Below are 144,179 nucleotides of genomic sequence, written 5' to 3'. Positions count from 1 at the left end.
GTGGGAGCAAATCAGGCTGAGAGAAGCTTGTTTTGTATGGTTTTGCAATATCATCATTCTGTAAAGTTACATATGTTCAACTGCATTACATATGCTTACAAATACAATTTTACAACATTTCATGTTGTTTCAGGTGAGAATGAACTTGGTTTTAAGATTTTAATGTATTGTAATGTTTTCTTGTAAATATACATGTAAACTGTTCACCTATGAAAGAGATTGCCCTTTAGTATAGTGTGGGAGCAAATCAGGCTGAGAGAAGCTTGTTTTGTATGGTTTTGCAATATCATCATTCTGTAAAGTTAGATATGCTCAATTGCATTGCATGTGCTTACAAATACAATTTCACAACATTTTTAGATGTTTCAGGTTAGATCTGACTTGTTTTGTATGGTTTTGCAATATCTTCATTCTGTAAAGTTAGATGAGCTCATTTGCATTGTATATGGTTACATATACAATTTTACTACATTTCATTTTGTTTTCAGGTTAGAATTAACTTGGTTTCAATACTTTAATTGTTATTTTTCTTGCAAATAGTAATATAAGGTCTTCACCTAAGAAAGAGAATGATCTTAAGTATAGTGAGGGAGCAAGTCAAGCTGAGAGAAGCTTGTTTTGTATGGTTTTGCAATATCTTCATTCTATAAAGTTAGATATTCTCCATTGCATTGCATATGCTTACAAATCCAATTTTTCAACATTTTATGTCGCTTCAGGTCAGAAATGACTTGATTTCAAGAATTTGATGAATTGTAATGTTGTTTTGCAAATATACATGTAAACTTCACCTATGACAGAGAATGCCCATAAGAATAGTGTGGGAGGATATCAGATTAAGAGAAGCTTGTTTTGGATGGTTTTGAAATATATATCTATTTTGTAAAGTTAGATGTGCTCACCTGCATTACATATGCTTTCAAATACAATTTTACAACATTTCATGTTGTTTCAGGTGAGAATGAACTTGGTTTTAAGATTTTAATGAATTGTAATGTTTTCTTTTAAATATACATGTAAACTCTTCACCTATGAAAGAGATTGCCCTTTAGTATAGTGTGGGAGCAAATCAGGCTGAGAGAAGCTTGTTTTGTATGGTTTTGCAATATCATCATTCTGTAAAGTTAGATATGCTCAATTGCATTGCATGTGCTTACAAATACAATTTCACAACATTTTTAGATGTTTCAGGTTAGATCTGACTTGTTTTGTATGGTTTTGCAATATCTTCATTCTGTAAAGTTAGATGAGCTCAATTGCATTGCATATGGTTACAAATACAATTTGACAACATTTCTTGCTGTATCAGGTCAGAACTGACTTGGTTTCAAGAGGTTGATGAATGGTGATGTTGTCTTGTAAATACACATGTAAGGTCTTCACCTATGAAAGAGAATGCCCTTAAGTATAGTGTGGGAGCAAATCAGGCTGAGAGAAGCTTGTTTTGTATGGTTTTGCAATATCTTCATTCTGTAAAGTTAGATGAGCTCAATTGCATTGCATATGGTTACAAATACAATTTGACAACATTTCTTGCTGTATCAGGTCAGAACTGACTTGGTTTCAAGAGGTTGATGAATGGTGATGTTGTCTTGTAAATACACATGTAAGGTCTTCACGTATGAAAGAGAATGCCCTTACGTATAGTGTGGGAGCAAATCAGGCTGAGAGAAGCTTGTTTTGTATTGTTTTGCAATATCTTTTTTCTGTAAAGTTACATATGCTCAACTGCATTGCATATGGTTACAAATACAATTTGACAACATTTCATGTTGTTTCAGGTGAGAATGAACTTGGTTTTAAGATTTTAATGAATTGTAATGTTTTCTTGTAAATATACATGTAAACTGTTCACCTATGAAAGAGATTGCCCTTTAGTATAGTGTGGGAGCAAATCAGGCTGAGAGAAGCTTGTTTTGTATGGTTTTGCAATATCATCATTCTGTAAAGTTAGATATGCTCAATTGCATTGCATGTGCTTACAAATACAATTTCACAACATTTTTAGATGTTTCAGGTTAGATCTGACTTGTTTTGTATGGTTTTGCAATATCTTCATTCTGTAAAGTTAGATGAGCTCATTTGCATTGCATATGGTTACATATACAATTTTACAACATTTTATGTCGCTTCAGGTCAGAAATGACTTGATTTCAAGAATTTGATGAATTGTAATGCTTTCTTGTAAATATACATGTAAACTCTTCACCTATGACAGAGAATGCCCTTAAGTATAGTGTGGGAGCAAATCAGGCTGAGAGAAGCTTGTTTTGTATGGTTTTGCAATATCATCATTCTGTAAAGTTACATATGTTCAACTGCATTACATATGCTTACAAATACAATTTTACAACATTTCATGTTGTTTCAGGTGAGAATGAACTTGGTTTTAAGATTTTAATGTATTGTAATGTTTTCTTGTAAATATACATGTAAACTGTTCACCTATGAAAGAGATTGCCCTTTAGTATAGTGTGGGAGCAAATCAGGCTGAGAGAAGCTTGTTTTGTATGGTTTTGCAATATCATCATTCTGTAAAGTTAGATATGCTCAATTGCATTGCATGTGCTTACAAATACAATTTCACAACATTTTTAGATGTTTCAGGTTAGATCTGACTTGTTTTGTATGGTTTTGCAATATCTTCATTCTGTAAAGTTAGATGAGCTCATTTGCATTGCATATGGTTACATATACAATTTTACTACATTTCATTTTGTTTTCAGGTTAGAATTAACTTGGTTTCAATACTTTAATTGTTATTTTTCTTGCAAATAGTAATATAAGGTCTTCACCTAAGAAAGAGAATGATCTTAAGTATAGTGAGGGAGCAAGTCAAGCTGAGAGAAGCTTGTTTTGTATGGTTTTGCAATATCTTCATTCTATAAAGTTAGATATTCTCCATTGCATTGCATATGCTTACAAATCCAATTTTTCAACATTTTATGTCGCTTCAGGTCAGAAATGACTTGATTTCAAGAATTTGATGAATTGTAATGTTGTTTTGCAAATATACATGTAAACTTCACCTATGACAGAGAATGCCCATAAGAATAGTGTGGGAGGATATCAGATTAAGAGAAGCTTGTTTTGGATGGTTTTGAAATATATATCTATTTTGTAAAGTTAGATGTGCTCACCTGCATTACATATGCTTTCAAATACAATTTTACAACATTTCATGTTGTTTCAGGTGAGAATGAACTTGGTTTTAAGATTTTAATGAATTGTAATGTTTTCTTTTAAATATACATGTAAACTGTTCACCTATGAAAGAGATTGCCCTTTAGTATAGTGTGGGAGCAAATCAGGCTGAGAGAAGCTTGTTTTGTATGGTTTTGCAATATCATCATTCTGTAAAGTTAGATATGCTCAATTGCATTGCATGTGCTTACAAATACAATTTCACAACATTTTTAGATGTTTCAGGTTAGATCTGACTTGTTTTGTATGGTTTTGCAATATCTTCATTCTGTAAAGTTAGATGAGCTCAATTGCATTGCATATGGTTACAAATAGAATTTGACAACATTTCTTGCTGTATCAGGTCAGAACTGACTTGGATTCAAGAGGTTGATGAATGGTGATGTTGTCTTGTAAATACACATGTAAGGTCTTCACCTATGAAAGAGAATGCCCTTAAGTATAGTGTGGGAGCAAATCAGGCTGAGAGAAGCTTGTTTTGTATTGTTTTGAAATATCTTTATTCTGTAAAGTTACATATGCTTAACTGCATTACATATGCCTACAAATACAATTTGACAACATTTCTTGCTGTATCAGGTCAGAACTGACTTGGTTTCAAGAGATTGATGAATGGTGATGTTTTCTTGTAAATATACATGTAAACTCTTCAGCTATGACAGAGAATGCCCTTAAGAATAGTGTGGGAGGATATCAGACTAAGAGAAGCTTGTTTTGGATGGTTTTGAAATATATATCTATTCTGTAAAGTTAGATGTGCTCAATTGCATTGCAAATGGTTACATATACAATTTTACTACATTTCATTTTGTTTTCAGGTTAGAATTAACTTGGTTTTAAGATTTTAATGAATTGTTATTTTTCTTGCAAATAGTAATGTAAGGTCTTCACCTAAGAAAGAGAATGATCTTAAGTATAGTGTGGGAGCAAGTCAAGCTGAGAGAAGCTTGTTTTGTATGGTTTTGCAATAACTTCATTCTATAAAGTTAGATATTCTCCATTGCATTGCATATGCTTACAAATACAATTTCACAACATTTTTAGATGTTTCAGGTTAGATCTGACTTGTTTTGTATGGTTTTGCAATATCTTCATTCTGTAAAGTTAGATGAGCTCAATTGCATTGCATATGGTTACAAATACAATTTGACAACATTTCTTGCTGTATCAGGTCAGAACTGACTTGGTTTCAAGAGGTTGATGAATGGTGATGTTGTCTTGTAAATACACATGTAAGGTCTTCACCTATGAAAGAGAATGCCCTTAAGTATAGTGTGGGAGCAAATCAGGCTGAGAGAAGCTTGTTTTGTATGGTTTTGCAATATCTTCATTCTGTAATGTTAGATGAGCTCAAGTGCATTGCATATGGTTACAAATACATATTGACAACATTTCTAGCTGTATCAGGTCAGAACTGACATGGTTTTAAGATTTTAATGAATTGTAATGTTTTCTTGTAAATATACATGTAAACTGTTCACCTATGAAAGAGATTGCCCTTTAGTATAGTGTGGGAGCAAATCAGGCTGAGAGAAGCTTGTTTTGTATGGTTTTGCAATATCATCATTCTGTAAAGTTAGATATGCTCAATTGCATTGCATGTGCTTACAAATACAATTTCACAACATTTTTAGATGTTTCAGGTTAGATCTGACTTGTTTTGTATGGTTTTGCAATATCTTCATTCTGTAAAGTTAGATGAGCTCAATTGCATTGCATATGGTTACATATACTATTTTACTACATTTCATTTTTGTTTTCAGGTTAGAATTAACTTGGTTTCAAGACAAAAGGTCTTCATTAATTGTCATTTTTCTTGCAAATAGTAATGTAAGGTCTTCACCTAAGAAAGAGAATGATCTTAAGTATAGTGAGGGAGCAAGTCAAGCTGAGAGAAGCTTGTTTTGTATGGTTTTGCAATATCTTCATTCTATAAAGTTAGATATTCTCCATTGCACTGCATATGCTTACAAATACAATTTTACAACATTTTATGTCGCTTCAGGTCAGAAATGACTTGATTTCAAGAATTTGATGAATTGTAATGTTGTTTTGTAAATATACATGTAAACTTCACCTATGACAGAGAATGCCCATAAGAATAGTGTGGGAGGATATCAGATTAAGAGAAGCTTGTTTTGGATGGTTTTGAAATATATATCTATTTTGTAAAGTTATATGTGCTCACCTGCATTACATATGCTTTCAAATACAATTTTACAACATTTCATGTTGTTTCAGGTGAGAATGAACTTGGTTTTAAGATTTTAATGAATTGTAATGTTTTCTTTTAAATATACATGTAAACTCTTCACCTATGAAAGAGATTGCCCTTTAGTATGGTGTGGGAGCAAATCAGGCTGAGAGAAGCTTGTTTTGTATGGTTTTGCAATATCTTCATTCTGTAAAGTTAGATATGCTCAATTGCATTGCATGTGCTTACAAATACAATTTCACAACATTTTTAGATGTTTCAGGTTAGATCTGACTTGTTTTGTATGGTTTTGCAATATCTTCATTCTGTAAAGTTAGATGAGCTCAATTGCATTGCATATGGTTACAAATACAATTTGACAACATTTCTTGCTGTATCAGGTCAGAACTGACTTGGTTTCAAGAGTTTGATGAATGGTGATGTTTTCTTGTAAATATACATGTAAACTGTTCACCTATGAAAGAGATTGCCCTTTAGTGTGGGAGCAAATCAGGCTGAGAGAAGCTTGTTTTGTATGGTTTTGCAATATCATCAATCTGTAAAGTTACATATGTTCAACTGCATTACATATGCTTACAAATACAATTTTACAACATTTCATGTTGTTTCAGGTGAGAATGAACTTGGTTTTAAGATTTTAATGAATTGTAATGTTTTCTTTTAAATATACATGTAAACTCTTCACCTATGAAAGAGATTGCCCTTTAGTATTGTGTGGGAGCAAATCAGGCTGAGAGAAGCTTGTTTTGTATGGTTTTGCAATATCATCTTTCTGTAAAGTTAGATATGCTCAATTGCATTGCATGTGCTTACAAATACAATTTCACAACATTTTTAGATGTTTCAGGTTAGATCTGACTTGTTTTGTATGGTTTTGCAATATCTTCATTCTGTAAAGTTAGATGAGCTCAATTGCATTGCATATGGTTACATATACTATTTTACTACATTTCATTTTTGTTTTCAGGTTAGAATTAACTTGGTTTCAAGACAAAAGGTCTTCATTAATTGTTATTTTTCTTGCAAATAGTAATGTAAGGTCTTCACCTAAGAAAGAGAATGATCTTAAGTATAGTGAGGGAGCAAGTCAAGCTGAGAGAAGCTTGTTTTGTATGGTTTTGCAATATCTTCATTCTATAAAGTTAGATATTCTCCATTGCACTGCATATGCTTACAAATACAATTTTACAACATTTTATGTCGCTTCAGGTCAGAAATGACTTGATTTCAAGAATTTGATGAATTGTAATGTTGTTTTGTAAATATACATGTAAACTTCACCTATGACAGAGAATGCCCATAAGAATAGTGTGGGAGGATATCAGATTAAGAGAAGCTTGTTTTGGATGGTTTTGAAATATATATCTATTTTGTAAAGTTATATGTGCTCACCTGCATTACATATGCTTTCAAATACAATTTTACAACATTTCATGATGTTTCAGGTGAGAATGAACTTGGTTTTAAGATTTTAATGAATTGTAATGTTTTCTTTTAAATATACATGTAAACTCTTCACCTATGAAAGAGATTGCCCTTTAGTATGGTGTGGGAGCAAATCAGGCTGAGAGAAGCTTGTTTTGTATGGTTTTGCAATATCTTCATTCTGTAAAGTTAGATATGCTCAATTGCATTGCATGTGCTTACAAATACAATTTCACAACATTTTTAGATGTTTCAGGTTAGATCTGACTTGTTTTGTATGGTTTTGCAATATCTTCATTCTGTAAAGTTAGATGAGCTCAATTGCATTGCATATGGTTACAAATACAATTTGACAACATTTCTTGCTGTATCAGGTCAGAACTGACTTGGTTTCAAGAGTTTGATGAATGGTGATGTTTTCTTGTAAATATACATGTAAACTGTTCACCTATGAAAGAGATTGCCCTTTAGTGTGGGAGCAAATCAGGCTGAGAGAAGCTTGTTTTGTATGGTTTTGCAATATCATCAATCTGTAAAGTTACATATGTTCAACTGCATTACATATGCTTACAAATACAATTTTACAACATTTCATGTTGTTTCAGGTGAGAATGAACTTGGTTTTAAGATTTTAATGAATTGTAATGTTTTCTTTTAAATATACATGTAAACTCTTCACCTATGAAAGAGATTGCCCTTTAGTATTGTGTGGGAGCAAATCAGGCTGAGAGAAGCTTGTTTTGTATGGTTTTGCAATATCATCTTTCTGTAAAGTTAGATATGCTCAATTGCATTGCATGTGCTTACAAATACAATTTCACAACATTTTTAGATGTTTCAGGTTAGATCTGACTTGTTTTGTATGGTTTTGCAATATCTTCATTCTGTAAAGTTAGATGAGCTCAATTGCATTGCATATGGTTACAAATACAATTTGACAACATTTCTTGCTGTATCAGGTCAGAACTGACTTGGTTTCAAGAGGTTGATGAATGGTGATGTTGTCTTGTAAATACACATGTAAGGTCTTCACCTATGAAAGAGAATGCCCTTAAGTATAGTGTGGGAGCAAATCAGGCTGAGAGAAGCTTGTTTTGTATGGTTTTGCAATATCTTCATTCTGTAATGTTAGATGAGCTCAATTGCATTGCATATGGTTACAAATACAATTTGACAACATTTCTTGCTGTATCAGGTCAGAACTGACTTGGTTTCAAGAGGTTGATGAATGGTGATGTTGTCTTGTAAATACACATGTAAGGTCTTCACGTATGAAAGAGAATGCCCTTACGTATAGTGTGGGAGCAAATCAATCAGGCTGAGAGAAGCTTGTTTTGTATTGTTTTGCAATATCTTTTTTCTGTAAAGTTACATATGCTCAACTGCATTGCATATGGTTACAAATACAATTTGACAACATTTCATGTTGTTTCAGGTGAGAATGAACTTGGTTTTAAGATTTTAATGAATTGTAATGTTTTCTTGTAAATATACATGTAAACTGTTCACCTATGAAAGAGAATGCCCTTAAGAATAGTGTGGGAGGATTTCAGACTAAGAGAAGCTTGTTTTGGATGGTTTTGAAATATATATCTATTCTGTAAAGTTAGATGTGCTCAATTGCATTGCAAATGGTTACATATACAATTTTACTACATTTCATTTTGTTTTCAGGTTAGAATTAACTTGGTTTTAAGATTTTAATGAATTGTTATTTTTCTTGCAAATAGTAATGTAAGGTCTTCACCTAAGAAAGAGAATGATCTTAAGTATAGTGTGGGAGCAAGTCAAGCTGAGAGAAGCTTGTTTTGTATGGTTTTGCAATATCTTCATTCTGTAAAGTTAGATGAGCTCAATTGCATTGCATATGGTTACATATACTATTTTACTACATTTCATTTTTGTTTTCAGGTTAGAATTAACTTGGTTTCAAGACAAAAGGTCTTCATTAATTGTTATTTTTCTTGCAAATAGTAATGTAAGGTCTTCACCTAAGAAAGAGAATGATCTTAAGTATAGTGAGGGAGCAAGTCAAGCTGAGAGAAGCTTGTTTTGTATGGTTTTGCAATATCTTCATTCTATAAAGTTAGATATTCTCCATTGCACTGCATATGCTTACAAATACAATTTTACAACATTTTATGTCGCTTCAGGTCAGAAATGACTTGATTTCAAGAATTTGATGAATTGTAATGTTGTTTTGTAAATATACATGTAAACTTCACCTATGACAGAGAATGCCCATAAGAATAGTGTGGGAGGATATCAGATTAAGAGAAGCTTGTTTTGGATGGTTTTGAAATATATATCTATTTTGTAAAGTTATATGTGCTCACCTGCATTACATATGCTTTCAAATACAATTTTACAACATTTCATGATGTTTCAGGTGAGAATGAACTTGGTTTTAAGATTTTAATGAATTGTAATGTTTTCTTTTAAATATACATGTAAACTCTTCACCTATGAAAGAGATTGCCCTTTAGTATGGTGTGGGAGCAAATCAGGCTGAGAAGCTTGTTTTGTATGGTTTTGCAATATCTTCATTCTGTAAAGTTAGATATGCTCAATTGCATTGCATGTGCTTACAAATACAATTTCACAACATTTTTAGATGTTTCAGGTTAGATCTGACTTGTTTTGTATGGTTTTGCAATATCTTCATTCTGTAAAGTTAGATGAGCTCAATTGCATTGCATATGGTTACAAATACAATTTGACAACATTTCTTGCTGTATCAGGTCAGAACTGACTTGGTTTCAAGAGTTTGATGAATGGTGATGTTTTCTTGTAAATATACATGTAAACTGTTCACCTATGAAAGAGATTGCCCTTTAGTGTGGGAGCAAATCAGGCTGAGAGAAGCTTGTTTTGTATGGTTTTGCAATAACTTCATTCTATAAAGTTAGATATTCTCCATTGCATTGCATATGCTTACAAATACAATTTCACAACATTTTTAGATGTTTCAGGTTAGATCTGACTTGTTTTGTATGGTTTTGCAATATCTTCATTCTGTAAAGTTAGATGAGCTCAATTGCATTGCATATGGTTACAAATACAATTTGACAACATTTCTTGCTGTATCAGGTCAGAACTGACTTGGTTTCAAGAGGTTGATGAATGGTGATGTTGTCTTGTAAATACACATGTAAGGTCTTCACCTATGAAAGAGAATGCCCTTAAGTATAGTGTGGGAGCAAATCAGGCTGAGAGAAGCTTGTTTTGTATGGTTTTGCAATATCTTCATTCTGTAATGTTAGATGAGCTCAAGTGCATTGCATATGGTTACAAATACATATTGACAACATTTCTAGCTTTATCAGGTCAGAACTGACATGGTTTTAAGATTTTAATGAATTGTAATGTTTTCTTGTAAATATACATGTAAACTGTTTACCTATGAAAGAGATTGCCCTTTAGTATAGTGTGGGAGCAAATCAGGCTGAGAGAAGCTTGTTTTGTATGGTTTTGCAATATCATCATTCTGTAAAGTTAGATATGCTCAATTGCATTGCATGTGCTTACAAATACAATTTCACAACATTTTTAGATGTTTCAGGTTAGATCTGACTTGTTTTGTATGGTTTTGCAATATCTTCATTCTGTAAAGTTAGATGAGCTCAATTGCATTGCATATGGTTACATATACTATTTTACTACATTTCATTTTTGTTTTCAGGTTAGAATTAACTTGGTTTCAAGACAAAAGGTCTTCATTAATTGTTATTTTTCTTGCAAATAGTAATGTAAGGTCTTCACCTAAGAAAGAGAATGATCTTAAGTATAGTGAGGGAGCAAGTCAAGCTGAGAGAAGCTTGTTTTGTATGGTTTTGCAATATCTTCATTCTATAAAGTTAGATATTCTCCATTGCACTGCATATGCTTACAAATACAATTTTACAACATTTTATGTCGCTTCAGGTCAGAAATGACTTGATTTCAAGAATTTGATGAATTGTAATGTTGTTTTGTAAATATACATGTAAACTTCACCTATGACAGAGAATGCCCATAAGAATAGTGTGGGAGGATATCAGATTAAGAGAAGCTTGTTTTGGATGGTTTTGAAATATATATCTATTTTGTAAAGTTATATGTGCTCACCTGCATTACATATGCTTTCAAATACAATTTTACAACATTTCATGTTGTTTCAGGTGAGAATGAACTTGGTTTTAAGATTTTAATGAATTGTAATGTTTTCTTTTAAATATACATGTAAACTCTTCACCTATGAAAGAGATTGCCCTTTAGTATGGTGTGGGAGCAAATCAGGCTGAGAGAAGCTTGTTTTGTATGGTTTTGCAATATCTTCATTCTGTAAAGTTAGATATGCTCAATTGCATTGCATGTGCTAACAAATACAATTTCACAACATTTTTAGATGTTTCAGGTTAGATCTGACTTGTTTTGTATGGTTTTGCAATATCTTCATTCTGTAAAGTTAGATGAGCTCAATTGCATTGCATATGGTTACAAATACAATTTGACAACATTTCTTGCTGTATCAGGTCAGAACTGACTTGGTTTCAAGAGTTTGATGAATGGTGATGTTTTCTTGTAAATATACATGTAAACTGTTCACCTATGAAAGAGATTGCCCTTTAGTGTGGGAGCAAATCAGGCTGAGAGAAGCTTGTTTTGTATGGTTTTGCAATATCATCAATCTGTAAAGTTACATATGTTCAACTGCATTACATATGCTTACAAATACAATTTTACAACATTTCATGTTGTTTCAGGTGAGAATGAACTTGGTTTTAAGATTTTAATGAATTGTAATGTTTTCTTTTAAATATACATGTAAACTCTTCACCTATGAAAGAGATTGCCCTTTAGTATTGTGTGGGAGCAAATCAGGCTGAGAGAAGCTTGTTTTGTATGGTTTTGCAATATCATCTTTCTGTAAAGTTAGATATGCTCAATTGCATTGCATGTGCTTACAAATACAATTTCACAACATTTTTAGATGTTTCAGGTTAGATCTGACTTGTTTTGTATGGTTTTGCAATATCTTCATTCTGTAAAGTTAGATGAGCTCAATTGCATTGCATATGGTTACATATACTATTTTACTACATTTCATTTTTGTTTTCAGGTTAGAATTAACTTGGTTTCAAGACAAAAGGTCTTCATTAATTGTTATTTTTCTTGCAAATAGTAATGTAAGGTCTTCACCTAAGAAAGAGAATGATCTTAAGTATAGTGAGGGAGCAAGTCAAGCTGAGAGAAGCTTGTTTTGTATGGTTTTGCAATATCTTCATTCTATAAAGTTAGATATTCTCCATTGCACTGCATATGCTTACAAATACAATTTTACAACATTTTATGTCGCTTCAGGTCAGAAATGACTTGATTTCAAGAATTTGATGAATTGTAATGTTGTTTTGTAAATATACATGTAAACTTCACCTATGACAGAGAATGCCCATAAGAATAGTGTGGGAGGATATCAGATTAAGAGAAGCTTGTTTTGGATGGTTTTGAAATATATATCTATTTTGTAAAGTTATATGTGCTCACCTGCATTACATATGCTTTCAAATACAATTTTACAACATTTCATGATGTTTCAGGTGAGAATGAACTTGGTTTTAAGATTTTAATGAATTGTAATGTTTTCTTTTAAATATACATGTAAACTCTTCACCTATGAAAGAGATTGCCCTTTAGTATGGTGTGGGAGCAAATCAGGCTGAGAGAAGCTTGTTTTGTATGGTTTTGCAATATCTTCATTCTGTAAAGTTAGATATGCTCAATTGCATTGCATGTGCTTACAAATACAATTTCACAACATTTTTAGATGTTTCAGGTTAGATCTGACTTGTTTTGTATGGTTTTGCAATATCTTCATTCTGTAAAGTTAGATGAGCTCAATTGCATTGCATATGGTTACAAATACAATTTGACAACATTTCTTGCTGTATCAGGTCAGAACTGACTTGGTTTCAAGAGTTTGATGAATGGTGATGTTTTCTTGTAAATATACATGTAAACTGTTCACCTATGAAAGAGATTGCCCTTTAGTGTGGGAGCAAATCAGGCTGAGAGAAGCTTGTTTTGTATGGTTTTGCAATATCATCAATCTGTAAAGTTACATATGTTCAACTGCATTACATATGCTTACAAATACAATTTTACAACATTTCATGTTGTTTCAGGTGAGAATGAACTTGGTTTTAAGATTTTAATGAATTGTAATGTTTTCTTTTAAATATACATGTAAACTCTTCACCTATGAAAGAGATTGCCCTTTAGTATTGTGTGGGAGCAAATCAGGCTGAGAGAAGCTTGTTTTGTATGGTTTTGCAATATCATCTTTCTGTAAAGTTAGATATGCTCAATTGCATTGCATGTGCTTACAAATACAATTTCACAACATTTTTAGATGTTTCAGGTTAGATCTGACTTGTTTTGTATGGTTTTGCAATATCTTCATTCTGTAAAGTTAGATGAGCTCAATTGCATTGCATATGGTTACAAATACAATTTGACAACATTTCTTGCTGTATCAGGTCAGAACTGACTTGGTTTCAAGAGGTTGATGAATGGTGATGTTGTCTTGTAAATACACATGTAAGGTCTTCACCTATGAAAGAGAATACCCTTAAGTATAGTGTGGGAGCAAATCAGGCTGAGAGAAGCTTGTTTTGTATGGTTTTGCAATATCTTCATTCTGTAATGTTAGATGAGCTCAATTGCATTGCATATGGTTACAAATACAATTTGACAACATTTCTTGCTGTATCAGGTCAGAACTGACTTGGTTTCAAGAGGTTGATGAATGGTGATGTTGTCTTGTAAATACACATGTAAGGTCTTCACGTATGAAAGAGAATGCCCTTACGTATAGTGTGGGAGCAAATCAGGCTGAGAGAAGCTTGTTTTGTATTGTTTTGCAATATCTTTTTTCTGTAAAGTTACATATGCTCAACTGCATTGCATATGGTTACAAATACAATTTGACAACATTTCATGTTGTTTCAGGTGAGAATGAACTTGGTTTTAAGATTTTAATGAATTGTAATGTTTTCTTGTAAATATACATGTAAACTGTTCACCTATGAAAGAGATTGCCCTTTAGTATAGTGTGGGAGCAAATCAGGCTGAGAGAAGCTTGTTTTGTATGGTTTTGCAATATCATCATTCTGTAAAGTTAGATATGCTCAATTGCATTGCATGTGCTTACAAATACAATTTCACAACATTTTTAGATGTTTCAGGTTAGATCTGACTTGTTTTGTATGGTTTTGCAATATCTTCATTCTGTAAAGTTAGATGAGCTCATTTGCATTGCATATGGTTACATATACAATTTTACAACATTTTATGTCGCTTCAGGTCAGAAATGACTTGATTTCAAGAATTTGATGAATTGTAATGTTTTCTTGTAAATATACATGTAAACTCTTCACCTATGACAGAGAATGCCCTTAAGAATAGTGTGGGAGCAAATCAGGCTGAGAGAAGCTTGTTTTGTATGGTTTTGCAATATCATCATTCTGTAAAGTTACATATGTTCAACTGCATTACATATGCTTACAAATACAATTTTACAACATTTCATGTTGTTTCAGGTGAGAATGAACTTGGTTTTAAGATTTTAATGTATTGTAATGTTTTCTTGTAAATATACATGTAAACTGTTCACCTATGAAAGAGATTGCCCTTTAGTATAGTGTGGGAGCAAATCAGGCTGAGAGAAGCTTGTTTTGTATGGTTTTGCAATATCATCATTCTGTAAAGTTAGATATGCTCAATTGCATTGCATGTGCTTACAAATACAATTTCACAACATTTTTAGATGTTTCAGGTTAGATCTGACTTGTTTTGTATGGTTTTGCAATATCTTCATTCTGTAAAGTTAGATGAGCTCAATTGCATTGCATATGGTTACAAATACAATTTGACAACATTTCTTGCTGTATCAGGTCAGAACTGACTTGGTTTCAAGAGTTTGATGAATGGTGATGTTTTCTTGTAAATATACATGTAAACTGTTCACCTATGAAAGAGATTGCCCTTTAGTATAGTGTGGGAGCAAATCAGGCTGAGAGAAGCTTGTTTTGTATGGTTTTGCAATATCATCAATCTGTAAAGTTACATATGTTCAACTGCATTACATATGCTTACAAATACAATTTTACAACATTTCATGTTGTTTCAGGTGAGAATGAACTTGGTTTTAAGATTTTAATGTATTGTAATGTTTTCTTGTAAATATACATGTAAACTGTTCACCTATGAAAGAGATTGCCCTTAAGTATAGTGTGGGAGCAAATCAGGCTGAGAGAAGCTTGTTTTGTATGGTTTTGCAATATCATCATTCTGTAAAGTTAGATATGCTCAATTGCATTGCATATGGTTACAAATACAATTTGACAACATTTCTTGCTGTATCAGGTCAGAACTGACTTGGTTTCAAGAGGTTGATGAATGGTGATGTTGTCTTGTAAATACACATGTAAGGTCTTCACCTATGAAAGAGAATGCCCTTACGTATAGTGTGGGAGCAAATCAGGCTGAGAGAAGCTTGTTTTGTATTGTTTTGCAATATCTTTATTCTGTAAAGTTACAAATGCTCAACTGCATTGCATATGGTTACAAATATAATTTGACAACATTTCTTGCTGTATCAGGTCAGAACTGACTTGGTTTCAAGAGTTTGATGAATGGTGATGTTTTCTTGTAAATATACATGTAAACTGTTCACCTATAAAAGAGATTGCCCTTTAGTATAGTGTGGGAGCAAATCAGGCTGAGAGAAGCTTGTTTTGTATGGTTTTGCAATATCATCATTCTGTAAAGTTAGATATGCTCAATGGCATTGCATGTGCTTACAAATACAATTTCACAACATTTTTAGATGTTTCAGGTTAGATCTGACTTGTTTTGTATGGTTTTGCAATATCTTCATTCTGTAAAGTTAGATGAGCTCAATTGCATTGCATATGGTTACAAATACAATTTGACAACATTTCTTGCTGTATCAGGTCAGAACTGACTTGGTTTCAAGAGTTTGATGAATGGTGATGTTTTCTTGTAAATATACATGTAAACTGTTCACCTATGAAAGAGATTGCCCTTTAGTATAGTGTGGGAGCAAATCAGGCTGAGAGAAGCTTGTTTTGTATGGTTTTGCAATATCATCAATCTGTAAAGTTACATATGTTCAACTGCATTACATATGCTTACAAATACAATTTTACAACATTTCATGTTGTTTCAGGTGAGAATGAACTTGGTTTTAAGATTTTAATGAATTGTAATGTTTTCTTTTAAATATACATGTAAACTCTTCACCTATGAAAGAGATTGCCCTTTAAGTATGGTGTGGGAGCAAATCAGGCTGAGAGAAGCTTGTTTTGTATGGTTTTGCAATATCATCTTTCTGTAAAGTTAGATATGCTCAATTGCATTGCATGTGCTTACAAATACAATTTCACAACATTTTTAGATGTTTCAGGTTAGATCTGACTTGTTTTGTATGGTTTTGCAATATCATCATTCTGTAAAGTTAGATGAGCTCAATTGCATTGCATATGGTTACAAATACAATTTGACAACATTTCTTGCTGTATCAGGTCAGAACTGACTTGGTTTCAAGAGGTTGATGAATGGTGATGTTGTCTTGTAAATACACATGTAAGGTCTTCACGTATGAAAGAGAATGCCCTTACGTATAGTGTGGGAGCAAATCAGGCTGAGAGAAGCTTGTTTTGTATTGTTTTGCAATATCTTTTTTCTGTAAAGTTACATATGCTCAACTGCATTGCATATGGTTACAAATACAATTTGACAACATTTCATGTTGTTTCAGGTGAGAATGAACTTGGTTTTAAGATTTTAATGAATTGTAATGTTTTCTTGTAAATATACATGTAAACTGTTCACCTATGAAAGAGATTGCCCTTTAGTATAGTGTGGGAGCAAATCAGGCTGAGAGAAGCTTGTTTTGTATGGTTTTGCAATATCATCATTCTGTAAAGTTAGATATGCTCAATTGCATTGCATGTGCTTACAAATACAATTTCACAACATTTTTAGATGTTTCAGGTTAGATCTGACTTGTTTTGTATGGTTTTGCAATATCTTCATTCTGTAAAGTTAGATGAGCTCATTTGCATTGCATATGGTTACATATACAATTTTACAACATTTTATGTCGCTTCAGGTCAGAAATGACTTGATTTCAAGAATTTGATGAATTGTAATGTTTTCTTGTAAATATACATGTAAACTCTTCACCTATGACAGAGAATGCCCTTAAGAATAGTGTGGGAGCAAATCAGGCTGAGAGAAGCTTGTTTTGTATGGTTTTGCAATATCATCATTCTGTAAAGTTACATATGTTCAACTGCATTACATATGCTTACAAATACAATTTTACAACATTTCATGTTGTTTCAGGTGAGAATGAACTTGTTTTTAAGATTTTAATGTATTGTAATGTTTTCTTGTAAATATACATGTAAACTGTTCACCTATGAAAGAGATTGCCCTTAAGTATAGTGTGGGAGCAAATCAGGCTGAGAGAAGCTTGTTTTGTATTGTTTTGCAATATCTTTATTCTGTAAAGTTACATATGCTCAACTGCATTACATATGCTTAGAAATACAATTTTACAACATTTCATGTTGTTTCAGGTGAGAATGAACTTGGTTTTAAGATTTTAATGAATTGTAATGTTTTCTTGTAAATATACATGTAAACTGTTCACCTATGAAAGAGATTGCTTTTTAGTATAGTGTGGGAGCAAATCAGGCTGAGAGAAGCTTGTTTTGTATGGTTTTGCAATATCATCATTCTGTAAAGTTAGATATGCTCAATTGCATTGCATATGGTTACAAATACAATTTGACAACATTTCTTGCTGTATCAGGTCAGAACTGACTTGGTTTCAAGAGGTTGATGAATGGTGATGTTGTCTTGTAAATACACATGTAAGGTCTTCACCTATGAAAGAGAATGCCCTTACGTATAGTGTGGGAGCAAATCAGGCTGAGAGAAGCTTGTTTTGTATTGTTTTGCAATATCTTTATTCTGTAAAGTTACAAATGCTCAACTGCATTGCATATGGTTACAAATATAATTTGACAACATTTCTTGCTGTATCAGGTCAGAACTGACTTGGTTTCAAGAGTTTGATGAATGGTGATGTTTTCTTGTAAATATACATGTAAACTGTTCACCTATAAAAGAGATTGCCCTTTAGTATAGTGTGGGAGCAAATCAGGCTGAGAGAAGCTTGTTTTGTATGGTTTTGCAATATCATCATTCTGTAAAGTTAGATATGCTCAATGGCATTGCATGTGCTTACAAATACAATTTCACAACATTTTTAGATGTTTCAGGTTAGATCTGACTTGTTTTGTATGGTTTTGCAATATCTTCATTCTGTAAAGTTAGATGAGCTCAATTGCATTGCATATGGTTACAAATACAATTTGACAACATTTCTTGCTGTATCAGGTCAGAACTGACTTGGTTTCAAGAGTTTGATGAATGGTGATGTTTTCTTGTAAATATACATGTAAACTGTTCACCTATGAAAGAGATTGCCCTTTAGTATAGTGTGGGAGCAAATCAGGCTGAGAGAAGCTTGTTTTGTATGGTTTTGCAATATCATCAATCTGTAAAGTTACATATGTTCAACTGCATTACATATGCTTACAAATACAATTTTACAACATTTCATGTTGTTTCAGGTGAGAATGAACTTGGTTTTAAGATTTTAATGAATTGTAATGTTTTCTTTTAAATATACATGTAAACTCTTCACCTATGAAAGAGATTGCCCTTTAGTATGGTGTGGGAGCAAATCAGGCTGAGAGAAGCTTGTTTTGTATGGTTTTGCAATATCATCTTTCTGTAAAGTTAGATATGCTCAATTGCATTGCATGTGCTTACAAATACAATTTCACAACATTTTTAGATGTTTCAGGTTAGATCTGACTTGTTTTGTATGGTTTTGCAATATCATCATTCTGTAAAGTTAGATGAGCTCAATTGCATTGCATATGGTTACAAATACAATTTGACAACATTTCTTGCTGTATCAGGTCAGAACTGACTTGGTTTCAAGAGGTTGATGAATGGTGATGTTGTCTTGTAAATACACATGTAAGGTCTTCACGTATGAAAGAGAATGCCCTTACGTATAGTGTGGGAGCAAATCAGGCTGAGAGAAGCTTGTTTTGTATTGTTTTGCAATATCTTTTTTCTGTAAAGTTACATATGCTCAACTGCATTGCATATGGTTACAAATACAATTTGACAACATTTCATGTTGTTTCAGGTGAGAATGAACTTGGTTTTAAGATTTTAATGAATTGTAATGTTTTCTTCTAAATATACATGTAAACTGTTCACCTATGAAAGAGATTGCCCTTTAGTATAGTGTGGGAGCAAATCAGGCTGAGAGAAGCTTGTTTTGTATGGTTTTGCAATATCATCATTCTGTAAAGTTAGATATGCTCAATTGCATTGCATGTGCTTACAAATACAATTTCACAACATTTTTAGATGTTTCAGGTTAGATCTGACTTGTTTTGTATGGTTTTGCAATATCTTCATTCTGTAAAGTTAGATGAGCTCATTTGCATTGCATATGGTTACATATACAATTTTACAACATTTTATGTCGCTTCAGGTCAGAAATGACTTGATTTCAAGAATTTGATGAATTGTAATGTTTTCTTGTAAATATACATGTAAACTGTTCACCTATGACAGAGAATGCCCTTAAGAATAGTGTGGGAGCAAATCAGGCTGAGAGAAGCTTGTTTTGTATGGTTTTGCAATATCATCATTCTGTAAAGTTACATATGTTCAACTGCATTACATATGCTTACAAATACAATTTTACAACATTTCATGTTGTTTCAGGTGAGAATGAACTTGGTTTTAAGATTTTAATGAATTGTAATGTTTTCTTGTAAATATACATGTAAACTGTTCACCTATGAAAGAGATTGCCCTTTAGTATAGTGTGGGAGCAAATCAGGCTGAGAGAAGCTTGTTTTGCATGGTTTTGCAATTTCATCATTCTGTAAAGTTAGATATGCTCAATTGCATTGCATATGGTTACAAATACAATTTGACAACATTTCTTGCTGTATCAGGTCAGAACTGACTTGGTTTCAAGAGGTTGATGAATGGTGATGTTGTCTTGTAAATACACATGTAAGGTCTTCACCTATGAAAGAGAATGCCCTTACGTATAGTGTGGGAGCAAATCAGGCTGAGAGAAGCTTGTTTTGTATTGTTTTGCAATATCTTTATTCTGTAAAGTTACAAATGCTCAACTGCATTGCATATGGTTACAAATATAATTTGACAACATTTCTTGCTGTATCAGGTCAGAACTGACTTGGTTTCAAGAGTTTGATGAATGGTGATGTTTTCTTGTAAATATACATGTAAACTGTTCACCTATGAAAGAGATTGCCCTTTAGTATAGTGTGGGAGCAAATCAGGCTGAGAGAAGCTTGTTTTGTATGGTTTTGCAATATCATCAATCTGTAAAGTTACATATGTTCAACTGCATTACATATGCTTACAAATACAATTTTACAACATTTCATGTTGTTTCAGGTGAGAATGAACTTGGTTTTAAGATTTTAATGAATTGTAATGTTTTCTTTTAAATATACATGTAAACTCTTCACCTATGAAAGAGATTGCCCTTTAGTATGGTGTGGGAGCAAATCAGGCTGAGAGAAGCTTGTTTTGTATGGTTTTGCAATATCATCTTTCTGTAAAGTTAGATATGCTCAATTGCATTGCATGTGCTTACAAATACAATTTCACAACATTTTTAGATGTTTCAGGTTAGATCTGACTTGTTTTGTATGGTTTTGCAATATCATCATTCTGTAAAGTTAGATGAGCTCAATTGCATTGCATATGGTTACAAATACAATTTGACAACATTTCTTGCTGTATCAGGTCAGAACTGACTTGGTTTCAAGAGGTTGATGAATGGTGATGTTGTCTTGTAAATACACATGTAAGGTCTTCACGTATGAAAGAGAATGCCCTTACGTATAGTGTGGGAGCAAATCAGGCTGAGAGAAGCTTGTTTTGTATTGTTTTGCAATATCTTTTTTCTGTAAAGTTACATATGCTCAACTGCATTGCATATGGTTACAAATACAATTTGACAACATTTCATGTTGTTTCAGGTGAGAATGAACTTGGTTTTAAGATTTTAATGAATTGTAATGTTTTCTTGTAAATATACATGTAAACTGTTCACCTATGAAAGAGATTGCCCTTTAGTATAGTGTGGGAGCAAATCAGGCTGAGAGAAGCTTGTTTTGTATGGTTTTGCAATATCATCATTCTGTAAAGTTAGATATGCTCAATTGCATTGCATGTGCTTACAAATACAATTTCACAACATTTTTAGATGTTTCAGGTTAGATCTGACTTGTTTTGTATGGTTTTGCAATATCTTCATTCTGTAAAGTTAGATGAGCTCATTTGCATTGCATATGGTTACATATACAATTTTACAACATTTTATGTCGCTTCAGGTCAGAAATGACTTGATTTCAAGAATTTGATGAATTGTAATGTTTTCTTGTAAATATACATGTAAACTGTTCACCTATGACAGAGAATGCCCTTAAGAATAGTGTGGGAGCAAATCAGGCTGAGAGAAGCTTGTTTTGTATGGTTTTGCAATATCATCATTCTGTAAAGTTACATATGTTCAACTGCATTACATATGCTTACAAATACAATTTTACAACATTTCATGTTGTTTCAGGTGAGAATGAACTTGGTTTTAAGATTTTAATGAATTGTAATGTTTTCTTGTAAATATACATGTAAACTGTTCACCTATGAAAGAGATTGCCCTTTAGTATAGTGTGGGAGCAAATCAGGCTGAGAGAAGCTTGTTTTGCATGGTTTTGCAATATCATCATTCTGTAAAGTTAGATATGCTCAATTGCATTGCATATGGTTACAAATACAATTTGACAACATTTCTTGCTGTATCAGGTCAGAACTGACTTGGTTTCAAGAGGTTGATGAATGGTGATGTTGTCTTGTAAATACACATGTAAGGTCTTCACCTATGAAAGAGAATGCCCTTACGTATAGTGTGGGAGCAAATCAGGCTGAGAGAAGCTTGTTTTGTATTGTTTTGCAATATCTTTATTCTGTAAAGTTACAAATGCTCAACTGCATTGCATATGGTTACAAATATAATTTGACAACATTTCTTGCTGTATCAGGTCAGAACTGACTTGGTTTCAAGAGTTTGATGAATGGTGATGTTTTCTTGTAAATATACATGTAAACTGTTCACCTATGAAAGAGATTGCCCTTTAGTATAGTGTGGGAGCAAATCAGGCTGAGAGAAGCTTGTTTTGTATGGTTTTGCAATATCATCATTCTGTAAAGTTAGATATGCTCAATTGCATTGCATGTGCTTACAAATACAATTTCACAACATTTTTAGATGTTTCAGGTTAGATCTGACTTGTTTTGTATGGCTTTGCAATTTCTTCATTCTGTAAAGTTAGATGAGCTCAATTGCATTACATATGGTTACAAATACTATTTGACAACATTTCTTGCTGTATCAGGTCAGAACTGACTTGGTTTCAAGAGGTTGATGAATGGTGATGTTTTCTTGTAAATATACATGTAAACTGTTCACCTATGAAAGAGATTGCCCTTTAGTATAGTGTGGGAGCAAATCAGGCTGAGAGAAGCTTGTTTTGTATGGTTTTGCAATATCATCAATCTGTAAAGTTACATATGTTCAACTGCATTACATATGCTTACAAATTCAATTTTACAACATTTCATGTTGTTTCAGGTGAGAATGAACTTGGTTTTAAGATTTTAATGAATTGTAATGTTTTCTTTTAAATATACATGTAAACTCTTCACCTATGAAAGAGATTGCCCTTTAGTATGGTGTGGGAGCAAATCAGGCTGAGAGAAGCTTGTTTTGTATGGTTTTGCAATATCATCTTTCTGTAAAGTTAGATATGCTCAATTGCATTGCATGTGCTTACAAATACAATTTCACAACATTTTTAGATGTTTCAGGTTAGATCTGACTTGTTTTGTATGGTTTTGCAATATCTTCATTCTGTAAAGTTAGATGAGCTCAATTGCATTGCATATGGTTACAAATACAATTTGACAACATTTCTTGCTGTATCAGGTCAGAACTGACTTGGTTTCAAGAGGTTGATGAATGGTGATGTTGTCTTGTAAATACACATGTAAGGTCTTCACCTATGAAAGAGAATGCCCTTAAGTATAGTGTGGGAGCAAATCAGGCTGAGAGAAGCTTGTTTTGTATGGTTTTGCAATATCTTCATCCTGTAATGTTAGATGAGCTCAATTGCATTGCATATGGTTACAAATACAATTTGACAACATTTTTAGATGTTTCAGGTTAGATCTGAATTGTTTTGTATGGTTTTGCAATATCTTCATTCTGTAAAGTTAGATGAGCTCAATTGCATTGCATATGGTTACAAATACAATTTGACAACATTTCTTGCTGTATCAGGTCAGAACTGACTTGGTTTCAAGAGGTTGATGAATGGTGATGTTGTCTTGTAAATACACATGTAAGGTCTTCACGTATGAAAGAGAATGCCCTTACGTATAGTGTGGGAGCAAATCAGGCTGAGAGAAGCTTGTTTTGTATTGTTTTGCAATATCTTTTTTCTGTAAAGTTACATATGCTCAACTGCATTGCATATGGTTACAAATACAATTTGACAACATTTCATGTTGTTTCAGGTGAGAATGAACTTGGTTTTAAGATTTTAATGAATTGTAATGTTTTCTTGTAAATATACATGTAAACTGTTCACCTATGAAAGAGATTGCCCTTTAGTATAGTGTGGGAGCAAATCAGGCTGAGAGAAGCTTGTTTTGTATGGTTTTGCAATATCATCATTCTGTAAAGTTAGATATGCTCAATTGCATTGCATGTGCTTACAAATACAATTTCACAACATTTTTAGATGTTTCAGGTTAGATCTGACTTGTTTTGTATGGTTTTGCAATATCTTCATTCTGTAAAGTTAGATAAGCTCATTTGCATTGCATATGGTTACATATACAATTTTACAACATTTTATGTCGCTTCAGGTCAGAAATGACTTGATTTCAAGAATTTGATGAATTGTAATGTTTTCTTGTAAATATACATGTAAACTCTTCACCTATGACAGAGATTGCCCTTTAGTATAGTGTGGGAGCAAATCAGGCTGAGAGAAGCTTGTTTTGTATGGTTTTGCAATATCATCATTCTGTAAAGTTAGATATGCTCAATTGCATTGCATGTGCTTACAAATACAATTTCACAACATTTTTAGATGTTTCAGGTTAGATCTGACTTGTTTTGTATGGCTTTGCAATATCTTCATTCTGTAAAGTTAGATGAGCTCAATTGCATTGCATATGGTTACAAATACAATTTGACAACATTTCTTGCTGTATCAGGTCAGAACTGACTTGGTTTCAAGAGTTTGATGAATGGTGATGTTTTCTTGTAAATATACATGTAAACTGTTCACCTATGAAAGAGATTGCCCTTTAGTATAGTGTGGGAGCAAATCAGGCTGAGAGAAGCTTGTTTTGTATGGTTTTGCAATATCATCAATCTGTAAAGTTACATATGTTCAACTGCATTACATATGCTTACAAATACAATTTTACAACATTTCATGTTGTTTCAGGTGAGAATGAACTTGGTTTTAAGATTTTAATGAATTGTAATGTTTTCTTTTAAATATACATGTAAACTCTTCACCTATGAAAGAGATTGCCCTTTAGTATGGTGTGGGAGCAAATCAGGCTGAGAGAAGCTTGTTTTGTATGGTTTTGCAATATCATCTTTCTGTAAAGTTAGATATGCTCAATTGCATTGCATGTGCTTACAAATACAATTTCACAACATTTTTAGATGTTTCAGGTTAGATCTGACTTGTTTTGTATGGTTTTGCAATATCTTCATTCTGTAAAGTTAGATGAGCTCAATTGCATTGCATATGGTTACAAATACAATTTGACAACATTTCTTGCTGTATCAGGTCAGAACTGACTTGGTTTCAAGAGGTTGATGAATGGTGATGTTGTCTTGTAAATACACATGTAAGGTCTTCACCTATGAAAGAGAATGCCCTTAAGTATAGTGTGGGAGCAAATCAGGCTGAGAGAAGCTTGTTTTGTATGGTTTTGCAATATCTTCATTCTGTAATGTTAGATGAGCTCAATTGCATTGCATATGGTTACAAATACAATTTGACAACATTTCTTGCTGTATCAGGTCAGAACTGACTTGGTTTCAAGAGGTTGATGAATGGTGATGCTGTCTTGTAAATACACATGTAAGGTCTTCACGTATGAAAGAGAATGCCCTTACGTATAGTGTGGGAGCAAATCAGGCTGAGAGAAGCTTGTTTTGTATTGTTTTGCAATATCTTTTTTCTGTAAAGTTACATATGCTCAACTGCATTGCATATGGTTACAAATACAATTTGACAACATTTCATGTTGTTTCAGGTGAGAATGAACTTGGTTTTAAGATTTTAATGAATTGTAATGTTTTCTTGTAAATATACATGTAAACTGTTCACCTATGAAAGAGATTGCCCTTTAGTATAGTGTGGGAGCAAATCAGGCTGAGAGAAGCTTGTTTTGTATGGTTTTGCAATATCATCATTCTGTAAAGTTAGATATGCTCAATTGCATTGCATGTGCTTACAAATACAATTTCACAACATTTCATGTTGTTTCAGGTGAGAAATGACTTGATTTCAAGAATTTGATGAATTGTAATGTTGTTTTGCAAATATACATGTAAACTCTTCACCTATGACAGAGAATGCCCTTAAGAATAGTGTGGGAGGATATCAGACTAAGAGAAGCTTGTTTTGGATGGTTTTGAAATATATATCTATTCTGTAAAGTTAGATGTGCTCACCTGCATTACATATGCTTTCAAATACAATTTTACAACATTTCAGGTGAGAATGAACTTGGTTTTAAGATTTTAATGAATTGTAATGTTTTCTTCTAAATATACATGTAAACTCTTCACCTATGAAAGAGATTGCCCTTTAGTATAGTGTGGGAGCAAATCAGGCTGAGAGAAGCTTGTTTTGTATGGTTTTGCAATATCATCATTCTGTAAAGTTAGATATGCTCAATTGCATTGCATGTGCTTACAAATACAATTTCACAACATTTTTAGATGTTTCAGGTTAGATCTGACTTGTTTTGTATGGTTTTGCAATATCTTCATTCTGTAAAGTTAGATGAGCTCAATTGCATTGCATATGGTTACAAATACAATTTCACAACATTTTTAGATGTTTCAGGTTAGATCTGACTTGTTTTGTATGGTTTTGCAATATCTTCATTCTGTAAAGTTAGATGAGCTCAATTGCATTGCATATGGTTACATATACAATTTTACTACATTTCATTTTGTTTTCAGGTTAGAATTAACTTGGTTTCAAGACTTTGATTAATTGTTATTTTTCTTGCAAATAGTAATGTAAGGTCTTCACCTAAGAAAGAGAATGATCTTAAGTATAGTGTGGGAGCTAATCAGGCTGAGAGAAGCTTGTTTTGTATGGTTTTGCAATATCATCATTCTGTAAAGTTAGATATGCTCAATTGCATTGCATGTGCTTACAAATACAATTTCACAACATTTTTAGATGTTTCAGGTTAGATCTAACTTGTTTTGTATGGTTTTGCAATATCTTCATTCTGTAAAGTTAGATGAGCTCAATTGCATTGCATATGGATACAAATACAATTTGACAACATTTCTTGCTGTATCAGGTCAGAACTTACTTGGTTTCAAGAGGTTGATGAATGGTGATGTTGTCTCGTAAATACACATGTAAGGTCTTCACCAATGAAAGAGAATGCCCTTAAGTATAGTGTGGGAGCAAATCAGGCTGAGAGAAGCTTGTTTTGTATGGTTTTGCAATATCATCATTCTGTAACGTTACATATGCTCAACTGCATTACATATGCGTACAAATACAATTTTACAACATTTCATGTTGTTTCAGGTGAGAATGAACTTGGTTTTAAGATTTTAATGAATTGTAATGTTTTCTTGTAAATATACATGTAAACTCTTCACCTATGAAAGAGATTGCCCTTTAGTATAGTGTGGGAGCAAATCATGCAGAGAGGAGCTTGTTTTGTATGGTTTTGCAATATCATCATTCTGTAAAGTTAGATATGCTCACTTGCATTGCATGTGCTTACAAATACAATTTCACAACATTTTTAGATGTTTCAGTTAGATCTGACTTGTTTTGTATGGTTTTGCAATATCTTCATTCTGTAAAGTTAGATGAGCTCAATTGCATTGCATATGGTTACAAATACAATTTCACAACATTTTTAGATGTTTCAGGTTAGATCTGACTTGTTTTGTATGGTTTTGCAATATCTTCATTCTGTAAAGTTAGATGAGCTCAATTGCATTGCATATGGTTACATATACAATTTTACTACATTTCATTTTGTTTTCAGGTTAGAATTAACTTGGTTTCAAGACTTTGATTAATTGTTATTTTTCTTGCAAATAGTAATGTAAGGTCTTCACCTAAGAAAGAGAATGATCTTATGTATAGTGTGGGAGCAAGTCAAGCTGAGAGAAGCTTGTTTTGTATGGTTTTGCAATATCATCATTCTGTAAAGTTAGATATGCTCAATTGTATTGCATGTGCTTACAAATACAATTTCACAACATTTTTAGATGTTTCAGGTTAGATCTGACTTGTTTTGTATGGTTTTGCAATATCTTCATTCTGTAAAGTTAGATGAGCTCAATTGCATTGCATATGGTTACAAATACAATTTGACAACATTTCTTGCTGTATCAGGTCAGAACTGACTTGGTTTCAAGAGGTTGATGAATGGTGATGTTGTCTTGTAAATACACATGTAAGGTCTTCACCTATGAAAGAGAATGCCCTTAAGTATAGTGTGGGAGCAAATCAGGCTGAGAGAAGCTTGTTTTGTATGGTTTTGCAATATCATCATTCTGTAAAGTTACATATGCTCAACTGCATTGCATGTGCTTACAAATACAATTTCACAACATTTTTAGATGTTTCAGGTTAGATCTGACTTGTTTTGTATGGTTCTGCAATATCTTCATTCTGTAAAGTTAGATGAGCTCAATTGCATTGCATATGGTTACAAATACATTTCACAACATTTTTAGATGTTTTAGGTTAGATCTGACTTGTTTTGTATGGTTTTGCAATATCTTCATTCTGTAAAGTTAGATGAGCTCAATTGCATTGCATATGGTTACATATACAATTTTACTACATTTCATTTTGTTTTCAGGTTAGAATTAACTTGGTTTCAAGACTTTGATTAATTGTTATTTTTCTTGCAAATAGTAATGTAAGGTCTTCACCTAAGAAAGAGAATGATCTTAAGTATAGTGTGGGAGCAAATCAAGCTGAGAGAAGCTTGTTTTGTATGGTTTTGCAATATCTTCATTCTATAATGTTAGATATTCTCCATTGCATTGCATATGCTTACAAATACAATTTTACAACATTTTATGTCGCTTCAGGTCAGAAATGACTTGATTTCAAGAATTTGATGAATTGTAATGTTGTTTTGCAAATATACATGTAAACTCTTCACCTATGACAGAGAATGCCCTTAAGAATAGTGTGGGAGGATATCAGACTAAGAGAAGCTTGTTTTGGATGGTTTTGAAATATATATCTATTCTGTAAAGTTAGATGTGCTCACCTGCATTACATATGCTTTCAAATACAATTTTACAACATTTCATGTTGTTTCAGGTGAGAATTAACTTGGTTTTAAGATTTTAATGAATTGTAATGTTTTCTTTTAAATATACATGTAAACTCTTCACCTATGAAAGAGATTGCCCTTTAGTATAGTGTGGGAGCAAATCAGGCTGAGAGAAGCTTGTTTTGTATGGTTTTGCAATATCATCATTCTGTAAAGTTAGATATGCTCAATTGCATTGCATGTGCTTACAAATACAATTTCACAACATTTTTAGATGTTTCAGGTTAGATCTGACTTGTTTTGTATGGTTTTGCAATATCTTCATTCTGTAAAGTTAGATGAGCTCAATTGCATTGCATATGGTTACAAATACAATTTGACAACATTTCTTGCTGTATCAGGTCAGAACTGACTTGGTTTCAAGAGGTTGATGAATGGTGATGTTGTCTTGAAAATACACATGTAAGGTCTTCACCTATGAAAGAGAATGCCCTTAAGTATAGTGTGGGAGCAAATCAGGCTGAGAGAAGCTTGTTTTGTATTGTTTTGCAATATCTTTTTTCTGTAAAGTTAGATGAGCTCAATTGCATTGCATATGGTTACAAATACATTTCACAACATTTTTAGATGTTTTAGGTTAGATCTGACTTGTTTTGTATGGTTTTGCAATATCTTCATTCTGTAAAGTTAGATGAGCTCAATTGCATTGCATATGGTTACATATACAATTTTACTACATTTCATTTTGTTTTCAGGTTAGAATTAACTTGGTTTCAAGACTTTGATTAATTGTTATTTTTCTTGCAAATAGTAATGTAAGGTCTTCACCTAAGAAAGAGAATGATCTTAAGTATAGTGTGGGAGCAAATCAAGCTGAGAGAAGCTTGTTTTGTATGGTTTTGCAATATCTTCATTCTATAATGTTAGATATTCTCCATTGCATTGCATATGCTTACAAATACAATTTTACAACATTTTATGTCGCTTCAGGTCAGAAATGACTTGATTTCAAGAATTTGATGAATTGTAATGTTGTTTTGCAAATATACATGTAAACTCTTCACCTATGACAGAGAATGCCCTTAAGAATAGTGTGGGAGGATATCAGACTAAGAGAAGCTTGTTTTGGATGGTTTTGAAATATATATCTATTCTGTAAAGTTAGATGTGCTCACCTGCATTACATATGCTTTCAAATACAATTTTACAACATTTCATGTTGTTTCAGGTGAGAATTAACTTGGTTTTAAGATTTTAATGAATTGTAATGTTTTCTTTTAAATATACATGTAAACTCTTCACCTATGAAAGAGATTGCCCTTTAGTATAGTGTGGGAGCAAATCAGGCTGAGAGAAGCTTGTTTTGTATGGTTTTGCAATATCATCATTCTGTAAAGTTAGATATGCTCAATTGCATTGCATGTGCTTACAAATACAATTTCACAACATTTTTAGATGTTTCAGGTTAGATCTGACTTGTTTTGTATGGTTTTGCAATATCTTCATTCTGTAAAGTTAGATGAGCTCAATTGCATTGCATATGGTTACAAATTCAATTTGACAACATTTCTTGCTGTATCAGGTCAGAACTGACTTGGTTTCAAGAGGTTGATGAATGGTGATGTTGTCTTGAAAATACACATGTAAGGTCTTCACCTATGAAAGAGAATGCCCTTAAGTATAGTGTGGGAGCAAATCAGGCTGAGAGAAGCTTGTTTTGTATTGTTTTGCAATATCTTTATTCTGTAAAGTTACATATGCTCAACTGCATTGCATATGGTTACAAATACAATTTTACAACATTTCATGTTGTTTCAGGTGAGAATGAACTTGGTTTTAAGATTTTAATGAATTGTAATGTTTTCTTGTAAATATACATGTAAACTGTTCACCTATGAAAGAGATTGCCCTTTAGTAATGTGTGGGAGCAAATCAGGCTGAGAGAAGCTTGTTTTGTATGGTTTTGCAATATCATCATTCTGTAAAGTTAGATATGCTCAATTGCATTGCATGTGCTTACAAATACAATTTCACAACATTTTTAGATGTTTCAGGTTTGATCTGACTTGTTTTGTATGGTTTTGCAATATCTTCATTCTGTAAAGTTAGATGAGCTCAATTGCATTGCATATGGTTACAAATACAATTTGACAACATTTCTTGCTGTATCAGGTCAGAACTGACTTGGTTTCAAGAGGTTGATGAATGGTGATGTTGTCTTGTAAATACACATGTAAGGTCTTCACCTATGAAAGAGAATGCCCTTAAGTATAGTGTGGGAGCAAATCAGGCTGAGAGAAGCTTGTTTTGTATGGTTTTGCAATATCATCATTCTGTAAAGTTAGATATGCTCAATTGCATTGCATGTGCTTACAAATACAATTTCACAACATTTTTAGATGTTTCAGGTTAGATCTGACTTGTTTTGTATGGTTTTGCAATATCTTCATTCTGTAAAGTTAGATGAGCTCAATTGCATTGCATATGGTTACAAATACAATTTCACAACATTTTTAGATGTTTCAGGTTAGATCTGACTTGTTTTGTATGGTTTTGCAATATCTTCATTCTGTAAAGTTAGATGAGCTCAATTGCATTGCATATGGTTACATATACAATTTTACTACATTTCATTTTGTTTTCAGGTTAGAATTAACTTGGTTTCAAGACTTTGATTAATTGTTATTTTTCTTGCAAATAGTAATGTAAGGTCTTCACCTAAGAAAGAGAATGATCTTAAGTATAGTGTGGGAGCAAATCAAGCTGAGAGAAGCTTGTTTTGTATGGTTTTGCAATATCTTCATTCTATAATGTTAGATATTCTCCATTGCATTGCATATGCTTACAAATACAATTTTACAACATTTTATGTCGCTTCAGGTCAGAAATGACTTGATTTCAAGAATTTGATGAATTGTAATGTTGTTTTGCAAATATACATGTAAACTCTTCACCTATGACAGAGAATGCCCTTAAGAATAGTGTGGGAGGATATCAGACTAAGAGAAGCTTGTTTTGGATGGTTTTGAAATATATATCTATTCTGTAAAGTTAGATGTGCTCACCTGCATTACATATGCTTTCAAATACAATTTTACAACATTTCATGTTGTTTCAGGTGAGAATTAACTTGGTTTTAAGATTTTAATGAATTGTAATGTTTTCTTTTAAATATACATGTAAACTCTTCACCTATGAAAGAGATTGCCCTTTAGTATAGTGTGGGAGCAAATCAGGCTGAGAGAAGCTTGTTTTGTATGGTTTTGCAATATCATCATTCTGTAAAGTTAGATATGCTCAATTGCATTGCATGTGCTTACAAATACAATTTCACAACATTTTTAGATGTTTCAGGTTAGATCTGACTTGTTTTGTATGGTTTTGCAATATCTTCATTCTGTAAAGTTAGATGAGCTCAATTGCATTGCATATGGTTACAAATACAATTTGACAACATTTCTTGCTGTATCAGGTCAGAACTGACTTGGTTTCAAGAGGTTGATGAATGGTGATGTTGTCTTGAAAATACACATGTAAGGTCTTCACCTATGAAAGAGAATGCCCTTAAGTATAGTGTGGGAGCAAATCAGGCTGAGAGAAGCTTGTTTTGTATTGTTTTGCAATATCTTTTTTCTGTAAAGTTAGATGAGCTCAATTGCATTGCATATGGTTACAAATACATTTCACAACATTTTTAGATGTTTTAGGTTAGATCTGACTTGTTTTGTATGGTTTTGCAATATCTTCATTCTGTAAAGTTAGATGAGCTCAATTGCATTGCATATGGTTACATATACAATTTTACTACATTTCATTTTGTTTTCAGGTTAGAATTAACTTGGTTTCAAGACTTTGATTAATTGTTATTTTTCTTGCAAATAGTAATGTAAGGTCTTCACCTAAGAAAGAGAATGATCTTAAGTATAGTGTGGGAGCAAATCAAGCTGAGAGAAGCTTGTTTTGTATGGTTTTGCAATATCTTCATTCTATAATGTTAGATATTCTCCATTGCATTGCATATGCTTACAAATACAATTTTACAACATTTTATGTCGCTTCAGGTCAGAAATGACTTGATTTCAAGAATTTGATGAATTGTAATGTTGTTTTGCAAATATACATGTAAACTCTTCACCTATGACAGAGAATGCCCTTAAGAATAGTGTGGGAGGATATCAGACTAAGAGAAGCTTGTTTTGGATGGTTTTGAAATATATATCTATTCTGTAAAGTTAGATGTGCTCACCTGCATTACATATGCTTTCAAATACAATTTTACAACATTTCATGTTGTTTCAGGTGAGAATTAACTTGGTTTTAAGATTTTAATGAATTGTAATGTTTTCTTTTAAATATACATGTAAACTCTTCACCTATGAAAGAGATTGCCCTTTAGTATAGTGTGGGAGCAAATCAGGCTGAGAGAAGCTTGTTTTGTATGGTTTTGCAATATCATCATTCTGTAAAGTTAGATATGCTCAATTGCATTGCATGTGCTTACAAATACAATTTCACAACATTTTTAGATGTTTCAGGTTAGATCTGACTTGTTTTGTATGGTTTTGCAATATCTTCATTCTGTAAAGTTAGATGAGCTCAATTGCATTGCATATGGTTACAAATTCAATTTGACAACATTTCTTGCTGTATCAGGTCAGAACTGACTTGGTTTCAAGAGGTTGATGAATGGTGATGTTGTCTTGAAAATACACATGTAAGGTCTTCACCTATGAAAGAGAATGCCCTTAAGTATAGTGTGGGAGCAAATCAGGCTGAGAGAAGCTTGTTTTGTATTGTTTTGCAATATCTTTATTCTGTAAAGTTACATATGCTCAACTGCATTGCATATGGTTACAAATACAATTTTACAACATTTCATGTTGTTTCAGGTGAGAATGAACTTGGTTTTAAGATTTTAATGAATTGTAATGTTTTCTTGTAAATATACATGTAAACTGTTCACCTATGAAAGAGATTGCCCTTTAGTAATGTGTGGGAGCAAATCAGGCTGAGAGAAGCTTGTTTTGTATGGTTTTGCAATATCATCATTCTGTAAAGTTAGATATGCTCAATTGCATTGCATGTGCTTACAAATACAATTTCACAACATTTTTAGATGTTTCAGGTTTGATCTGACTTGTTTTGTATGGTTTTGCAATATCTTCATTCTGTAAAGTTAGATGAGCTCAATTGCATTGCATATGGTTACAAATACAATTTGACAACATTTCTTGCTGTATCAGGTCAGAACTGACTTGGTTTCAAGAGGTTGATGAATGGTGATGTTGTCTTGTAAATACACATGTAAGGTCTTCACCTATGAAAGAGAATGCCCTTAAGTATAGTGTGGGAGCAAATCAGGCTGAGAGAAGCTTGTTTTGTATGGTTTTGCAATATCATCATTCTGTAAAGTTAGATATGCTCAATTGCATTGCATGTGCTTACAAATACAATTTCACAACATTTTTAGATGTTTCAGGTTAGATCTGACTTGTTTTGTATGGTTTTGCAATATCTTCATTCTGTAAAGTTAGATGAGCTCAATTGCATTGCATATGGTTACAAATACAATTTCACAACATTTTTAGATGTTTCAGGTTAGATCTGACTTGTTTTGTATGGTTTTGCAATATCTTCATTCTGTAAAGTTAGATGAGCTCAATTGCATTGCATATGGTTACATATACAATTTTACTACATTTCATTTTGTTTTCAGGTTAGAATTAACTTGGTTTCAAGACTTTGATTAATTGTTATTTTTCTTGCAAATAGTAATGTAAGGTCTTCACCTAAGAAAGAGAATGATCTTATGTATAGTGTGGGAGCAAGTCAAGCTGAGAGAAGCTTGTTTTGTATGGTTTTGCAATATCATCATTCTGTAAAGTTAGATATGCTCAATTGCATTGCATGTGCTTACAAATACAATTTCACAACATTTTTAGATGTTTCAGGTTTGATCTGACTTGTTTTGTATGGTTTTGCAATATCTTCATTCTGTAAAGTTAGATGAGCTCAATTGCATTGCATATGGTTACAAATACAATTTGACAACATTTCTTGCTGTATCAGGTCAGAACTGACTTGGTTTCAAGAGGTTGATGAATGGTGATGTTGTCTTGTAAATACACATGTAAGGTCTTCACCTATGAAAGAGAATGCCCTTAAGTATAGTGTGGGAGCAAATCAGGCTGAGAGAAGCTTGTTTTGTATGGTTTTGCAATATCATCATTCTGTAAAGTTACATATGCTCAACTGCATTGCATGTGCTTACAAATACAATTTCACAACATTTTTAGATGTTTCAGGTTAGATCTGACTTGTTTTGTATGGTTTTGCAATATCTTCATTCTGTAAAGTTAGATGAGCTCAATTGCATTGCATATGGTTACATATACAATTTTACTACATTTCATTTTGTTTTCAGGTTAGAATTAACTTGGTTTCAAGACTTTGATTAATTGTTATTTTTCTTGCAAATAGTAATGTAAGGTCTTCACCTAAGAAAGAGAATGATCTTATGTATAGTGTGGGAGCAAGTCAAGCTGAGAGAAGCTTGTTTTGTATGGTTTTGCAATATCATCATTCTGTAAAGTTAGATATGCTCAATTGCATTGCATGTGCTTACAAATACAATTTCACAACATTTTTAGATGTTTCAGGTTAGATCTGACTTGTTTTGTATGGTTTTGCAATATCTTCATTCTGTAAAGTTAGATGAGCTCAATTGCATTGCATATGGTTACAAATACAATTTGACAACATTTCTTGCTGTATCAGGTCAGAACTGACTTGGTTTCAAGAGGTTGATGAATGGTGATGTTGTCTTGTAAATACACATGTAAGGTCTTCACCTATGAAAGAGAATGCCCTTAAGTATAGTGTGGGAGCAAATCAGGCTGAGAGAAGCTTGTTTTGTATGGTTTTGCAATATCATCATTCTGTAAAGTTACATATGCTCAACTGCATTGCATGTGCTTACAAATACAATTTCACAACATTTTTAGATGTTTCAGGTTAGATCTGACTTGTTTTGTATGGTTCTGCAATATCTTCATTCTGTAAAGTTAGATGAGCTCAATTGCATTGCATATGGTTACAAATACATTTCACAACATTTTTAGATGTTTTAGGTTAGATCTGACTTGTTTTGTATGGTTTTGCAATATCTTCATTCTGTAAAGTTAGATGAGCTCAATTGCATTGCATATGGTTACATATACAATTTTACTACATTTCATTTTGTTTTCAGGTTAGAATTAACTTGGTTTCAAGACTTTGATTAATTGTTATTTTTCTTGCAAGTAGTAATGTAAGGTCTTCACCTAAGAAAGAGAATGATCTTAAGTATAGTGTGGGAGCAAATCAAGCTGAGAGAAGCTTGTTTTGTATGGTTTTGCAATATCTTCATTCTATAATGTTAGATATTCTCCATTGCATTGCATATGCTTACAAATACAATTTTACAACATTTTATGTCGCTTCAGGTCAGAAATGACTTGATTTCAAGAATTTGATGAATTGTAATGTTGTTTTGCAAATATACATGTAAACTCTTCACCTATGACAGAGAATGCCCTTAAGAATAGTGTGGGAGGATATCAGACTAAGAGAAGCTTGTTTTGGATGGTTTTGAAATATATATCTATTCTGTAAAGTTAGATGTGCTCACCTGCATTACATATGCTTTCAAATACAATTTTACAACATTTCATGTTGTTTCAGGTGAGAATTAACTTGGTTTTAAGATTTTAATGAATTGTAATGTTTTCTTTTAAATATACATGTAAACTCTTCACCTATGAAAGAGATTGCCCTTTAGTATAGTGTGGGAGCAAATCAGGCTGAGAGAAGCTTGTTTTGTATGGTTTTGCAATATCATCATTCTGTAAAGTTAGATATGCTCAATTGCATTGCATGTGCTTACAAATACAATTTCACAACATTTTTAGATGTTTCAGGTTAGATCTGACTTGTTTTGTATGGTTTTGCAATATCTTCATTCTGTAAAGTTAGATGAGCTCAATTGCATTGCATATGGTTACAAATACAATTTGACAACATTTCTTGCTGTATCAGGTCAGAACTGACTTGGTTTCAAGAGGTTGATGAATGGTGATGTTGTCTTGAAAATACACATGTAAGGTCTTCACCTATGAAAGAGAATGCCCTTAAGTATAGTGTGGGAGCAAATCAGGCTGAGAGAAGCTTGTTTTGTATTGTTTTGCAATATCTTTTTTCTGTAAAGTTAGATGAGCTCAATTGCATTGCATATGGTTACAAATACATTTCACAACATTTTTAGATGTTTTAGGTTAGATCTGACTTGTTTTGTATGGTTTTGCAATATCTTCATTCTGTAAAGTTAGATGAGCTCAATTGCATTGCATATGGTTACATATACAATTTTACTACATTTCATTTTGTTTTCAGGTTAGAATTAACTTGGTTTCAAGACTTTGATTAATTGTTATTTTTCTTGCAAATAGTAATGTAAGGTCTTCACCTAAGAAAGAGAATGATCTTAAGTATAGTGTGGGAGCAAATCAAGCTGAGAGAAGCTTGTTTTGTATGGTTTTGCAATATCTTCATTCTATAATGTTAGATATTCTCCATTGCATTGCATATGCTTACAAATACAATTTTACAACATTTTATGTCGCTTCAGGTCAGAAATGACTTGATTTCAAGAATTTGATGAATTGTAATGTTGTTTTGCAAATATACATGTAAACTCTTCACCTATGACAGAGAATGCCCTTAAGAATAGTGTGGGAGGATATCAGACTAAGAGAAGCTTGTTTTGGATGGTTTTGAAATATATATCTATTCTGTAAAGTTAGATGTGCTCACCTGCATTACATATGCTTTCAAATACAATTTTACAACATTTCATGTTGTTTCAGGTGAGAATTAACTTGGTTTTAAGATTTTAATGAATTGTAATGTTTTCTTTTAAATATACATGTAAACTCTTCACCTATGAAAGAGATTGCCCTTTAGTATAGTGTGGGAGCAAATCAGGCTGAGAGAAGCTTGTTTTGTATGGTTTTGCAATATCATCATTCTGTAAAGTTAGATATGCTCAATTGCATTGCATGTGCTTACAAATACAATTTCACAACATTTTTAGATGTTTCAGGTTAGATCTGACTTGTTTTGTATGGTTTTGCAATATCTTCATTCTGTAAAGTTAGATGAGCTCAATTGCATTGCATATGGTTACAAATACAATTTGACAACATTTCTTGCTGTATCAGGTCAGAACTGACTTGGTTTCAAGAGGTTGATGAATGGTGATGTTGTCTTGAAAATACACATGTAAGGTCTTCACCTATGAAAGAGAATGCCCTTAAGTATAGTGTGGGAGCAAATCAGGCTGAGAGAAGCTTGTTTTGTATTGTTTTGCAATATCTTTATTCTGTAAAGTTACATATGCTCAACTGCATTGCATATGGTTACAAATACAATTTTACAACATTTCATGTTGTTTCAGGTGAGAATGAACTTGGTTTTAAGATTTTAATGAATTGTAATGTTTTCTTGTAAATATACATGTAAACTGTTCACCTATGAAAGAGATTGCCCTTTAGTAATGTGTGGGAGCAAATCAGGCTGAGAGAAGCTTGTTTTGTATGGTTTTGCAATATCATCATTCTGTAAAGTTAGATATGCTCAATTGCATTGCATGTGCTTACAAATACAATTTCACAACATTTTTAGATGTTTCAGGTTTGATCTGACTTGTTTTGTATGGTTTTGCAATATCTTCATTCTGTAAAGTTAGATGAGCTCAATTGCATTGCATATGGTTACAAATACAATTTGACAACATTTCTTGCTGTATCAGGTCAGAACTGACTTGGTTTCAAGAGGTTGATGAATGGTGATGTTGTCTTGTAAATACACATGTAAGGTCTTCACCTATGAAAGAGAATGCCCTTAAGTATAGTGTGGGAGCAAATCAGGCTGAGAGAAGCTTGTTTTGTATGGTTTTGCAATATCATCATTCTGTAAAGTTAGATATGCTCAATTGCATTGCATGTGCTTACAAATACAATTTCACAACATTTTTAGATGTTTCAGGTTAGATCTGACTTGTTTTGTATGGTTTTGCAATATCTTCATTCTGTAAAGTTAGATGAGCTCAATTGCATTGCATATGGTTACAAATACAATTTCACAACATTTTTAGATGTTTCAGGTTAGATCTGACTTGTTTTGTATGGTTTTGCAATATCTTCATTCTGTAAAGTTAGATGAGCTCAATTGCATTGCATATGGTTACATATACAATTTTACTACATTTCATTTTGTTTTCAGGTTAGAATTAACTTGGTTTCAAGACTTTGATTAATTGTTATTTTTCTTGCAAATAGTAATGTAAGGTCTTCACCTAAGAAAGAGAATGATCTTATGTATAGTGTGGGAGCAAGTCAAGCTGAGAGAAGCTTGTTTTGTATGGTTTTGCAATATCATCATTCTGTAAAGTTAGATATGCTCAATTGCATTGCATGTGCTTACAAATACAATTTCACAACATTTTTAGATGTTTCAGGTTTGATCTGACTTGTTTTGTATGGTTTTGCAATATCTTCATTCTGTAAAGTTAGATGAGCTCAATTGCATTGCATATGGTTACAAATACAATTTGACAACATTTCTTGCTGTATCAGGTCAGAACTGACTTGGTTTCAAGAGGTTGATGAATGGTGATGTTGTCTTGTAAATACACATGTAAGGTCTTCACCTATGAAAGAGAATGCCCTTAAGTATAGTGTGGGAGCAAATCAGGCTGAGAGAAGCTTGTTTTGTATGGTTTTGCAATATCATCATTCTGTAAAGTTACATATGCTCAACTGCATTGCATGTGCTTACAAATACAATTTCACAACATTTTTAGATGTTTCAGGTTAGATCTGACTTGTTTTGTATGGTTTGCAATATCTTCATTCTGTAAAGTTAGATGAGCTCAATTGCATTGCATATGGTTACAAATACATTTCACAAAATTTTTAGATGTTTTAGGTTAGATCTGACTTGTTTTGTATGGTTTTGCAATATCTTCATTCTGTAAAGTTAGATGAGCTCAATTGCATTGCATATGGTTACATATACAATTTTACTACATTTCATTTTGTTTTCAGGTTAGAATTAACTTGGTTTCAAGACTTTGATTAATTGTTATTTTTCTTGCAAATAGTAATGTAAGGTCTTCACCTAAGAAAGAGAATGATCTTAAGTATAGTGTGGGAGCAAGTCAAGCTGAGAGAAGCTTGTTTTGTATGGTTTTGCAATATCTTCATTCTATAATGTTAGATATTCTCCATTGCATTGCATATGCTTACAAATACAATTTTACAACATTTTATGTCGCTTCAGGTCAGAAATGACTTGATTTCAAGAATTTGATGAATTGTAATGTTGTTTTGCAAATATACATGTAAACTCTTCACCTATGACAGAGAATGCCCATAAGAATAGTGTGGGAGGATATCAGACTAAGAGAAGCTTGTTTTGGATGGTTTTGAAATATATATCTATTCTGTAAAGTTAGATGTGCTCACCTGCATTACATATGCTTTCAAATACAATTTTACAACATTTCATGTTGTTTCAGGTGAGAATTAACTTGGTTTTAAGATTTTAATGAATTGTAATGTTTTCTTTTAAATATACATGTAAACTCTTCACCTATGAAAGAGATTGCCCTTTAGTATAGTGTGGGAGCAAATCAGGCTGAGAGAAACTTGTTTTGTATGGTTTTGCAATATCATCATTCTGTAAAGTTAGATATGCTCAATTGCATTGCATGTGCTTACAAATACAATTTCACAACATTTTTAGATGTTTCAGGTTAGATCTGACTTGTTTTGTATGGTTTTGCAATATCTTCATTCTGTAAAGTTAGATGAGCTCAATTGCATTGCATATGGTTACAAATACAATTTAACAACATTTCTTGCTGTATCAGGTCAGAACTGACTTGGTTTCAAGAGGTTGATGAATGGTGATGTTGTCTTGAAAATACACATGTAAGGTCTTCACCTATGAAAGAGAATGCCCTTAAGTATAGTGTGGGAGCAAATCAGGCTGAGAGAAGCTTGTTTTGTATTGTTTTGCAATATCTTTATTCTGTAAAGTTACATATGCTCAACTGCATTGCATATGGTTACAAATACAATTTGACAACATTTCTTGCTGTATCAGGTCAGAACTGACTTGGTTTCAAGAGATTGATGAATGGTGATGTTTTCTTGAAAATATACATGTAAACTGTTCACCTATGAAAGAGATTGCCCTTTAGTATAGTGTGGGAGCAAATCAGGCTGAGAGAAGCTTGTTTTGTATGGTTTTGCAATATCATCATTCTGTAAAGTTAGATATGCTCAATTGCATTGCATGTGCTTACAAATACAATTTCACAACATTTTTAGATGTTTCAGGTTTGATCTGACTTGTTTTGTATGGTTTTGCAATATCTTCATTCTGTAAAGTTAGATGAGCTCAATTGCATTGCATATGGTTACAAATACAATTTGACAACATTTCTTGCTGTATCAGGTCAGAACTGACTTGGTTTCAAGAGGTTGATGAATGGTGATGTTGTCTTGTAAATACACATGTAAGGTCTTCACCTATGAAAGAGAATGCCCTTAAGTATAGTGTGGGAGCAAATCAGGCTGAGAGAAGCTTGTTTTGTATGGTTTTGCAATATCATCATTCTGTAAAGTTACATATGCTCAACTGCATTGCATGTGCTTACAAATACAATTTCACAACATTTTTAGATGTTTCAGGTTAGATCTGACTTGTTTTGTATGGTTCTGCAATATCTTCATTCTGTAAAGTTAGATGAGCTCAATTGCATTGCATGTGCTTACAAATACAATTTCACAACATTTTTAGATGTTTCAGGTTAGATCTGACTTGTTTTGTATGGTTTTGCAATATCTTCATTCTGTAAAGTTAGATGAGCTCATTTGCATTGCATATGGTTACAAATACAATTTTACTACATTTCATTTTGTTTTCAGGTTAGAATTAACTTGGTTTCAAGACTTTGATTAATTGTTATTTTTCTTGCAAATAGTAATATAAGGTCTTCACCTAAGAAAGAGAATGATCTTAAGTATAGTGAGGGAGCAAGTCAAGCTGAGAGAAGCTTGTTTTGTATGGTTTTGCAATATCTTCATTCTATAAAGTTAGATATTCTCCATTGCATTGCATATGCTTACAAATCCAATTTTTCAACATTTTATGTCGCTTCAGGTCAGAAATGACTTGATTTCAAGAATTTGATGAATTGTAATGTTGTTTTGCAAATATACATGTAAACTTCACCTATGACAGAGAATGCCCATAAGAATAGTGTGGGAGGATATCAGATTAAGAGAAGCTTGTTTTGGATGGTTTTGAAATATATATCTATTTTGTAAAGTTAGATGTGCTCACCTGCATTACATATGCTTTCAAATACAATTTTACAACATTTCATGTTGTTTCAGGTGAGAATGAACTTGGTTTTAAGATTTTAATGAATTGTAATGTTTTCTTTTAAATATACATGTAAACTCTTCACCTATGAAAGAGATTGCCCTTTAGTATAGTGTGGGAGCAAATCAGGCTGAGAGAAGCTTGTTTTGTATGGTTTTGCAATATCATCATTCTGTAAAGTTAGATATGCTCAATTGCATTGCATGTGCTTACAAATACAATTTCACAACATTTTTAGATGTTTCAGGTTAGATCTGACTTGTTTTGTATGGTTTTGCAATATCTTCATTCTGAAAAAGTTAGATGAGCTCAATTGCATTGATATGGTTACAAATACAATTTGACAACATTTCTTGCTGTATCAGGTCAGAACTGACTTGGTTTCAAGAGGTTGATGAATGGTGATGTTGTCTTGTAAATACACATGTAAGGTCTTCACCTATGAAAGAGAATGCCCTTAAGTATAGTGTGGGAGCAAATCAGGCTGAGAGAAGCTTGTTTTGTATGGTTTTGCAATATCTTCATTCTGTAAAGTTAGATGAGCTCAATTGCATTGCATATGGATACAAATACAATTTGACAACATTTCTTGCTGTATCAGGTCAGAACTGACTTGGTTTCAAGAGGTTGATGAATGGTGATGTTGTCTCGTAAATACACATGTAAGGTCTTCACCTATGAAAGAGAATGCCCTTAAGTATAGTGTGGGAGCAAATCAGGCTGAGAGAAGCTTGTTTTGTATGGTTTTGCAATATCATCATTCTGTAAAGTTACATATGCTCAACTGCATTACATATGCGTACAAATACAATTTTACAACATTTCATGTTGTTTCAGGTCAGATCTGACTTGGTTTCAAGAGGTTGATGAATGGTGATGTTGTCTTGTAAATACACATGTAAACTCTTCACCTATGACAGAGAATGATCTTAAGTATAGTGTGGGAGCAAATCAGGCTGAGAGAAGCTTGTTTTGTATGGTTTTGCAATATCATCATTCTATAAAGTTACATATGCTCAACTGCATTACATATGCTTACAAATACAATTTTACAACATTTCATGTTGTTTCAGGTGAGAATGAACTTGGTTTTAAGATTTTAATGAATTGTAATGTTTTCTTTTAAATATACATGTAAACTCTTCACCTATGAAAGAGATTGCCCTTTAGTATAGTGTGGGAGCAAATCAGGCTGAGAGAAGCTTGTTTTGTATGGTTTTGCAATATCATCATTCTGTAAAGTTAGATATGCTCAATTGCATTGCATGTGCTTACAAATACAATTTCACAACATTTTTAGATGTTTCAGGTTAGATCTGACTTGTTTTGTATGGTTTTGCAATATCTTCATTCTGTAAAGTTAGATGAGCTCATTTGCATTGCATATGGTTACATATACAATTTTACTACATTTCATTTTGTATTCAGGTTAGAATTAACTTGGTTTCAAGACTTTGATTAATTGTTATTTTTCTTGCAAATAGTAATGTAAGGTCTTCACCTAAGAAAGAGAATGATCTTAAGTATAGTGTGGGAGCAAGTCAAGCTGAGAGAAGCTTGTTTTGTATGGTTTTGCAATATCTTCATTCTATAAAGTTAGATATTCTCCATTGCATTGCATATGCTTACAAATCCAATTTTTCAACATTTTATGTCGCTTCAGGTCAGAAATGACTTGATTTCAAGAATTTGATGAATTGTAATGTTGTTTTGCAAATATACATGTAAACTTCACCTATGACAGAGAATGCCCATAAGAATAGTGTGGGAGGATATCAGATTAAGAGAAGCTTGTTTTGGATGGTTTTGAAATATATATCTATTTTGTAAAGTTAGATTTGCTCACCTGCATTACATATGCTTTCAAATACAATTTTACAACATTTCATGTTGTTTCAGGTGAGAATGAACTTGGTTTTAAGATTTTAATGAATTGTAATGTTTTCTTTTAAATATACATGTAAACTCTTCACCTATGAAAGAGATTGCCCTTTAGTATAGTGTGGGAGCAAATCAGGCTGAGAGAAGCTTGTTTTGTATGGTTTTGCAATATCATCATTCTGTAAAGTTAGATATGCTCAATTGCATTGCATGTGCTTACAAATACAATTTCACAACATTTTTAGATGTTTCAGGTTAGATCTGACTTGTTTTGTATGGTTTTGCAATATCTTCATTCTGTAAAGTTAGATGAGCTCAATTGCATTGCATATGGTTACAAATAGAATTTGACAACATTTCTTGCTGTATCAGGTCAGAACTGACTTGGTTTCAAGAGGTTGATGAATGGTGATGTTGTCTTGTAAATACACATGTAAGGTCTTCACCTATGAAAGAGAATGCCCTTAAGTATAGTGTGGGAGCAAATCAGGCTGAGAGAAGCTTGTTTTGTATTGTTTTGCAATATCTTTATTCTGTAAAGTTACATATGCTCAACTGCATTACATATGCCTACAAATACAATTTGACAACATTTCTTGCTGTATCAGGTCAGAACTGACTTGGTTTCAAGAGTTTGATGAATGGTGATGTTTTCTTGTAAATATACATGTAAACTGTTCACCTATGAAAGAGATTGCCCTTTAGTATAGTGTGGGAGCAAATCAGGCTGAGAGAAGCTTGTTTTGTATGGTTTTGCAATATCATCATTCTGTAAAGTTAGATATGCTCAATTGCATTGCATGTGCTTACAAATACAATTTCACAACATTTTTAGATGTTTCAGGTTAGATCTGACTTGTTTTGTATGGTTTTGCAATATCTTCATTCTGTAAAGTTAGATGAGCTCAATTGCATTGCATATGGTTACAAATACAATTTGACAACATTTCTTGCTGTATCAGGTCAGAACTGACTTGGTTTCAAGAGTTTGATGAATGGTGATGTTTTCTTGTAAATATACATGTAACTGTTCACCTATGAAAGAGATTGCCCTTTAGTATGGTGTGGGAGCAAATCAGGCTGAGAGAAGCTTGTTTTGTATGGTTTTGCAATATCATCAATCTGTAAAGTTACATATGTTCAACTGCATTACATATGCTTACAAATACAATTTTACAACATTTCATGTTGTTTCAGGTGAGAATGAACTTGGTTTTAAGATTTTAATGTATTGTAATGTTTTCTTGTAAATATACATGTAAACTGTTCACCTATGAAAGAGATTGCCCTTAAGTATAGTGTGGGAGCAAATCAGGCTGAGAGAAGCTTGTTTTGTATGGTTTTGCAATATCTTCATTCTGTAAAGTTAGATGAGCTCAATTGCATTGCATATGGTTACAAATACAATTTGACAACATTTCTTGCTGTATCAGGTCAGAACTGACTTGGTTTCAAGAGGTTGATGAATGGTGATGTCTTGTAAATACACATGTAAGGTCTTCACCTATGAAAGAGAATGCCCTTACGTATAGTGTGGGAGCAAATCAGGCTGAGAGAAGCTTGTTTTGTATTGTTTTGCAATATCTTTATTCTGTAAAGTTACAAATGCTCAACTGCATTGCATATGGTTACAAATATAATTTGACAACATTTCTTGCTGTATCAGGTCAGAACTGACTTGGTTTCAAGAGTTTGATGAATGGTGATGTTTTCTTGTAAATATACATGTAAACTGTTCACCTATGAAAGAGATTGCCCTTTAGTATTGTGTGGGAGCAAATCAGGCTGAGAGAAGCTTGTTTTGTATGGTTTTGCAATATCATCATTCTGTAAAGTTAGATATGCTCAATTGCATTGCATGTGCTTACAAATACAATTTCACAACATTTTTAGATGTTTCAGGTTAGATCTGACTTGTTTTGTATGGTTTTGCAATATCTTCATTCTGTAAAGTTAGATGAGCTCAATTGCATTGCATATGGTTACAAATACAATTTGACAACATTTCTTGCTGTATCAGGTCAGAACTGACTTGGTTTCAAGAGTCTGATGAATGGTGATGTTTTCTTGTAAATATACATGTAAACTGTTCACCTATGAAAGAGATTGCCCTTTAGTATAGTGTGGGAGCAAATCAGGCTGAGAGAAGCTTGTTTTGTATGGTTTTGCAATATCATCAATCTGTAAAGTTACAAATGTTCAACTGCATTACATATGCTTACAAATACAATTTTACAACATTTCATGTTGTTTCAGGTGAGAATGAACTTGGTTTTAAGATTTTAATGAATTGTAATGTTTTCTTTTAAATATACATGTAAACTCTTCACCTATGAAAGAGATTGCCCTTTAGTATGGTGTGGGAGCAAATCAGGCTGAGAGAAGCTTGTTTTGTATGGTTTTGCAATATCATCTTTCTGTAAAGTTAGATATGCTCAATTGCATTGCATGTGCTTACAAATACAATTTCACAACATTTTTAGATGTTTCAGGTTAGATCTGACTTGTTTTGTATGGTTTTGCAATATCTTCATTCTGTAAAGTTAGATGAGCTCAATTGCATTGCATATGGTTACAAATACAATTTGACAACATTTCTTGCTGTATCAGGTCAGAACTGACTTGGTTTCAAGAGGTTGATGAATGGTGATGTTGTCTTGTAAATACACATGTAAGGTCTTCACCTATGAAAGAGAATGCCCTTAAGTATAGTGTGGGAGCAAATCAGGCTGAGAGAAGCTTGTTTTGTATGGTTTTGCAATATCTTCATTCTGTAATGTTAGATGAGCTCAATTGCATTGCATATGGTTACAAATACAATTTGACAACATTTCTTGCTGTATCAGGTCAGAACTGACTTGGTTTCAAGAGGTTGATGAATGGTGATGTTGTCTTGTAAATACACATGTAAGGTCTTCACGTATGAAAGAGAATGCCCTTACGTATAGTGTGGGAGCAAATCAGGCTGAGAGAAGCTTGTTTTGTATTGTTTTGCAATATCTTTTTTCTGTAAAGTTACATATGCTCAACTGCATTGCATATGGTTACAAATACAATTTGACAACATTTCATGTTGTTTCAGGTGAGAATGAACTTGGTTTTAAGATTTTAATGAATTGTAATGTTTTCTTGTAAATATACATGTAAACTGTTCACCTATGAAAGAGATTGCCCTTTAGTATAGTGTGGGAGCAAATCAGGCTGAGAGAAGCTTGTTTTGTATGGTTTTGCAATATCATCATTCTGTAAAGTTAGATATGCTCAATTGCATTGCATGTGCTTACAAATACAATTTCACAACATTTTTAGATGTTTCAGGTTAGATCTGACTTGTTTTGTATGGTTTTGTAATATCTTCATTCTGTAAAGCTAGATGAGCTCATTTGCATTGCATATGGTTACATATACAATTTTACAACATTTTATGTCGCTTCAGGTCAGAAATGACTTGATTTCAAGAATTTGATGAATTGTAATGTTTTCTTGTAAATATACATGTAAACTCTTCACCTATGACAGAGAATGCCCTTAAGAATAGTGTGGGAGCAAATCAGGCTGAGAGAAGCTTGTTTTGTATGGTTTTGCAATATCATCATTCTGTAAAGTTACATATGTTCAACTGCATTACATATGCTTACAAATACAATTTTACAACATTTCATGTTGTTTCAGGTGAGAATGAACTTGGTTTTAAGATTTTAATGAATTGTAATGTTTTCTTGTAAATATACATGTAAACTGTTCACCTATGAAAGAGATTGCCCTTTAGTATAGTGTGGGAGCAAATCAGGCTGAGAGAAGCTTGTTTTGTATGGTTTTGCAATATCATCATTCTGTAAAGTTAGATATGCTCAATTGCATTGCATATGGTTACAAATACAATTTGACAACATTTCTTGCTGTATCAGGTCAGAACTGACTTGGTTTCAAGAGGTTGATGAATGGTGATGTTGTCTTGTAAATACACATGTAAGGTCTTCACCTATGAAAGAGAATGCCCTTAAGTATAGTGTGGGAGCAAATCAGGCTGAGAGAAGCTTGTTTTGTATGGTTTTGCAATATCTTCATTCTGTAATGTTAGATGAGCTCAATTGCATTGCATATGGTTACAAATACAATTTGACAACATTTCTTGCTGTATCAGGTCAGATCTGACTTGGTTTCAAGAGGTTGATGAATGGTGATGTTGTCTTGTAAATACACATGTAAGGTCTTCACCTATGAAAGAGAATGCCCTTAAGTATAGTGTGGGAGCAAATCAGGCTGAGAGAAGCTTGTTTTGTATGGTTTTGCAATATCATCATTCTGTAAAGTTAGATATGCTCAATTGCATTGCATGTGCTTACAAATACAATTTCACAACATTTTTAGATGTTTCAGGTTAGATCTGACTTGTTTTGTATGGTTTTGCAATATCTTCATTCTGTAAAGTTAGATGAGCTCAATTGCATTGCATATGGTTACAAATACAATTTGACAACATTTCTTGCTGTATCAGGTCAGAACTGACTTGGTTTCAAGAGTTTGATGAATGGTGATGTTTTCTTGTAAATATACATGTAAACTGTTCACCTATGAAAGAGATTGCCCTTTAGTATAGTGTGGGAGCAAATCAGGCTGAGAGAAGCTTGTTTTGTATGGTTTTGCAATATCATCAATCTGTAAAGTTACATATGTTCAACTGCATTACATATGCTTACAAATACAATTTTACAACATTTCATGTTGTTTCAGGTGAGAATGAACTTGGTTTTAAGATTTTAATGAATTGTAATGTATTCTTTTAAATATACATGTAAACTCTTCACCTATGAAAGAGATTGCCCTTTAGTATGGTGTGGGAGCAAATCAGGCTGAGAGAAGCTTGTTTTGTATGGTTTTGCAATATCATCTTTCTGTAAAGTTAGATATGCTCAATTGCATTGCATGTGCTTACAAATACAATTTCACAACATTTTTAGATGTTTCAGGTTAGATCTGACTTGTTTTGTATGGTTTTGCAATATCTTCATTCTGTAAAGTTAGATGAGCTCAATTGCATTGCATATGGTTACAAATACAATTTGACAACATTTCTTGCTGTATCAGGTCAGAACTGACTTGGTTTCAAGAGGTTGATGAATGGTGATGTTGTCTTGTAAATACACATGTAAGGTCTTCACCTATGAAAGAGAATGCCCTTAAGTATAGTGTGGGAGCAAATCAGGCTGAGAGAAGCTTGTTTTGTATGGTTTTGCAATATCTTCATTCTGTAAAGTTAGATGAGCTCAATTGCATTGCATATGGATACAAATACAATTTGACAACATTTCTTGCTGTATCAGGTCAGAACTGACTTGGTTTCAAGAGGTTGATGAATGGTGATGTTGTCTCGTAAATACACATGTAAGGTCTTCACCTATGAAAGAGAATGCCCTTAAGTATAGTGTGGGAGCAAATCAGGCTGAGAGAAGCTTGTTTTGTATGGTTTTGCAATATCATCATTCTGTAAAGTTACATATGCTCAACTGCATTACATATGCGTACAAATACAATTTTACAACATTTCATGTTGTTTCAGGTCAGATCTGACTTGGTTTCAAGAGGTTGATGAATGGTGATGTTGTCTTGTTAATACACATGTAAACTCTTCACCTATGACAGAGAATGATCTTAAGTATAGTGTGGGAGCAAATCAAGCTGAGAGAAGCTTGTTTTGTATGGTTTTGCAATATCTTCATTCTATAATGTTAGATATTCTCCATTGCATTGCATATGCTTACAAATACAATTTTACAACATTTTATGTCGCTTCAGGTCAGAAATGACTTGATTTCAAGAATTTGATGAATTGTAATGTTGTTTTGCAAATATACATGTAAACTCTTCACCTATGACAGAGAATGCCCTTAAGAATAGTGTGGGAGGATATCAGACTAAGAGAAGCTTGTTTTGGATGGTTTTGAAATATATATCTATTCTGTAAAGTTAGATGTGCTCACCTGCATTACATATGCTTTCAAATACAATTTTACAACATTTCATGTTGTTTCAGGTGAGAATTAACTTGGTTTTAAGATTTTAATGAATTGTAATGTTTTCTTTTAAATATACATGTAAACTCTTCACCTATGAAAGAGATTGCCCTTTAGTATAGTGTGGGAGCAAATCAGGCTGAGAGAAGCTTGTTTTGTATGGTTTTGCAATATCATCATTCTGTAAAGTTAGATATGCTCAATTGCATTGCATGTGCTTACAAATACAATTTCACAACATTTTTAGATGTTTCAGGTTAGATCTGACTTGTTTTGTATGGTTTTGCAATATCTTCATTCTGTAAAGTTAGATGAGCTCAATTGCATTGCATATGGTTACAAATACAATTTGACAACATTTCTTGCTGTATCAGGTCAGAACTGACTTGGTTTCAAGAGGTTGATGAATGGTGATGTTGTCTTGAAAATACACATGTAAGGTCTTCACCTATGAAAGAGAATGCCCTTAAGTATAGTGTGGGAGCAAATCAGGCTGAGAGAAGCTTGTTTTGTGTTGTTTTGCAATATCTTTATTCTGTAAAGTTACATATGCTCAACTGCATTGCATATGGTTACAAATACAATTTGACAACATTTCTTGCTGTATCAGGTCAGAACTGACTTGGTTTCAAGAGGTTGATGAATGGTGATGTTGTCTCGTAAATACACATGTAAGGTCTTCACCTATGAAAGAGAATGCCCTTAAGTATAGTGTGGGAGCAAATCAGGCTGAGAGAAGCTTGTTTTGTATGGTTTTGCAATATCATCATTCTGTAAAGTTACATATGCTCAACTGCATTACATATGCGTACAAATACAATTTGACAACATTTCTTGCTGTATCAGGTCAGAACTGACTTGGTTTCAAGAGGTTGATGAATGGTGATGTTGTCTTGAAAATACACATGTAAGGTCTTCACCTATGAAAGAGAATGCCCTTAAGTATAGTGTGGGAGCAAATCAGGCTGAGAGAAGCTTGTTTTGTGTTGTTTTGCAATATCTTTATTCTGTAAAGTTACATATGCTCAACTGCATTGCATATGGTTACAAATACAATTTGACAACATTTCTTGCTGTATCAGGTCAGAACTGACTTGGTTTCAAGAGGTTGATGAATGGTGATGTTGTCTCGTAAATACACATGTAAGGTCTTCACCTATGAAAGAGAATGCCCTTAAGTATAGTGTGGGAGCAAATCAGGCTGAGAGAAGCTTGTTTTGTATGGTTTTGCAATATCATCATTCTGTAAAGTTACATATGCTCAACTGCATTACATATGCGTACAAATACAATTTTACAACATTTCATGTTGTTTCAGGTCAGATCTGACTTGGTTTCAAGAGGTTGATGAATGGTGATGTTGTCTTGTAAATACACATGTAAACTCTTCACCTATGAAAGAGAATGCCCTTAAGTATAGTGTGGGAGCAAATCAGGCTGAGAGAAGCTTGTTTTGTATGGTTTTGCAATATCATCATTCTGTAAAGTTACATATGCTCAACTGCATTACATATGCGTACAAATACAATTTTACAACATTTCATGTTGTTTCAGGTCAGATCTGACTTGGTTTCAAGAGGTTGATGAATGGTGATGTTGTCTTGTAAATACACATGTAAACTCTTCACCTATGACAGAGAATGATCTTAAGTATAGTGTGGGAGCAAATCAAGCTGAGAGAAGCTTGTTTTGTATGGTTTTGCAATATCTTCATTCTATAATGTTAGATATTCTCCATTGCATTGCATATGCTTACAAATACAATTTTACAACATTTTATGTCGCTTCAGGTCAGAAATGACTTGATTTCAAGAATTTGATGAATTGTAATGTTGTTTTGCAAATATACATGTAAACTCTTCACCTATGACAGAGAATGCCCTTAAGAATAGTGTGGGAGGATATCAGACTAAGAGAAGCTTGTTTTGGATGGTTTTGAAATATATATCTATTCTGTAAAGTTAGATGTGCTCACCTGCATTACATATGCTTTCAAATACAATTTTACAACATTTCATGTTGTTTCAGGTGAGAATTAACTTGGTTTTAAGATTTTAATGAATTGTAATGTTTTCTTTTAAATATACATGTAAACTCTTCACCTATGAAAGAGATTGCCCTTTAGTATAGTGTGGGAGCAAATCAGGCTGAGAGAAGCTTGTTTTGTATGGTTTTGCAATATCATCATTCTGTAAAGTTAGATATGCTCAATTGCATTGCATGTGCTTACAAATACAATTTCACAACATTTTTAGATGTTTCAGGTTAGATCTGACTTGTTTTGTATGGTTTTGCAATATCTTCATTCTGTAAAGTTAGATGAGCTCAATTGCATTGCATATGGTTACAAATACAATTTGACAACATTTCTTGCTGTATCAGGTCAGAACTGACTTGGTTTCAAGAGGTTGATGAATGGTGATGTTGTCTTGAAAATACACATGTAAGGTCTTCACCTATGAAAGAGAATGCCCTTAAGTATAGTGTGGGAGCAAATCAGGCTGAGAGAAGCTTGTTTTGTATGGTTTTGCAATATCATCATTCTGTAAAGTTACATATGCTCAACTGCATTGCATGTGCTTACAAATACAATTTCACAACATTTTTAGATGTTTCAGGTTAGATCTGACTTGTTTTGTATGGTTCTGCAATATCTTCATTCTGTAAAGTTAGATGAGCTCAATTGCATTGCATATGGTTACAAATACATTTCACAACATTTTTAGATGTTTTAGGTTAGATCTGACTTGTTTTGTATGGTTTTGCAATATCTTCATTCTGTAAAGTTAGATGAGCTCAATTGCATTGCATATGGTTACATATACAATTTTACTACATTTCATTTTGTTTTCAGGTTAGAATTAACTTGGTTTCAAGACTTTGATTAATTGTTATTTTTCTTGCAAATAGTAATGTAAGGTCTTCACCTAAGAAAGAGAATGATCTTAAGTATAGTGTGGGAGCAAGTCAAGCTGAGAGAAGCTTGTATTGTATGGTTTTGCAATATCTTCATTCTATAATGTTAGATATTCTCCATTGCATTGCATATGCTTACAAATACAATTTTACAACATTTTATGTCGCTTCAGGTCAGAAATGACTTGATTTCAAGAATTTGATGAATTGTAATGTTGTTTTGCAAATATACATGTAAACTCTTCACCTATGACAGAGAATGCCCTTAAGAATAGTGTGGGAGGATATCAGACTAAGAGAAGCTTGTTTTGGATGGTTTTGAAATATATATCTATTCTGTAAAGTTAGATGTGCTCACCTGCATTACATATGCTTTCAAATTCAATTTTACAACATTTCATGTTGTTTCAGGTGAGAATTAACTTGGTTTTAAGATTTTAATGAATTGTAATGTTTTCTTTTAAATATACATGTAAACTGTTCACCTATGAAAGAGATTGCCCTTTAGTATAGTGTGGGAGCAAATCAGGCTGAGAGAAGCTTGTTTTGTATGGTTTTGCAATATCATCATTCTGTAAAGTTAGATATGCTCAATTGCATTGCATGTGCTTACAAATACAATTTCACAACATTTTTAGATGTTTCAGGTTAGATCTGACTTGTTTTGTATGGTTTTGCAATATCTTCATTCTGTAAAGTTAGATGAGCTCAATTGCATTGCATATGGTTACATATACAATTTTACTACATTTCATTTTGTTTTCAGGTTAGAATTAACTTGGTTTCAAGACTTTGATTAATTGTTATTTTTCTTGCAAATAGTAATGTAAGGTCTTCACCTAAGAAAGAGAATGATCTTAAGTATAGTGTGGGAGCAAGTCAAGCTGAGAGAAGCTTGTTTTGTATGGTTTTGCAATATCTTCATTCTATAAAGTTAGATATTCTCCATTGCATTGCATATGCTTACAAATACAATTTTACAACATTTTATGTCGCTTCAGGTCAGAAATGACTTGATTTCAAGAATTTGATGAATTGTAATGTTGTTTTGCAAATATACATGTAAACTCTTCACCTATGAAAGAGATTGCCCTTTAGTATAGTGTGGGAGCTAATCAGGCTGAGAGAAGCTTGTTTTGTATGGTTTTGCAATATCATCATTCTGTAAAGTTAGATATGCTCAATTGCATTGCATGTGCTTACAAATACAATTTCACAACATTTTTAGATGTTTCAGGTTAGATCTAACTTGTTTTGTATGGTTTTGCAATATCCTCATTCTGTAAAGTTAGATGAGCTCAATTGCATTGCATATGGATACAAATACAATTTGACAACATTTCTTGCTGTATCAGGTCAGAACTGACTTGGTTTCAAGAGGTTGATGAATGGTGATGTTGTCTTGAAAATACACATGTAAGGTCTTCACCTATGAAAGAGAATGCCCTTAAGTATAGTGTGGGAGCAAATCAGGCTGAGAGAAGCTTGTTTTGTATTGTTTTGCAATATCTTTATTCTGTAAAGTTACATATGCTCAACTGCATTGCATATGGTTACAAATACAATTTGACAACATTTCTTGCTGTATCAGGTCAGAACTGACTTGGTTTCAAGAGATTGATGAATGGTGATGTTTTCTTGAAAATATACATGTAAACTGTTCACCTATGAAAGAGATTGCCCTTTAGTATAGTGTGGGAGCAAATCAGGCTGAGAGAAGCTTGTTTTGTATGGTTTTGCAATATCATCATTCTGTAAAGTTACATATGCTCATCTGCATTACATATGCGTACAAATACAATTTTACAACATTTCATGTTGTTTCAGGTGAGAATGAACTTGGTTTTAAGATTTTAATGAATTGTAATGTTTTCTTGTAAATATACATGTAAACTGTTCACCTATGAAAGAGATTGCCCTTTAGTATAGTGTGGGAGCAAATCAGGCTGAGAGAAGCTTGTTTTGTATGGTTTTGCAATATCATCATTCTGTAAAGTTAGATATGCTCAATTGCATTGCATGTGCTTACAAATACAATTTCACAACATTTTTAGATGTTTCAGGTTTGATCTGACTTGTTTTGTATGGTTTTGCAATATCTTCATTCTGTAAAGTTAGATGAGCTCAATTGCATTGCATATGGTTACAAATACAATTTGACAACATTTCTTGCTGTATCAGGTCAGAACTGACTTGGTTTCAAGAGGTTGATGAATGGTGATGTTGTCTTGTAAATACACATGTAAGGTCTTCACCTATGAAAGAGAATGCCCTTAAGTATAGTGTGGGAGCAAATCAGGCTGAGAGAAGCTTGTTTTGTATGGTTTTGCAATATCATCATTCTGTAAAGTTAGATATGCTCAATTGCATTGCATGTGCTTACAAATACAATTTCACAACATTTTTAGATGTTTCAGGTTAGATCTGACTTGTTTTGTATGGTTTTGCAATATCTTCATTCTGTAAAGTTAGATGAGCTCAATTGCATTGCATATGGTTACAAATACAATTTCACAACATTTTTAGATGTTTCAGGTTAGATCTGACTTGTTTTGTATGGTTTTGCAATATCTTCATTCTGTAAAGTTAGATGAGCTCAATTGCATTGCATATGGTTACATATACAATTTTACTACATTTCATTTTGTTTTCAGGTTAGAATTAACTTGGTTTCAAGACTTTGATTAATTGTTATTTTTCTTGCAAATAGTAATGTAAGGTCTTCACCTAAGAAAGAGAATGATCTTATGTATAGTGTGGGAGCAAGTCAAGCTGAGAGAAGCTTGTTTTGTATGGTTTTGCAATATCATCATTCTGTAAAGTTAGATATGCTCAATTGCATTGCATGTGCTTACAAATACAATTTCACAACATTTTTAGATGTTTCAGGTTTGATCTGACTTGTTTTGTATGGTTTTGCAATATCTTCATTCTGTAAAGTTAGATGAGCTCAATTGCATTGCATATGGTTACAAATACAATTTGACAACATTTCTTGCTGTATCAGGTCAGAACTGACTTGGTTTCAAGAGGTTGATGAATGGTGATGTTGTCTTGTAAATACACATGTAAGGTCTTCACCTATGAAAGAGAATGCCCTTAAGTATAGTGTGGGAGCAAATCAGGCTGAGAGAAGCTTGTTTTGTATGGTTTTGCAATATCATCATTCTGTAAAGTTACATATGCTCAACTGCATTGCATGTGCTTACAAATACAATTTCACAACATTTTTAGATGTTTCAGGTTAGATCTGACTTGTTTTGTATGGTTCTGCAATATCTTCATTCTGTAAAGTTAGATGAGCTCAATTGCATTGCATATGGTTACAAATACATTTCACAACATTTTTAGATGTTTTAGGTTAGATCTGACTTGTTTTGTATGGTTTTGCAATATCTTCATTCTGTAAAGTTAGATGAGCTCAATTGCATTGCATATGGTTACATATACAATTTTACTACATTTCATTTTGTTTTCAGGTTAGAATTAACTTGGTTTCAAGACTTTGATTAATTGTTATTTTTCTTGCAAATAGTAATGTAAGGTCTTCACCTAAGAAAGAGAATGATCTTAAGTATAGTGTGGGAGCAAGTCAAGCTGAGAGAAGCTTGTTTTGTATGGTTTTGCAATATCTTCATTCTATAATGTTAGATATTCTCCATTGCATTGCATATGCTTACAAATACAATTTTACAACATTTTATGTCGCTTCAGGTCAGAAATGACTTGATTTCAAGAATTTGATGAATTGTAATGTTGTTTTGCAAATATACATGTAAACTCTTCACCTATGACAGAGAATGCCCTTAAGAATAGTGTGGGAGGATATCAGACTAAGAGAAGCTTGTTTTGGATGGTTTTGAAATATATATCTATTCTGTAAAGTTAGATGTGCTCACCTGCATTACATATGCTTTCAAATACAATTTTACAACATTTCATGTTGTTTCAGGTGAGAATTAACTTGGTTTTAAGATTTTAATGAATTGTAATGTTTTCTTTTAAATATACATGTAAACTGTTCACCTATGAAAGAGATTGCCCTTTAGTATAGTGTGGGAGCAAATCAGGCTGAGAGAAGCTTGTTTTGTATGGTTTTGCAATATCATCATTCTGTAAAGTTAGATATGTTCAATTGCATTGCATGTGCTTACAAATACAATTTCACAACATTTTTAGATGTTTCAGGTTAGATCTGACTTGTTTTGTATGGTTTTGCAATATCTTCATTCTGTAAAGTTAGATGAGCTCAATTGCATTGCATATGGTTACATATACAATTTTACTACATTTCATTTTGTTTTCAGGTTAGAATTAACTTGGTTTCAAGACTTTGATTAATTGTTATTTTTCTTGCAAATAGTAATGTAAGGTCTTCACCTAAGAAAGAGAATGATCTTAAGTATAGTGTGGGAGCAAGTCAAGCTGAGAGAAGCTTGTTTTGTATGGTTTTGCAATATCTTCATTCTATAAAGTTAGATATTCTCCATTGCATTGCATATGCTTACAAATACAATTTTACAACATTTTATGTTGCTTCAGGTCAGAAATGACTTGATTTCATGAATTTGATGAATTGTAATGTTGTTTTGCAAATATACATGTAAACTCTTCACCTATGAAAGAGATTGCCCTTTAGTATAGTGTGGGAGCTAATCAGGCTGAGAGAAGCTTGTTTTGTATGGTTTTGCAATATCATCATTCTGTAAAGTTAGATATGCTCAATTGCATTGCATGTGCTTACAAATACAATTTCACAACATTTTTAGATGTTTCAGGTTAGATCTAACTTGTTTTGTATGGTTTTGCAATATCCTCATTCTGTAAAGTTAGATGAGCTCAATTGCATTGCATATGGATACAAATACAATTTGACAACATTTCTTGCTGTATCAGGTCAGAACTGACTTGGTTTCAAGAGGTTGATGAATGGTGATGTTGTCTCGTAAATACACATGTAAGGTCTTCACCTATGAAAGAGAATGCCCTTAAGTATAGTGTGGGAGCAAATCAGGCTGAGAGAAGCTTGTTTTGTATGGTTTTGCAATATCATCATTCTGTAAAGTTACATATGCTCAACTGCATTACATATGCGTACAAATACAATTTTACAACATTTCATGTTGTTTCAGGTCAGATCTGACTTGGTTTCAAGAGGTTGATGAATGGTGATGTTGTCTTGTAAATACACATGTAAGGTCTTCACCTATGAAAGAGAATGCCCTTAAGTATAGTGTGGGAGCAAATCAGGCTGAGAGAAGCTTGTTTTGTATGGTTTTGCAATATCATCATTCTGTAAAGTTAGATGAGCTCAATTGCATTGCATATGGATACATATACAATTTGACAACATTTCTTGCTGTATCAGGTCAGAACTGACTTGGTTTCAAGAGGTTGATGAATGGTGATGTTGTCTCGTAAATACACATGTAAGGTCTTCACCTATGAAAGAGAATGCCCTTAAGTATAGTGTGGGAGCAAATCAGGCTGAGAGAAGCTTGTTTTGTATGGTTTTGCAATATCATCATTCTGTAAAGTTAGATATGCTCAATTGCATTGCATGTGCTTACAAATACAATTTCACAACATTTTTAGATGTTTCAGGTTAGATCTAACTTGTTTTGTGTGGTTTTGCAATATCTTCATTCTGTAAAGTTAGATGAGCTCAATTGCATTGCATATGGATACATATACAATTTGACAACATTTCTTGCTGTATCAGGTCAGAACTGACTTGGTTTCAAGAGGTTGATGAATGGTGATGTTGTCTCGTAAATACACATGTAAGGTCTTCACCTATGAAAGAGAATGCCCTTAAGTATAGTGTGGGAGCAAATCAGGCTGAGAGAAGCTTGTTTTGTATGGTTTTGCAATATCATCATTCTGTAAAGTTACATATGCTCAACTGCATTACATATGCGTACAAATACAATTTTACAACATTTCATGTTGTTTCAGGTGAGAATGAACTTGGTTTTAAGATTTTAATGAATTGTAATGTTTTCTTGTAAATATACATGTAAACTCTTCACCTATGAAAGAGAATGCCCTTTAGTATAGTGTGGGAGCAAATCATGCAGAGAGGAGCTTGTTTTGTATGGTTTTGCAATATCATCATTCTGTAAAGTTAGATATGCTCAATTGCATTGCATGTGCTTACAAATACAATTTCACAACATTTTTAGATGTTTCAGGTTAGATCTGACTTGTTTTGTATGGTTTTGCAATATCTTCATTCTGTAAAGTTAGATGAGCTCAATTGCATTGCATATGGTTACATATACAATTTTACTACATTTCATTTTGTTTTCAGGTTAGAATTAACTTGGTTTCAAGACTTTGATTAATTGTTATTTTTCTTGCAAATAGTAATGTAAGGTCTTCACCTAAGAAAGAGAATGATCTTAAGTATAGTGTGGGAGCAAGTCAAGCTGAGAGAAGCTTGTTTTGTATGGTTTTGCAATATCTTCATTCTATAAAGTTAGATATTCTCCATTGCATTGCATATGCTTACAAATACAATTTTACAACATTTTATGTCGCTTCAGGTCAGAAATGACTTGATTTCAAGAATTTGATGAATTGTAATGTTGTTTTGCAAATATACATGTAAACTCTTCACCTATGAAAGAGATTGCCCTTTAGTATAGTGTGGGAGCTAATCAGGCTGAGAGAAGCTTGTTTTGTATGGTTTTGCAATATCATCATTCTGTAAAGTTAGATATGCTCAATTGCATTGCATGTGCTTACAAATACAATTTCACAACATTTTTAGATGTTTCAGGTTAGATCTAACTTGTTTTGTATGGTTTTGCAATATCCTCATTCTGTAAAGTTAGATGAGCTCAATTGCATTGCATATGGATACAAATACAATTTGACAACATTTCTTGCTGTATCAGGTCAGAACTGACTTGGTTTCAAGAGGTTGATGAATGGTGATGTTGTCTCGTAAATACACATGTAAGGTCTTCACCTATGAAAGAGAATGCCCTTAAGTATAGTGTGGGAGCAAATCAGGCTGAGAGAAGCTTGTTTTGTATGGTTTTGCAATATCATCATTCTGTAAAGTTACATATGCTCAACTGCATTACATATGCGTACAAATACAATTTTACAACATTTCATGTTGTTTCAGGTGAGAATGAACTTGGTTTTAAGATTTTAATGAATTGTAATGTTTTCTTGTAATTATACATGTAAACTCTTCACCTATGAAAGAGATTGCCCTTTAGTATAGTGTGGGAGCAAATCATGCAGAGAGGAGCTTGTTTTGTATGGTTTTGCAATATCATCATTCTGTAAAGTTAGATATGCTCAATTGCATTGCATGTGCTTACAAATACAATTTCACAACATTTTTAGATGTTTCAGGTTAGATCTAACTTGTTTTGTATGGTTTTGCAATATCTTCATTCTGTAAAGTTAGATGAGCTCAATTGCATTGCATATGGTTACAAATACAATTTCACAACATTTTTAGATGTTTCAGGTTAGATCTGACTTGTTTTGTATGGTTTTGCAATATCTTCATTCTGTAAAGTTAGATGAGCTCAATTGCATTGCATATGGTTACATATACAATTTTACTACATTTCATTTTGTTTTCAGGTTAGAATTAACTTGGTTTCAAGACTTTGATTAATTGTTATTTTTCTTGCAAATAGTAATGTAAGGTCTTCACCTAAGAAAGAGAATGATCTTATGTATAGTGTGGGAGCAAATCAGGCTGAGAGAAGCTTGTTTTGTATGGTTTTGCAATATCATCATTCTGTAAAGTTAGATATGCTCAATTGCATTGCATGTGCTTACAAATACAATTTCACAACATTTTTAGATGTTTCAGGTTTGATCTGACTTGTTTTGTATGGTTTTGCAATATCTTCATTCTGTAAAGTTAGATGAGCTCAATTGCATTGCATATGGTTACAAATACAATTTGACAACATTTCTTGCTGTACCAGGTCAGAACTGACTTGGTTTCAAGAGGTTGATGAATGGTGATGTTGTCTTGTAAATACACATGTAAGGTCTTCACCTATGAAAGAGAATGCCCTTAAGTATAGTGTGGGAGCAAATCAGGCTGAGAGAAGCTTGTTTTGTATGGTTTTGCAATATCATCATTCTGTAAAGTTAGATATGCTCAATTGCATTGCATGTGCTTACACATACAATTTCACAACATTTTTAGATGTTTCAGGTTAGATCTGACTTGTTTTGTATGGTTTTGCAATATCTTCATTCTGTAAAGTTAGATGAGCTCAATTGCATTGCATATGGTTACAAATACAATTTCACAACATTTTTAGATGTTTCAGGTTAGATCTGACTTGTTTTGTATGGTTTTGCAATATCTTCATTCTGTAAAGTTAGATGAGCTCAATTGCATTGCATATGGTTACATATACAATTTTACTACATTTCATTTTGTTTTCAGGTTAGAATGAACTTGGTTTCAAGACTTTGATTAATTGTTATTTTTCTTGCAAATAGTAATGTAAGGTCTTCACCTAAGAAAGAGAATGATCTTATGTATAGTGTGGGAGCAAGTCAAGCTGAGAGAAGCTTGTTTTGTATGGTTTTGCAATATCATCATTCTGTAAAGTTAGATATGCTCAATTGCATTGCATATGTGCTTACAAATACAATTTCACAACATTTTTAGATGTTTCAGGTTTGATCTGACTTGTTTTGTATGGTTTTGCAATATCTTCATTCTGTAAAGTTAGATGAGCTCAATTGCATTGCATATGGTTACAAATACAATTTGACAACATTTCTTGCTGTATCAGGTCAGAACTGACTTGGTTTCAAGAGGTTGATGAATGGTGATGTTGTCTTGTAAATACACATGTAAGGTCTTCACCTATGAAAGAGAATGCCCTTAAGTATAGTGTGGGAGCAAATCAGGCTGAGAGAAGCTTGTTTTGTATGGTTTTGCAATATCATCATTCTGTAAAGTTACATATGCTCAACTGCATTGCATGTGCTTACAAATACAATTTCACAACATTTTTAGATGTTTCAGGTTAGATCTGACTTGTTTTGTATGGTTCTGCAATATCTTCATTCTGTAAAGTTAGATGAGCTCAATTGCATTGCATATGGTTACAAATACATTTCACAACATTTTTAGATGTTTTAGGTTAGATCTGACTTGTTTTGTATGGTTTTGCAATATCTTCATTCTGTAAAGTTAGATGAGCTCAATTGCATTGCATATGGTTACATATACAATTTTACTACATTTCATTTTGTTTTCAGGTTAGAATTAACTTGGTTTCAAGACTTTGATTAATTGTTATTTTTCTTGCAAATAGTAATGTAAGGTCTTCACCTAAGAAAGAGAATGATCTTAAGTATAGTGTGGGAGCAAGTCAAGCTGAGAGAAGCTTGTTTTGTATGGTTTTTCAATATCTTCATTCTATAATGTTAGATATTCTCCATTGCATTGCATATGCTTACAAATACAATTTTACAACATTTTATGTCGCTTCAGGTCAGAAATGACTTGATTTCAAGAATTTGATGAATTGTAATGTTGTTTTGCAAATATACATGTAAACTCTTCACCTATGACAGAGAATGCCCTTAAGAATAGTGTGGGAGGTTTCAGACTAAGAGAAGCTTGTTTTGGATGGTTTTGAAATATATATCTATTCTGTAAAGTTAGATGTGCTCACCTGCATTACATATGCTTTCAAATACAATTTTACAACATTTCATGTTGTTTCAGGTGAGAATTAACTTGGTTTTAAGATTTTAATGAATTGTAATGTTGTTTTGCAAATATACATGTAAACTCTTCACCTATGAAAGAGATTGCCCTTTAGTATAGTGTGGGAGCTAATCAGGCTGAGAGAAGCTTGTTTTGTATGGTTTTGCAATATCATCATTCTGTAAAGTTAGATATGCTCAATTGCATTGCATGTGCTTACAAATACAATTTCACAACATTTTTAGATGTTTCAGGTTAGATCTAACTTGTTTTGTATGGTTTTGCAATATCTTCATTCTGTAAAGTTAGATGAGCTCAATTGCATTGCATATGGATACAAATACAATTTGACAACATTTCTTGCTGTATCAGGTCAGAACTGACTTGGTTTCAAGAGGTTGATGAATGGTGATGTTGTCTCGTAAATACACATGTAAGGTCTTCACCTATGAAAGAGAATGCCCTTAAGTATAGTGTGGGAGCAAATCAGGCTGAGAGAAGCTTGTTTTGTATGGTTTTGCAATATCATCATTCTGTAAAGTTACATATGCTCAACTGCATTACATATGCGTACAAATACAATTTTACAACATTTCATGTTGTTTCAGGTCAGATCTGACTTGTTTTCAAGAGGTTGATGAATGGTGATGTTGTCTTGTAAATACACATGTAAGGTCTTCACCTATGAAAGAGAATGCCCTTAAGTATAGTGTGGGAGCAAATCAGGCTGAGAGAAGCTTGTTTTGTATGGTTTTGCAATATCATCATTCTGTAAAGTTAGATATGCTCAATTGCATTGCATGTGCTTACAAATACAATTTCACAACATTTTTAGATGTTTCAGGTTAGATCTGACTTGTTTTGTATGGTTTTGCAATATCTTCATTCTGTAAAGTTAGATGAGCTCAATTGCATTGCATATGGTTACAAATACAATTTCACAACATTTTTAGATGTTTCAGGTTAGATCTGACTTGTTTTGTATGGTTTTGCAATATCTTCATTCTGTAAAGTTAGATGAGCTCAATTGCATTGCATATGGTTACATATACAATTTTACTACATTTCATTTTGTTTTCAGGTTAGAATTAACTTGGTTTCAAGACTTTGATTAATTGTTATTTTTCTTGCAAATAGTAATGTAAGGTCTTCACCTAAGAAAGAGAATGATCTTAAGTATAGTGTGGGAGCAAGTCAAGCTGAGAGAAGCTTGTTTTGTATGGTTTTGCAATATCTTCATTCTATAAAGTTAGATATTCTCCATTGCATTGCATATGCTTACAAATACAATTTTACAACATTTTATGTCGCTTCAGGTCAGAAATGACTTGATTTCAAGAATTTGATGAATTGTAATGTTGTTTTGCAAATATACATGTAAACTCTTCACCTATGAAAGAGATTGCCCTTTAGTATAGTGTGGGAGCTAATCAGGCTGAGAGAAGCTTGTTTTGTATGGTTTTGCAATATCATCATTCTGTAAAGTTAGATATGCTCAATTGCATTGCATGTGCTTACAAATACAATTTCACAACATTTTTAGATGTTTCAGGTTAGATCTAACTTGTTTTGTATGGTTTTGCAATATCTTCATTCTGTAAAGTTAGATGAGCTCAATTGCATTGCATATGGATACAAATACAATTTGACAACATTTCTTGCTGTATCAGGTCAGAACTGACTTGGTTTCAAGAGGTTGATGAATGGTGATGTTGTCTCGTAAATACACATGTAAGGTCTTCATCTATGAAAGAGAATGCCCTTAAGTATAGTGTGGGAGCAAATCAGGCTGAGAGAAGCTTGTTTTGTATGGTTTTGCAATATCATCATTCTGTAAAGTTACATATGCTCAACTGCATTACATATGCGTACAAATACAATTTTACAACATTTCATGTTGTTTCAGGTCAGATCTGACTTGGTTTCAAGAGGTTGATGAATGGTGATGTTGTCTTGTAAATACACATGTAAGGTCTTCACCTATGAAAGAGAATGCCCTTAAGTATAGTGTGGGAGCAAATCAGGCTGAGAGAAGCTTGTTTTGTATGGTTTTGCAATATCATCATTCTGTAAAGTTAGATATGCTCAATTGCATTGCATGTGCTTACAAATACAATTTCACAACATTTTTAGATGTTTCAGGTTAGATCTAACTTGTTTTGTATGGTTTTGCAATATCTTCATTCTGTAAAGTTAGATGAGCTCAATTGCATTGCATATGGATACAAATACAATTTGACAACATTTCTTGCTGTATCAGGTCAGAACTGACTTGGTTTCAAGAGGTTGATGAATGGTGATGTTGTCTCGTAAATACACATGTAAGGTCTTCACCTATGAAAGAGAATGCCCTTAAGTATAGTGTGGGAGCAAATCAGGCTGAGAGAAGCTTGTTTTGTATGGTTTTGCAATATCATCATTCTGTAAAGTTACATATGCTCAACTGCATTACATATGCGTACAAATACAATTTTACAACATTTCATGTTGTTTCAGGTGAGAATGAACTTGGTTTTAAGATTTTAATGAATTGTAATGTTTTCTTGTAAATATACATGTAAACTCTTCACCTATGAAAGAGATTGCCCTTTAGTATAGTGTGGGAGCAAATCAGGCAGAGAGGAGCTTGTTTTGTATGGTTTTGCAATATCATCATTCTGTAAAGTTAGATATGCTCAATTGCATTGCATGTGCTTACAAATACAATTTCACAACATTTTTAGATGTTTCAGGTTAGATCTGACTTGTTTTGTATGGTTTTGCAATATCTTCATTCTGTAAAGTTAGATGAGCTCAATTGCATTGCATATTGTTACATATACACTTTTACTACATTTCATTTTGTTTTCAGGTTAGAATTAACTTGGTTTCAAGACTTTGATTAATTGTTATTTTTCTTGCAAATAGTAATATAAGGTCTTCACCTAAGAAAGAGAATGATCTTATGTATAGTGTGGGAGCAAGTCAAGCTGAGAGAAGCTTGTTTTGTATGGTTTTGCAATATCATCATTCTGTAAAGTTAGATATGCTCAATTGCATTGCATGTGCTTACAAATACAATTTCACAACATTTTTAGATGTTTCAGGTTTGATCTGACTTGTTTTGTATGGTTTTGCAATATCTTCATTCTGTAAAGTTAGATGAGCTCAATTGCATTGCATATGGTTACAAATACAATTTGACAACATTTCTTGCTGTATCAGGTCAGAACTGACTTGGTTTCAAGAGGTTGATGAATGGTGATGTTGTCTTGTAAATACACATGTAAGGTCTTCACCTATGAAAGAGAATGCCCTTAAGTATAGTGTGGGAGCAAATCAGGCTGAGAGAAGCTTGTTTTGTATGGTTTTGCAATATCATCATTCTGTAAAGTTACATATGCTCAACTGCATTGCATGTGCTTACAAATACAATTTCACAACATTTTTAGATGTTTCAGGTTAGATCTGACTTGTTTTGTATGGTTCTGCAATATCTTCATTCTGTAAAGTTAGATGAGCTCAATTGCATTGCATATGGTTACAAATACATTTCACAACATTTTTAGATGTTTTAGGTTAGATCTGACTTGTTTTGTATGGTTTTGCAATATCTTCATTCTGTAAAGTTAGATGAGCTCAATTGCATTGCATATGGTTACATATACAATTTTACTACATTTCATTTTGTTTTCAGGTTAGAATTAACTTGGTTTCAAGACTTTGATTAATTGTTATTTTTCTTGCAAATAGTAATGTAAGGTCTTCACCTAAGATAGAGAATGATCTTAAGTATAGTGTGGGAGCAAGTCAAGCTGAGAGAAGCTTGTTTTGTATGGTTTTGCAATATCTTCATTCTATAATGTTAGATATTCTCCATTGCATTGCATATGCTTACAAATACAATTTTACAACATTTTATGTCGCTTCAGGTCAGAAATGACTTGATTTCAAGAATTTGATGAATTGTAATGTTGTTTTGCAAATATACATGTAAACTCTTCACCTATGACAGAGAATGCCCTTAAGAATAGTGTGGGAGGATATCAGACTAAGAGAAGCTTGTTTTGGATGGTTTTGAAATATATATCTATTCTGTAAAGTTAGATGTGCTCACCTGCATTACATATGCGTACAAATACAATTTTACAACATTTCATGTTGTTTCAGGTGAGAATGAACTTGGTTTTAAGATTTTAATGAATTGTAATGTTTTCTTGTAAATATACATGTAAACTCTTCACCTATGAAAGAGATTGCCCTTTAGTATAGTGTGGGAGCAAATCAGGCAGAGAGGAGCTTGTTTTGTATGGTTTTGCAATATCATCATTCTGTAAAGTTAGATATGCTCAATTGCATTGCATGTGCTTACAAATACAATTTCACAACATTTTTAGATGTTTCAGGTTAGATCTGACTTGTTTTGTATGGTTTTGCAATATCTTCATTCTGTAAAGTTAGATGAGCTCAATTGCATTGCATATTGTTACATATACACTTTTACTACATTTCATTTTGTTTTCAGGTTAGAATTAACTTGGTTTCAAGACTTTGATTAATTGTTATTTTTCTTGCAAATAGTAATATAAGGTCTTCACCTAAGAAAGAGAATGATCTTATGTATAGTGTGGGAGCAAGTCAAGCTGAGAGAAGCTTGTTTTGTATGGTTTTGCAATATCATCATTCTGTAAAGTTAGATATGCTCAATTGCATTGCATGTGCTTACAAATACAATTTCACAACATTTTTAGATGTTTCAGGTTTGATCTGACTTGTTTTGTATGGTTTTGCAATATCTTCATTCTGTAAAGTTAGATGAGCTCAATTGCATTGCATATGGATACAAATACAATTTGACAACATTTCTTGCTGTATCAGGTCAGAACTGACTTGGTTTCAAGAGGTTGATGAATGGTGATGTTGTCTCGTAAATACACATGTAAGGTCTTCACCTATGAAAGAGAATGCCCTTAAGTATAGTGTGGGAGCAAATCAGGCTGAGAGAAGCTTGTTTTGTATGGTTTTGCAATATCATCATTCTGTAAAGTTACATATGCTCAACTGCATTGCATGTGCTTACAAATACAATTTCACAACATTTTTAGATGTTTCAGGTTAGATCTGACTTGTTTTGTATGGTTCTGCAATATCTTCATTCTGTAAAGTTAGATGAGCTCAATTGCATTGCATATGGTTACATATACAATTTTACTACATTTCATTTTGTTTTCAGGTTAGAATTAACTTGGTTTCAAGACTTTGATTAATTGTTATTTTTCTTGCAAATAGTAATGTAAGGTCTTCACCTAAGAAAGAGAATGATCTTAAGTATAGTGTGGGAGCAAGTCAAGCTGAGAGAAGCTTGTTTTGTATGGTTTTGCAATATCTTCATTCTATAATGTTAGATATTCTCCATTGCATTGCATATGCTTACAAATACAATTTTACAACATTTTATGTCGCTTCAGGTCAGAAATGACTTGATTTCAAGAATTTGATGAATTGTAATGTTGTTTTGCAAATATACATGTAAACTCTTCACCTATGACAGAGAATCCCTTAAGAATAGTGTGGGAGGATATCAGACTAAGAGAAGCTTGTTTTGGATGGTTTTGAAATATATATCTATTCTGTAAAGTTAGATGTGCTCACCTGCATTACATATGCGTACAAATACAATTTTACAACATTTCATGTTGTTTCAGGTGAGAATGAACTTGGTTTTAAGATTTTAATGAATTGTAATGTTTTCTTGTAAATATACATGTAAACTCTTCACCTATGAAAGAGATTGCCCTTTAGTATAGTGTGGGAGCAAATCAGGCAGAGAGGAGCTTGTTTTGTATGGTTTTGCAATATCATCATTCTGTAAAGTTAGATATGCTCAATTGCATTGCATGTGCTTACAAATACAATTTCACAACATTTTTAGATGTTTCAGGTTAGATCTGACTTGTTTTGTATGGTTTTGCAATATCTTCATTCTGTAAAGTTAGATGAGCTCAATTGCATTGCATATGGTTACAAATACAATTTGACAACATTTCTTGCTGTATCAGGTCAGAACTGACTTGGTTTCAAGAGGTTGATGAATGGTGATGTTGTCTTGAAAATACACATGTAAGGTCTTCACCTATGAAAGAGAATGCCCTTAAGTATAGTGTGGGAGCAAATCAGGCTGAGAGAAGCTTGTTTTGTATTGTTTTGCAATATCTTTATTCTGTAAAGTTACATATGCTCAACTGCATTGCATATGGTTACAAATACAATTTGACAACATTTCTTGCTGTATCAGGTCAGAACTGACTTGGTTTCAAGAGATTGATGAATGGTGATGTTTTCTTGAAAATATACATGTAAACTGTTCACCTATGAAAGAGATTGCCCTTTAGTATAGTGTGGGAGCAAATCAGGCTGAGAGAAGCTTGTTTTGTATGGTTTTGCAATATCATCATTCTGTAAAGTTACATATGCTCATCTGCATTACATATGCGTACAAATACAATTTTACAACATTTCATGTTGTTTCAGGTGAGAATGAACTTGGTTTTAAGATTTTAATGAATTTTAATGTTTTCCTGTAAATATACATGTAAACTGTTCACCTAAGAAAGAGATTGCCCTTTAGTATAGTGTGGGAGCAAATCAGGCTGAGAGAAGCTTGTTTTGTATAGTTTTGCAATATCATCATTCTGGAAAGTTAGATATGCTCAATTGCATTGCATGTGCTTACAAATACAATTTCACAACATTTTTAGATGTTTCAGGTTAGATCTGACTTGTTTTGTATGGTTCTGCAATATCTTCATTCTGTAAAGTTAGATGAGCTCAATTGCATTGCATATGGTTACAAATACAATTTGACAACATTTCTTGCTGTATCAGGTCAGAACTGACTTGGTTTCAAGAGGTTGATGAATGGTGATGTTGTCTTGTAAATACACATGTAAGGTCTTCACCTATGAAAGAGAATGCCCTTAAGTATAGTGTGGGAGCAAATCAGGCTGAGAGAAGCTTGTTTTGTATGGTTTTGCAATATCATCATTCTGTAAAGTTACATATGCTCAACTGCATTGCATGTGCTTACAAATACAATTTCACAACATTTTTAGATGTTTCAGGTTAGATCTGACTTGTTTTGTATGGTTCTGCAATATCTTCATTCTGTAAAGTTAGATGAGCTCAATTGCATTGCATATGGTTACAAATACATTTCACAACATTTTTAGATGTTTTAGGTTAGATCTGACTTGTTTTGTATGGTTTTGCAATATCTTCATTCTGTAAAGTTAGATGAGCTCAATTGCATTGCATATGGTTACATATACAATTTTACTACATTTCATTTTGTTTTCAGGTTAGAATTAACTTGGTTTCAAGACTTTGATTAATTGTTATTTTTCTTGCAAATAGTAATGTAAGGTCTTCACCTAAGAAAGAGAATGATCTTAAGTATAGTGTGGGAGCAAGTCAAGCTGAGAGAAGCTTGTTTTGTATGGTTTTGCAATATCTTTATTCTATAATGTTAGATATTCTCCATTGCATTGCATATGCTTACAAATACAATTTTACAACATTTTATGTCGCTTCAGGTCAGAAATGACTTGATTTCAAGAATTTGATGAATTGTAATGTTGTTTTGCAAATATACATGTAAACTCTTCACCTATGACAGAGAATGCCCTTAAGAATAGTGTGGGAGGATATCAGACTAAGAGAAGCTTGTTTTGGATGGTTTTGAAATATATATCTATTCTGTAAAGTTAGATGTGCTCACCTGCATTACATATGCTTTCAAATACAATTTTACAACATTTCATGTTGTTTCAGGTGAGAATTAACTTGGTTTTAAGATTTTAATGAATTGTAATGTTTTCTTTTAAATATACATGTAAACTCTTCACCTATGAAAGAGATTGCCCTTTAGTATAGTGTGGGAGCAAATCAGGCTGAGAGAAGCTTGTTTTGTATGGTTTTGCAATATCATCATTCTGTAAAGTTAGATATGCTCAATTGCATTGCATGTGCTTACAAATACAATTTCACAACATTTTTAGATGTTTCAGGTTAGATCTGACTTGTTTTGTATGGTTTTGCAATATCTTCATTCTGTAAAGTTAGATGAGCTCAATTGCATTGCATATGGTTACAAATACAATTTGACAACATTTCTTGCTGTATCAGGTCAGAACTGACTTGGTTTCAAGAGGTTGATGAATGGTGATGTTGTCTTGAAAATACACATGTAAGGTCTTCACCTATGAAAGAGAATGCCCTTAAGTATAGTGTGGGAGCAAATCAGGCTGAGAGAAGCTTGTTTTGTATTGTTTTGCAATATCTTTATTCTGTAAAGTTACATATGCTCAACTGCATTGCATATGGTTACAAATACAATTTGACAACATTTCTTGCTGTATCAGGTCAGAACTGACTTGGTTTCAAGAGATTGATGAATGGTGATGTTTTCTTGAAAATATACATGTAAACTGTTCACCTATGAAAGAGATTGCCCTTTAGTATAGTGTGGGAGCAAATCAGGCTGAGAGAAGCTTGTTTTGTATGGTTTTGCAATATCATCATTCTGTAAAGTTACATATGCTCATCTGCATTACATATGCGTACAAATACAATTTTACAACATTTCATGTTGTTTCAGGTGAGAATGAACTTGGTTTTAAGATTTTAATGAATTTTAATGTTTTCCTGTAAATATACATGTAAACTGTTCACCTAAGAAAGAGATTGCCCTTTAGTATAGTGTGGGAGCAAATCAGGCTGAGAGAAGCTTGTTTTGTATAGTTTTGCAATATCATCATTCTGGAAAGTTAGATATGCTCAATTGCATTGCATGTGCTTACAAATACAATTTCACAACATTTTTAGATGTTTCAGGTTAGATCTGACTTGTTTTGTATGGTTCTGCAATATCTTCATTCTGTAAAGTTAGATGAGCTCAATTGCATTGCATATGGTTACAAATACAATTTGACAACATTTCTTGCTGTATCAGGTCAGAACTGACTTGGTTTCAAGAGGTTGATGAATGGTGATGTTGTCTTGTAAATACACATGTAAGGTCTTCACCTATGAAAGAGAATGCCCTTAAGTATAGTGTGGGAGCAAATCAGGCTGAGAGAAGCTTGTTTTGTATGGTTTTGCAATATCATCATTCTGTAAAGTTACATATGCTCAACTGCATTGCATGTGCTTACAAATACAATTTCACAACATTTTTAGATGTTTCAGGTTAGATCTGACTTGTTTTGTATGGTTCTGCAATATCTTCATTCTGTAAAGTTAGATGAGCTCAATTGCATTGCATATGGTTACAAATACATTTCACAACATTTTTAGATGTTTTAGGTTAGATCTGACTTGTTTTGTATGGTTTTGCAATATCTTCATTCTGTAAAGTTAGATGAGCTCAATTGCATTGCATATGGTTACATATACAATTTTACTACATTTCATTTTGTTTTCAGGTTAGAATTAACTTGGTTTCAAGACTTTGATTAATTGTTATTTTTCTTGCAAATAGTAATGTAAGGTCTTCACCTAAGAAAGAGAATGATCTTAAGTATAGTGTGGGAGCAAGTCAAGCTGAGAGAAGCTTGTTTTGTATGGTTTTGCAATATCTTCATTCTATAATGTTAGATATTCTCCATTGCATTGCATATGCTTACAAATACAATTTTACAACATTTTATGTCGCTTCAGGTCAGAAATGACTTGATTTCAAGAATTTGATGAATTGTAATGTTGTTTTGCAAATATACATGTAAACTCTTCACCTATGACAGAGAATGCCCTTAAGAATAGTGTGGGAGGATATCAGACTAAGAGAAGCTTGTTTTGGATGGTTTTGAAATATATATCTATTCTGTAAAGTTAGATGTGCTCACCTGCATTACATATGCTTTCAAATACAATTTTACAACATTTCATGTTGTTTCAGGTGAGAATTAACTTGGTTTTAAGATTTTAATGAATTGTAATGTTTTCTTTTAAATATACATGTAAACTCTTCACCTATGAAAGAGATTGCCCTTTAGTATAGTGTGGGAGCAAATCAGGCTGAGAGAAGCTTGTTTTGTATGGTTTTGCAATATCATCATTCTGTAAAGTTAGATATGCTCAATTGCATTGCATGTGCTTACAAATACAATTTCACAACATTTTTAGATGTTTCAGGTTAGATCTGACTTGTTTTGTATGGTTTTGCAATATCTTCATTCTGTAAAGTTAGATGAGCTCAATTGCATTGCATATGGTTACAAATACAATTTGACAACATTTCTTGCTGTATCAGGTCAGAACTGACTTGGTTTCAAGAGGTTGATGAATGGTGATGTTGTCTTGAAAATACACATGTAAGGTCTTCACCTATGAAAGAGAATGCCCTTAAGTATAGTGTGGGAGCAAATCAGGCTGAGAGAAGCTTGTTTTGTATTGTTTTGCAATATCTTTATTCTGTAAAGTTACATATGCTCAACTGCATTGCATATGGTTACAAATACAATTTGACAACATTTCTTGCTGTATCAGGTCAGAACTGACTTGGTTTCAAGAGATTGATGAATGGTGATGTTTTCTTGAAAATATACATGTAAACTGTTCACCTATGAAAGAGATTGCCCTTTAGTATAGTGTGGGAGCAAATCAGGCTGAGAGAAGCTTGTTTTGTATGGTTTTGCAATATCATCATTCTGTAAAGTTACATATGCTCATCTGCATTACATATGCGTACAAATACAATTTTACAACATTTCATGTTGTTTCAGGTGAGAATGAACTTGGTTTTAAGATTTTAATGAATTGTAATGTTTTCCTGTAAATATACATGTAAACTGTTCACCTAAGAAAGAGATTGCCCTTTAGTATAGTGTGGGAGCAAATCAGGCTGAGAGAAGCTTGTTTTGTATAGTTTTGCAATATCATCATTCTGTAAAGTTAGATATGCTCAATTGCATTGCATGTGCTTACAAATACAATTTCACAACATTTTTAGATGTTTCAGGTTAGATCTGACTTGTTTTGTATGGTTTTGCAATATCTTCATTCTGTAAAGTTAGATGAGCTCAATTGCATTGCATATGGTTACAAATACAATTTGACAACATTTCTTGCTGTATCAGGTCAGAACTGACTTGGTTTCAAGAGGTTGATGAATGGTGATGTTGTCTTGAAAATACACATGTAAGGTCTTCACCTATGAAAGAGAATGCCCTTAAGTATAGTGTGGGAGCAAATCAGGCTGAGAGAAGCTTGTTTTGTATTGTTTTGCAATATCTTTATTCTGTAAAGTTACATATGCTCAACTGCATTGCATATGGTTACAAATACAATTTGACAACATTTCTTGCTGTATCAGGTCAGAACTGACTTGGTTTCAAGAGATTGATGAATGGTGATGTTTTCTTGAAAATATACATGTAAACTGTTCACCTATGAAAGAGATTGCCCTTTAGTATAGTGTGGGAGCAAATCAGGCTGAGAGAAGCTTGTTTTGTATGGTTTTGCAATATCATCATTCTGTAAAGTTACATATGCTCATCTGCATTACATATGCGTACAAATACAATTTTACAACATTTCATGTTGTTTCAGGTGAGAATGAACTTGGTTTTAAGATTTTAATGAATTTTAATGTTTTCCTGTAAATATACATGTAAACTGTTCACCTAAGAAAGAGATTGCCCTTTAGTATAGTGTGGGAGCAAATCAGGCTGAGAGAAGCTTGTTTTGTATAGTTTTGCAATATCATCATTCTGGAAAGTTAGATATGCTCAATTGCATTGCATGTGCTTACAAATACAATTTCACAACATTTTTAGATGTTTCAGGTTAGATCTGACTTGTTTTGTATGGTTCTGCAATATCTTCATTCTGTAAAGTTAGATGAGCTCAATTGCATTGCATATGGTTACAAATACAATTTGACAACATTTCTTGCTGTATCAGGTCAGAACTGACTTGGTTTCAAGAGGTTGATGAATGGTGATGTTGTCTTGTAAATACACATGTAAGGTCTTCACCTATGAAAGAGAATGCCCTTAAGTATAGTGTGGGAGCAAATCAGGCTGAGAGAAGCTTGTTTTGTATGGTTTTGCAATATCATCATTCTGTAAAGTTACATATGCTCAACTGCATTGCATGTGCTTACAAATACAATTTCACAACATTTTTAGATGTTTCAGGTTAGATCTGACTTGTTTTGTATGGTTCTGCAATATCTTCATTCTGTAAAGTTAGATGAGCTCAATTGCATTGCATATGGTTACAAATACATTTCACAACATTTTTAGATGTTTTAGGTTAGATCTGACTTGTTTTGTATGGTTTTGCAATATCTTCATTCTGTAAAGTTAGATGAGCTCAATTGCATTGCATATGGTTACATATACAATTTTACTACATTTCATTTTGTTTTCAGGTTAGAATTAACTTGGTTTCAAGACTTTGATTAATTGTTATTTTTCTTGCAAATAGTAATGTAAGGTCTTCACCTAAGAAAGAGAATGATCTTAAGTATAGTGTGGGAGCAAGTCAAGCTGAGAGAAGCTTGTTTTGTATGGTTTTGCAATATCTTCATTCTATAATGTTAGATATTCTCCATTGCATTGCATATGCTTACAAATACAATTTTACAACATTTTATGTCGCTTCAGGTCAGAAATGACTTGATTTCAAGAATTTGATGAATTGTAATGTTGTTTTGCAAATATACATGTAAACTCTTCACCTATGACAGAGAATGCCCTTAAGAATAGTGTGGGAGGATATCAGACTAAGAGAAGCTTGTTTTGGATGGTTTTGAAATATATATCTATTCTGTAAAGTTAGATGTGCTCACCTGCATTACATATGCTTTCAAATACAATTTTACAACATTTCATGTTGTTTCAGGTGAGAATTAACTTGGTTTTAAGATTTTAATGAATTGTAATGTTTTCTTTTAAATATACATGTAAACTCTTCACCTATGAAAGAGATTGCCCTTTAGTATAGTGTGGGAGCAAATCAGGCTGAGAGAAGCTTGTTTTGTATGGTTTTGCAATATCATCATTCTGTAAAGTTAGATATGCTCAATTGCATTGCATGTGCTTACAAATACAATTTCACAACATTTTTAGATGTTTCAGGTTAGATCTGACTTGTTTTGTATGGTTTTGCAATATCTTCATTCTGTAAAGTTAGATGAGCTCAATTGCATTGCATATGGTTACAAATACAATTTGACAACATTTCTTGCTGTATCAGGTCAGAACTGACTTGGTTTCAAGAGGTTGATGAATGGTGATGTTGTCTTGAAAATACACATGTAAGGTCTTCACCTATGAAAGAGAATGCCCTTAAGTATAGTGTGGGAGCAAATCAGGCTGAGAGAAGCTTGTTTTGTATTGTTTTGCAATATCTTTATTCTGTAAAGTTACATATGCTCAACTGCATTGCATATGGTTACAAATACAATTTGACAACATTTCTTGCTGTATCAGGTCAGAACTGACTTGGTTTCAAGAGATTGATGAATGGTGATGTTTTCTTGAAAATATACATGTAAACTGTTCACCTATGAAAGAGATTGCCCTTTAGTATAGTGTGGGAGCAAATCAGGCTGAGAGAAGCTTGTTTTGTATGGTTTTGCAATATCATCATTCTGTAAAGTTACATATGCTCATCTGCATTACATATGCGTACAAATACAATTTTACAACATTTCATGTTGTTTCAGGTGAGAATGAACTTGGTTTTAAGATTTTAATGAATTTTAATGTTTTCCTGTAAATATACATGTAAACTGTTCACCTAAGAAAGAGATTGCCCTTTAGTATAGTGTGGGAGCAAATCAGGCTGAGAGAAGCTTGTTTTGTATAGTTTTGCAATATCATCATTCTGGAAAGTTAGATATGCTCAATTGCATTGCATGTGCTTACAAATACAATTTCACAACATTTTTAGATGTTTCAGGTTAGATCTGACTTGTTTTGTATGGTTCTGCAATATCTTCATTCTGTAAAGTTAGATGAGCTCAATTGCATTGCATATGGTTACAAATACAATTTGACAACATTTCTTGCTGTATCAGGTCAGAACTGACTTGGTTTCAAGAGGTTGATGAATGGTGATGTTGTCTTGTAAATACACATGTAAGGTCTTCACCTATGAAAGAGAATGCCCTTAAGTATAGTGTGGGAGCAAATCAGGCTGAGAGAAGCTTGTTTTGTATGGTTTTGCAATATCATCATTCTGTAAAGTTACATATGCTCAACTGCATTGCATGTGCTTACAAATACAATTTCACAACATTTTTAGATGTTTCAGGTTAGATCTGACTTGTTTTGTATGGTTCTGCAATATCTTCATTCTGTAAAGTTAGATGAGCTCAATTGCATTGCATATGGTTACAAATACATTTCACAACATTTTTAGATGTTTTAGGTTAGATCTGACTTGTTTTGTATGGTTTTGCAATATCTTCATTCTGTAAAGTTAGATGAGCTCAATTGCATTGCATATGGTTACATATACAATTTTACTACATTTCATTTTGTTTTCAGGTTAGAATTAACTTGGTTTCAAGACTTTGATTAATTGTTATTTTTCTTGCAAATAGTAATGTAAGGTCTTCACCTAAGAAAGAGAATGATCTTAAGTATAGTGTGGGAGCAAGTCAAGCTGAGAGAAGCTTGTTTTGTATGGTTTTGCAATATCTTCATTCTATAATGTTAGATATTCTCCATTGCATTGCATATGCTTACAAATACAATTTTACAACATTTTATGTCGCTTCAGGTCAGAAATGACTTGATTTCAAGAATTTGATGAATTGTAATGTTGTTTTGCAAATATACATGTAAACTCTTCACCTATGACAGAGAATGCCCTTAAGAATAGTGTGGGAGGATATCAGACTAAGAGAAGCTTGTTTTGGATGGTTTTGAAATATATATCTATTCTGTAAAGTTAGATGTGCTCACCTGCATTACATATGCTTTCAAATACAATTTTACAACATTTCATGTTGTTTCAGGTGAGAATTAACTTGGTTTTAAGATTTTAATGAATTGTAATGTTTTCTTTTAAATATACATGTAAACTCTTCACCTATGAAAGAGATTGCCCTTTAGTATAGTGTGGGAGCAAATCAGGCTGAGAGAAGCTTGTTTTGTATGGTATTGCAATATCATCATTCTGTAAAGTTAGATATGCTCAATTGCATTGCATGTGCTTACAAATACAATTTCACAACATTTTTAGATGTTTCAGGTTAGATCTGACTTGTTTTGTATGGTTTTGCAATATCTTCATTCTGTAAAGTTAGATGAGCTCAATTGCATTGCATATGGTTACAAATACAATTTGACAACATTTCTTGCTGTATCAGGTCAGAACTGACTTGGTTTCAAGAGGTTGATGAATGGTGATGTTGTCTTGAAAATACACATGTAAGGTCTTCACCTATGAAAGAGAATGCCCTTAAGTATAGTGTGGGAGCAAATCAGGCTGAGAGAAGCTTGTTTTGTATTGTTTTGCAATATCTTTATTCTGTAAAGTTACATATGCTCAACTGCATTGCATATGGTTACAAATACAATTTGACAACATTTCTTGCTGTATCAGGTCAGAACTGACTTGGTTTCAAGAGATTGATGAATGGTGATGTTTTCTTGAAAATATACATATAAACTGTTCACCTATGAAAGAGATTGCCCTTTAGTATAGTGTGGGAGCAAATCAGGCTGAGAGAAGCTTGTTTTGTATGGTTTTGCAATATCATCATTCTGTAAAGTTACATATGCTCATCTGCATTACATATGCGTACAAATACAATTTTACAACATTTCATGTTGTTTCAGGTGAGAATGAACTTGGTTTTAAGATTTTAATGAATTTTAATGTTTTCCTGTAAATATACATGTAAACTGTTCACCTAAGAAAGAGATTGCCCTTTAGTATAGTGTGGGAGAAAATCAGGCTGAGAGAAGCTTGTTTTGTATAGTTTTGCAATATCATCATTCTGTAAAGTTAGATATGCTCAATTGCATTGCATGTGCTTACAAATACAATTTCACAACATTTTTAGATGTTTCAGGTTAGATCTGACTTGTTTTGTATGGTTTTGCAATATCTTCATTCTGTAAAGTTAGATGAGCTCAATTGCATTGCATATGGTTACAAATACAATTTGACAACATTTCTTGCTGTATCAGGTCAGAACTGACTTGGTTTCAAGAGGTTGATGAATGGTGATGTTGTCTTGAAAATACACATGTAAGGTCTTCACCTATGAAAGAGAATGCCCTTAAGTATAGTGTGGGAGCAAATCAGGCTGAGAGAAGCTTGTTTTGTATTGTTTTGCAATATCTTTATTCTGTAAAGTTACATATGCTCAACTGCATTGCATATGGTTACAAATACAATTTGACAACATTTCTTGCTGTATCAGGTCAGAACTGACTTGGTTTCAAGAGATTGATGAATGGTGATGTTTTCTTGAAAATATACATGTAAACTGTTCACCTATGAAAGAGATTGCCCTTTAGTATAGTGTGGGAGCAAATCAGGCTGAGAGAAGCTTGTTTTGTATGGTTTTGCAATATCATCATTCTGTAAAGTTACATATGCTCATCTGCATTACATATGCGTACAAATACAATTTTACAACATTTCATGTTGTTTCAGGTGAGAATGAACTTGGTTTTAAGATTTTAATGAATTTTAATGTTTTCCTGTAAATATACATGTAAACTGTTCACCTAAGAAAGAGATTGCCCTTTAGTATAGTGTGGGAGCAAATCAGGCTGAGAGAAGCTTGTTTTGTATAGTTTTGCAATATCATCATTCTGGAAAGTTAGATATGCTCAATTGCATTGCATGTGCTTACAAATACAATTTCACAACATTTTTAGATGTTTCAGGTTAGATCTGACTTGTTTTGTATGGTTCTGCAATATCTTCATTCTGTAAAGTTAGATGAGCTCAATTGCATTGCATATGGTTACAAATACAATTTGACAACATTTCTTGCTGTATCAGGTCAGAACTGACTTGGTTTCAAGAGGTTGATGAATGGTGATGTTGTCTTGTAAATACACATGTAAGGTCTTCACCTATGAAAGAGAATGCCCTTAAGTATAGTGTGGGAGCAAATCAGGCTGAGAGAAGCTTGTTTTGTATGGTTTTGCAATATCATCATTCTGTAAAGTTACATATGCTCAACTGCATTGCATGTGCTTACAAATACAATTTCACAACATTTTTAGATGTTTCAGGTTAGATCTGACTTGTTTTGTATGGTTCTGCAATATCTTCATTCTGTAAAGTTAGATGAGCTCAATTGCATTGCATATGGTTACAAATACATTTCACAACATTTTTAGATGTTTTAGGTTAGATCTGACTTGTTTTGTATGGTTTTGCAATATCTTCATTCTGTAAAGTTAGATGAGCTCAATTGCATTGCATATGGTTACATATACAATTTTACTACATTTCATTTTGTTTTCAGGTTAGAATTAACTTGGTTTCAAGACTTTGATTAATTGTTATTTTTCTTGCAAATAGTAATGTAAGGTCTTCACCTAAGAAAGAGAATGATCTTAAGTATAGTGTGGGAGCAAGTCAAGCTGAGAGAAGCTTGTTTTGTATGGTTTTGCAATATCTTCATTCTATAATGTTAGATATTCTCCATTGCATTGCATATGCTTACAAATACAATTTTACAACATTTTATGTCGCTTCAGGTCAGAAATGACTTGATTTCAAGAATTTGATGAATTGTAATGTTGTTTTGCAAATATACATGTAAACTCTTCACCTATGACAGAGAATGCCCTTAAGAATAGTGTGGGAGGATATCAGACTAAGAGAAGCTTGTTTTGGATGGTTTTGAAATATATATCTATTCTGTAAAGTTAGATGTGCTCACCTGCATTACATATGCTTTCAAATACAATTTTACAACATTTCATGTTGTTTCAGGTGAGAATTAACTTGGTTTTAAGATTTTAATGAATTGTAATGTTTTCTTTTAAATATACATGTAAACTCTTCACCTATGAAAGAGATTGCCCTTTAGTATAGTGTGGGAGCAAATCAGGCTGAGAGAAGCTTGTTTTGTATGGTTTTGCAATATCATCATTCTGTAAAGTTAGATATGCTCAATTGCATTGCATGTGCTTACAAATACAATTTCACAACATTTTTAGATGTTTCAGGTTAGATCTGACTTGTTTTGTATGGTTTTGCAATATCTTCATTCTGTAAAGTTAGATGAGCTCAATTGCATTGCATATGGTTACAAATACAATTTGACAACATTTCTTGCTGTATCAGGTCAGAACTGACTTGGTTTCAAGAGGTTGATGAATGGTGATGTTGTCTTGAAAATACACATGTAAGGTCTTCACCTATGAAAGAGAATGCCCTTAAGTATAGTGTGGGAGCAAATCAGGCTGAGAGAAGCTTGTTTTGTATTGTTTTGCAATATCTTTATTCTGTAAAGTTACATATGCTCAACTGCATTGCATATGGTTACAAATACAATTTGACAACATTTCTTGCTGTATCAGGTCAGAACTGACTTGGTTTCAAGAGATTGATGAATGGTGATGTTTTCTTGAAAATATACATGTAAACTGTTCACCTATGAAAGAGATTGCCCTTTAGTATAGTGTGGGAGCAAATCAGGCTGAGAGAAGCTTGTTTTGTATGGTTTTGCAATATCATCATTCTGTAAAGTTACATATGCTCATCTGCATTACATATGCGTACAAATACAATTTTACAACATTTCATGTTGTTTCAGGTGAGAATGAACTTGGTTTTAAGATTTTAATGAATTTTAATGTTTTCCTGTAAATATACATGTAAACTGTTCACCTAAGAAAGAGATTGCCCTTTAGTATAGTGTGGGAGCAAATCAGGCTGAGAGAAGCTTGTTTTGTATAGTTTTGCAATATCATCATTCTGTAAAGTTAGATATGCTCAATTGCATTGCATGTGCTTACAAATACAATTTCACAACATTTTTAGATGTTTCAGGTTAGATCTGACTTGTTTTGTATGGTTCTGCAATATCTTCATTCTGTAAAGTTAGATGAGCTCAATTGCATTGCATATGGTTACAAATACAATTTGACAACATTTCTTGCTGTATCAGGTCAGAACTGACTTGGTTTCAAGAGGTTGATGAATGGTGATGTTGTCTTGTAAATACACATGTAAGGTCTTCACCTATGAAAGAGAATGCCCTTAAGTATAGTGTGGGAGCAAATCAGGCTGAGAGAAGCTTGTTTTGTATGGTTTTGCAATATCATCATTCTGTAAAGTTACATATGCTCAACTGCATTGCATGTGCTTACAAATACAATTTCACAACATTTTTAGATGTTTCAGGTTAGATCTGACTTGTTTTGTATGGTTCTGCAATATCTTCATTCTGTAAAGTTAGATGAGCTCAATTGCATTGCATATGGTTACAAATACATTTCACAACATTTTTAGATGTTTTAGGTTAGATCTGACTTGTTTTGTATGGTTTTGCAATATCTTCATTCTGTAAAGTTAGATGAGCTCAATTGCATTGAATATGGTTACATATACAATTTTACTACATTTCATTTTGTTTTCAGGTTAGAATTAACTTGGTTTCAAGACTTTGATTAATTGTTATTTTTCTTGCAAATAGTAATGTAAGGTCTTCACCTAAGAAAGAGAATGATCTTAAGTATAGTGTGGGAGCAAGTCAAGCTGAGAGAAGCTTGTTTTGTATGGTTTTGCAATATCTTCATTCTATAATGTTAGATATTCTCCATTGCATTGCATATGCTTACAAATACAATTTTACAACGTTTTATGTCGCTTCAGGTCAGAAATGACTTGATTTCAAGAATTTGATGAATTGTAATGTTGTTTTGCAAATATACATGTAAACTCTTCACCTATGACAGAGAATGCCCTTAAGAATAGTGTGGGAGGATATCAGACTAAGAGAAGCTTGTTTTGGATGGTTTTGAAATATATATCTATTCTGTAAAGTTAGATGTGCTCACCTGCATTACATATGCTTTCAAATACAATTTTACAACATTTCATGTTGTTTCAGGTGAGAATTAACTTGGTTTTAAGATTTTAATGAATTGTAATGTTTTCTTTTAAATATACATGTAAACTCTTCACCTATGAAAGAGATTGCCCTTTAGTATAGTGTGGGAGCAAATCAGGCTGAGAGAAGCTTGTTTTGTATGGTTTTGCAATATCATCATTCTGTAAAGTTAGATATGCTCAATTGCATTGCATGTGCTTACAAATACAATTTCACAACATTTTTAGATGTTTCAGGTTAGATCTGACTTGTTTTGTATGGTTTTGCAATATCTTCATTCTGTAAAGTTAGATGAGCTCAATTGCATTGCATATGGTTACAAATACAATTTGACAACATTTCTTGCTGTATCAGGTCAGAACTGACTTGGTTTCAAGAGGTTGATGAATGGTGATGTTGTCTTGAAAATACACATGTAAGGTCTTCACCTATGAAAGAGAATGCCCTTAAGTATAGTGTGGGAGCAAATCAAGCTGAGAGAAGCTTGTTTTGTATTGTTTTGCAATATCTTTATTCTGTAAAGTTACATATGCTCAACTGCATTGCATATGGTTACAAATACAATTTGACAACATTTCTTGCTGTATCAGGTCAGAACTGACTTGGTTTCAAGAGATTGATGAATGGTGATGTTTTCTTGAAAATATACATGTAAACTGTTCACCTATGAAAGAGATTGCCCTTTAGTATAGTGTGGGAGCAAATCAGGCTGAGAGAAGCTTGTTTTGTATGGTTTTGCAATATCATCATTCTGTAAAGTTACATATGCTCATCTGCATTACATATGCGTACAAATACAATTTTACAACATTTCATGTTGTTTCAGGTGAGAATGAACTTGGTTTTAAGATTTTAATGAATTGTAATGTTTTCTTGTAAATATACATGTAAACTGTTCACCTATGAAAGAGATTGCCCTTTAGTATAGTGTGGGAGCAAATCAGGCTGAGAGAAGCTTGTTTTGTATGGTTTTGCAATATCATCATTCTGTAAAGTTAGATATGCTCAATTGCATTGCATGTGCTTACAAATACAATTTCACAACATTTTTAGATGTTTCAGGTTTGATCTGACTTGTTTTGTATGGTTTTGCAATATCTTCATTCTGTAATGTTAGATGAGCTCAATTGCATTGCATATGGTTACAAATAGAATTTGACAACATTTCTTGCTGTATCAGGTCAGAACTGACTTGGTTTCAAGAGGTTGATGAATGGTGATGTTGTCTCGTAAATACACATGTAAGGTCTTCACCTATGAAAGAGAATGCCCTTTAGTATAGTGTGGGAGCAGATCAGGCTGAGAGAAGCTTGTTTTGTATGGTTTTGCAATATCATCATTCTGTAAAGTTACATATGCTCAACTGCATTGCATGTGCTTACAAATACAATTTCACAACATTTTTAGATGTTTCAGGTTAGATCTGACTTGTTTTGTAGTTCTGCAATATCTTCATTCTGTAAAGTTAGATGAGCTCAATTGCATTGCATATGGTTACAAATACAATTTCACAACATTTTTAGATGTTTTAGGTTAGATCTGACTTGTTTTGTATGGTTTTGCAATATCTTCATTCTGTAAAGTTAGATGAGCTCAATTGCATTGCATATGGTTACATATACAATTTTACTACATTTCATTTTGTTTTCAGGTTAGAATTAACTTGGTTTCAAGACTTTGATTAATTGTTATTTTTCTTGCAAATAGTAATGTAAGGTCTTCACCTAAGAAAGAGAATGATCTTAAGTATAGTGTGGGAGCAAGTCAAGCTGAGAGAAGCTTGTTTTGTATGGTTTTGCAATATCTTCATTCTATAATGTTAGATATTCTCCATTGCATTGCATATGCTTACAAATACAATTTTACAACATTTTATGTCGCTTCAGGTCAGAAATGACTTGATTTCAAGAATTTGATGAATTGTAATGTTGTTTTGCAAATATACATGTAAACTCTTCACCTATGACAGAGAATGCCCTTAAGAATAGTGTGGGAGGATATCAGACTAAGAGAAGCTTGTTTTGGATGGTTTTGAAATATATATCTATTCTGTAAAGTTAGATGTGCTCACCTGCATTACATATGCTTTCAAATACAATTTTACAACATTTCATGTTGTTTCAGGTGAGAATTAACATGGCTTTAAGATTTTAATGAATTGTAATGTTTTCTTTTAAATATACATGTAAACTCTTCACCTATGAAAGAGATTGCCCTTTAGTATAGTGTGGGAGCAAATCAGGCTGAGAGAAGCTTGTTTTGTATGGTTTTGCAATATCATCATTCTGTAAAGTTAGATGAGCTCAATTGCATTGCATATGGTTACAAATACAATTTGACAACATTTCTTGCTGTATCAGGTCAGAACTGACTTGGTTTCAAGAGGTTGATGAATGGTGATGTTGTCTTGAAAATACACATGTAAGGTCTTCACCTATGAAAGAGAATGCCCTTAAGTATAGTGTGGGAGCAAATCAGGCTGAGAGAAGCTTGTTTTGTATTGTTTTGCAATATCTTTATTCTGTAAAAGTTACATATGCTCAACTGCATTGCATATGGTTACAAATACAATTTGACAACATTTCTTGCTGTATCAGGTCAGAACTGACTTGGTTTCAAGAGATTGATGAATGGTGATGTTTTCTTGAAAATATACATGTAAACTGTTCACCTATGAAAGAGATTGCCCTTTAGTATAGTGTGGGAGCAGATCAGGCTGAGAGAAGCTTGTTTTGTATGGTTTTGCAATATCATCATTCTGTAAAGTTAGATATGCTCAATTGCATTGCATGTGCTTACAAATACAATTTCACAACATTTTTAGATGTTTCAGGTTAGATCTGACTTGTTTTGTATGGTTCTGCAATATCTTCATTCTGTAAAGTTAGATGAGCTCAATTGCATTGCATATGGTTACAAATACAATTTCACAACATTTTTAGATGTTTTAGGTTAGATCTGACTTGTTTTGTATGGTTTTGCAATATCTTCATTCTGTAAAGTTAGATGAGCTCAATTGCATTGCATATGGTTACATATACAATTTTACTACATTTCATTTTGTTTTCAGGTTAGAATTAACTTGGTTTCAAGACTTTGATTAATTGTTATTTTTCTTGCAAATAGTAATGTAAGGTCTTCACCTAAGAAAGAGAATGATCTTAAGTATAGTGTGGGAGCAAGTCAAGCTGAGAGAAGCTTGTTTTGTATGGTTTTGCAATATCTTCATTCTATAATGTTAGATATTCTCCATTGCATTGCATATGCTTACAAATACAATTTTACAACATTTTATGTCGCTTCAGGTCAGAAATGACTTGATTTCAAGAATTTGATGAATTGTAATGTTGTTTTGCAAATATACATGTAAACTCTTCACCTATGACAGAGAATGCCCTTAAGAATAGTGTGGGAGGATATCAGACTAAGAGAAGCTTGTTTTGGATGGTTTTGAAATATATATCTATTCTGTAAAGTTAGATGTGCTCACCTGCATTACATATGCTTTCAAATACAATTTTACAACATTTCATGTTGTTTCAGGTGAGAATTAACATGGTTTTAAGATTTTAATGAATTGTAATGTTTTCTTTTAAATATACATGTAAACTCTTCACCTATGAAAGGGATTGCCCTTTAGTATAGTGTGGGAGCAAATCAGGCTGAGAGAAGCTTGTTTTGTATGGTTTTGCAATATCATCATTCTGTAAAGTTAGATATGCTCAATTGCATTGCATGTGCTTACAAATACAATTTCACAACATTTTTAGATGTTTCAGGTTAGATCTGACTTGTTTTGTATGGTTTTGCAATATCTTCAGTCTGTAAAGTTAGATGAGCTCAATTGCATTGCATATGGTTACAAATACAATTTGACAACATTTCTTGCTGTATCAGGTCAGAACTGACTTGGTTTCAAGAGGTTGATGAATGGTGATGTTGTCTTGAAAATACACATGTAAGGTCTTCACCTATGAAAGAGAATGCCCTTAAGTATAGTGTGGGAGCAAATCAGGCTGAGAGAAGCTTGTTTTGTATTGTTTTGCAATATCTTTATTCTGTAAAGTTACATATGCTCAACTGCATTGCATATGGTTACAAATACAATTTGACAACATTTCTTGCTGTATCAGGTCAGAACTGACTTGGTTTCAAGAGATTGATGAATGGTAATGTTTTCTTGAAAATATACATGTAAACTGTTCACCTATGAAAGAGATTGCCCTTTAGTATAGTGTGGGAGCAGATCAGGCTGAGAGAAGCTTGTTTTGTATGGTTTTGCAATATCATCATTCTGTAAAGTTAGATATGCTCAATTGCATTGCATGTGCTTACAAATACAATTTCACAACATTTTTAGATGTTTCAGGTTTGATCTGACTTGTTTTGTATGGTTTTGCAATATCTTCATTCTGTAAAGTTAGATGAGCTCAATTGCATTGCATATGGTTACAAATACAATTTGACAACATTTCTTGCTGTATCAGGTCAGAACTGACTTGGTTTCAAGAGGTTGATGAATGGTGATGTTGTCTCGTAAATACACATGTAAGGTCTTCACCTATGAAAGAGAATGCCCTTAAGTATAGTGTGGGAGCAAATCAGGCTGAGAGAAGCTTGTTTTGTATGGTTTTGCAATATCATCATTCTGTAAAGTTAGATATGCTCAATTGCATTGCATGTGCTTACAAATACAATTTCACAACATTTTTAGATGTTTCAGGTTAGATCTGACTTGTTTTGTATGGTTTTGCAATATCTTCATTCTGTAAAGTTAGATGAGCTCAATTGCATTGCATATGGTTACATATACAATTTTACTACATTTCATTTTGTTTTCAGGTTAGAATTAACTTGGTTTCAAGACTTTGATTAATTGTTATTTTTCTTGCAAATAGTAATGTAAGGTCTTCACCTAAGAAAGAGAATGATCTTAAGTATAGTGTGGGAGCAAGTCAAGCTGAGAGAAGCTTGTTTTGTATGGTTTTGCAATATCTTCATTCTATAATGTTAGATATTCTCCATTGCATTGCATATGCTTACAAATACAATTTACAACATTTTATGTCGCTTCAGGTCAGAAATGACTTGATTTCAAGAATTTGATGAATTGTAATGTTGTTTTGCAAATATACATGTAAACTCTTCACCTATGAAAGAGATTGCCCTTTAGTATAGTGTGGGAGCTAATCAGGCTGAGAGAAGCTTGTTTTGTATGGTTTTGCAATATCATCATTCTGTAAAGTTAGATATGCTCAATTGCATTGCATGTGCTTACAAATACAATTTCACAACATTTTTAGATGTTTCAGGTTAGATCTAACTTGTTTTGTATGGTTTTGCAATATCTTCATTCTGTAAAGTTAGATGAGCTCAATTGCATTGCATATGGTTACAAATAGAATTTGACAACATTTCTTGCTGTATCAGGTCAGAACTTACTTGGTTTCAAGAGGTTGATGAATGGTGATGTTGTCTCGTAAATACACATGTAAGGTCTTCACCTATGAAAGAGAATGCCCTTAAGTATAGTGTGGGAGCAAATCAGGCTGAGAGAAGCTTGTTTTGTATGGTTTTGCAATATCATCATTCTGTAAAGTTACATATGCTCAACTGCATTACATATGCGTACAAATACAATTTTACAACATTTCATGTTGTTTCAGGTCAGAACTGACTTGGTTTCAAGAGGTTGATGAATGGTGATGTTGTCTTGTAAATACACATGTAAGGTCTTTACCTATGAAAGAGAATGCCCTTAAGTATAGTGTGGGAGCAAATCAGGCTGAGAGAAGCTTGATTTGTATGGTTTTGCAATATCATCATTCTGTAAAGTTACATATGCTCAACTGCATTACATATGCGTACAAATACAATTTTACAACATTTCATGTTGTTTCAGGTGAGAATGAACTTGGTTTTAAGATTTTAATGAATTGTAATGTTTTCTTTTAAATATACATGTAAACTCTTCACCTATGAAAGAGATTGCCCTTTAGTATAGTGTGGGAGCTAATCAGGCTGAGAGAAGCTTGTTTTGTATGGTTTTGAAATATCATCATTCTGTAAAGTTAGATATGCTCAATTGCATTGCATGTGCTTACAAATAAAATTTCACAACATTTTTAGATGTTTCAGGTTAGATCTGACTTGTTTTGTATGGTTTTGCAATATCTTCATTCTGTAAAGTTAGATGAGCTCAATTGCATTGCATATGGTTACAAATACAATTTCACAACATTTTTAGATGTTTCAGGTTAGATCTGACTTGTTTTGTATGGTTTTGCAATATCTTCATTCTGTAAAGTTAGATGAGCTCAATTGCATTGCATATGGTTACATATACAAATTTACTACATTTCATTTTGTTTTCAGGTTAGAATTAACTTGGTTTCAAGACTTTGATTAATTGTTATTTTTCTTGCAAATAGTAATGTAAGGTCTTCACCTAAGAAAGAGAATGATCTTAAGTATAGTGTGGGAGCAAGTCAAGCTGAGAGAAGCTTGTTTTGTATGGTTTTGCAATATCTTCATTCTATAAAGTTAGATATTCTCCATTGCATTGCATATGCTTACAAATACAATTTTACAACATTTTATGTCGCTTCAGGTCAGAAATGACTTGATTTCAAGAATTTGATGAATTGTAATGTTGTTTTGCAAATATACATGTAAACTCTTCACCTATGAAAGAGATTGCCCTTTAGTATAGTGTGGGAGCTAATCAGGCTGAGAGAAGCTTGTTTTGTATGGTTTTGAAATATCATCATTCTGTAAAGTTAGATATGCTCAATTGCATTGCATGTGCTTACAAATACAATTTCACAACATTTTTAGATGTTTCAGGTTTGATCTGACTTGTTTTGTATGGTTTTGCATTATCTTCATTCTGTAAAGTTAGATGAGCTCAATTGCATTGCATATGGTTTCAAATACAATTTGACAACATTTCTTGCTGTATCAGGTCAGAACTGACTTGGTTTCAAGAGGTTGATGAATGGTGATGTTGTCTTGTAAATACACATGTAAGGTCTTCACCTATGAAAGAGAATGCCCTTAAGTATAGTGTGGGAGCAAATCAGGCTGAGAGAAGCTTGTTTTGTATGGTTTTGCAATATCATCATTCTGTAAAGTTACATATGCTCAACTGCATTGCATGTGCTTTCAAATACAATTTTACAACATTTCATGTTGTTTCAGGTGAGAATGAACTTGGTTTTAAGATTTTAATGAATTGTAATGTTTTCTTGTAAATATACATGTAAACTGTTCACCTATGAAAGAGATTGCCCTTTAGTATAGTGTGGGAGCAAATCAGGCTGAGAGAAGCTTGTTTTGTATGGTTTTGCAATATCATCATTCTGTAAAGTTAGATATGCTCAATTGCATTGCATGTGCTTACAAATACTATTTCGCAACATTTTTAGATGTTTCAGGTTAGATCTGACTTGTTTTGTATGGTTTTGCAATATCTTCATTCTGTAAAGTTAGATGAGCTCAATTGCATTGCATATGGTTACATATACAATTTTACTACATTTCATTTTGTTTTCAGGTTAGAATTAACTTGGTTTCAAGACTTTGATTAATTGTTATTTTTCTTGCAAATAGTAATGTAAGGTCTTCACCTAAGAAAGAGAATGATCTTAAGTATAGTGTGGGAGCAAGTCAAGCTGAGAGAAGCTTGTTTTGTATGGTTTTGCAATATCTTCATTCTATAAAGTTAGATATTCTCCATTGCATTGCATATGCTTACAAATACAATTTTACAACATTTTATGTCGCTTCAGGTCAGAAATGACTTGATTTCAAGAATTTGATGAATTGTAATGTTGTTTTGCAAATATACATGTAAACTCTTCACCTATGACAGAGAATGCCCTTAAGAATAGTGTGGGAGGATATCAGACTAAGAGAAGCTTGTTTTGGATGGTTTTGAAATATATATCTATTCTGTAAAGTTAGATGTGCTCACCTGCATTACATATGCTTTCAAATACAATTTTACAACATTTCATGTTGTTTCAGGTGAGAATGAACTTGGTTTTAAGATTTTAATGAATTGTAATGTTTTCTTTTAAATATACATGTAAACTCTTCACCTATGAAAGAGATTGCCCTTTAGTATAGTGTGGTAGCTAATCAGGCTGAGAGAAGCTTGTTTTGTATGGTTTTGAAATATCATCATTCTGTAAAGTTAGATATGCTCAATTGCATTGCATGTGCTTACAAATACAATTTCACAACATTTTTAGATGTTTCAGGTTTGATCTGACTTGTTTTGTATGGTTTTGCAATATCTTCATTCTGTAAAGTTAGATGAGCTCAATTGCATTGCATATGGTTACAAATACAATTTGACAACATTTCTTGCTGTATCAGGTCAGAACTGACTTGGTTTCAAGAGGTTGATGAATGGTGATGTTGTCTTGTAAATACACATGTAAGGTCTTCACCTATGAAAGAGAATGCCCTTAAGTATAGTGTGGGAGCAAATCAGGCTGAGAGAAGCTTGTTTTGTATGGTTTTGCAATATCATCATTCTGTAAAGTTAGATATGCTCAATTGCATTGCATGTGCTTACAAATACAATTTCACAACATTTTTAGATGTTTCAGGTTAGATCTGACTTGTTTTGTATGGTTTTGCAATATCTTCATTCTGTAAAGTTAGATGAGCTCAATTGCATTGCATATGGTTACATATACAATTTTACTACATTTCATTTTGTTTTCAGGTTAGAATTAACTTGGTTTCAAGACTTTGATTAATTGTTATTTTTCTTGCAAATAGTAATGTAAGGTCTTCACCTAAGAAAGAGAATGATCTTAAGTATAGTGTGGGAGCAAGTCAAGCTGAGAGAAGCTTGTTTTGTATGGTTTTGCAATATCTTCATTCTATAATGTTAGATATTCTCCATTGCATTGCATATGCTTACAAATACAATTTACAACATTTTATGTCGCTTCAGGTCAGAAATGACTTGATTTCAAGAATTTGATGAATTGTAATGTTGTTTTGCAAATATACATGTAAACTCTTCACCTATGAAAGAGATTGCCCTTTAGTATAGTGTGGGAGCTAATCAGGCTGAGAGAAGCTTGTTTTGTATGGTTTTGCAATATCATCATTCTGTAAAGTTAGATATGCTCAATTGCATTGCATATGGTTACAAATACAATTTCACAACATTTTTAGATGTTTCAGGTTAGATCTAACTTGTTTTGTATGGTTTTGCAATATCTTCATTCTGTAAAGTTAGATGAGCTCAATTGCATTGCATATGGTTACAAATAGAATTTGACAACATTTCTTGCTGTATCAGGTCAGAACTTACTAGGTTTCAAGAGGTTGATGAATGGTGATGTTGTCTCGTAAATACACATGTAAGGTCTTCACCTATGAAAGAGAATGCCCTTAAGTATAGTGTGGGAGCAAATCAGGCTGAGAGAAGCTTGTTTTGTATGGTTTTGCAATATCATCATTCTGTAAAGTTACATATGCTCAACTGCATTACATATGCGTACAAATACAATTTTACAACATTTCATGTTGTTTCAGGTCAGAACTGACTTGGTTTCAAGAGGTTGATGAATGGTGATGTTGTCTTGTAAATACACATGTAAGGTCTTTACCTATGAAAGAGAATGCCCTTAAGTATAGTGTGGGAGCAAATCAGGCTGAGAGAAGCTTGTTTTGTATGGTTTTGCAATATCATCATTCTGTAAAGTTACATATGCTCAACTGCATTACATATGCGTACAAATACAATTTTACAACATTTCATGTTGTTTCAGGTGAGAATGAACTTGGTTTTAAGATTTTAATGAATTGTAATGTTTTCTTGTAAATATACATGTAAACTCTTCACCTATGAAAGAGATTGCCCTTTAGAATAGTGTGGGAGCAGATCAGGCTGAGAGAAGCTTGTTTTGTATGGTTTTGCAATATCATCATTCTGTAAAGTTAGATATGCTCAATTGCATTGCATGTGCTTACAAATACAATTTCACAACATTTTTAGATGTTTCAGGTTAGATCTGACTTGTTTTGTATGGTTTTGCAATATCTTCATTCTGTAAAGTTAGATGAGCTCAATTGCATTGCATATGGTTACAAATACAATTTCACAACATTTTTAGATGTTTCAGGTTAGATCTGACTTGTTTTGTATGGTTTTGCAATATCTTCATTCTGTAAAGTTAGATGAGCTCAATTGCATTGCATATGGTTACATATACAAATTTACTACATTTCATTTTGTTTTCAGGTTAGAATTAACTTGGTTTCAAGACTTTGATTAATTGTTATTTTTCTTGCAAATAGTAATGTAAGGTCTTCACCTAAGAAAGAGAATGATCTTAAGTATAGTGTGGGAGCAAGTCAAGCTGAGAGAAGCTTGTTTTGTATGGTTTTGCAATATCTTCATTCTATAAAGTTAGATATTCTCCATTGCATTGCATATGCTTACAAATACAATTTTACAACATTTTATGTCGCTTCAGGTCAGAAATGACTTGATTTCAAGAATTTGATGAATTGTAATGTTGTTTTGCAAATATACATGTAAACTCTTCACCTATGAAAGAGATTGCCCTTTAGTATAGTGTGGGAGGTAATCAGGCTGAGAGAAGCTTGTTTTGTATGGTTTTGAAATATCATCATTCTGTAAAGTTAGATATGCTCAATTGCATTGCATGTGCTTACAAATACAATTTCACAACATTTTTAGATGTTTCAGGTTTGATCTGACTTGTTTTGTATGGTTTTGCAATATCTTCATTCTGTAAAGTTAGATGAGCTCAATTGCATTGCATATGGTTTCAAATACAATTTGACAACATTTCTTGCTGTATCAGGTCAGAACTGACTTGGTTTCAAGAGGTTGATGAATGGTGATGTTGTCTTGTAAATACATATGTAAGGTCTTCACCTATGAAAGAGAATGCCCTTAAGTATAGTGTGGGAGCAAATCAGGCTGAGAGAAGCTTGTTTTGTATGGTTTTGCAATATCATCATTCTGTAAAGTTACATATGCTCAACTGCATTGCATGTGCTTTCAAATACAATTTTACAACATTTCATGTTGTTTCAGGTGAGAATGAACTTGGTTTTAAGATTTTAATGAATTGTAATGTTTTCTTGTAAATATACATGTAAACTGTTCACCTATGAAAGAGATTGCCCTTTAGTATAGTGTGGGAGCAAATCAGGCTGAGAGAAGCTTGTTTTGTATGGTTTTGCAATATCATCATTCTGTAAAGTTAGATATGCTCAATTGCATTGCATGTGCTTACAAATACAATTTCACAACATTTTTAGATGTTTCAGGTTAGATCTGACTTGTTTTGTATGGTTTTGCAATATCTTCATTCTGTAAAGTTAGATGAGCTCAATTGCATTGCATATGGTTACATATACAATTTTACTACATTTCATTTTGTTTTCAGGTTAGAATTAACTTGGTTTCAAGACTTTGATTAATTGTTATTTTTCTTGCAAATAGTAATGTAAGGTCTTCACCTAAGAAAGAGAATGATCTTAAGTATAGTGTGGGAGCAAGTCAAGCTGAGAGAAGCTTGTTTTGTATGGTTTTGCAATATCATCATTCTGTAAAGTTACATATGCTCAACTGCATTGCATGTGCTTTCAAATACAATTTTACAACATTTCATGTTGTTTCAGGTGAGAATGAACTTGGTTTTAAGATTTTAATGAATTGTAATGTTTTCTTGTAAATATACATGTAAACTGTTCACCTATGAAAGAGATTGCCCTTTAGTATAGTGTGGGAGCAAATCAGGCTGAGAGAAGCTTGTTTTGTATGGTTTTGCAATATCTTCATTCTATAAAGTTAGATATTCTCCATTGCATTGCATATGCTTACAAATACAATTTTACAACATTTTATGTCGCTTCAGGTCAGAAATGACTTGATTTCAAGAATTTGATGAATTGTAATGTTGTTTTGCAAATATACATGTAAACTCTTCACCTATGAAAGAGATTGCCCTTTAGTATAGTGTGGGAGGTAATCAGGCTGAGAGAAGCTTGTTTTGTATGGTTTTGAAATATCATCATTCTGTAAAGTTAGATATGCTCAATTGCATTGCATGTGCTTACAAATACAATTTCACAACATTTTTAGATGTTTCAGGTTTGATCTGACTTGTTTTGTATGGTTTTGCAATATCTTCATTCTGTAAAGTTAGATGAGCTCAATTGCATTGCATATGGTTTCAAATACAATTTGACAACATTTCTTGCTGTATCAGGTCAGAACTGACTTGGTTTCAAGAGGTTGATGAATGGTGATGTTGTCTTGTAAATACATATGTAAGGTCTTCACCTATGAAAGAGAATGCCCTTAAGTATAGTGTGGGAGCAAATCAGGCTGAGAGAAGCTTGTTTTGTATGGTTTTGCAATATCATCATTCTGTAAAGTTACATATGCTCAACTGCATTGCATGTGCTTTCAAATACAATTTTACAACATTTCATGTTGTTTCAGGTGAGAATGAACTTGGTTTTAAGATTTTAATGAATTGTAATGTTTTCTTGTAAATATACATGTAAACTGTTCACCTATGAAAGAGATTGCCCTTTAGTATAGTGTGGGAGCAAATCAGGCTGAGAGAAGCTTGTTTTGTATGGTTTTGCAATATCATCATTCTGTAAAGTTAGATATGCTCAATTGCATTGCATGTGCTTACAAATACAATTTCACAACATTTTTAGATGTTTCAGGTTAGATCTGACTTGTTTTGTATGGTTTTGCAATATCTTCATTCTGTAAAGTTAGATGAGCTCAATTGCATTGCATATGGTTACATATACAATTTTACTACATTTCATTTTGTTTTCAGGTTAGAATTAACTTGGTTTCAAGACTTTGATTAATTGTTATTTTTCTTGCAAATAGTAATGTAAGGTCTTCACCTAAGAAAGAGAATGATCTTAAGTATAGTGTGGGAGCAAGTCAAGCTGAGAGAAGCTTGTTTTGTATGGTTTTGCAATATCATCATTCTGTAAAGTTACATATGCTCAACTGCATTGCATGTGCTTTCAAATACAATTTTACAACATTTCATGTTGTTTCAGGTGAGAATGAACTTGGTTTTAAGATTTTAATGAATTGTAATGTTTTCTTGTAAATATACATGTAAACTGTTCACCTATGAAAGAGATTGCCCTTTAGTATAGTGTGGGAGCAAATCAGGCTGAGAGAAGCTTGTTTTGTATGGTTTTGCAATATCATCATTCTGTAAAGTTAGATATGCTCAATTGCATTGCATGTGCTTACAAATACAATTTCACAACATTTTTAGATGTTTCAGGTTAGATCTGACTTGTTTTGTATGGTTTTGCAATATCTTCATTCTGTAAAGTTAGATGAGCTCAATTGCATTGCATATGGTTACAAATACAATTTCACAACATTTTTAGATGTTTCAGGTTAGATCTGACTTGTTTTGTATGGTTTTGCAATATCTTCATTCTGTAAAGTTAGATGAGCTCAATTGCATTGCATATGGTTACATATACAAATTTACTACATTTCATTTTGTTTTCAGGTTAGAATTAACTTGGTTTCAAGACTTTGATTAATTGTTATTTTTCTTGCAAATAGTAATGTAAGGTCTTCACCTAAGAAAGAGAATGATCTTAAGTATAGTGTGGGAGCAAGTCAAGCTGAGAGATGCTTGTTTTGTATGGTTTTGCAATATCTTCATTCTATAAAGTTAGATATTCTCCATTGCATTGCATATGCTTACAAATACAATTTTACAACATTTTATGTCGCTTCAGGTCAGAAATGACTTGATTTCAAGAATTTGATGAATTGTAATGTTGTTTTGCAAATATACATGTAAACTCTTCACCTATGAAAGAGATTGCCCTTTAGTATAGTGTGGGAGCTAATCAGGCTGAGAGAAGCTTGTTTTGTATGGTTTTGAAATATCATCATTCTGTAAAGTTAGATATGCTCAATTGCATTGCATGTGCTTACAAATACAATTTCACAACATTTTTAGATGTTTCAGGTTTGATCTGACTTGTTTTGTATGGTTTTGCAATATCTTCATTCTGTAAAGTTAGATGAGCTCAATTGCATTGCATATGGTTTCAAATACAATTTGACAACATTTCTTGCTGTATCAGGTCAGAACTGACTTGGTTTCAAGAGGTTGATGAATGGTGATGTTGTCTTGTAAATACACATGTAAGGTCTTCACCTATGAAAGAGAATGCCCTTAAGTATAGTGTGGGAGCAAATCAGGCTGAGAGAAGCTTGTTTTGTATGGTTTTGCAATATCATCATTCTGTAAAGTTACATATGCTCAACTGCATTGCATGTGCTTTCAAATACAATTTTACAACATTTCATGTTGTTTCAGGTGAGAATGAACTTGGTTTTAAGATTTTAATGAATTGTAATGTTTTCTTGTAAATATACATGTAAACTGTTCACCTATGAAAGAGATTGCCCTTTAGTATAGTGTGGGAGCAAATCAGGCTGAGAGAAGCTTGTTTTGTATGGTTTTGCAATATCATCATTCTGTAAAGTTAGATATGCTCAATTGCATTGCATGTGCTTACAAATACTATTTCACAACATTTTTAGGTGTTTCAGGTTAGATCTGACTTGTTTTGTATGGTTTTGCAATATCTTCATTCTGTAAAGTTAGATGAGCTCAATTGCATTGCATATGGTTACATATACAATTTTACTACATTTCATTTTGTTTTCAGGTTAGAATTAAATTGGTTTCAAGACTTTGATTAAATGTTATTTTTCTTGCAAATAGTAATGTAAGGTCTTCACCTAAGAAAGAGAATGATCTTAAGTATAGTGTGGGAGCAAGTCAAGCTGAGAGAAGCTTGTTTTGTATGGTTTTGCAATATCTTCATTCTATAAAGTTAGATATTCTCCATTGCATTGCATATGCTTACAAATACAATTTTACAACATTTTATGTCGCTTCAGGTCAGAAATGACTTGATTTCAAGAATTTGATGAATTGTAATGTTGTTTTGCAAATATACATGTAAACTCTTCACCTATGACAGAGAATGCCCTTAAGAATAGTGTGGGAGGATATCAGACTAAGAGAAGCTTGTTTTGGATGGTTTTGAAATATATATCTATTCTGTAAAGTTAGATGTGCTCACCTGCATTACATATGCTTTCAAATACAATTTTACAACATTTCATGTAGTTTCAGGTGAGAATGAACTTGGTTTTAAGATTTTAATGAATTGTAATGTTTTCTTTTAAATATACATGTAAACTCTTCACCTATGAAAGAGATTGCCCTTTAGTATAGTGTGGGAGCTAATCAGGCTGAGAGAAGCTTGTTTTGTATGGTTTTGAAATATCATCATTCTGTAAAGTTAGATATGCTCAATTGCATTGCATGTGCTTACAAATACAATTTCACAACATTTTTAGATGTTTCAGGTTTGATCTGACTTGTTTTGTATGGTTTTGCAATATCTTCATTCTGTAAAGTTAGATGAGCTCAATTGCATTGCATATGGTTACAAATACAATTTGACAACATTTCTTGCTGTATCAGGTCAGAACTGACTTGGTTTCAAGAGGTTGATGAATGGTGATGTTGTCTTGTAAATACACATGTAAGGTCTTCACCTATGAAAGAGAATGCCCTTAAGTATAGTGTGGGAGCAAATCAGGCTGAGAGAAGCTTGTTTTGTATGGTTTTGCAATATCATCATTCTGAAAAGTTAGATATGCTCAATTGCATTGCATGTGCTTACAAATACAATTTCACAACATTTTTAGATGTTTCAGGTTAGATCTGACTTGTTTTGTATGGTTTTGCAATATCTTCATTCTGTAAAGTTAGATGAGCTCAATTGCATTGCATATGGTTACATATACAAATTTACTACATTTCATTTTGTTTTCAGGTTAGAATTAACTTGGTTTCAAGACTTTGATTAATTGTTATTTTTCTTGCAAATAGTAATGTAAGGTCTTCACCTAAGAAAGAGAATGATCTTAAGTATAGTGTGGGAGCAAGTCAAGCTGAGAGAAGCTTGTTTTGTATGGTTTTGCAATATCTTCATTCTATAATGTTAGATATTCTCCATTGCATTGCATATGCTTACAAATACAATTTACAACATTTTATGTCGCTTCAGGTCAGAAATGACTTGATTTCAAGAATTTGATGAATTGTAATGTTGTTTTGCAAATATACATGTAAACTCTTCACCTATGAAAGAGATTGCCCTTTAGTATAGTGTGGGAGCTAATCAGGCTGAGAGAAGCTTGTTTTGTATGGTTTTGCAATATCATCATTCTGTAAAGTTAGATATGCTCAATTGCATTGCATGTGCTTACAAATACAATTTCACAACATTTTTAGATGTTTCAGGTTAGATCTAACTTGTTTTGTATGGTTTTGCAATATCTTCATTCTGTAAAGTTAGATGAGCTCAATTGCATTGCATATGGTTACAAATAGAATTTGACAACATTTCTTGCTGTATCAGGTCAGAACTTACTTGGTTTCAAGAGGTTGATGAATGGTGATGTTGTCTCGTAAATACACATGTAAGGTCTTCACCTATGAAAGAGAATGCCCTTAAGTATAGTGTGGGAGCAAATCAGGCTGAGAGAAGCTTGTTTTGTATGGTTTTGCAATATCATCATTCTGTAAAGTTACATATGCTCAACTGCATTACATATGCGTACAAATACAATTTTACAACATTTCATGTTGTTTCAGGTCAGAACTGACTTGGTTTCAAGAGGTTGATGAATGGTGATGTTGTCTTGTAAATACACATGTAAGGTCTTTACCTATGAAAGAGAATGCCCTTAAGTATAGTGTGGGAGCAAATCAGGCTGAGAGAAGCTTGTTTTGTATGGTTTTGCAATATCACCATTCTGTAAAGTTACATATGCTCAACTGCATTACATATGCGTACAAATACAATTTTACAACATTTCATGTTGTTTCAGGTGAGAATGAACTTGGTTTTAAGATTTTAATGAATTGTAATGTTTTCTTGTAAATATACATGTAAACTCTTCACCTATGAAAGAGATTGCCCTTTAGTATAGTGTGGGAGCAGATCAGGCTGAGAGAAGCTTGTTTTGTATGGTTTTGCAATATCATCATTCTGTAAAGTTAGATATGCTCAATTGCATTGCATGTGCTTACAAATACAATTTCACAACATTTTTAGATGTTTCAGGTTAGATCTGACTTGTTTTGTATGGTTTTGCAATATCTTCATTCTGTAAAGTTAGATGAGCTCAATTGCATTGCATATGGTTACAAATACAATTTCACAACATTTTTAGATGTTTCAGGTTAGATCTGACTTGTTTTGTATGGTTTTGCAATATCTTCATTCTGTAAAGTTAGATGAGCTCAATTGCATTGCATATGGTTACATATACAAATTTACTACATTTCATTTTGTTTTCAGGTTAGAATTAACTTGGTTTCAAGACTTTGATTAATTGTTATTTTTCTTGCAAATAGTAATGTAAGGTCTTCACCTAAGAAAGAGAATGATCTTAAGTATAGTGTGGGAGCAAGTCAAGCTGAGAGAAGCTTGTTTTGTATGGTTTTGCAATATCTTCATTCTATAAAGTTAGATATTCTCCATTGCATTGCATATGCTTACAAATACAATTTTACAACATTTTATGTCGCTTCAGGTCAGAAATGACTTGATTTCAAGAATTTGATGAATTGTAATGTTGTTTTGCAAATATACATGTAAACTCTTCACCTATGAAAGAGATTGCCCTTTAGTATAGTGTGGGAGCTAATCAGGCTGAGAGAAGCTTGTTTTGTATGGTTTTGAAATATCATCATTCTGTAAAGTTAGATATGCTCAATTGCATTGCATGTGCTTACAAATACAATTTCACAACATTTTTAGATGTTTCAGGTTTGATCTGACTTGTTTTGTATGGTTTTGCAATATCTTCATTCTGTAAAGTTAGATGAGCTCAATTGCATTGCATATGGTTTCAAATACAATTTGACAACATTTCTTGCTGTATCAGGTCAGAACTGACTTGGTTTCAAGAGGTTGATGAATGGTGATGTTGTCTTGTAAATACACATGTAAGGTCTTCACCTATGAAAGAGAATGCCCTTAAGTATAGTGTGGGAGCAAATCAGGCTGAGAGAAGCTTGTTTTGTATGGTTTTGCAATATCATCATTCTGTAAAGTTACATATGCTCAACTGCATTGCATGTGCTTTCACAATTTGACAACATTTCTTGCTGTATCAGGTCAGAACTGACTTGGTTTCAAGAGGTTGATGAATGGTGATGTTGTCTTGTAAATACACATGTAAGGTCTTCACCTATGAAAGAGAATGCCCTTAAGTATAGTGTGGGAGCAAATCAGGCTGAGAGAAGCTTGTTTTGTATGGTTTTGCAATATCATCATTCTGTAAAGTTAGATATGCTCAATTGCATTGCATGTGCTTACAAATACAATTTCACAACATTTTTAGATGTTTCAGGTTAGATCTGACTTGTTTTGTATGGTTTTGCAATATCTTCATTCTGTAAAGTTAGATGAGCTCAATTGCATTGCATATGGTTACATATACAATTTTACTACATTTCATTTTGTTTTCAGGTTAGAATTAACTTGGTTTCAAGACTTTGATTAATTGTTATTTTTCTTGCAAATAGTAATGTAAGGTCTTCACCTAAGAAAGAGAATGATCTTAAGTATAGTGTGGGAGCAAGTCAAGCTGAGAGAAGCTTGTTTTGTATGGTTTTGCAATATCTTCATTCTATAAAGTTAGATATTCTCCATTGCATTGCATATGCTTACAAATACAATTTTACAACATTTTATGTCGCTTCAGGTCAGAAATGACTTGATTTCAAGAATTTGATGAATTGTAATGTTGTTTTGCAAATATACATGTAAACTCTTCACCTATGACAGAGAATGCCCTTAAGAATAGTGTGGGAGGATATCAGACTAAGAGAAGCTTGTTTTGGATGGTTTTGAAATATATATCAATTCTGTAAAGTTAGATGTGCTCTCCTGCATTACATATGCTTTCAAATACAATTTTACAACATTTCATGTTGTTTCAGGTGAGAATGAACTTGGTTTTAAGATTTTAATGAATTGTAATGTTTTCTTGTAAATATACATGTAAACTGTTCACCTATGAAAGAGATTGCCCTTTAGTATAGTGTGGGAGCAAATCAGGCTGAGAGAAGCTTGTTTTGTATGGTTTTGCAATATCATCATTCTGTAAAGTTAGATATGCTCAATTGCATTGCATGTGCTTACAAATACAATTTCACAACATTTTTAGATGTTTCAGGTTAGATCTGACTTGTTTTGTATGGTTTTGCAATATCTTCATTCTGTAAAGTTAGATGAGCTCAATTGCATTGCATATGGTTACAAATACAATTTGACAACATTTCTTGCTGTATCAGGTCAGAACTGACTTGGTTTCAAGAGGTTGATGAATGGTGATGTTGTCTTGAAAATACACATGTAAGGTCTTCACCTATGAAAGAGAATGCCCTTAAGTATAGTGTGGGAGCAAATCAGGCTGAGAGAAGCTTGTTTTGTATTGTTTTGCAATATCTTTATTCTGTAAAGTTACATATGCTCAACTGCATTGCATATGGTTACAAATACAATTTGACAACATTTCTTGCTGTATCAGGTCAGAACTGACTTGGTTTCAAGAGATTGATGAATGGTGATGTTTTCTTGAAAATATACATGTAAACTGTTCACCTATGAAAGAGATTGCCCTTTAGTATAGTGTGGGAGCAAATCAGGCTGAGAGAAGCTTGTTTTGTATGGTTTTGCAATATCATCATTCTGTAAAGTTACATATGCTCATCTGCATTACATATGCGTACAAATACAATTTTACAACATTTCATGTTGTTTCAGGTGAGAATGAACTTGGTTTTAAGATTTTAATGAATTTTAATGTTTTCCTGTAAATATACATGTAAACTGTTCACCTAAGAAAGAGATTGCCCTTTAGTATAGTGTGGGAGCAAATCAGGCTGAGAGAAGCTTGTTTTGTATAGTTTTGCAATATCATCATTCTGTAAAGTTAGATATGCTCAATTGCATTGCATGTGCTTACAAATACAATTTCACAACATTTTTAGATGTTTCAGGTTAGATCTGACTTGTTTTGTATGGTTCTGCAATATCTTCATTCTGTAAAGTTAGATGAGCTCAATTGCATTGCATATGGTTACAAATACAATTTCACAACATTTTTAGATGTTTCAGGTTAGATCTGACTTGTTTTGTATGGTTTTGCAATATCTTCATTCTGTAAAGTTAGATGAGCTCAATTGCATTGCATATGGTTACATATACAAATTTACTACATTTCATTTTGTTTTCAGGTTAGAATTAACTTGGTTTCAAGACTTTGATTAATTGTTATTTTTCTTGCAAATAGTAATGTAAGGTCTTCACCTAAGAAAGAGAATGATCTTAAGTATAGTGTGGGAGCAAGTCAAGCTGAGAGAAGCTTGTTTTGTATGGTTTTGCAATATCTTCATTCTATAAAGTTAGATATTCTCCATTGCATTGCATATGCTTACAAATACAATTTTACAACATTTTATGTCGCTTCAGGTCAGAAATGACTTGATTTCAAGAATTTGATGAATTGTAATGTTGTTTTGCAAATATACATGTAAACTCTTCACCTATGAAAGAGATTGCCCTTTAGTATAGTGTGGGAGCTAATCAGGCTGAGAGAAGCTTGTTTTGTATGGTTTTGAAATATCATCATTCTGTAAAGTTAGATATGCTCAATTGCATTGCATGTGCTTACAAATACAATTTCACAACATTTTTAGATGTTTCAGGTTTGATCTGACTTGTTTTGTATGGTTTTGCAATATCTTCATTCTGTAAAGTTAGATGAGCTCAATTGCATTGCATATGGTTTCAAATACAATTTGACAACATTTCTTGCTGTATCAGGTCAGAACTGACTTGGTTTCAAGAGGTTGATGAATGGTGATGTTGTCTTGTAAATACACATGTAAGGTCTTCACCTATGAAAGAGAATGCCCTTAAGTATAGTGTGGGAGCAAATCAGGTTGAGAGAAGCTTGTTTTGTATGGTTTTGCAATATCATCATTCTGTAAAGTTACATATGCTCAACTGCATTGCATGTGCTTTCAAATACAATTTTACAACATTTCATGTTGTTTCAGGTGAGAATGAACTTGGTTTTAAGATTTTAATGAATTGTAATGTTTTCTTGTAAATATACATGTAAACTGTTCACCTATGAAAGAGATTGCCCTTTAGTATAGTGTGGGAGCAAATCAGGCTGAGAGAAGCTTGTTTTGTATGGTTTTGCAATATCATCATTCTGTAAAGTTAGATATGCTCAATTGCATTGCATGTGCTTACAAATACAATTTCACAACATTTTTAGATGTTTCAGGTTAGATCTGACTTGTTTTGTATGGTTTTGCAATATCTTCATTCTGTAAAGTTAGATGAGCTCAATTGCATTGCATATGGTTACATATACAATTTTACTACATTTCATTTTGTTTTCAGGTTAGAATTAACTTGGTTTCAAGACTTTGATTAATTGTTATTTTTCTTGCAAATAGTAATGTAAGGTCTTCACCTAAGAAAGAGAATGATCTTAAGTATAGTGTGGGAGCAAGTCAAGCTGAGAGAAGCTTGTTTTGTATGGTTTTGCAATATCTTCATTCTATAAAGTTAGATATTCTCCATTGCATTGCATATGCTTACAAATACAATTTTACAACATTTTATGTCGCTTCAGGTCAGAAATGACTTGATTTCAAGAATTTGATGAATTGTAATGTTGTTTTGCAAATATACATGTAAACTCTTCACCTATGACAGAGAATGCCCTTAAGAATAGTGTGGGAGGATATCAGACTAAGAGAAGCTTGTTTTGGATGGTTTTGAAATATATATCAATTCTGTAAAGTTAGATGTGCTCACCTGCATTACATATGCTTTCAAATACAATTTTACAACATTTCATGTTGTTTCAGGTGAGAATGAACTTGGTTTTAAGATTTTAATGAATTGTAATGTTTTCTTGTAAATATACATGTAAACTGTTCACCTATGAAAGAGATTGCCCTTTAGTATAGTGTGGGAGCAAATCAGGCTGAGAGAAGCTTGTTTTGTATGGTTTTGCAATATCATCATTCTGTAAAGTTAGATATGCTCAATTGCATTGCATGTGCTTACAAATACAATTTCACAACATTTTTAGATGTTTCAGGTTAGATCTGACTTGTTTTGTATGGTTTTGCAATATCTTCATTCTGTAAAGTTAGATGAGCTCAATTGCATTGCATATGGTTACAAATACAATTTGACAACATTTCTTGCTGTATCAGGTCAGAACTGACTTGGTTTCAAGAGGTTGATGAATGGTGATGTTGTCTTGAAAATACACATGTAAGGTCTTCACCTATGAAAGAGAATGCCCTTAAGTATAGTGTGGGAGCAAATCAGGCTGAGAGAAGCTTGTTTTGTATTGTTTTGCAATATCTTTATTCTGTAAAGTTACATATGCTCAACTGCATTGCATATGGTTACAAATACAATTTGACAACATTTCTTGCTGTATCAGGTCAGAACTGACTTGGTTTCAAGAGATTGATGAATGGTGATGTTTTCTTGAAAATATACATGTAAACTGTTCACCTATGAAAGAGATTGCCCTTTAGTATAGTGTGGGAGCAAATCAGGCTGAGAGAAGCTTGTTTTGTATGGTTTTGCAATATCATCATTCTGTAAAGTTACATATGCTCATCTGCATTACATATGCGTACAAATACAATTTTACAACATTTCATGTTGTTTCAGGTGAGAATGAACTTGGTTTTAAGATTTTAATGAATTTTAATGTTTTCCTGTAAATATACATGTAAACTGTTCACCTAAGAAAGAGATTGCCCTTTAGTATAGTGTGGGAGCAAATCAGGCTGAGAGAAGCTTGTTTTGTATAGTTTTGCAATATCATCATTCTGGAAAGTTAGATATGCTCAATTGCATTGCATGTGCTTACAAATACAATTTCACAACATTTTTAGATGTTTCAGGTTAGATCTGACTTGTTTTGTATGGTTCTGCAATATCTTCATTCTGTAAAGTTAGATGAGCTCAATTGCATTGCATATGGTTACAAATACAATTTGACAACATTTCTTGCTGTATCAGGTCAGAACTGACTTGGTTTCAAGAGGTTGATGAATGGTGATGTTGTCTTGTAAATACATATGTAAGGTCTTCACCTATGAAAGAGAATGCCCTTAAGTATAGTGTGGGAGCAAATCAGGCTGAGAGAAGCTTGTTGTGTATGGTTTTGCAATATCATCATTCTGTAAAGTTACATATGCTCAACTGCATTGCATGTGCTTACAAATACAATTTCACAACATTTTTAGATGTTTCAGGTTAGATCTGACTTGTTTTGTATGGTTCTGCAATATCTTCATTCTGTAAAGTTAGATGAGCTCAATTGCATTGCATATGGTTACAAATACATTTCACAACATTTTTAGATGTTTTAGGTTAGATCTGACTTGTTTTGTATGGTTTTGCAATATCTTCATTCTGTAAAGTTAGATGAGCTCAATTGCATTGCATATGGTTACATATACAATTTTACTACATTTCATTTTGTTTTCAGGTTAGAATTAACTTGGTTTCAAGACTTTGATTAATTGTTATTTTTCTTGCAAATAGTAATGTAAGGTCTTCACCTAAGAAAGAGAATGATCTTAAGTATAGTGTGGGAGCAAGTCAAGCTGAGAGAAGCTTGTTTTGTATGGTTTTGCAATATCTTCATTCTATAATGTTAGATATTCTCCATTGCATTGCATATGCTTACAAATACAATTTTACAACATTTTATGTCGCTTCAGGTCAGAAATGACTTGATTTCAAGAATTTGATGAATTGTAATGTTGTTTTGCAAATATACATGTAAACTCTTCACCTATGACAGAGAATGCCCTTAAGAATAGTGTGGGAGGATATCAGACTAAGAGAAGCTTGTTTTGGATGGTTTTGAAATATATATCTATTCTGTAAAGTTAGATGTGCTCACCTGCATTACATATGCTTTCAAATACAATTTTACAACATTTCATGTTGTTTCAGGTGAGAATTAACTTGGTTTTAAGATTTTAATGAATTGTAATGTTTTCTTTTAAATATACATGTAAACTCTTCACCTATGAAAGAGATTGCCCTTTAGTATAGTGTGGGAGCAAATCAGGCTGAGAGAAGCTTGTTTTGTATGGTTTTGCAATATCATCATTCTGTAAAGTTAGATATGCTCAATTGCATTGCATGTGCTTACAAATACAATTTCACAACATTTTTAGATGTTTCAGGTTAGATCTGACTTGTTTTGTATGGTTTTGCAATATCTTCATTCTGTAAAGTTAGATGAGCTCAATTGCATTGCATATGGTTACAAATACAATTTGACAACATTTCTTGCTGTATCAGGTCAGAACTGACTTGGTTTCAAGAGGTTGATGAATGGTGATGTTGTCTTGAAAATACACATGTAAGGTCTTCACCTATGAAAGAGAATGCCCTTAAGTATAGTGTGGGAGCAAATCAGGCTGAGAGAAGCTTGTTTTGTATTGTTTTGCAATATCTTTATTCTGTAAAGTTACATATGCTCAACTGCATTGCATATGGTTACAAATACAATTTGACAACATTTCTTGCTGTATCAGGTCAGAACTGACTTGGTTTCAAGAGATTGATGAATGGTGATGTTTTCTTGAAAATATACATGTAAACTGTTCACCTATGAAAGAGATTGCCCTTTAGTATAGTGTGGGAGCAAATCAGGCTGAGAGAAGCTTGTTTTGTATGGTTTTGCAATATCATCATTCTGTAAAGTTACATATGCTCATCTGCATTACATATGCGTACAAATACAATTTTACAACATTTCATGTTGTTTCAGGTGAGAATGAACTTGGTTTTAAGATTTTAATGAATTGTAATGTTTTCTTGTAAATATACATGTAAACTGTTCACCTATGAAAGAGATTGCCCTTTAGTATAGTGTGGGAGCAAATCAGGCTGAGAGAAGCTTGTTTTGTATGGTTTTGCAATATCATCATTCTGTAAAGTTAGATATGCTCAATTGCATTGCATGTGCTTACAAATACAATTTCACAACATTTTTAGATGTTTCAGGTTTGATCTGACTTGTTTTGTATGGTTTTGCAATATCTTCATTCTGTAAAGTTAGATGAGCTCAATTGCATTGCATATGGTTACAAATACAATTTGACAACATTTCTTGCTGTATCAGGTCAGAACTGACTTGGTTTCAAGAGGTTGATGAATGGTGATGTTGTCTTGTAAATACACATGTAAGGTCTTCACCTATGAAAGAGAATGCCCTTAAGTATAGTGTGGGAGCAAATCAGGCTGAGAGAAGCTTGTTTTGTATGGTTTTGCAATATCATCATTCTGTAAAGTTAGATATGCTCAATTGCATTGCATGTGCTTACAAATACAGTTTCACAACATTTTTAGATGTTTCAGGTTAGATCTGACTTGTTTTGTATGGTTCTGCAATATCTTCATTCTGTAAAGTTAGATGAGCTCAATTGCATTGCATATGGTTACAAATACAATTTGACAACATTTCTTGCTGTATCAGGTCAGAACTGACTTGGTTTCAAGAGGTTGATGAATGGTGATGTTGTCTTGTAAATACACATGTAAGGTCTTCACCTATGAAAGAGAATGCCCTTAAGTATAGTGTGGGAGCAAATCAGGCTGAGAGAAGCTTGTTTTGTATGGTTTTGCAATATCATCATTCTGTAAAGTTACATATGCTCAACTGCATTGCATGTGCTTACAAATACAATTTCACAACATTTTTAGATGTTTCAGGTTAGATCTGACTTGTTTTGTATGGTTCTGCAATATCTTCATTCTGTAAAGTTAGATGAGCTCAATTGCATTGCATATGGTTACAAATACATTTCACAACATTTTTAGATGTTTTAGGTTAGATCTGACTTGTTTTGTATGGTTTTGCAATATCTTCATTCTGTAAAGTTAGATGAGCTCAATTGCATTGCATATGGTTACATATACAATTTTACTACATTTCATTTTGTTTTCAGGTTAGAATTAACTTGGTTTCAAGACTTTGATTAATTGTTATTTTTCTTTGCAAATAGTAATGTAAGGTCTTCACCTAAGAAAGAGAATGATCTTAAGTATAGTGTGGGAGCAAGTCAAGCTGAGAGAAGCTTGTTTTGTATGGTTTTGCAATATCTTCATTCTATAATGTTAGATATTCTCCATTGCATTGCATATGCTTACAAATACAATTTTACAACATTTTATGTCGCTTCAGGTCAGAAATGACTTGATTTCAAGAATTTGATGAATTGTAATGTTGTTTTGCAAATATACATGTAAACTCTTCACCTATGACAGAGAATGCCCTTAAGAATAGTGTGGGAGGATATCAGACTAAGAGAAGCTTGTTTTGGATGGTTTTGAAATATATATCTATTCTGTAAAGTTAGATGTGCTCACCTGCATTACATATGCTTTCAAATACAATTTTACAACATTTCATGTTGTTTCAGGTGAGAATTAACTTGGTTTTAAGATTTTAATGAATTGTAATGTTTTCTTTTAAATATACATGTAAACTCTTCACCTATGAAAGAGATTGCCCTTTAGTATAGTGTGGGAGCAAATCAGGCTGAGAGAAGCTTGTTTTGTATGGTTTTGCAATATCATCATTCTGTAAAGTTAGATATGCTCAATTGCATTGCATGTGCTTACAAATACAATTTCACAACATTTTTAGATGTTTCAGGTTAGATCTGACTTGTTTTGTATGGTTTTGCAATATCTTCATTCTGTAAAGTTAGATGAGCTCAATTGCATTGCATATGGTTACAAATACAATTTGACAACATTTCTTGCTGTATCAGGTCAGAACTGACTTGGTTTCAAGAGGTTGATGAATGGTGATGTTGTCTTGAAAATACACATGTAAGGTCTTCACCTATGAAAGAGAATGCCCTTAAGTATAGTGTGGGAGCAAATCAGGCTGAGAGAAGCTTGTTTTGTATTGTTTTGCAATATCTTTATTCTGTAAAGTTACATATGCTCAACTGCATTGCATATGGTTACAAATACAATTTGACAACATTTCTTGCTGTATCAGGTCAGAACTGACTTGGTTTCAAGAGATTGATGAATGGTGATGTTTTCTTGAAAATATACATGTAAACTGTTCACCTATGAAAGAGATTGCCCTTTAGTATAGTGTGGGAGCAAATCAGGCTGAGAGAAGCTTGTTTTGTATGGTTTTGCAATATCATCATTCTGTAAAGTTACATATGCTCATCTGCATTACATATGCGTACAAATACAATTTTACAACATTTCATGTTGTTTCAGGTGAGAATGAACTTGGTTTTAAGATTTTAATGAATTGTAATGTTTTCTTGTAAATATACATGTAAACTGTTCACCTATGAAAGAGATTGCCCTTTAGTATAGTGTGGGAGCAAATCAGGCTGAGAGAAGCTTGTTTTGTATGGTTTTGCAATATCATCATTCTGTAAAGTTAGATATGCTCAATTGCATTGCATGTGCTTACAAATACAATTTCACAACATTTTTAGATGTTTCAGGTTAGATCTGACTTGTTTTGTATGGTTTTGCAATATCTTCATTCTGTAAAGTTAGATGAGCTCAATTGCATTGCATATGGTTACAAATACAATTTGACAACATTTCTTGCTGTATCAGGTCAGAACTGACTTGGTTTCAAGAGGTTGATGAATGGTGATGTTGTCTTGTAAATACACATGTAAGGTCTTCACCTATGAAAGAGAATGCCCTTAAGTATAGTGTGGGAGCAAATCAGGCTGAGAGAAGCTTGTTTTGTATGGTTTTGCAATATCATCATTCTGTAAAGTTACATATGCTCAACTGCATTGCATGTGCTTACAAATACAATTTCACAACATTTTTAGATGTTTCAGGTTAGATCTGACTTGTTTTGTGTGGTTCTGCAATATCTTCATTCTGTAAAGTTAGATGAGCTCAATTGCATTGCATATGGTTACAAATACATTTCACAACATTTTTAGATGTTTTAGGTTAGATCTGACTTGTTTTGTATGGTTTTGCAATATCTTCATTCTGTAAAGTTAGATGAGCTCAATTGCATTGCATATGGTTACATATACAATTTTACTACATTTCATTTTGTTTTCAGGTTAGAATTAACTTGGTTTCAAGACTTTGATTAATTGTTATTTTTCTTGCAAATAGTAATGTAAGGTCTTCACCTAAGAAAGAGAATGATCTTAAGTATAGTGTGGGAGCAAGTCAAGCTGAGAGAAGCTTGTTTTGTATGGTTTTGCAATATCTTCATTCTATAATGTTAGATATTCTCCATTGCATTGCATATGCTTACAAATACAATTTTATAACATTTTATGTCGCTTCAGGTCAGAAATGACTTGATTTCAAGAATTTGATGAATTGTAATGTTGTTTTGCAAATATACATGTAAACTCTTCACCTATGACAGAGAATGCCCTTAAGAATAGTGTGGGAGGATATCAGACTAAGAGAAGCTTGTTTTGGATGGTTTTGAAATATATATCTATTCTGTAAAGTTAGATGTGCTCACCTGCATTACATATGCTTTCAAATACAATTTTACAACATTTCATGTTGTTTCAGGTGAGAATTAACTTGGTTTTAAGATTTTAATGAATTGTAATGTTTTCTTTTAAATATACATGTAAACTCTTCACCTATGAAAGAGATTGCCCTTTAGTATAGTGTGGGAGCAAATCAGGCTGAGAGAAGCTTGTTTTGTATGGTTTTGCAATATCATCATTCTGTAAAGTTAGATATGCTCAATTGCATTGCATGTGCTTACAAATACAATTTCACAACATTTTTAGATGTTTCAGGTTAGATCTGACTTGTTTTGTATGGTTTTGCAATATCTTCATTCTGTAAAGTTAGATGAGCTCAATTGCATTGCATATGGTTACAAATACAATTTGACAACATTTCTTGCTGTATCAGGTCAGAACTGACTTGGTTTCAAGAGGTTGATGAATGGTGATGTTGTCTTGTAAATACACATGTAAGGTCTTCACCTATGAAAGAGAATGCCCTTAAGTATAGTGTGGGAGCAAATCAGGCTGAGAGAAGCTTGTTTTGTATTGTTTTGCAATATCTTTATTCTGTAAAGTTACATATGCTCAACTGCATTGCATATGGTTACAAATACAAATTGACAACATTTCTTGCTGTATCAGGTCAGAACTGACTTGGTTTCAAGAGATTGATGAATGGTGATGTTTTCTTGAAAATATACATGTAAACTGTTCACCTATGAAAGAGATTGCCCTTTAGTATAGTGTGGGAGCAAATCAGGCTGAGAGAAGCTTGTTTTGTATGGTTTTGCAATATCATCAGTCTGTAAAGTTACATATGCTCATCTGCATTACATATGCGTACAAATACAATTTTACAACATTTCATGTTGTTTCAGGTGAGAATGAACTTGGTTTTAAGATTTTAATGAATTGTAATGTTTTCTTGTAAATATACATGTAAACTGTTCACCTATGAAAGAGATTGCCCTTTAGTATAGTGTGGGAGCAAATCAGGCTGAGAGAAGCTTGTTTTGTATGGTTTTGCAATATCATCATTCTGTAAAGTTAGATATGCTCAATTGCATTGCATGTGCTTACAAATACAATTTCACAACATTTTTAGATGTTTCAGGTTTGATCTGACTTGTTTTGTATGGTTTTGCAATATCTTCATTCTGTAATGTTAGATGAGCTCAATTGCATTGCATATGGTTACAAATAGAATTTGACAACATTTCTTGCTGTATCAGGTCAGAACTTACTTGGTTTCAAGAGGTTGATGAATGGTGATGTTGTCTCGTAAATACACATGTAAGGTCTTCACCTATGAAAGAGAATGCCCTTTAGTATAGTGTGGGAGCAGATCAGGCTGAGAGAAGCTTGTTTTGTATGGTTTTGCAATATCATCATTCTGTAAAGTTACATATGCTCAACTGCATTGCATGTGCTTACAAATACAATTTCACAACATTTTTAGATGTTTCAGGTTAGATCTGACTTGTTTTGTATGGTTCTGCAATATCTTCATTCTGTAAAGTTAGATGAGCTCAATTGCATTGCATATGGTTACAAATACAATTTCACAACATTTTTAGATGTTTTAGGTTAGATCTGACTTGTTTTGTATGGTTTTGCAATATCTTCATTCTGTAAAGTTAGATGAGCTCAATTGCATTGCATATGATTACATATACAATTTTACTACATTTCATTTTGTTTTCAGGTTAGAATTAACTTGGTTTCAAGACTTTGATTAATTGTTATTTTTCTTGCAAATAGTAATGTAAGGTCTTCACCTAAGAAAGAGAATGATCTTAAGTATAGTGTGGGAGCAAGTCAAGCTGAGAGAAGCTTGTTTTGTATGGTTTTGCAATATCTTCATTCTATAATGTTAAATATTCTCCATTGCATTGCATATGCTTACAAATACAATTTTACAACATTTTATGTCGCTTCAGGTGAGAATTAACTTGGTTTTAAGATTTTAATGAATTGTAATGTTTTCTTTTAAATATACATGTAAACTCTTCACCTATGAAAGAGATTGCCCTTTAGTATAGTGTGGGAGCAAATCAGGCTGAGAGAAGCTTGTTTTGTATGGTTTTGCAATATCATCATTCTGTAAAGTTAGATATGCTCAATTGCATTGCATGTGCTTACAAATACAATTTCACAACATTTTTAGATGTTTCAGGTTAGATCTGACTTGTTTTGTATGGTTTTGCAATATCTTCATTCTGTAAAGTTAGATGAGCTCAATTGCATTGCATATGGTTACAAATACAATTTGACAACATTTCTTGCTGTATCAGGTCAGAACTGACTTGGTTTCAAGAGGTTGATGAATGGTGATGTTGTCTTGAAAATACACATGTAAGGTCTTCACCTATGAAAGAGAATGCCCTTAAGTATAGTGTGGGAGCAAATCAGGCTGAGAGAAGCTTGTTTTGTATTGTTTTGCAATATCTTTATTCTGTAAAGTTACATATGCTCAACTGCATTGCATATGGTTACAAATACAATTTGACAACATTTCTTGCTGTATCAGGTCAGAACTGACTTGGTTTCAAGAGATTGATGAATGGTGATGTTTTCTTGAAAATATACATGTAAACTGTTCACCTATGAAAGAGATTGCCCTTTAGTATAGTGTGGGAGCAAATCAGGCTGAGAGAAGCTTGTTTTGTATGGTTTTGCAATATCATCATTCTGTAAAGTTACATATGCTCATCTGCATTACATATGCGTACAAATACAATTTTACAACATTTCATGTTGTTTCAGGTGAGAATGAACTTGGTTTTAAGATTTTAATGAATTGTAATGTTTTCTTGTAAATATACATGTAAACTCTTCACCTATGAAAGAGATTGCCCTTTAGTATAGTGTGGGAGCAGATCAGGCTGAGAGAAGCTTGTTTTGTATGGTTTTGCAATATCATCATTCTGTAAAGTTAGATATGCTCAATTGCATTGCATGTGCTTACAAATACAATTTCACAACATTTTTAGATGTTTCAGGTTAGATCTGACTTGTTTTGTATGGTTTTGCAATATCTTCATTCTGTAAAGTTAGATATGCTCAATTGCATTGCATGTGCTTACAAATACAATTTCACAACATTTTTAGATGTTTCAGGTTAGATCTGACTTGTTTTGTATGGTTTTGCAATATCTTCATTCTGTAAAGTTAGATGAGCTCAATTGCATTGCATATGGTTACATATACAATTTTACTACATTTCATTTTGTTTTCAGGTTAGAATTAACTTGGTTTCAAGACTTTGATTAATTGTTATTTTTCTTGCAAATAGTAATGTAAGGTCTTCACCTAAGAAAGAGAATGATCTTAAGTATAGTGTGGGAGCAAGTCAAGCTGAGAGAAGCTTGTTTTGTATGGTTTTGCAATATCTTCATTCTATAGTGTTAGATATTCTCCATTGCATTGCATATGCTTACAAATACAATTTACAACATTTTATGTCGCTTCAGGTCAGAAATGACTTGATTTCAAGAATTTGATGAATTGTAATGTTGTTTTGCAAATATACATGTAAACTCTTCACCTATGAAAGAGATTGCCCTTTAGTATAGTGTGGGAGCTAATCAGGCTGAGAGAAGCTTGTTTTGTATGGTTTTGCAATATCATCATTCTGTAAAGTTAGATATGCTCAATTGCATTGCATGTGCTTACAAATACAATTTCACAACATTTTTAGATGTTTCAGGTTAGATCTAACTTGTTTTGTATGGTTTTGCAATATCTTCATTCTGTAAAGTTAGATGAGCTCAATTGCATTGCATATGGTTACAAATAGAATTTGACAACATTTCTTGCTGTATCAGGTCAGAACTTACTTGGTTTCAAGAGGTTGATGAATGGTGATGTTGTCTCGTAAATACACATGTAAGGTCTTCACCTATGAAAGAGAATGCCCTTAAGTATAGTGTGGGAGCAAATCAGGCTGAGAGAAGCTTGTTTTGTATGGTTTTGCAATATCATCATTCTGTAAAGTTACATATGCTCAACTGCATTACATATGCGTACAAATACAATTTTACAACATTTCATGTTGTTTCAGGTCAGAACTGACTTGGTTTCAAGAGGTTGATGAATGGTGATGTTGTCTTGTAAATACACATGTAAGGTCTTTACCTATGAAAGAGAATGCCCTTAAGTATAGTGTGGGAGCAAATCAGGCTGAGAGAAGCTTGTTTTGTATGGTTTTGCAATATCATCATTCTGTAAAGTTACATATGCTCAACTGCATTACATATGCGTACAAATACAATTTTACAACATTTCATGTTGTTTCAGGTGAGAATGAACTTGGTTTTAAGATTTTAATGAATTGTAATGTTTTCTTGTAAATATACATGTAAACTCTTCACCTATGAAAGAGATTGCCCTTTAGTATAGTGTGGGAGCAGATCAGGCTGAGAGAAGCTTGTTTTGTATGGTTTTGCAATATCATCATTCTGTAAAGTTAGATATGCTCAATTGCATTGCATGTGCTTACAAATAAAATTTCACAACATTTTTAGATGTTTCAGGTTAGATCTGACTTGTTTTGTATGGTTTTGCAATATCTTCATTCTGTAAAGTTAGATGAGCTCAATTGCATTGCATATGGTTACAAATACAATTTCAAAACATTTTTAGATGTTTCAGGTTAGATCTGACTTGTTTTGTATGGTTTTGCAATATCTTCATTCTGTAAAGTTAGATGAGCTCAATTGCATTGCATATGGTTTCAAATACAATTTGACAACATTTCTTGCTGTATCAGGTCAGAACTGACTTGGTTTCAAGAGGTTGATGAATGGTGATGTTGTCTTGTAAATACACATGTAAGGTCTTCACCTATGAAAGAGAATGCCCTTAAGTATAGTGTGGGAGCAAATCAGGCTGAGAGAAGCTTGTTTTGTATGGTTTTGCAATATCATCATTCTGTAAAGTTACATATGCTCAACTGCATTGCATGTGCTTTCAAATACAATTTTATAACATTTCATGTTGTTTCAGGTGAGAATGAACTTGGTTTTAAGATTTTAATGAATTGTAATGTTTTCTTGTAAATATACATGTAAACTGTTCACCTATGAAAGAGATTGCCCTTTAGTATAGTGTGGGAGCAAATCAGGCTGAGAGAAGCTTGTTTTGTATGGTTTTGCAATATCATCATTCTGTAAAGTTAGATATGCTCAATTGCATTGCATGTGCTTACAAATACTATTTCGCAACATTTTTAGATGTTTCAGGTTAGATCTGACTTGTTTTGTATGGTTTTGCAATATCTTCATTCTGTAAAGTTAGATGAGCTCAATTGCATTGCATATGGTTACATATACAATTTTACTACATTTCATTTTGTTTTCAGGTTAGAATTAACTTGGTTTCAAGACTTTGATTAATTGTTATTTTTCTTGCAAATAGTAATGTAAGGTCTTCACCTAAGAAAGAGAATGATCTTAAGTATAGTGTGGGAGCAAGTCAAGCTGAGAGAAGCTTGTTTTGTATGGTTTTGCAATATCTTCATTCTATAAAGTTAGATATTCTCCATTGCATTGCATATGCTTACAAATACAATTTTACAACATTTTATGTCGCTTCAGGTCAGAAATGACTTGATTTCAAGAATTTGATGAATTGTAATGTTGTTTTGCAAATATACATGTAAACTCTTCACCTATGACAGAGAATGCCCTTAAGAATAGTGTGGGAGGATATCAGACTAAGAGAAGCTTGTTTTGGATGGTTTTGAAATATATATCTATTCTGTAAAGTTAGATGTGCTCACCTGCATTACATATGCTTTCAAATACAATTTTACAACATTTCATGTTGTTTCAGGTGAGAATGAACTTGGTTTTAAGATTTTAATGAATTGTAATGTTTTCTTTTAAATATACATGTAAACTCTTCACCTATGAAAGAGATTGCCCTTTAGTATAGTGTGGGAGCTAATCAGGCTGAGAGAAGCTTGTTTTGTATGGTTTTGAAATATCATCATTCTGTAAAGTTAGATATGCTCAATTGCATTGCATGTGCTTACAAATACAATTTCACAACATTTTTAGATGTTTCAGGTTTGATCTGACTTGTTTTGTATGGTTTTGCAATATCTTCATTCTGTAAAGTTAGATGAGCTCAATTGCATTGCATATGGTTACAAATACAATTTGACAACATTTCTTGCTGTATCAGGTCAGAACTGACTTGGTTTCAAGAGGTTGATGAATGGTGATGTTGTCTTGTAAATACACATGTAAGGTCTTCACCTATGAAAGAGAATGCCCTTAAGTATAGTGTGGGAGCAAATCAGGCTGAGAGAAGCTTGTTTTGTATGGTTTTGCAATATCATCATTCTGTAAAGTTAGATATGCTCAATTGCATTGCATGTGCTTACAAATACAATTTCACAACATTTTTAGATGTTTCAGGTTAGATCTGACTTGTTTTGTATGGTTTTGCAATATCTTCATTCTGTAAAGTTAGATGAGCTCAATTGCATTGCATATGGTTACATATACAATTTTACTACATTTCATTTTGTTTTCAGGTTAGAATTAACTTGGTTTCAAGACTTTGATTAATTGTTATTTTTCTTGCAAATAGTAATGTAAGGTCTTCACCTAAGAAAGAGAATGATCTTAAGTATAGTGTGGGAGCAAGTCAAGCTGAGAGAAGCTTGTTTTGTATAGTTTTGCAATATCTTCATTCTATAATGTTAGATATTCTCCATTGCATTGCATATGCTTACAAATACAATTTACAACATTTTATGTCGCTTCAGGTCAGAAATGACTTGATTTCAAGAATTTGATGAATTGTAATGTTGTTTTGCAAATATACATGTAAACTCTTCACCTATGAAAGAGATTGCCCTTTAGTATAGTGTGGGAGCAAATCAGGCTGAGAGAAGCTTGTTTTGTATGGTTTTGCAATATCATCATTCTGTAAAGTTAGATATGCTCAATTGCATTGCATGTGCTTACAAATACAATTTCACAACATTTTTAGATGTTTCAGGTTAGATCTAACTTGTTTTGTATGGTTTTGCAATATCTTCATTCTGTAAAGTTAGATGAGCTCAATTGCATTGCATATGGTTACAAATAGAATTTGACAACATTTCTTGCTGTATCAGGTCAGAACTTACTTGGTTTCAAGAGGTTGATGAATGGTGATGTTGTCTCGTAAATACACATGTAAGGTCTTCACCTATGAAAGAGAATGCCCTTAAGTATAGTGTGGGAGCAAATCAGGCTGAGAGAAGCTTGTTTTGTATGGTTTTGCAATATCATCATTCTGTAAAGTTACATATGCTCAACTGCATTACATATGCGTACAAATACAATTTTACAACATTTCATGTTGTTTCAGGTCAGAACTGACTTGGTTTCAAGAGGTTGATGAATGGTGATGTTGTCTTGTAAATACACATGTAAGGTCTTTACCTATGAAAGAGAATGCCCTTAAGTATAGTGTGGGAGCAAATCAGGCTGAGAGAAGCTTGTTTTGTATGGTTTTGCAATATCATCATTCTGTAAAGTTACATATGCTCAACTGCATTACATATGCGTACAAATACAATTTTACAACATTTCATGTTGTTTCAGGTGAGAATGAACTTGGTTTTAAGATTTTAATGAATTGTAATGTTTTCTTGTAAATATACATGTAAACTCTTCACCTATGAAAGAGATTGCCCTTTAGTATAGTGTGGGAGCAGATCAGGCTGAGAGAAGCTTGTTTTGTATGGTTTTGCAATATCATCATTCTGTAAAGTTAGATATGCTCAATTGCATTGCATGTGCTTACAAATACAATTTCACAACATTTTTAGATGTTTCAGGTTAGATCTGACTTGTTTTGTATGGTTTTGCAATATCTTCATTCTGTAAAGTTAGATGAGCTCAATTGCATTGCATATGGTTACAAATACAATTTCACAACATTTTTAGATGTTTCAGGTTAGATCTGACTTGTTTTGTATGGTTTTGCAATATCTTCATTCTGTAAAGTTAGATGAGCTCAATTGCATTGCATATGGTTACATATACAAATTTACTACATTTCATTTTGTTTTCAGGTTAGAATTAACTTGGTTTCAAGACTTTGATTAATTGTTATTTTTCTTGCAAATAGTAATGTAAGGTCTTCACCTAAGAAAGAGAATGATCTTAAGTATAGTGTGGGAGCAAGTCAAGCTGAGAGAAGCTTGTTTTGTATGGTTTTGCAATATCTTCATTCTATAAAGTTAGATATTCTCCATTGCATTGCATATGCTTACAAATACAATTTTACAACATTTTATGTCGCTTCAGGTCAGAAATGACTTGATTTCAAGAATTTGATGAATTGTAATGTTGTTTTGCAAATATACATGTAAACTCTTCACCTATGAAAGAGATTGCCCTTTAGTATAGTGTGGGAGGATATCAGACTAAGAGAAGCTTGTTTTGGATGGTTTTGAAATATATATCTATTCTGTAAAGTTAGATGTGCTCACCTGCATTACATATGCTTTCAAATACAATTTTACAACATTTCATGTTGTTTCAGGTGAGAATGAACTTGGTTTTAAGATTTTAATGAATTGTAATGTTTTCTTTTAAATATACATGTAAACTCTTCACCTATGAAAGAGATTGCCCTTTAGTATAGTGTGGGAGCAAATCAGGCTGAGAGAAGCTTGTTTTGTATGGTTTTGCAATATCTTCATTCTGTAAAGTTAGATGAGCTCAATTGCATTGCATATGGTTACATATACAATTTTACTACATTTCATTTTGTTTTCAGGTTAGAATTAACTTGGTTTCAAGACTTTGATTAATTGTTATTTTTCTTGCAAATAGTAATGTAAGGTCTTCACCTAAGAAAGAGAATGATCTTAAGTATAGTGTGGGAGCAAGTCAAGCTGAGAGAAGCTTGTTTTGTATGGTTTTGCAATATCTTCATTCTATAAAGTTAGATATTCTCCATTGCATTGCATATGCTTACAAATACAATTTTACAACATTTTATGTCGCTTCAGGTCAGAAATGACTTGATTTCAAGAATTTGATGAATTGTAATGTTGTTTTGCAAATATACATGTAAACTCTTCACCTATGACAGAGAATGCCCTTAAGAATAGTGTGGGAGGATATCAGACTAAGAGAAGCTTGTTTTGGATGGTTTTGAAATATATATCTATTCTGTAAAGTTAGATGTGCTCACCTGCATTACATATGCTTTCAAATACAATTTTACAACATTTCATGTTGTTTCAGGTGAGAATGAACTTGGTTTTAAGATTTTAATGAATTGTAATGTTTTCTTTTAAATATACATGTAAACTCTTCACCTATGAAAGAGATTGCCCTTTAGTATAGTGTGGGAGCTAATCAGGCTGAGAGAAGCTTGTTTTGTATGGTTTTGAAATATCATCATTCTGTAAAGTTAGATATGCTCAATTGCATTGCATGTGCTTACAAATACAATTTCACAACATTTTTAGATGTTTCAGGTTTGATCTGACTTGTTTTGTATGGTTTTGCAATATCTTCATTCTGTAAAGTTAGATGAGCTCAATTGCATTGCATATGGTTACAAATACAATTTGACAACATTTCTTGCTGTATCAGGTCAGAACTGACTTGGTTTCAAGAGGTTGATGAATGGTGATGTTGTCTTGTAAATACACATGTAAGGTCTTCACCTATGAAAGAGAATGCCCTTAAGTATAGTGTGGGAGCAAATCAGGCTGAGAGAAGCTTGTTTTGTATGGTTTTGCAATATCATCATTCTGTAAAGTTAGATATGCTCAATTGCATTGCATGTGCTTACAAATACAATTTCACAACATTTTTAGATGTTTCAGGTTAGATCTGACTTGTTTTGTATGGTTTTGCAATATCTTCATTCTGTAAAGTTAGATGAGCTCAATTGCATTGCATATGGTTACATATACAATTTTACTACATTTCATTTTGTTTTCAGGTTAGAATTAACTTGGTTTCAAGACTTTGATTAATTGTTATTTTTCTTGCAAATAGTAATGTAAGATCTTCACCTAAGAAAGAGAATGATCTTAAGTATAGTGTGGGAGCAAGTCAAGCTGAGAGAAGCTTGTTTTGTATGGTTTTGCAATATCTTCATTCTATAATGTTAGATATTCTCCATTGCATTGCATATGCTTACAAATACAATTTACAACATTTTATGTCGCTTCAGGTCAGAAATGACTTGATTTCAAGAATTTGATGAATTGTAATGTTGTTTTGCAAATATACATGTAAACTCTTCACCTATGAAAGAGATTGCCCTTTAGTATAGTGTGGGAGCTAATCAGGCTGAGAGAAGCTTGTTTTGTATGGTTTTGCAATATCATCATTCTGTAAAGTTAGATATGCTCAATTGCATTGCATGTGCTTACAAATACAATTTCACAACATTTTTAGATGTTTCAGGTTAGATCTAACTTGTTTTGTATGGTTTTGCAATATCTTCATTCTGTAAAGTTAGATGAGCTCAATTGCATTGCATATGGTTACAAATAGAATTTGACAACATTTCTTGCTGTATCAGGTCAGAACTTACTAGGTTTCAAGAGGTTGATGAATGGTGATGTTGTCTCGTAAATACACATGTAAGGTCTTCACCTATGAAAGAGAATGCCCTTAAGTATAGTGTGGGAGCAAATCAGGCTGAGAGAAGCTTGTTTTGTATGGTTTTGCAATATCATCATTCTGTAAAGTTACATATGCTCAACTGCATTACATATGCGTACAAATACAATTTTACAACATTTCATGTTGTTTCAGGTCAGAACTGACTTGGTTTCAAGAGGTTGATGAATGGTGATGTTGTCTTGTAAATACACATGTAAGGTCTTTACCTATGAAAGAGAATGCCCTTAAGTATAGTGTGGGAGCAAATCAGGCTGAGAGAAGCTTGTTTTGTATGGTTTTGCAATATCATCATTCTGTAAAGTTACATATGCTCAACTGCATTACATATGCGTACAAATACAATTTTACAACATTTCATGTTGTTTCAGGTGAGAATGAACTTGGTTTTAAGATTTTAATGAATTGTAATGTTTTCTTGTAAATATACATGTAAACTCTTCACCTATGAAAGAGATTGCCCTTTAGAATAGTGTGGGAGCAGATCAGGCTGAGAGAAGCTTGTTTTGTATGGTTTTGCAATATCATCATTCTGTAAAGTTAGATATGCTCAATTGCATTGCATGTGCTTACAAATACAATTTCACAACATTTTTAGATGTTTCAGGTTAGATCTGACTTGTTTTGTATGGTTTTGCAATATCTTCATTCTGTAAAGTTAGATGAGCTCAATTGCATTGCATATGGTTACATATACAATTTTACTACATTTCATTTTGTTTTCAGGTTAGAATTAACTTGGTTTCAAGACTTTGATTAATTGTTATTTTTCTTGCAAATAGTAATGTAAGGTCTTCACCTAAGAAAGAGAATGATCTTAAGTATAGTGTGGGAGCAAGTCAAGCTGAGAGAAGCTTGTTTTGTATGGTTTTGCAATATCATCATTCTGTAAAGTTACATATGCTCAACTGCATTGCATGTGCTTTCAAATACAATTTTACAACATTTCATGTTGTTTCAGGTGAGAATGAACTTGGTTTTAAGATTTTAATGAATTGTAATGTTTTCTTGTAAATATACATGTAAACTGTTCACCTATGAAAGAGATTGCCCTTTAGTATAGTGTGGGAGCAAATCAGGCTGAGAGAAGCTTGTTTTGTATGGTTTTGCAATATCATCATTCTGTAAAGTTAGATATGCTCAATTGCATTGCATGTGCTTACAAATACAATTTCACAACATTTTTAGATGTTTCAGGTTAGATCTGACTTGTTTTGTATGGTTTTGCAATATCTTCATTCTGTAAAGTTAGATGAGCTCAATTGCATTGCATATGGTTACAAATACAATTTCACAACATTTTTAGATGTTTCAGGTTAGATCTGACTTGTTTTGTATGGTTTTGCAATATCTTCATTCTGTAAAGTTAGATGAGCTCAATTGCATTGCATATGGTTACATATACAAATTTACTACATTTCATTTTGTTTTCAGGTTAGAATTAACTTGGTTTCAAGACTTTGATTAATTGTTATTTTTCATGCAAATAGTAATGTAAGGTCTTCACCTAAGAAAGAGAATGATCTTAAGTATAGTGTGGGAGCAAGTCAAGCTGAGAGAAGCTTGTTTTGTATGGTTTTGCAATATCTTCATTCTATAAAGTTAGATATTCTCCATTGCATTGCATATGCTTACAAATACAATTTTACAACATTTTATGTCGCTTCAGGTCAGAAATGACTTGATTTCAAGAATTTGATGAATTGTAATGTTGTTTTGCAAATATACATGTAAACTCTTCACCTATGAAAGAGATTGCCCTTTAGTATAGTGTGGGAGCTAATCAGGCTGAGAGAAGCTTGTTTTGTATGGTTTTGAAATATCATCATTCTGTAAAGTTAGATATGCTCAATTGCATTGCATGTGCTTACAAATACAATTTCACAACATTTTTAGATGTTTCAGGTTTGATCTGACTTGTTTTGTATGGTTTTGCAATATCTTCATTCTGTAAAGTTAGATGAGCTCAATTGCATTGCATATGGTTTCAAATACAATTTGACAACATTTCTTGCTGTATCAGGTCAGAACTGACTTGGTTTCAAGAGGTTGATGAATGGTGATGTTGTCTTGTAAATACACATGTAAGGTCTTCACCTATGAAAGAGAATGCCCTTAAGTATAGTGTGGGAGCAAATCAGGCTGAGAGAAGCTTGTTTTGTATGGTTTTGCAATATCATCATTCTGTAAAGTTACATATGCTCAACTGCATTGCATGTGCTTTCAAATACAATTTTACAACATTTCATGTTGTTTCAGGTGAGAATGAACTTGGTTTTAAGATTTTAATGAATTGTAATGTTTTCTTGTAAATATACATGTAAACTGTTCACCTATGAAAGAGATTGCCCTTTAGTATAGTGTGGGAGCAAATCAGGCTGAGAGAAGCTTGTTTTGTATGGTTTTGCAATATCATCATTCTGTAAAGTTAGATATGCTCAATTGCATTGCATGTGCTTACAAATACTATTTCACAACATTTTTAGGTGTTTCAGGTTAGATCTGACTTGTTTTGTATGGTTTTGCAATATCTTCATTCTGTAAAGTTAGATGAGCTCAATTGCATTGCATATGGTTACATATACAATTTTACTACATTTCATTTTGTTTTCAGGTTAGAATTAACTTGGTTTCAAGACTTTGATTAATTGTTATTTTTCTTGCAAATAGTAATGTAAGGTCTTCACCTAAGAAAGAGAATGATCTTAAGTATAGTGTGGGAGCAAGTCAAGCTGAGAGAAGCTTGTTTTGTATGGTTTTGCAATATCTTCATTCTATAAAGTTAGATATTCTCCATTGCATTGCATATGCTTACAAATACAATTTTACAACATTTTATGTCGCTTCAGGTCAGAAATGACTTGATTTCAAGAATTTGATGAATTGTAATGTTGTTTTGCAAATATACATGTAAACTCTTCACCTATGACAGAGAATGCCCTTAAGAATAGTGTGGGAGGATATCAGACTAAGAGAAGCTTGTTTTGGATGGTTTTGAAATATATATCTATTCTGTAAAGTTAGATGTGCTCACCTGCATTACATATGCTTTCAAATACAATTTTACAACATTTCATGTTGTTTCAGGTGAGAATGAACTTGGTTTTAAGATTTTAATGAATTGTAATGTTTTCTTTTAAATATACATGTAAACTCTTCACCTATGAAAGAGATTGCCCTTTAGTATAGTGTGGGAGCTAATCAGGCTGAGAGAAGCTTGTTTTGTATGGTTTTGAAATATCATCATTCTGTAAAGTTAGATATGCTCAATTGCATTGCATGTGCTTACAAATACAATTTCACAACATTTTTAGATGTTTCAGGTTTGATCTGACTTGTTTTGTATGGTTTTGCAATATCTTCATTCTGTAAAGTTAGATGAGCTCAATTGCATTGCATATGGTTACAAATACAATTTGACAACATTTCTTGCTGTATCAGGTCAGAACTGACTTGGTTTCAAGAGGTTGATGAATGGTGATGTTGTCTTGTAAATACACATGTAAGGTCTTCACCTATGAAAGAGAATGCCCTTAAGTATAGTGTGGGAGCAAATCAGGCTGAGAGAAGCTTGTTTTGTATGGTTTTGCAATATCATCATTCTGTAAAGTTAGATATGCTCAATTGCATTGCATGTGCTTACAAATACAATTTCACAACATTTTTAGATGTTTCAGGTTAGATCTGACTTGTTTTGTATGGTTTTGCAATATCTTCATTCTGTAAAGTTAGATGAGCTCAATTGCATTGCATATGGTTACATATACAATTTTACTACATTTCATTTTGTTTTCAGGTTAGAATTAACTTGGTTTCAAGACTTTGATTAATTGTTATTTTTCTTGCAAATAGTAATGTAAGGTCTTCACCTAAGAAAGAGAATGATCTTAAGTATAGTGTGGGAGCAAGTCAAGCTGAGAGAAGCTTGTTTTGTATGGTTTTGCAATATCTTCATTCTATAATGTTAGATATTCTCCATTGCATTGCATATGCTTACAAATACAATTTACAACATTTTATGTCGCTTCAGGTCAGAAATGACTTGATTTCAAGAATTTGATGAATTGTAATGTTGTTTTGCAAATATACATGTAAACTCTTCACCTATGAAAGAGATTGCCCTTTAGTATAGTGTGGGAGCTAATCAGGCTGAGAGAAGCTTGTTTTGTATGGTTTTGCAATATCATCATTCTGTAAAGTTAGATATGCTCAATTGCATTGCATGTGCTTACAAATACAATTTCACAACATTTTTAGATGTTTCAGGTTAGATCTAACTTGTTTTGTATGGTTTTGCAATATCTTCATTCTGTAAAGTTAGATGAGCTCAATTGCATTGCATATGGTTACAAATAGAATTTGACAACATTTCTTGCTGTATCAGGTCAGAACTTACTTGGTTTCAAGAGGTTGATGAATGGTGATGTTGTCTCGTAAATACACATGTAAGGTCTTCACCTATGAAAGAGAATGCCCTTTGAGTATAGTGTGGGAGCAAATCAGGCTGAGAGAAGCTTGTTTTGTATGGTTTTGCAATATCATCATTCTGTAAAGTTACATATGCTCAACTGCATTACATATGCGTACAAATACAATTTTACAACATTTCATGTTGTTTCAGGTCAGAACTGACTTGGTTTCAAGAGGTTGATGAATGGTGATGTTGTCTTGTAAATACACATGTAAGGTAAAGACCTTACATGTGTATTTACAAGACAACATCACCATTCATGAAAGAGAATGCCCTTAAGTATAGTGTGGGAGCAAATCAGGCTGAGAGAAGCTTGTTTTGTATGGTTTTGCAATATCATCATTCTGTAAAGTTACATATGCTCAACTGCATTACATATGCGTACAAATACAATTTTACAACATTTCATGTTGTTTCAGGTGAGAATGAACTTGGTTTTAAGATTTTAATGAATTGTAATGTTTTCTTGTAAATATACATGTAAACTCTTCACCTATGAAAGAGATTGCCCTTTAGTATAGTGTGGGAGCAGATCAGGCTGAGAGAAGCTTGTTTTGTATGGTTTTGCAATATCATCATTCTGTAAAGTTAGATATGCTCAATTGCATTGCATGTGCTTACAAATACAATTTCACAACATTTTTAGATGTTTCAGGTTAGATCTGACTTGTTTTGTATGGTTTTGCAATATCTTCATTCTGTAAAGTTAGATGAGCTCAATTGCATTGCATATGGTTACATATACAATTTTACTACATTTCATTTTGTTTTCAGGTTAGAATTAACTTGGTTTCAAGACTTTGATTAATTGTTATTTTTCTTGCAAATAGTAATGTAAGGTCTTCACCTAAGAAAGAGAATGATCTTAAGTATAGTGTGGGAGCAAGTCAAGCTGAGAGAAGCTTGTTTTGTATGGTTTTGCAATATCTTCATTCTATAATGTTAGATATTCTCCATTGCATTGCATATGCTTACAAATACAATTTACAACATTTTATGTCGCTTCAGGTCAGAAATGACTTGATTTCAAGAATTTGATGAATTGTAATGTTGTTTTGCAAATATACATGTAAACTCTTCACCTATGAAAGAGATTGCCCTTTAGTATAGTGTGGGAGCTAATCAGGCTGAGAGAAGCTTGTTTTGTATGGTTTTGCAATATCATCATTCTGTAAAGTTAGATATGCTCAATTGCATTGCATGTGCTTACAAATACAATTTCACAACATTTTTAGATGTTTCAGGTTAGATCTAACTTGTTTTGTATGGTTTTGCAATATCTTCATTCTGTAAAGTTAGATGAGCTCAATTGCATTGCATATGGTTACAAATAGAATTTGACAACATTTCTTGCTGTATCAGGTCAGAACTTACTAGGTTTCAAGAGGTTGATGAATGGTGATGTTGTCTCGTAAATACACATGTAAGGTCTTCACCTATGAAAGAGAATGCCCTTAAGTATAGTGTGGGAGCAAATCAGGCTGAGAGAAGCTTGTTTTGTATGGTTTTGCAATATCATCATTCTGTAAAGTTACATATGCTCAACTGCATTACATATGCGTACAAATACAATTTTACAACATTTCATGTTGTTTCAGGTCAGAACTGACTTGGTTTCAAGAGGTTGATGAATGGTGATGTTGTCTTGTAAATACACATGTAAGGTCTTTACCTATGAAAGAGAATGCCCTTAAGTATAGTGTGGGAGCAAATCAGGCTGAGAGAAGCTTGTTTTGTATGGTTTTGCAATATCATCATTCTGTAAAGTTACATATGCTCAACTGCATTACATATGCGTACAAATACAATTTTACAACATTTCATGTTGTTTCAGGTGAGAATGAACTTGGTTTTAAGATTTTAATGAATTGTAATGTTTTCTTGTAAATATACATGTAAACTCTTCACCTATGAAAGAGATTGCCCTTTAGAATAGTGTGGGAGCAGATCAGGCTGAGAGAAGCTTGTTTTGTATGGTTTTGCAATATCATCATTCTGTAAAGTTAGATATGCTCAATTGCATTGCATGTGCTTACAAATACAATTTCACAACATTTTTAGATGTTTCAGGTTAGATCTGACTTGTTTTGTATGGTTTTGCAATATCTTCATTCTGTAAAGTTAGATGAGCTCAATTGCATTGCATATGGTTACAAATACAATTTCACAACATTTTTAGATGTTTCAGGTTAGATCTGACTTGTTTTGTATGGTTTTGCAATATCTTCATTCTGTAAAGTTAGATGAGCTCAATTGCATTGCATATGGTTACATATACAAATTTACTACATTTCATTTTGTTTTCAGGTTAGAATTAACTTGGTTTCAAGACTTTGATTAATTGTTATTTTTCTTGCAAATAGTAATGTAAGGTCTTCACCTAAGAAAGAGAATGATCTTAAGTATAGTGTGGGAGCAAGTCAAGCTGAGAGAAGCTTGTTTTGTATGGTTTTGCAATATCTTCATTCTATAAAGTTAGATATTCTCCATTGCATTGCATATGCTTACAAATACAATTTTACAACATTTTATGTCGCTTCAGGTCAGAAATGACTTGATTTCAAGAATTTGATGAATTGTAATGTTGTTTTGCAAATATACATGTAAACTCTTCACCTATGAAAGAGATTGCCCTTTAGTATAGTGTGGGAGCTAATCAGGCTGAGAGAAGCTTGTTTTGTATGGTTTTGAAATATCATCATTCTGTAAAGTTAGATATGCTCAATTGCATTGCATGTGCTTAGAAATACAATTTCACAACATTTTTAGATGTTTCAGGTTTGATCTGACTTGTTTTGTATGGTTTTGCAATATCTTCATTCTGTAAAGTTAGATGAGCTCAATTGCATTGCATATGGTTTCAAATACAATTTGACAACATTTCTTGCTGTATCAGGTCAGAACTGACTTGGTTTCAAGAGGTTGATGAATGGTGATGTTGTCTTGTAAATACACATGTAAGGTCTTCACCTATGAAAGAGAATGCCCTTAAGTATAGTGTGGGAGCAAATCAGGCTGAGAGAAGCTTGTTTTGTATGGTTTTGCAATATCATCATTCTGTAAAGTTACATATGCTCAACTGCATTGCATGTGCTTTCAAATACAATTTTACAACATTTCATGTTGTTTCAGGTGAGAATGAACTTGGTTTTAAGATTTTAATGAATTGTAATGTTTTCTTGTAAATATACATGTAAACTGTTCACCTATGAAAGAGATTGCCCTTTAGTATAGTGTGGGAGCAAATCAGGCTGAGAGAAGCTTGTTTTGTATGGTTTTGCAATATCATCATTCTGTAAAGTTAGATATGCTCAATTGCATTGCATGTGCTTACAAATACAATTTCACAACATTTTTAGATGTTTCAGGTTAGATCTGACTTGTTTTGTATGGTTTTGCAATATCTTCATTCTGTAAAGTTAGATGAGCTCAATTGCATTGCATATGGTTACATATACAATTTTACTACATTTCATTTTGTTTTCAGGTTAGAATTAACTTGGTTTCAAGACTTTGATTAATTGTTATTTTTCTTGCAAATAGTAATGTAAGGTCTTCACCTAAGAAAGAGAATGATCTTAAGTATAGTGTGGGAGCAAGTCAAGCTGAGAGAAGCTTGTTTTGTATGGTTTTGCAATATCATCATTCTGTAAAGTTACATATGCTCAACTGCATTGCATGTGCTTTCAAATACAATTTTACAACATTTCATGTTGTTTCAGGTGAGAATGAACTTGGTTTTAAGATTTTAATGAATTGTAATGTTTTCTTGTAAATATACATGTAAACTGTTCACCTATGAAAGAGATTGCCCTTTAGTATAGTGTGGGAGCAAATCAGGCTGAGAGAAGCTTGTTTTGTATGGTTTTGCAATATCATCATTCTGTAAAGTTAGATATGCTCAATTGCATTGCATGTGCTTACAAATACAATTTCACAACATTTTTAGATGTTTCAGGTTAGATCTGACTTGTTTTGTATGGTTTTGCAATATCTTCATTCTGTAAAGTTAGATGAGCTCAATTGCATTGCATATGGTTACAAATACAATTTCACAACATTTTTAGATGTTTCAGGTTAGATCTGACTTGTTTTGTATGGTTTTGCAATATCTTCATTCTGTAAAGTTAGATGAGCTCAATTGCATTGCATATGGTTACATATACAAATTTACTACATTTCATTTTGTTTTCAGGTTAGAATTAACTTGGTTTCAAGACTTTGATTAATTGTTATTTTTCTTGCAAATAGTAATGTAAGGTCTTCACCTAAGAAAGAGAATGATCTTAAGTATAGTGTGGGAGCAAGTCAAGCTGAGAGAAGCTTGTTTTGTATGGTTTTGCAATATCTTCATTCTATAAAGTTAGATATTCTCCATTGCATTGCATATGCTTACAAATACAATTTTACAACATTTTATGTCGCTTCAGGTCAGAAATGACTTGATTTCAAGAATTTGATGAATTGTAATGTTGTTTTGCAAATATACATGTAAACTCTTCACCTATGAAAGAGATTGCCCTTTAGTATAGTGTGGGAGCTAATCAGGCTGAGAGAAGCTTGTTTTGTATGGTTTTGAAATATCATCATTCTGTAAAGTTAGATATGCTCAATTGCATTGCATGTGCTTACAAATACAATTTCACAACATTTTTAGATGTTTCAGGTTTGATCTGACTTGTTTTGTATGGTTTTGCAATATCTTCATTCTGTAAAGTTAGATGAGCTCAATTGCATTGCATATGGTTTCAAATACAATTTGACAACATTTCTTGCTGTATCAGGTCAGAACTGACTTGGTTTCAAGAGGTTGATGAATGGTGATGTTGTCTTGTAAATACACATGTAAGGTCTTCACCTATGAAAGAGAATGCCCTTAAGTATAGTGTGGGAGCAAATCAGGCTGAGAGAAGCTTGTTTTGTATGGTTTTGCAATATCATCATTCTGTAAAGTTACATATGCTCAACTGCATTGCATGTGCTTTCAAATACAATTTTACAACATTTCATGTTGTTTCAGGTGAGAATGAACTTGGTTTTAAGATTTTAATGAATTGTAATGTTTTCTTGTAAATATACATGTAAACTGTTCACCTATGAAAGAGATTGCCCTTTAGTATAGTGTGGGAGCAAATCAGGCTGAGAGAAGCTTGTTTTGTATGGTTTTGCAATATCATCATTCTGTAAAGTTAGATATGCTCAATTGCATTGCATGTGCTTACAAATACTATTTCACAACATTTTTAGGTGTTTCAGGTTAGATCTGACTTGTTTTGTATGGTTTTGCAATATCTTCATTCTGTAAAGTTAGATGAGCTCAATTGCATTGCATATGGTTACATATACAATTTTACTACATTTCATTTTGTTTTCAGGTTAGAATTAACTTGGTTTCAAGACTTTGATTAATTGTTATTTTTCTTGCAAATAGTAATGTAAGGTCTTCACCTAAGAAAGAGAATGATCTTAAGTATAGTGTGGGAGCAAGTCAAGCTGAGAGAAGCTTGTTTTGTATGGTTTTGCAATATCTTCATTCTATAAAGTTAGATATTCTCCATTGCATTGCATATGCTTACAAATACAATTTTACAACATTTTATGTCGCTTCAGGTCAGAAATGACTTGATTTCAAGAATTTGATGAATTGTAATGTTGTTTTGCAAATATACATGTAAACTCTTCACCTATGACAGAGAATGCCCTTAAGAATAGTGTGGGAGGATATCAGACTAAGAGAAGCTTGTTTTGGATGGTTTTGAAATATATATCTATTCTGTAAAGTTAGATGTGCTCACCTGCATTACATATGCTTTCAAATACAATTTTACAACATTTCATGTTGTTTCAGGTGAGAGTGAACTTGGTTTTAAGATTTTAATGAATTGTAATGTTTTCTTTTAAATATACATGTAAACTCTTCACCTATGAAAGAGATTGCCCTTTAGTATAGTGTGGGAGCTAATCAGGCTGAGAGAAGCTTGTTTTGTATGGTTTTGAAATATCATCATTCTGTAAAGTTAGATATGCTCAATTGCATTGCATGTGCTTACAAATACAATTTCACAACATTTTTAGATGTTTCAGGTTTGATCTGACTTGTTTTGTATGGTTTTGCAATATCTTCATTCTGTAAAGTTAGATGAGCTCAATTGCATTGCATATGGTTACAAATACAATTTGACAACATTTCTTGCTGTATCAGGTCAGAACTGACTTGGTTTCAAGAGGTTGATGAATGGTGATGTTGTCTTGTAAATACACATGTAAGGTCTTCACCTATGAAAGAGAATGCCCTTAAGTATAGTGTGGGAGCAAATCAGGCTGAGAGAAGCTTGTTTTGTATGGTTTTGCAATATCATCATTCTGTAAAGTTAGATATGCTCAATTGCATTGCATGTGCTTACAAATACAATTTCACAACATTTTTAGATGTTTCAGGTTAGATCTGACTTGTTTTGTATGGTTTTGCAATATCTTCATTCTGTAAAGTTAGATGAGCTCAATTGCATTGCATATGGTTACATATACAATTTTACTACATTTCATTTTGTTTTCAGGTTAGAATTAACTTGGTTTCAAGACTTTGATTAATTGTTATTTTTCTTGCAAATAGTAATGTAAGGTCTTCACCTAAGAAAGAGAATGATCTTAAGTATAGTGTGGGAGCAAGTCAAGCTGAGAGAAGCTTGTTTTGTATGGTTTTGCAATATCTTCATTCTATAATGTTAGATATTCTCCATTGCATTGCATATGCTTACAAATACAATTTACAACATTTTATGTCGCTTCAGGTCAGAAATGACTTGATTTCAAGAATTTGATGAATTGTAATGTTGTTTTGCAAATATACATGTAAACTCTTCACCTATGAAAGAGATTGCCCTTTAGTATAGTGTGGGAGCTAATCAGGCTGAGAGAAGCTTGTTTTGTATGGTTTTGCAATATCATCATTCTGTAAAGTTAGATATGCTCAATTGCATTGCATGTGCTTACAAATACAATTTCACAACATTTTTAGATGTTTCAGGTTAGATCTAACTTGTTTTGTATGGTTTTGCAATATCTTCATTCTGTAAAGTTAGATGAGCTCAATTGCATTGCATATGGTTACAAATAGAATTTGACAACATTTCTTGCTGTATCAGGTCAGAACTTACTTGGTTTCAAGAGGTTGATGAATGGTGATGTTGTCTCGTAAATACACATGTAAGGTCTTCACCTATGAAAGAGAATGCCCTTTAAGTATAGTGTGGGAGCAAATCAGGCTGAGAGAAGCTTGTTTTGTATGGTTTTGCAATATCATCATTCTGTAAAGTTACATATGCTCAACTGCATTACATATGCGTACAAATACAATTTTACAACATTTCATGTTGTTTCAGGTCAGAACTGACTTGGTTTCAAGAGGTTGATGAATGGTGATGTTGTCTTGTAAATACACATGTAAGGTAAAGACCTTACATGTGTATTTACAAGACAACATCACCATTCATGAAAGAGAATGCCCTTAAGTATAGTGTGGGAGCAAATCAGGCTGAGAGAAGCTTGTTTTGTATGGTTTTGCAATATCATCATTCTGTAAAGTTACATATGCTCAACTGCATTACATATGCGTACAAATACAATTTTACAACATTTCATGTTGTTTCAGGTGAGAATGAACTTGGTTTTAAGATTTTAATGAATTGTAATGTTTTCTTGTAAATATACATGTAAACTCTTCACCTATGAAAGAGATTGCCCTTTAGTATAGTGTGGGAGCAGATCAGGCTGAGAGAAGCTTGTTTTGTATGGTTTTGCAATATCATCATTCTGTAAAGTTACATATGCTCAACTGCATTACATATGCGTACAAATACAATTTTACAACATTTCATGTTGTTTCAGGTCAGAACTGACTTGGTTTCAAGAGGTTGATGAATGGTGATGTTGTCTTGTAAATACACATGTAAGGTCTTTACCTATAAAAGAGAATGCCCTTAAGTATAGTGTGGGAGCAAATCAGGCTGAGAGAAGCTTGTTTTGTATGGTTTTGCAATATCATCATTCTGTAAAGTTACATATGCTCAACTGCATTACATATGCGTACAAATACAATTTTACAACATTTCATGTTGTTTCAGGTGAGAATGAACTTGGTTTTAAGATTTTAATGAATTGTAATGTTTTCTTGTAAATATACATGTAAACTCTTCACCTATGAAAGAGATTGCCCTTTAGTATAGTGTGGGAGCAGATCAGGCTGAGAGAAGCTTGTTTTGTATGGTTTTGCAATATCATCATTCTGTAAAGTTAGATATGCTCAATTGCATTGCATGTGCTTACAAATACAATTTCACAACATTTTTAGATGTTTCAGGTTAGATCTGACTTGTTTTGTATGGTTTTGCAATATCTTCATTCTGTAAAGTTAGATGAGCTCAATTGCATTGCATATGGTTACAAATACAATTTCACAACATTTTTAGATGTTTCAGGTTAGATCTGACTTGTTTTGTATGGTTTTGCAATATCTTCATTCTGTAAAGTTAGATGAGCTCAATTGCATTGCATATGGTTACATATACAAATTTACTACATTTCATTTTGTTTTCAGGTTAGAATTAACTTGGTTTCAAGACTTTGATTAATTGTTATTTTTCTTGCAAATAGTAATGTAAGGTCTTCACCTAAGAAAGAGAATGATCTTAAGTATAGTGTGGGAGCAAGTCAAGCTGAGAGAAGCTTGTTTTGTATGGTTTTGCAATATCTTCATTCTATAAAGTTAGATATTCTCCATTGCATTGCATATGCTTACAAATACAATTTTACAACATTTTATGTCGCTTCAGGTCAGAAATGACTTGATTTCAAGAATTTGATGAATTGTAATGTTGTTTTGCAAATATACATGTAAACTCTTCACCTATGAAAGAGATTGCCCTTTAGTATAGTGTGGGAGCTAATCAGGCTGAGAGAAGCTTGTTTTGTATGGTTTTGAAATATCATCATTCTGTAAAGTTAGATATGCTCAATTGCATTGCATGTGCTTACAAATACAATTTCACAACATTTTTAGATGTTTCAGGTTTGATCTGACTTGTTTTGTATGGTTTTGCAATATCTTCATTCTGTAAAGTTAGATGAGCTCAATTGCATTGCATATGGTTTCAAATACAATTTGACAACATTTCTTGCTGTATCAGGTCAGAACTGACTTGGTTTCAAGAGGTTGATGAATGGTGATGTTGTCTTGTAAATACACATGTAAGGTCTTCACCTATGAAAGAGAATGCCCTTAAGTATAGTGTGGGAGCAAATCAGGCTGAGAGAAGCTTGTTTTGTATGGTTTTGCAATATCATCATTCTGTAAAGTTACATATGCTCAACTGCATTGCATGTGCTTTCAAATACAATTTTACAACATTTCATGTTGTTTCAGGTGAGAATGAACTTGGTTTTAAGATTTTAATGAATTGTAATGTTTTCTTGTAAATATACATGTAAACTGTTCACCTATGAAAGAGATTGCCCTTTAGTATAGTGTGGGAGCAAATCAGGCTGAGAGAAGCTTGTTTTGTATGGTTTTGCAATATCATCATTCTGTAAAGTTAGATATGCTCAATTGCATTGCATGTGCTTACAAATACAATTTCACAACATTTTTAGATGTTTCAGGTTAGATCTGACTTGTTTTGTATGGTTTTGCAATATCTTCATTCTGTAAAGTTAGATGAGCTCAATTGCATTGCATATGGTTACATATACAATTTTACTACATTTCATTTTGTTTTCAGGTTAGAATTAACTTGGTTTCAAGACTTTGATTAATTGTTATTTTTCTTGCAAATAGTAATGTAAGGTCTTCACCTAAGAAAGAGAATGATCTTAAGTATAGTGTGGGAGCAAGTCAAGCTGAGAGAAGCTTGTTTTGTATGGTTTTGCAATATCTTCATTCTATAAAGTTAGATATTCTCCATTGCATTGCATATGCTTACAAATACAATTTCACAACATTTTATGTCGCTTCAGGTCAGAAATGACTTGATTTCAAGAATTTGATGAATTGTAATGTTGTTTTGCAAATATACATGTAAACTCTTCACCTATGACAGAGAATGCCCTTAAGAATAGTGTGGGAGGATATCAGACTAAGAGAAGCTTGTTTTGGATGGTTTTGAAATATATATCAATTCTGTAAAGTTAGATGTGCTCACCTGCATTACATATGCTTTCAAATACAATTTTACAACATTTCATGTTGTTTCAGGTGAAAATGAACTTGGTTTTAAGATTTTAATGAATTGTAATGTTTTCTTGTAAATATACATGTAAACTGTTCACCTATGAAAGAGATTGCCCTTTAGTATAGTGTGGGAGCAAATCAGGCTGAGAGAAGCTTGTTTTGTATGGTTTTGCAATATCATCATTCTGTAAAGTTAGATATGCTCAATTGCATTGCATGTGCTTACAAATACAATTTCACAACATTTTTAGATGTTTCAGGTTAGATCTGACTTGTTTTGTATGGTTTTTAATATCTTCATTCTGTAAAGTTAGATGAGCTCAATTGCATTGCATATGGTTACATATACAATTTTACTACATTTCATTTTGTTTTCAGGTTAGAATTAACTTGGTTTCAAGACTTTGATTAATTTTTATTTTTCTTGCAAATAGTAATGTAAGGTCTTCACCTAAGAAAGAGAATGATCTTAAGTATAGTGTGGGAGCAAGTCAAGCTGAGAGAAGCTTGTTTTGTATGGTTTTGCAATATCTTCATTCTATAAAGTAAGATATTCTCCATTGCATTGCATATGCTTACAAATACAATTTTACAACATTTTATGTCGCTTCAGGTCAGAAATGACTTGATTTCAAGAATTTGATGAATTGTAATGTTGTTTTGCAAATATACATGTAAACTCTTCACCTATGACAGAGAATGCCCTTAAGAATAGTGTGGGAGGATATCAGACTAAGAGAAGCTTGTTTTGGATGGTTTTGAAATATATATCTATTCTGTAAAGTTAGATGTGCTCACCTGCATTACATATGCTTTCAAATACAATTTGACAACATTTCTTGCTGTATCAGGTCAGAACTTACTTGGTTTCAAGAGGTTGATGAATGGTGATGTTGTCTTGTAAATACACATGTAAGGTCTTCACCTATGAAAGAGAATGCCCTTAAGTATAGTGTGGGAGCAAATCAGGCTGAGAGAAGCTTGTTTTGTATTGTTTTGCAATATCTTTATTCTGTAAAGTTACATATGCTCAACTGCATTGCATATGGTTACAAATACAATTTGACAACATTTCTTGCTGTATCAGGTCAGAACTGACTTGGTTTCAAGAGATTGATGAATGGTGATGTTTTCTTGAAAATATACATGTAAACTGTTCACCTATGAAAGAGATTGCCCTTTAGTATAGTGTGGGAGCAAATCAGGCTGAGAGAAGCTTGTTTTGTATGGTTTTGCAATATCATCATTCTGTAAAGTTACATATGCTCATCTGCATTACATATGCGTAAAAATACAATTTTACAACATTTCATGTTGTTTCAGGTGAGAATGAACTTGGTTTTAAGATTTTAATGAATTGTAATGTTTTCTTGTAAATATACATGTAAACTGTTCACCTATGAAAGAGATTGCCCTTTAGTATAGTGTGGGAGCAAATCAGGCTGAGAGAAGCTTGTTTTGTATGGTTTTGCAATATCATCATTCTGTAAAGTTAGATATGCTCAATTGCATTGCATGTGCTTACAAATACAATTTCACAACATTTTTAGATGTTTCAGGTTAGATCTGACTTGTTTTGTATGGTTTTGCAATATCTTCATTCTGTAAAGTTAGATGAGCTCAATTGCATTGCATATGGTTACAAATACAATTTGACAACATTTCTTGCTGTATCAGGTCAGAACTGACTTGGTTTCAAGAGGTTGATGAATGGTGATGTTGTCTTGTAAATACACATGTAAGGTCTTCACCTATGAAAGAGAATGCCCTTAAGTATAGTGTGGGAGCAAATCAGGCTGAGAGAAGCTTGTTTTGTATGGTTTTGCAATATCATCATTCTGTAAAGTTAGATATGCTCAATTGCATTGCATGTGCTTACAAATACAATTTCACAACATTTTTAGATGTTTCAGGTTAGATCTGACTTGTTTTGTATGGTTTTGCAATATCTTCATTCTGTAAAGTTAGATGAGCTCAATTGCATTGCATATGGTTACAAATAGAATTTGACAACATTTCTTGCTGTATCAGGTCAGAACTTACTTGGTTTCAAGAGGTTGATGAATGGTGATGTTGTCTCGTAAATACACATGTAAGGTCTTCACCTATGAAAGAGAATGCCCTTAAGTATAGTGTGGGAGCAAATCAGGCTGAGAGAAGCTTGTTTTGTATGGTTTTGCAATATCATCATTCTGTAAAGTTACATATGCTCAACTGCATTACATATGCGTACAAATACAATTTTACAACATTTCATGTTGTTTCAGGTCAGAACTGACTTGGTTTCAAGAGGTTGATGAATGGTGATGTTGTCTTGTAAATACACATGTAAGGTCTTTACCTATAAAAGAGAATGCCCTTAAGTATAGTGTGGGAGCAAATCAGGCTGAGAGAAGCTTGTTTTGTATGGTTTTGCAATATCATCATTCTGTAAAGTTACATATGCTCAACTGCATTACATATGCGTACAAATACAATTTTACAACATTTCATGTTGTTTCAGGTGAGAATGAACTTGGTTTTAAGATTTTAATGAATTGTAATGTTTTCTTGTAAATATACATGTAAACTCTTCACCTATGAAAGAGATTGCCCTTTAGTATAGTGTGGGAGCAGATCAGGCTGAGAGAAGCTTGTTTTGTATGGTTTTGCAATATCATCATTCTGTAAAGTTAGATATGCTCAATTGCATTGCATGTGCTTACAAATACAATTTCACAACATTTTTAGATGTTTCAGGTTAGATCTGACTTGTTTTGTATGGTTTTGCAATATCTTCATTCTGTAAAGTTAGATGAGCTCAATTGCATTGCATATGGTTACAAATACAATTTCACAACATTTTTAGATGTTTCAGGTTAGATCTGACTTGTTTTGTATGGTTTTGCAATATCTTCATTCTGTAAAGTTAGATGAGCTCAATTGCATTGCATATGGTTACATATACAAATTTACTACATTTCATTTTGTTTTCAGGTTAGAATTAACTTGGTTTCAAGACTTTGATTAATTGTTATTTTTCTTGCAAATAGTAATGTAAGGTCTTCACCTAAGAAAGAGAATGATCTTAAGTATAGTGTGGGAGCAAGTCAAGCTGAGAGAAGCTTGTTTTGTATGGTTTTGCAATATCTTCATTCTATAAAGTTAGATATTCTCCATTGCATTGCATATGCTTACAAATACAATTTTACAACATTTTATGTCGCTTCAGGTCAGAAATGACTTGATTTCAAGAATTTGATGAATTGTAATGTTGTTTTGCAAATATACATGTAAACTCTTCACCTATGAAAGAGATTGCCCTTTAGTATAGTGTGGGAGCTAATCAGGCTGAGAGAAGCTTGTTTTGTATGGTTTTGAAATATCATCATTCTGTAAAGTTAGATATGCTCAATTGCATTGCATGTGCTTACAAATACAATTTCACAACATTTTTAGATGTTTCAGGTTTGATCTGACTTGTTTTGTATGGTTTTGCAATATCTTCATTCTGTAAAGTTAGATGAGCTCAATTGCATTGCATATGGTTTCAAATACAATTTGACAACATTTCTTGCTGTATCAGGTCAGAACTGACTTGGTTTCAAGAGGTTGATGAATGGTGATGTTGTCTTGTAAATACACATGTAAGGTCTTCACCTATGAAAGAGAATGCCCTTAAGTATAGTGTGGGAGCAAATCAGGCTGAGAGAAGCTTGTTTTGTATGGTTTTGCAATATCATCATTCTGTAAAGTTACATATGCTCAACTGCATTGCATGTGCTTTCAAATACAATTTTACAACATTTCATGTTGTTTCAGGTGAGAATGAACTTGGTTTTAAGATTTTAATGAATTGTAATGTTTTCTTGTAAATATACATGTAAACTGTTCACCTATGAAAGAGATTGCCCTTTAATATAGTGTGGGAGCAAATCAGGCTGAGAGAAGCTTGTTTTGTATGGTTTTGCAATATCATCATTCTGTAAAGTTAGATATGCTCAATTGCATTGCATGTGCTTACAAATACAATTTCACAACATTTTTAGATGTTTCAGGTTAGATCTGACTTGTTTTGTATGGTTTTGCAATATCTTCATTCTGTAAAGTTAGATGAGCTCAATTGCATTGCATATGGTTACATATACAATTTTACTACATTTCATTTTGTTTTCAGGTTAGAATTAACTTGGTTTCAAGACTTTGATTAATTGTTATTTTTCTTGCAAATAGTAATGTAAGGTCTTCACCTAAGAAAGAGAATGATCTTAAGTATAGTGTGGGAGCAAGTCAAGCTGAGAGAAGCTTGTTTTGTATGGTTTTGCAATATCTTCATTCTATAAAGTTAGATATTCTCCATTGCATTGCATATGCTTACAAATACAATTTTACAACATTTTATGTCGCTTCAGGTCAGAAATGACTTGATTTCAAGAATTTGATGAATTGTAATGTTGTTTTGCAAATATACATGTAAACTCTTCACCTATGACAGAGAATGCCCTTAAGAATAGTGTGGGAGGATATCAGACTAAGAGAAGCTTGTTTTGGATGGTTTTGAAATATATATCAATTCTGTAAAGTTAGATGTGCTCACCTGCATTACATATGCTTTCAAATACAATTTTACAACATTTCATGTTGTTTCAGGTGAAAATGAACTTGGTTTTAAGATTTTAATGAATTGTAATGTTTTCTTGTAAATATACATGTAAACTGTTCACCTATGAAAGAGATTGCCCTTTAGTATAGTGTGGGAGCAAATCAGGCTGAGAGAAGCTTGTTTTGTATGGTTTTGCAATATCATCATTCTGTAAAGTTAGATATGCTCAATTGCATTGCATGTGCTTACAAATACAATTTCACAACATTTTTAGATGTTTCAGGTTAGATCTGACTTGTTTTGTATGGTTTTTAATATCTTCATTCTGTAAAGTTAGATGAGCTCAATTGCATTGCATATGGTTACATATACAATTTTACTACATTTCATTTTGTTTTCAGGTTAGAATTAACTTGGTTTCAAGACTTTGATTAATTTTTATTTTTCTTGCAAATAGTAATGTAAGGTCTTCACCTAAGAAAGAGAATGATCTTAAGTATAGTGTGGGAGCAAGTCAAGCTGAGAGAAGCTTGTTTTGTATGGTTTTGCAATATCTTCATTCTATAAAGTTAGATATTCTCCATTGCATTGCATATGCTTACAAATACAATTTTACAACATTTTATGTCGCTTCAGGTCAGAAATGACTTGATTTCAAGAATTTGATGAATTGTAATGTTGTTTTGCAAATATACATGTAAACTCTTCACCTATGACAGAGAATGCCCTTAAGAATAGTGTGGGAGGATATCAGACTAAGAGAAGCTTGTTTTGGATGGTTTTGAAATATATATCTATTCTGTAAAGTTAGATGTGCTCACCTGCATTACATATGCTTTCAAATACAATTTGACAACATTTCTTGCTGTATCAGGTCAGAACTTACTTGGTTTCAAGAGGTTGATGAATGGTGATGTTGTCTTGTAAATACACATGTAAGGTCTTCACCTATGAAAGAGAATGCCCTTAAGTATAGTGTGGGAGCAAATCAGGCTGAGAGAAGCTTGTTTTGTATTGTTTTGCAATATCTTTATTCTGTAAAGTTACATATGCTCAACTGCATTGCATATGGTTACAAATACAATTTGACAACATTTCTTGCTGTATCAGGTCAGAACTGACTTGGTTTCAAGAGATTGATGAATGGTGATGTTTTCTTGAAAATATACATGTAAACTGTTCACCTATGAAAGAGATTGCCCTTTAGTATAGTGTGGGAGCAAATCAGGCTGAGAGAAGCTTGTTTTGTATGGTTTTGCAATATCATCATTCTGTAAAGTTACATATGCTCATCTGCATTACATATGCGTACAAATACAATTTTACAACATTTCATGTTGTTTCAGGTGAGAATGAACTTGGTTTTAAGATTTTAATGAATTGTAATGTTTTCTTGTAAATATACATGTAAACTGTTCACCTATGAAAGAGATTGCCCTTTAGTATAGTGTGGGAGCAAATCAGGCTGAGAGAAGCTTGTTTTGTATGGTTTTGCAATATCATCATTCTGTAAAGTTAGATATGCTCAATTGCATTGCATGTGCTTACAAATACAATTTCACAACATTTTTAGATGTTTCAGGTTAGATCTGACTTGTTTTGTATGGTTTTGCAATATCTTCATTCTGTAAAGTTAGATGAGCTCAATTGCATTGCATATGGTTACATATACAATTTTACTACATTTCATTTTGTTTTCAGGTTAGAATTAACTTGGTTTCAAGACTTTGATTAATTGTTATTTTTCTTGCAAATAGTAATGTAAGGTCTTCACCTAAGAAAGAGAATGATCTTAAGTATAGTGTGGGAGCAAGTCAAGCTGAGAGAAGCTTGTTTTGTATGGTTTTGCAATATCTTCATTCTATAATGTTAGATATTCTCCATTGCATTGCATATGCTTACAAATACAATTTACAACATTTTATGTCGCTTCAGGTCAGAAATGACTTGATTTCAAGAATTTGATGAATTGTAATGTTGTTTTGCAAATATACATGTAAACTCTTCACCTATGAAAGAGATTGCCCTTTAGTATAGTGTGGGAGCTAATCAGGCTGAGAGAAGCTTGTTTTGTATGGTTTTGCAATATCATCATTCTGTAAAGTTAGATATGCTCAATTGCATTGCATGTGCTTACAAATACAATTTCACAACATTTTTAGATGTTTCAGGTTAGATCTAACTTGTTTTGTATGGTTTTGCAATATCTTCATTCTGTAAAGTTAGATGAGCTCAATTGCATTGCATATGGTTACAAATAGAATTTGACAACATTTCTTGCTGTATCAGGTCAGAACTTACTTGGTTTCAAGAGGTTGATGAATGGTGATGTTGTCTCGTAAATACACATGTAAGGTCTTCACCTATGAAAGAGAATGCCCTTAAGTATAGTGTGGGAGCAAATCAGGCTGAGAGAAGCTTGTTTTGTATGGTTTTGCAATATCATCATTCTGTAAAGTTACATATGCTCAACTGCATTACATATGCGTACAAATACAATTTTACAACATTTCATGTTGTTTCAGGTGAGAATGAACTTGGTTTTAAGATTTTAATGAATTGTAATGTTTTCTTGTAAATATACATGTAAACTCTTCACCTATGAAAGAGATTGCCCTTTAGTATAGTGTGGGAGCAGATCAGGCTGAGAGAAGCTTGTTTTGTATGGTTTTGCAATATCATCATTCTGTAAAGTTAGATATGCTCAATTGCATTGCATGTGCTTACAAATACAATTT

This window comes from Amia ocellicauda, chromosome 15 (genome assembly GCF_036373705.1).
Source record: "Amia ocellicauda isolate fAmiCal2 chromosome 15, fAmiCal2.hap1, whole genome shotgun sequence".
Lineage (NCBI taxonomy): Eukaryota > Metazoa > Chordata > Actinopteri > Amiiformes > Amiidae > Amia > Amia ocellicauda.
Note: the sequence above shows the minus strand (reverse complement) of the source record.